At 40.3% G+C, this 144,179-nt stretch overlaps 4 protein-coding genes across 12 annotated transcripts; 3 read left to right on the forward strand and 1 right to left on the reverse strand.

The window, feature by feature from the left end:
- Positions 1-9,864: 9,864 nt before the first annotated feature.
- On the forward strand, positions 9,865-95,656 carry LOC139468176 (solute carrier family 22 member 4-like). 9 transcript variants are annotated; one of them, XM_071249975.1, is made up of 13 exons: positions 9,866-10,111; positions 42,640-43,313; positions 61,248-61,358; positions 74,938-75,300; positions 75,617-75,845; positions 76,735-76,927; positions 77,411-77,644; positions 81,028-81,162; positions 87,125-87,328; positions 90,646-90,718; positions 91,041-91,061; positions 92,081-92,355; positions 93,042-95,656. In XM_071249975.1, the coding sequence occupies exons 4-12, from the start codon at positions 74,968-74,970 to the stop codon at positions 92,261-92,263; spliced, it is 1,605 nt and encodes a 534-aa protein (XP_071106076.1). In that variant the 5' UTR covers positions 9,866-10,111; positions 42,640-43,313; positions 61,248-61,358; positions 74,938-74,967; the 3' UTR covers positions 92,264-92,355; positions 93,042-95,656. The 9 variants fall into 9 exon arrangements, with proteins under 9 accessions (XP_071106085.1, XP_071106084.1, XP_071106076.1 ...); XM_071249978.1 differs by lacking the exon at positions 9,866-10,111 and adding an exon at positions 42,152-42,230; XM_071249977.1 differs by lacking the exon at positions 9,866-10,111 and adding an exon at positions 42,342-42,370.
- Positions 19,255-23,543, forward strand: LOC139467647 (uncharacterized). Its single transcript, XM_071249171.1, has 4 exons — positions 19,255-19,403; positions 20,230-20,288; positions 22,085-22,525; positions 22,630-23,543. The coding sequence occupies exons 1-4, from the start codon at positions 19,255-19,257 to the stop codon at positions 23,541-23,543; spliced, it is 1,563 nt and encodes a 520-aa protein (XP_071105272.1).
- On the forward strand, positions 64,135-65,055 carry LOC139467648 (sperm surface protein Sp17-like). The gene has a single exon (XM_071249172.1). It carries the CDS (start codon positions 64,135-64,137, stop codon positions 65,053-65,055), a length of 921 nt encoding a protein of 306 aa, XP_071105273.1.
- A 7,595-nt stretch (positions 95,657-103,251) lies between the features above and the next one.
- On the reverse strand, positions 103,252-105,432 carry LOC139467650 (streptococcal hemagglutinin-like). Its single transcript, XM_071249173.1, has 3 exons — positions 105,261-105,432; positions 103,704-105,065; positions 103,252-103,661 (listed from the first exon to the last, which is right to left on the reverse strand). Exons 1-3 carry the CDS (start codon positions 105,430-105,432, stop codon positions 103,252-103,254), a joined length of 1,944 nt encoding a protein of 647 aa, XP_071105274.1.
- Between the last annotated feature and the right edge of the window lie 38,747 nt (positions 105,433-144,179).

Raw genomic sequence — 144,179 nt, forward strand, 5'->3', positions numbered from 1 at the left:
TGTACCATCATAGACTACAACAGTGTCTACCATCATAGACTACAACGGGGTCTACCATCATAGACTACAACTGTGTCTACCATCATAGACTACAACAGGGTCTACTATCATAGACTACAACGGGGTCTACCGTCATAGACTACAACAGGGTCTACCATCATAGACTACACCAGTGTCTACCATCATAGACTACAACAGTGTCTACCATCATAGACTACAACGGGGTCTACCATCATAGACTACAACAGGGTCTACCATCATAGACTACAAAGGGGTCTACCATCATAGACTACAACTATGTCTACCATCATAGACTACAACAGTGTCTACCGTCATAGACTACAACGGGGTCTACCATCATAGACTACAACAGGGTCTACCATCATAGACTACAACAGTGTCTACCATCATAGACGACAACTGTGTCTACCGTCATAGACTACAACAGGGTCTACCATCATAGACTACAAAGGGGTCTACCATCATAGACTAGAACATAATCTACCATCATAGACTACAACAGTGTCTACCATCATAGACTACAACATAATCTACCATCATAGACTACAACAGGGTCTACCATCATAGACTACAACAGTGTCTACCATCATAGACTACAACAGTGTCTACCATCATAGACTACAACGGGGTCTACCATCATAGACTACAACGGGGTCTACCATCATAGACTACAACAGGGTCTACCGTCATAGGTTACACCAATATCTACAATCATCGCTACTGTCAATGTATCTACATCTTCGGCTGTCATCTGAAACCTCATCGATGAAAACATTTTCACAAGGCTGGTGGCTGTGATGTAAGCACAACGAGGGTCACCACGCATTGATCTCAGAATTAGGGCTGTGTCACCACCAGTGTAGGCAGCGATAGCGTTTGTGTCCGTTTCAATCTGTGATGATGCCACCTCGCCGCAAAACTGCACACTAGCCTCTACTAATGACCCCAGTGGGGTAATTATGACCATATTTCATTTCCATAAAGGTCACATTGTTTATCCTAAATTTGATGTCAATTCCAAGTTTTTCCAAGATTTGAACTGATATTTTTAAATTGCATAGTACACATATCACTTACATTTACCGATCGTTACGAGTATACATCTATTTTGAGCCTTGAAACAAGATCGCGACCATATAGATTCTTTAAATGCGTGGTCAGCACAGCAGGCTGTTAATAAGCTACTCGATACCAGACTGATAGCACCAGACAGTTCACTGGTCTACTGTCGTCAGACAATACGCATATGAGCATGGTATCTCTACTTTTAGGGGCTGGCTGGTTAGAAATGGAAGCAATTGTTGTCTGTGGAAACATCTTTTTCTGTCACTGGTAACATTCTCCAGTACCTCGAGGTAGGCTTCTGAAGACTTTCTAACACACCTTCAATTATCTACGATTATATCCACACGCGCACCCCTGTACTTTAATGGTATATAGAATAGGTGATGTGTTGACATAATGTCACGTTGACGTTAAAGCCACATCATCAAACGATGTATGCGGAAAATGTTCACGTTAGGTATTATATAGTGTTCATAAACTATCACCGAATGTTATGCATGATCGGATCGCAACCACAAAAGGATTGAGTCATTTCACTACAAGGGCTCCCCGGATTCACTCGGACTATCTCTATTCTTTTGTTATTTGTAATGATTTGTTGCACTTCAAAGATGCTGTTACTTAATGAAAGCTCAATTCCGTTTTACGTTTGAAGGAGATTGTATTTACGAAACCAGCATGTTACTGAACTGCTTCGTTCCACATGGGAGAACCTGGACGTGAATGGGTCTGAGGTTGAGCGGAATGGCACACAGATAACTATTTGAGGTCGCGCATTGGCACGCCTCCTGAAGACCGTACGTACCCCGGACAGCTCAGGTGTTGAGCGGCCAGTGCTGCAAGTTGATTAGATCAGCACTTACCTGGCAGCGAGGCGCCTAGTTCGGTTACAGCACAGGGTGGTAGCTAAGTAGGAATGTTGTTTCACAAGATATACTTGTCACTTAAGATAATTGATTGTTTGAATATTGTTTTACATAAAGAAACAAAAAACGCGCTACTTAAGAAAATAGTTTGTTCTACCCCTTGTAGCACCATCACGTTAAGAGAAGACATACGTTTTAAGCAAACTTAAACGCCAATGATAAGGGCAGTTTATTTTATGGTTACATTTTCTTAACCATACAATGTGTGATCATTATCCAAAATCTCATGCAGCAATAATTTGGAAATGTATTTTTATATAAATTTGGTTCAGTTCAATCACGAGTTCACAGGTTCATTGTTGGGCCAAGCTAACCCATGCACAAATTTTCTGTCGCAGGTTATTTAAGATTTATGTTCTCTTTATTTTTGCGCAAACAAAACGATGAACACACTTACTATAAAAAACATATTGAAGTCAATTTTTATAAATAAATACGTAAATTTTAAAAACTTGCGGCTTATCCACTTTGCTCTATTGCAGATGAAGGAGTCATATTCGAGCTTGGGCCAGACAAACAAGTGCGAAATGTTATATCAGTAACGTTCCAGGCCTGCGGAGTACGAGGACCATCCGATCCATTGTTTACTGAGGACAATTCTAACCTGAAATCCAAACCAAGGACATATACAACTCTAACTATACATATACATTGCCCGGCCTAACAGTAGTACACGTGAGTTAACTTGGTATTCAAGACTGATTACATGATCCTTTATATGTCATGAAAAAGTATGTAATTCATATTGAAACGAAAGGATGGATATGGATAATACCGACAAGTTAACGGGTGTGAAGGCATGAGTCAGCTTGAGTAATATTAGATCATGATTCCTGCACTACTGAAGACAGTGGCACCTGATCAAATATCTGATAAGGACTAACAATTAATTTGTCTACCGATAGAAGGTGTCAGTTGTATCGTCACATTCCAATGTGTGATGTACATAAAGGCATCAGGAAGTTCTTAACGTCTGGTTCATGTCGGGACAAGGTGTTAAAGGTTCCTAACACTGATCAGTTAAGCTGGACTGATTAGCAAAAGCAAGAAGATCGATATGTGTGTGTTAAGTATGTGGGTACTAACCGAAGCCCGACCTCAAGGGGACGGAGAGTTGGGGCAGTGGGAGACCTATGTCACTCAAACGGGTTATATGTCTGGTACAAAGCAATTACAACATCTATAAACGATGGGCAGAGGGCAGGTGGCTCAAATTACGGAACGTAACTGCCATTGATCCGAGGAGTTAAAACGCGCAGACATAGCTGCCTGAAAACCGTTGACGGCGCTAAACTTAGGTGACCGCCGCCGTGGTCTAGTGGTAGAGCGTCCGTCCTGAGAGCGCAAGGTCCGGGGTTCGATGCCCGGTCGCCTCATACCAAAAGACGTTAGAAGATGGTACTTGTTGTTACCCTGCCTGGCGCTCGGAATTAAGAGGTTAAAACAAGGAATGGTCAATATGCTGTGTCTGAGTGGGATATTCATGTTAAACTGCGGCATGGTATCTGAGTTGGATATTCCTGCATTGTGAGTCTGGAATGATATGATAGCTCTGTATGTATACATACTTTGGCCATAAGTAAACAGTCCTTGACGTCCTGCCATGTTGTGTCAAAGTCTGAAATATACTCTTATTGGAATTCACAAGATAAAAAATAAGGTAGTTGTCCGACAACTTTTGTTATTTTTGCTGGAGGTGACATTAAAAGATAAATTGTATCGAAACAAAACACAAGAGAGTTTGAACCCAAAGTAACAAAGCAGGTGGTTTAGTCCATGTCTTGTGTGGGTGGTTAGCACTGGATTAGGTACATGTATTGAGTCGTCGTCGTGTGGAGTCACAGAGATTGGCAGCTGTGATTTTCCTTCACTGATATCCGCAAAGTCAAGGTTAAAATTAAGCTCATTATGAGCTTACTACCGCCGTTCGGCCCAAACGTAAGACCTTTGTAAAGATAAGGCGACACAGACGATCACTTGATGACAATGACGCCTGCATTCTTGGGCGACTCCAACAGGAGTTGCGCAAACTCAGCGGACGTAGAGAGCGCTGAAGAGTCGTATCAGTGGTTGCATGGCTACAACATGCCAGATTTCCATTTACATCAATAAGGCCACTCCTGTAGGTGAGTACTGTGAGGTGTAATCTCCCATTACCACGTGCAAGAGGAACAATGAATGGTGAATATTATGCCAACTAATTGGAAATGCACTAGTTTGTCAAAGAGTCGCGGCAAGATTCGGCATGTTGTTGTCCTCCATTAGAACAAAGCTTCAGTTCCAACCAGTCATTTTGCAGCAGCTGCTGAACAGCGATGTGGATACAAGCTTCTACTAAAGCCACATCATGTACCAGATCTGGCCCCATGTGACCACCACCTGTTTTCAAATGTTTAAACTACACTTCCGTGGTCAGGGATGAAAAGAAGGATTGGTTGCTGCTGTTGAGTGGCTGGTTGACAAACTAACATTTGACCCAGCAAGACAGGGATAACTGACATAGAGAAGAGATGAGTGTGTATTGAACTGCAAGGTAACTGATGTTGAAAAATAGTTAAAGCTCACGGCAATATTTCAATGCTATGTATGCTGGGCTCAAAACCTGTTGAAACCCTCTCATGGCTCCAGTGCCAAATAGGCACTTTTGGACTCATTTTCTCACCTTTATTCGTTACGGCTTTCATGTGTTAGCGATCTTCGAGAAATGCAACATCCTGTTTCACGTTTGACGTAAACGGGCAGTTTTCCCTCTCCAGAACGTAGAGTTGCAGGTGTGAAGGAACCTCAGAGGAGAGTAGTATAATAGAACCCGAGTGACGGATATGATAGAACCTAAGTGACGGGTATGATAGAACATGAGTGACGGATGTGATAGAACCTGAGAGACGGGTATGAAAGAACGCGAGTGACGGGTATGATAGAACCTGAGTGACTGGTATGATAGAACATGAGTGACGGGTATGATAGAACCCGAGTGACGGATGTGATAGAACCTGAGTGACGGGTATGACAGAACATGAGTGACGGATGTGATAGAACCTGAGTGACGAGTATGATAGAACATGAGTGACGGGTATGATAGAACCCGAGTGACGGATGTGATAGAACATGAGTGACGGATATGACAGAGCCTGTATATGTATATATATATAAAAAGGGGATAACAGAACATTAGTGTTGAGAATATTACATTTTTCAAGTATGAAAGTGAACGCTATTGTTATATGGATTTTTCACGGAATATCCATAAATCTCCAAGAGGAGCACCTTGCGATCAATTTCAGAGTATCAGAACAGACAATTTCGTTCCATTTTTTTTCTTGCTTTTGACTTATTACTTTTGAGTGTGATACAAATGTCAGATTCGCCCAAGTTACTTCTTATCAATGAATACGTAGACTTATATTTTGTTGGGAGACGTTGAAGCACTTGATACTGGAGCTCCACAAACGGATCGTTGATAGACTGCAGGCGCTACTATAGCACAAAGAATCCATATTAATATGTGACTGAAAAGCTTCTTTTCCAGGAGTTTCTAATCTAATATTTGAAGAGTCAAGGAAAAGTGTGACAGCTAATATCATTACGCAGCTCGAGGTTTATAATGTACATTACGTTAAGGTCACCCTCTGCCCTGACATCAACTCCAGTTACAAGATACAAGATATGTTTACTTTCCTTCCAGAGATGTACGTACGGCGGTGACGATGTTTCCACGCTTTCACTGTGCCTTAGGCATGACAACAAGGGTGAGTGTACTTAAGCACTAGATTCACGAGACTGCTCTGGATCTGAGCAAACAGACAGGTGACACTATCAGAATATACAATGGGTATGGAACACTAGTGCAAAGCCCACCTAATTCACATAATTAACCGTCCACCTTGTATAGGGGAAACCTGAGACAACACAGGGCAAGCAGCCAGAAGAGGTCAGAGCGGAAGTAGGTGCACACACTGTCCCTTTCCTGGACATATCCTCGTTTGAGAACATTTATGAAAAATCATCTCTTATTTGATCATGAACAGGTAAAAGAATGGAATTTGACGGTCAGATAAATCATCCCTTATCCAGCTGTACGTCTGTGTTATATGAACATAACAAACGTTTAGGACAGTAATTGGAATTGATACATCTTCTAACACCTGTAGTACATATTCAACAACTGATACCGTCGGTAGGTGAACATATTTGTGACACTCCCTTGGGGGAGCTAGGGATGGTGTTTTCGAATACAAATTGAATGGTGTTGACTCGAAAATGTTACTTAACACGAATCCTTTATCTGTATGTATCCATTTCTTCTTCCATCTAACTCATCATGGAATGTATTAACCAGATATCGTTAAAAAAATCTGTATTTTCTTCATTTAATAGTACGCACATCATACAGATACATACCGGGTGAGAATTCGTCTTCATGAACACATGCTGGTCGTAAGAGGATCGCTTAGTCATACAGGCTCGCTGATTTGGTTGATGCATGTCACCGTATCCAAATGGCGTAGATCGATGCTCATAATGTCAGTCACTGTAATCTCTGGACCAGACTCAAATATTTACAGACTACCTCCATACAGCGGGAATATTGCTGAGTGTGGCGTTACACAACAAACAAACAAACATAGACTGATGTATTTTGTTCAGCAGAGGTATTTGTGTACAACATGATCCACACTAGCAGGTGCCTGAATACCACGTGATGCACAATAAAAAACAACAGTTGGTGTATGCATACAAAACAACAGCAGGTGTCTGTTTTCAACGTGATCCACAATAAAAAACAACAGTGGGTGTATGTATACAACGTGATCCACACTGACAAAAAAACAGTAGGTATCTGTATGCCATGTGATCCACACTGACAACACAACAATAGGTGTCTGTATACCACGTGATCCACACTGACAACACAACAATAGGTATCTGTATACCACGTGATCCACACTGACAACACAACAATAGGTGTCTGTATACCACGTGATCCACACTGACAACACAACAATAGGTATCTGTATACCACGTGATCCACACTGACAACACAACAGCAGGTATCTGCATACCACGTGATCCACACTGACAACATAACAGTAGGTGTCTGTATACCACGTGATCCACACTGACAACACAACAATAGGTATCTGTATACCACGTGATCCACACTGACCATACAACAATAGGTGTCTGAATGCCACGTGATCCACATTGACAACACAACAGTAGGTGTCTGTATACCACGTGATCCACACTGACAACACAACAATAGGTATCTGTATACCACGTGATCCACACTGACAACACAACAATAGGTGTCTGTATGCCACGTGATCTACACTGACAACACAACAATAGGTATCTGTATACCACGTGATTCACACTAACAACACAACAGTAGGTATCTGTATAGCACGTGATCCACACTGAGGGTCAGTGAGTGAGTTTTACGCCGCTTTTAGCAATATTCCAGCAATATCACGGCGGGGAACATCAGAAATGGGCTTCACACATTGTACCCATGTCGGATGCCTGCATACCACGTGATTCTTAATAAGGATTGTAATATTAAAAGAGCTTGTTAAGACCTAACGATCCAATATTACTAAAAATCTGCTTTATTCACTTGCCCCGATTATGTTTCTAGGTTTGTCAGCACCATACCCGTTATCGTGGGTTTCACCGAAGTGGTTAACGTCTAAGCCCTGCATCACTTCGGGCTTTCCTCCCACATTAAGCGGACACGCCGTGATATAACTGGAATGATGTTCAAAGCGGCATTAAACCCAACTCACTCACTCACATTAAGAAAACGGCCAGGACGAGAAAATGTATAATATGGTATTCCTGTCAAAATCGTCATGTTACAGGTGATAGTATTTAGGGCATGTTCTCACACCAAACCTTTTACATTGAGCAATCACCAACTCAAACATTACCAACTAACAAGGCAACTAAACTTAGAAGTGGTTATCGAAGAAAACCTGGTAACATCAGTTGTTGTTCTCACACAGTTATGATGTTTGATTCATTGATAATTTTAACCTATTCTTTTAGTTCTCTTCCCTTTGTAAGCATTAGTTTTGTAAATATCATGTCAAAGTGAACAAGACAACTTTAAATTATCTGGCCTGTGTGTGGCATGTCCCCGGTATAATGTGTTTATTTGATACGTATAATTAATTACTGGTGTCATTTTATACACTTCCCCTAAACAGAATTCCACACCAGTGTTATCTAATACTGAATTGACTGAAGTATGTTGGACGCACAACCTGGGCTACCAGTTTTAGATGGTGTCTGTCATGTTTGGCTCAGCCAAGACATTGCCAATGTAAATCATTTTCTATTTCTATTCAAGCAATGACTAAGTGACAGTTTCAAGTAGTAATCATCCATATGTTCATTAAGCATATTAGCATAAAGAAAATGCTTACTGTAGAAATGTATTTATGTTGTGATATTCTCGTGTGATTGCAAACATTGCTGTTGAAATGGGCAAATTTGCTCAGACATAGATTTTGTGCATATTGTCACCCGAGAAATCTTTATTATTTGGAAAATGAATTTCACGTGTCACTTATCTGCGTTATATATACAAATATCATAACTAAATATATAAGTAAATATCTTCTTGAACCTTACACACCTGTGCTTTGTTTGTATGGTGGGAGTAGTGCTGAATAAACATGTATGTTTGTCTCTGTCTGTGGCTGCCTGACTATTTGTCTGTATGTTTGTGTGTCGAGAACCACGCCTACATCCTTCCAGATAAATTGGTCGTGACTGTTACGTTACAGTAATCCCGATAAAAAGCGAAATACACGATTAATGACAAACGTGCCGGAAATAGATAACGCTGAGGAAGATAATGTTCGAATTATCCGTTCTCGCAGGAAATGTTAATAAATCACCAGAACGAAACAGACACGTAATCAAACAGTGTCTCCAAACAGAGATATAGAATAACGGCACATTAGCACTAAACCCTGGCTTCTACCTGTTTGTGATAAATTGGCGTGCATTGCAATTTATACTGTAGAGATGAAGAAAACTAGTCGTTGAAGTTCTTAACGAAAATGTACATAATTCGTAAGAGAAGTTTATATGGTGAGCGGGGTATCAGGCCTATTTCAACCCCTCCCCCTTCCCCGGCCAACTTTCCTCCCGGCCTATATCCCCTGCCTATTCTATTCCCCCTTAGGTCATCTAGCCCTAGGTCAACCCCCCTTACGTCATTCTCCCACATCCAGCCGCCCCCATCAAAAGGAAACACAAAAAAAGTAAACATTTTCACATTTTATTAGTTCATACTTTAATATGATAACAATTAATACTATATACATGATACAATTGCCCTCAAGAATTATAAACTGTGCACAATCCTCAAAATTGTTTGACGGCGTCCCTGTAGTGTTTCCTCTTCTTCAAGTATCATTGATAAAGTAACAGTTTTTCAGCATTTGGAAGAATAAATGAATGAATACATGGCACTTTCTATTGATAACAACTTCTTGTATTCTTTAATCACGGCGTTTCAGAGCTGCTTCTTGCCCATTCATCGAATAAATGAAAGTATGAAATATTAAAGTACGAAATCAAGTCTCATTCATAAAGTACCCAATATTATTATAATATTAAAGTATGAAATCAAGTGGCATTAACAAAGTATCAATTGTTCTTCATATTTGAAAGTATGAAATCAAGTCTCAATAACCTTCAATAACACCACTGTGAGTGTGCAGCATTCTCCCTAACAACACACGTGTTACACTCACATAGCGTACAGACATGAAGTAGATTCTAGTGATATGTAAGGTTCTGCTTTTCCAACACAGACTGTGAGCAGGAGACATGCGCAGTGAGTTCCTCTCAGAATGCTTCTTGTAGCTGTAGCAGGACTTCCAGTGAGAGTTGTTAGCTACTAGCTCTCACTGTGTTCTATGTAGTCAATCGATGTGTGATACCATACTCCGCTCTCAACGTTTTCCAAGCTGCTGGCGTTTGGAATACCACGAGGCACGATAATCGTGTTACCGCCAACTTTTATCCTTACGTTCCGACATAATTGGCCGTTAATTTTTGGATCAGGACAAATCGTAAAGGTAAGCGATGTTTCACTTATTGTTTATGCGAATGAACATGCATACACTATTTCATATGCTACCAATGCTACGGTGACTGTAGACATATCTGTTTTATTAGGAAGGTACAGAAGTTGCATACATGATATTTAGACCATAAATAGATATACAATGTATACCTCGATGGTAGGATTTGTTATTCGAGTAATAGCTTTGACATAAAACGGAGCTTATTCTGAGACTTAAAAGTCTTCCAAAACGTTTCCAATATTAGAGGCATCTGTCTGTAGTCATACCCCGGTTGATACTTCCAGATATGTTACAAGCTCGCTTCTGGGCTATCCACACAGGCATGGAGGTGGAGGAATGTGGAGAAGTGTAATAAATGGCGGGCAAGGTTTACACGCACAAATTAAAAACACCCACCCACTCCAAAGTAATCGGTATTATATGTTCTTTACTGACGCATGTATTGCATCATTCTCTATACAGACACACACACACACACACACACACACACACACACACACACACACACACACACACACACACACACACACACACACACACACACACATATATATACATGTACTCACACAGATACTGTTACACTCTAGTGTCCTCTATACAGCCATGTACCTATGTTTAAATACTGTACAATGTAGTGTCCACTATACAGCCATGTACCTATGTTTAGATACTGTACAATGTAGTGTCCTCTATACAGCTATGCACCTATATTTAGATATTGTACAATGTAGTGTCCTCTATACCCCCTATGTACCTATGTTTAGATACTGTACAATGTAGTGTCCTCTATACAGCTATGCACCTATATTTAGATATTGTACAATGTAGTGTCCTCTATACCCCCTATGTACCTATGTTTAGATACTGTACAATGTAGTGTCCTCTATACACCATATGTACCTATGTTTAGATACTGTACAATGTAGTGTACTCTATACACCCATGTACCTATGTTTAGATACTGTACAATGCAGTGTCCTCTATACACCCATGTACCTATATTTAGATACTGTACAATGTAGTGTCCTCTATACACCCATTTACCTATGTTTAGATACTGTACAGTGTAGTATTCTCTCTACAGCCATGCATCTATGTTTCGATACTTTGAATGTAGTGTCATCTATACACCCATGTACCTATGTTTAGATACTGTACAGTGTAGTGTCCTCTATACCCCTATGTACCTATGTTTAGATACTGTACAATGCAGTGTCCTCTATACACCCATTTACCTATGTTTAGATACTGTACTATGTAGTGTCCTCTATACAGCTATGCACCTATGTTTAGATACTGTACAATGTAGTGTCCTCTATACAGCTATGCACCTATGTTTAGATACTGTACTATGTAGTGTCCTCTATACAGCTATGCACCTATGTTTAGATACTGTACAATGTAGTGTCCTCTATACACCCATATACCTATGTTTAGATACTGTACAATGTAGTGTCCTCTATACCCCCTATGTACCTATATTTAGATACTGTACAATGTAGTGTCCTCTATACACCCATTTACCTATGTTTGGATACTGTACAGTGTAGTATTCTCTCTACAGCCATGCATCTATGTTTCGATACTTTGAATGTAGTGTCATCTATACACCCATGCACCTATGTTTAGATACTGTACAATGTAGTGTCCTCTATACAGCCATGCACCTATATTTAGATACTGTACAATGTAGTGTCCTCTGTACAGCCATGCACCTATGTTTAGATACTCTACAATGTAGTGTCGTCTATAGAGCCATGTACCTATGTTTAGATACTGTACAATGTAGTGTCCTCTATACACCCATGTACCTATGTTTAGATACTGTATACGGCATTGTCCTCTGTACAGTCATGTACCTATGTTTAGAGACTTACAATGTAGTGTCCTCTATACACCCATGTACCTATGTTTAGATACTGTATACGGCATTGTCCTCTGTACAGCCATGTACATATGTTTGGATACTGTACAATGTAGTGTCCTCTGTACAGCCATGCACCTATGTTTAGATACTGTACAATATAGTGTCCTCTATACAGCCATGTACCTATGATTAGATACTGTATACGGCATTGTCCTCTGTACAGCCATGCACTTACAGTCTACATGTTTAGATACTGTAGACTTTGTTGTCCTCTATACAGCCATGCACCTATGTTTAGATACTATACGCTGTATAGTGTCCTCCATTACGTCATGTAGCTCGGTTCAGATACTGCACCACGTAGTGTTGCCTACACCTCCCTGAATATATGTTCAGATTCCCGTTCATTCATTCATCATGTTCATGATCCAGTGTGTTGTCGATGATAGTATTTTGTCTCCTCCATGCTGATGTCCAGTATGTGGGCTTACATATGGCCTGTATAGCTGTGGCTGTATAGCCACAACACAAGACAACTACACTGCAGGATAGTTATAGTTATTGTTAACTTATCCTTGCACAAAATGTATTTAGCATTAATCCAAAATGTACCGTGTGAAAATGAAAGATCAAAGAAGGTTTTTTGCCACCGTTGATGAACCGCTGATAGAAGACACAGCCTCATTCATCTGCCTCATCATATGGTTCAAGAGCTTCCTTAATCAGGAAATAATTTCATCAATATTTTTTCTCTTATATTTCTACGTCAAGAAATCTCATAATTCAATTTGATTTGACCGTGTCCTAGTAGAACTACCGGTACATGTGTCAGTTCTATATAATCGATATAAGCCGCTGCTGTAAAGAAGCATCGCCTCAAGTTACAGGTAGGACGATTGTGATTAGTATTCACTGGCAAAGAAAGTGATTCCTTGCAGGAAGTCCTGCATTAGTCCCTAATGTGTCAGATTGACTAAAAAGTGATTGTAATATGTGCCCCGGTGCTCCTGGCCCGCATGTTTAATTCATAAACCAGAGGCCTGACTGTAACACTGTATGTAGGCTGCCACTCAATATCATTGCTTCAAACCATGATGTCGCTTTTCGCTTTTCGGTTGGGTTTCATATTCTTAGTGTTCATACTAATCACCCATCTGTTACATGTCGTCATATGAAAACATGAATGCTTTGTCACAGTGGATACTAATTTGACTCAGATTTAGGAACCTGAACAAACAGCAACAGCTGCATTTATCTTGATGGACTGCCAGCTAGTCTACAGTGCACTTTAGGTACCATATTGAAAACAATGCAACACACACCCTGTAAGGATAGTTATGAAATACAGGGGTATCCTACTCTATATAATAACCTGAACAATTGTAGGGACTGTCCTGCTGATAGGACGTAGAACCCCCCCCCCCCCCCCCCCCCCCCACCAAGAACTGATGGGACATAGTGCCAGCCTCCTACTGATGGGACATAGAACCCCTCCTACTGATGGGACATAGTGCCTCCATCCTACTGATGGGACATAGAACCCCTCCTACTGATGGGACATAGTGCCACCCTCCTACTGATGGGACAATCCCCCCCCCCCCCCCCTTACTGATGGGACATAGTGCCACCCTCCTACTGATGGGACATAGTGCCAGCCTCCTACTGATGGGACATAGTGCCAGCCTCCTACTGATGGGACATAGAACCCCTCCTACTGATGGGACATAGAACCCCTCCTACTGATGGGACATAGTGCCACCCTCCTACTGATGGGACAATCCCCCCCCCCCCCCCCTACTGATGGGACATAGTGCCACCCTCCTACTGATGGGACATAGTGCCTCCCTCCTACTGATGGGACATAGTGCCTCCCTCCTACTGATGGGACAGAATGCCTCGCTCCTACTGATGGGACAGAATGCCTCCCTCCTACTGATGGGACATAGTGCCAGCCTCCTACTGATGGGACATAGTGCCTCCCTCCTACTGATGGGACATAGTGCCTCCCTCCTACTGATGGGACATAGAACCCCTCCTACTGATGGGACATAGTGCCAGCCTCCTACTGATGGGACATAGTGCCTCCCTCCTACTGATGGGACATAGTGCCTCCCTCCTACTGATGGGACATAGTGCCTCCCTCCTACTGATGGGACAGAATGCCTCCCTACTACTGATGGGACATAGTGCCAGCCTCCTACTGATGGGACATAGTGCCTCCCTCCTACTGATGGGACATAATGCCACCCTCCTACTGATGGGACATAATGCCTCCCTCCTACTGATGGGACAGAATGCCTCCCTCCTACTGATGGGACATAGTGACAGCCTCCTACTGATGGGACATAGTGCCAGCCTCCTACTGATGGGACATAGTGCCAGCCTCCTACTGATGGGACATAGAACCCCTCCTACTGATGGGACATAGAACCCCTCCTACTGATGGGACATAGAACCCCCCCCTACTGATGGGACATAGAACCCCTTCTACTGATGGGACATAGAACCCCTCCTACTGATGGGACAGAATGCCTCCCTCCTGATGCCACCCTACTGATGGGAATAGTGATGGGAATGCCACCCTCCTGATGCCACCCAATTGATGGGACATAGTGCCACCCTCCTACTGATAGGACAGAATGCCTCCCTCCTGATGGGACATAGAACCCACCCTACTGATGGGACATAGTGCCTCCCTCCTACTGATGGGACATAGTGCCAGCCTCCTACTGATGGGACATAGTGCCTCCCTCCTACTGATGGGACATACTGCCACCCTCCTACTGATGGGACATAATGCCTCCCTCCTACTGATGGGACAGAATGCCTCCCTCCTACTGATGGGACATAGTGACAGCCTCCTACTGATGGGACATAGTGCCAGCCTCCTACTGATGGGACATAGTGCCAGCCTCCTACTGATGGGACATAGAACCCCTCCTACTGATGGGACATAGAACCCCTCCTACTGATGGGACATAGAACCCCCCCTACTGATGGGACATAGAACCCCTTCTACTGATGGGACATAGAACCCCTCCTACTGATGGGACATAGAACCCCTCCTACTGATGGGACAGAATGCCTCCCTCCTGATGCCACCCTACTGATGGGAATACTGATGAGAATGCCACCCTCCTGATGCCACCCAACTGATGGGACATAGTGCCACCCTCCTACTGATAGGACAGAATGCCTCCCTCCTACTGATGGGACATAGAACCCACCCTACTGATGGGACATAGTGCCTCCATCCTACTGATGGGACATAGTGCCAGCCTCCTACTGATGGGACAGAATGCCTCCCTCCTAATGATGGGACAGAATGCCTCCCTCCTACTGATGGAACATAGTGCCTCCCTCCTACTGATGGGACATAGTGCCAGCCTCCTACTGATGGGACATAGTGCCTCCCTCCTACTGATGGGACATAGTGCCAGCCTCCTACTGATGGGACATAGTGCCTCCCTCCTACTGATGGGACATAGTGCCTCCCTCCTACTGATGGGACATAGTGCCAGCCTCCTACTGATGGGACATAGAACCTCTCCTACTAATGGGGCATATAACCCCTCCTACTGATGGGACATAGAGCCCCCCTACTGATGGGACATAGTGCAACCTGTCCTAGCTACGAATGGAGCCTAGAAGTCTATCATACTGCAGGGATACAGTTAAGTCTATCTTACTGCAGGGACACAGCGAAAGCCTGTTTTAATGGTTGTATTGCAACCTCTCTGACTCCTAAAGGCGTTGTGAAACCTATCCTTGGTAGTGACCTTAGCCCGTTCTTCACGAGCGTGACGCAAACTATCCCACTGACAATCATGTAGCTATTTCTGGGCCGATAACGTCCCAAGTACCACATGCATGTCCTTAGAGCCGACTAAAGAATACTGCAGGTCATCTTACGCCTTCGACCAGGGTTGTGAGGTTGTCAGTCAGTGTTATGTCAGTTATAATGTATATGTGTTTCGAACACCTGTTTTTAACCACTATAGTTTACGGTAAGTCAGGCTCGGATAGTTACGGAATTTGTTTTGACGTCATTAAGCTTATTTATGTCACCTTTAAGTGAGCCCACCCCCACCCCCTCGTCATCAGATCAACCGGACTTTGAGGCTATGATGAAAGGGATGGTAAGTCAGCTACATGATGAAAAGGCTTGATTGCGCGGTGTGCTGAAACTCCCCGACTCGTGAAGCTCAGGGATTACGGCGACACCGCGGAGAGCATTAGTTCCTGATGAGTTCTGCTGATGCAGACAAGGTTCATTTCACACTAATGGACTTCAACATTGAAGTTTTTTGCGGAGGATCCACACGTTTGAAACATAACTTATGAACGTAATCCTTGACCATATCTAGCAGTAATGAAGACACGACTGAATAATAGTCAGACAGTATAACTGTTCTTATGTCGCAGAGCATGCAAGCACACTCACTAATAACACATCCTCCATCTTTGTGGAGTTCGTTGGGAGTTGCCTGTGCATTACATATGCTGAAGGGGATTACGTGAATTCAACGCTATAACTGACGAAATAAAATTATATTCAGAATCCGGATTTGCTACTTTGTTGTTGCATACAGACTTTGACATGCTTTCTATTACTATAGCTTTTGAGGGAAGTCTCAAACCTTGTGTGTCTCAAGTTACTTACATTTCCCTCTGCAGCTTAAGTCCTTTGATGAGAGATTATCTCCTGACATATAGTACAACATCATTTCATAAATATAAAGTATAAAACTTTGTATATGAAAGTCGACTATATTGACCTCACCACCTACAACTGAACTCCCTCCTCGGGCAGTCTGACACGTGAATATCCACGACTGAGAGGGGACGGTAACGTCACCATCAACACGCGGGGTTATCGTCATAGGTCAACCCAAGGACATTCAAGGTTTTATAATGTAGAATAAGTGTATTAAGGCTAAAGGAAAAACGGTTTTCTATGTAAATCCGGTTATTACTAAATATCAAGGAAATGATTTCACTGCAGATACCCCCTACTATTTGGTCTTTAGCTTGTCTTTACTTGTGTGTTGCCTGAAACCTATTTTCCTTATCTAATATGCATGAGACTTTCGTGTGATCTCACTCACTGGAATTGGATCAATATGCTGTTGATTCAATGCATGATAAGGTATGTGTTCAATTAAAACACTTGCGTACTTCCGTTCTTTCGGGTGAAATGTTGTTTAAGCTACAACGTTGTATGTAGTTGTTTAGATTGTAATGAAGACGTGTTTTGTAGTCAGAGAACTGAAATAAACGTTTCGTCTGTGTGAAGGGTTTGGTTACTAAATGTCCCATCAAACGTCATATTGTACTACCGATATGCTACGCATGGTAAGGGTATTGAGTACTGTATTGGTTGGAGATACTCTGTGCAGTGCTAATACTTCCATATGGTCTGCCAGTCATTTATGCCTCGTCCGTAGATGGTCATATCTTGGTCCCGTAAGCAATCCCCCACAGCCGCAGTAAGTTTGTTATCATAAATCTTTGGTCACAGAAGTGCTTTTTCAATTTTCGAATCCGCATTTGTTGACTGGCGTGAACTGGTGCACATATTGTCCGAATCATGATGTAGGAAACTCAAGGTTGGATTTGCCACGGCGCTTCTTCTTAGTAGACAGGCGCACATTCCGCAATATGTTACCATAATGTTCATTGCTGTTCCGTGTGGCAGGTAATCAATATGCTCCATCACTAGAAAGTGCACCATATGGGGGCTGGGGCGAGTCCAAATTTACTACCAGGTACCCACAGCCCTACTACCCGACCCTACCCGGGTACCCACACCCCTATTACCCGGGTACCCGATGTCGGTGTCAAGCGATGGGTACAAAATGTCCAATTTGGATTAGTTTGACAGGCTGAAGCCATTACTCACATGTTTGGTACTGGAATGTCAAGACCATGTCCCAGATCGGGCTTAGTTAAAACAAGAATAACAGCGAGATCCGCTATCTGTGGTAGATCTCCTAAAGTCAAGAGATACAATAGCGAGCGCAAAACTAACTCTATTTCTGAAAGAGGGTCCGCTATTCGAATGCATTAATACAAAGAGACTGGCTAAAGAAATTCTATCAATTTATGAAAATCAAAACTCAAATCATATCAATCTCTTATTAACACAAAACAGAAAGGTTATCAATACTGAAACTCCCAAAAGATATGTGTACCTACTCACACATATGAGTCCTAAAGAGGGGCAGGTATGTTGAAATTTCTGAGGATGACGATGTATTCTCCACAACACAGGTTTTATTATGTAGTCAAGCTGGAAGATGCAATTGATTGTTCCCATAATCACGTACACGTAAGTGTAGAGAAGTCAGTATATAGTGAGATGAACATGCAGTAACACCTGTAATGATCCACCAACTATTGTGTGGCAACTTGACTCCTTCCCCCTGCGCGATATCTGCTTCCAGGTACTTGACGGAGGAGCGTGATTGGCTGTTTGGGGGATGGGATATATTAGATCTTGTGATCATGGGGATGATTAATCTCACGTTCGGCTATTTCCGTCAAGCCCGCTTTTACCAGCGCCCTCTGTTGGCAGATTGGGTGATGATGTATATCAGACCATGTGATCATGGCGATGCGGAATATCAGATCATGTAATTATGGAGATGCGTAGTGATCTTATTTTCAAATATGTACATTGTAACATTGAACTTATATTAAACAACTGACATTTATAGCAGTGAATTTACCACAAGGGCATGACGATCTTATAAAATTTATAAATGCATTATCTGTGGAAAATGGCAAACAGAACATAAAAATGTCCGCGTTCAAACGTTTATAAAGTATAATACATCATTGAAGGATCCGTTTCGTTGCTATAATGTATTTTTGAAAAGAATTATTTAATACTGGTACCATATGATAATTTCTCATCACCCAAATGAAGTATTTCAAAATTTGGAGGAGTTGCTTCCTTTGATATATCTTTTAAGAGAATGTGCCTCTGTAATGGATAGTTCATGTGCATTCTAACATGAAAAATTATAAGATCATTCATGTTGTTCATCCTGCAAATAAACTTTAGTAAAGTATCATGGACATACATTTTGGCAAAGTGGTAGAGGAAAAACATCAACATGATTGTCTTAAGAGAGACGACAGCACTGGATATCGAATAAGTGCAATATCTATTCGCATAGAGCATAGTTTTATATAACAAAATGGATGACGCGCTGTGAAGTGCTACTGACGCCCCATGTAGTGCTGCTGACGTCCCTCTCTTATGCTGCTGACGCGCTATGTAGTGCTGCTGCTGACGCCCCATGTAGTGCTGCTGACGTCCAATCTTATGCTGCTGACGCGCTATGTAGTGCTGCTGCTGGCGCTCCGTGTAGTGCTGCTGACGCCCATGACGCCACATGCCACAAGGAGGTACATGTATACACAACATAGCTGTCAACATCAGCCTAGTGGATGGCAGCCAACTCCATGTTTTCGGTCCTTTTTTAAAGGAAGAACATCCATTTTCTTCAAACACAGAAGCGAATCTTGATGAACTCATCGTCAACACTGGGAAACCTATTTTCCTAAGAGTACGTAATATAATATGAGGAGTACTTTTGAGTTTCTGCCGAACTGGTTCCCTGCGGGCAGAAACTTATCATTCAAAGTTTTTGCTGTTGAAAATGTGTATAAATAGACTCACTTAACCCTTTTTGTGTGTGGTTAAGCGTGTGTATACAGTAACTGACTCCAACAACCATGTGTAAAGTTAATGACATACACATGCAGGTAAAACACACGGATTTAGAACATGGTTGTGTCAAGTAGTGTCCGAAACTGAGTCATAAACACTTGTCTTCAGCTGTTATTGACAACGCGAAATCGACACGAGCGCCTGTGTGTGTCATCATGACGAGGCAGCACAGGAAGGCACGTCAAGTAATCTTCATGGCATACACTGGTATATGCAAAACAGATATGTGCTCCTCGGGGTGTCCCCGGAGAGATATTCAAAGTCTACGACCGTTCGACAGTTCACCGGGAAAGAACGTTTATTGACCGCGGGACCAGTCAATTCACGTAATACATCACGTTCTTAAATGATGCACATTATAACTTTAAAACGATCAAGTTCTTGCTTTATCGATATCCTATGCACGTCTGGCAAACTGGGCCATTTATCACAGTTGGCTTGATTTCTATTTTACGACACAAAAACTGATAATGGTGGCATAATGTACATTTTGATTTGCAGAGCCATTACACGTGACTGGCGGTGCCGGTCCTTGTTTATATGCAATGTTTTGTTTCGGGGTAGGGGGTTGTATTGATAGTCTACATCCGCAACACCGGGGACAGATGTATGTAAACAGGCCAGTTTAGCCACTGTTGATGCCTAACTGAATTATTAAGCACATTAATCTACAATACCTCACGTGAATCAGCGAGGAAATTACCGGCCTTTCTCCTTGTGCGATATCCAGGCCGGCTGTAACTAAAGATCTCCATGGACATTACTAAGTAATTGTATTCGTGTAGCTCGGCCAGTGTTTCTTACTGCATGTTTTACTTACCAAGCCTTATCGTGAATGATTGCGTGACACCCATCTGCCTCTTGCAGTAAATAACATATCAACATTCAGTGATTGTTGAACACTTTCTCAACTCAGCGTTTCTAGTATTTGCTGTTAACGTTATTTGCACAAAATTATATTAGGCTTCTATAATTATGGCCTATCGTTCAGTCAAGCACATGTATACAACCTTATCCATGAGCTAGATAAACGCCAGTCAAAACTTAGCATTTACGTGTCATATGATTTAACAGCAATTACAAGTCTCGGATAACTTTCGTCTCAGACAGGTTCCACTGACCAGGCTGCAAGGTGCTTTTTCGCGAAAACTCAAACTGCTGGCACTTCTTATGTTTTCTTTCATTTCAAATAGTTGTTTTCCATGACACCAGTACACGTCTTCCTGCTATCACTGTTGTGTAGCGACGTAACTAGCATTCTCGTGAAGGGGGGTGTTTCTACATTTCTGTCCAGCACAACTTACAGTGTAATTACAAAATACAGGCAAGGTGTGTTACTGTAACAGTTGCAATCAAGAGGACAATGTACATGTGCATGTCACATGCAGAAAGGGAGGCAATTATACTGCAGTATGTCGCCTGGACCCGATGTAAATACAGAGGCTCAACTAGCCAGACTCTACGAATATATATAGCTAGCGTTATTGTTGGCCACCAGAAACAAACTGAGCCTTTAAAACACCACAATGAACGCTAAGAAAAATGCTTCTTTCCGAAATGTCTTTCATTGTTGAAAGTTCACCACGAAGTTAATGGTAGCATGCATCTTGCAGACAATGAGAAAAGACAGTTGTTTGGGTGCAGCTTGTTCCAGTAACCAATAATTCTCCCGCCTCCAGGGTAAATAATCAATGATATACACGACACCAAGGTACCAAGGCAAACACGAAACATTGTCTTGTGGTGGATAAGATGATTCTATTCTGATTGTGTCAGGTATGCTTGACGCAACACTCCAGTTGATAGACACACACGTACGGACGAATGATTCTGGACCGTTCTTATCTGAATGCCAGTGCACATGTTGGTATCCACCTGTAAAAGTGTTATATGTTTAAAGTTATAATGATCGAAAGTGAATACCTCGTATCAGCAGATTTGCTAAAATAACATTCTAGAATTCTGCAGACGTTCTCTGTGAGCGAAAGGTCAGGACCCAAGGCAATTACATTCTGGTGATAGTTTGTTGCTGGAGGTAGCCATGCAGTAACGTGACGTGTACGTTTGACATGAGCCTTATCATTTTGAAAGACAAAATTAGTGTGATCCAAAAAAGGCGCCTGTATGTTGTCTCGGTAGTACTGTCCAGTGACCCTTCAATGGACAATATGCAGTGGCGTTCTGGCCGTCATAGTGATCCCGACCCGTATCATTACAGACCCATCCCCAAATCAGACAAATTGGCTTAGGTTGACGTTCGCATGACGCATGGGAAAACTGTTGTAGCTATACAGGTGATACGGTCACACATGGAAGCGGTGATACTCAAGTAGAGATACAAACCATCTGTCTAAAGAGGAGACCTCGAGTAGAGATACGAACCATCTGTCTAAAGAGAAGACCTCAAGTAGAAATACAAACCATCTGTCTAAAGAGGAGACCTCAAGTAGAGATACGAACCATCTGTCTAAAGAGGAGACCTCAAGTAGAAATACAAACCATTTGTCTAAAGAGGAGACCTCAAGTAGAAATACAAACCACCTGTCTAAAGAGGAGACCTCAAGTAGAGATACGAACCATCTGTCTAAAGAGGAGACCTCAAGTAGAGATACGAACCATCTGTCTAAAGAGGAGACCTCAAGTAGAGATACAAACCATCTGTCTAAAGAGGAGACCTCGAGTAGAGATACGAACCATCTGTCTAAAGAGGAGACCTCAAGTAAAGATGCGATCCATGTGTCTAAAGAGGAGACCTCAAGTAGAGATACGAACCATCTGTCTAAAGAGGAGACCTCAAGTAGAAATACAAACCATGTGTCTAAAGAGGAGACCTCAAGTAGAAATACAAACCACCTGTCTAAAGAGGAACCTCAAGTAGAGATACGAACCATCTGTCTAAAGAGGAGACCTCAAGTAGAGATACAAACCACCTGTCTAAAGAGGAGACCTCGAGTAGAGATACGAACCATCTGTCTAAAGAGAAGACCTCAAATAGAGATACAAACCATCTGTCTAAAGAGGAGACCTCAAGTAGGGATACGAACCATCTGTCTAAAGGGGAGACCTCAAGTAAAGATGCGATCCATGTGTCTAAAGAGGAGACCTCAAGTAGAGATACAAACCATCTGTCTAAAGAGGAGACCTCAAGTAAAGATGCGATCCATGTGTCTAAAGAGGAGACCTCAAGTAGAGATACAAACCATCTGCCTAAAGAGGAGACCTCAAGTAAAGATGCGATCCATGTGTCTAAAGAAGCTACCTCAAGTAGAAATACAAACCACCTGTCTAAAGAGGAGACCTCAAGTAGAGATACAAACCATTTGTCTAAAGAGGAGACCTCGAGTAGAGATACGAACCATCTGTCTAAAGAGGAGACCTCAAGTAAAGATGCGATCCATGTGTCTAAAGAGGAGACCTCAAGTAGAGATACAAACCATCTGCCTAAAGAGGAGACCTCAAGTAAAGATGCGATCCATGTGTCTAAAGAAGCTACCTCAAGTAGAAATACAAACCACCTGTCTAAAGAGGAGACCTCAAGTAGAGATACAAACCATTTGTCTAAAGAGGAGACCTCAAGTAGAGATACGAACCATCTGTCCAGAGAGAAGACCTCAAGTAGAGATACAAACCATCTGTCTAAAGAGGAGACCTCAAGTAGAGATACAAACCATCTGTCTAAAGAGGAGACCTCAAGTAGAAATACAAACCATCTGTCTAAAGAGGAGACCTCAAGTAGAAATACAAACCATCTGTCTAAAGATGAGACCTCAAGTAAAGATGCTATCCATGTGTCTAAAGAAGCTACCTTAAGTTGAAATACAAACCATCTGTCTAAAGAGGAGACCTCGAGTAGAGATACAAACCATCTGTCTACTTCAAGTGAAGACACAGCCAGTAGATGTCTAAAGAGACTACTTCAAGACACAGCCAGTAGATGTCTAAAGAGACTACTTCAAGTGGAGACACAGCCAGTAGATGTCTACGAGACATTATGTACTTATATATTTCTTCCTTTCAACACTTCAAACATTAAACTGTCTATCTGTCAATTGACATTTAACGTAAGGCTCTCCAGCGTGACCCTAACCTACACAATCAACCATATTATCTGTTAACTATAAGCTCCCTGTCCGCTGAGACTTCCCACACTTCCCCACATTCTGACTTTGACAGTTCACCAGTTTCTGATTTGTTATCCCTGTGTTCAAAATGATATCTGTCTGCGTTACTTCATTGCACACATGGAAAGGATGTTACGTCGAAGACAATATTACAAGTGGTATTTACATACGCAGGGAAAGGTTCCTAGTTTGAATGGATGTATCTACAGCGATAAGAGCACGAAGTGATGCAGGCCTCAGACGTTTAACACTTCGGTGAAACCTACGAGCACGGGTATGGGTGTGAGTGAGTGAGTTGGGTTTAACGCCGCTTTTAACAGTATTCAAGTTATATCGTGGCGTGTCAGCTTAATGTGGGAGGAAAGCCCGAAGTGATGCAGGTCTCAGACGTTTACCACTTCGGTGAAACCCACGAGCAAGGGTATGGTGCTGACAAACCTAGAAACATAATCGGGTCAACTCTGGACAGCTAAACGCGGCGCCTTAGACGACTGAGCCACTCCTGCCCCCGGTGGAGGAAGAGGTAAAAGGTGGAGGAGGAGGTAGAGGGCCGGAGAAAGGGGGACGTGAAGGTAGAAGATGGGGTAGAAGTTGGAGGAAGAGGTAGAAGGAGGAGGATGATTTAGGTTATTGTATCAATACATATCTGTACAACAGGTTTTGTTTTCAGTACGAGATGAGTATATTCCATTTTTTTTCATTCCAAATCCCATTCCAGTATTCCAATCCAAACTTCATTCCATATTTTACATTATGCCGGACTGTCTGGGCTGTCATCGCATGGATCTCATCTGAGGAACATCGATCTTCAATAAGACACATGCTGTCGACGCGAAAACTGACAATGTAACAACAATTAACGTTCCTTCTTGGTCAGTGAACCAGAAGAGAGCACACCGGCACTAGCAACATCATTTCAAAAGCGTAGACAACAAACACGTCGTGTCGTATTAGCACTGTGAAGTATCTCCAACCATGGAACCATCTCCAAACAGGACTCAGTTATGGATGTTCCCGACATGGTGTTCGCTGTAATTCATTTACAGAACTCTCATAGAGTTTATCGTTTCCGGGCATGGAGGTTCCACTGTGAGCAGCTCTAAAGGGAGCTGTTAACGCCGCTCACAGTTACCACATGGGGAAGCCGTATAATATGATTGAGGTAGGTGGTGTTATTGTGACATGGGAATAATTCGAGAGCTACAAGATGCCTTGATTCCCCTGGTAGTGATGAGACGGAGACTTCCACATATCAAGTGTACTGTGTGTCTTATATGTCAGTTCAGGAAGACAAAACTAAGGGACTATAATTCATCATTTTTTCCTTTCAATCTAAAAGACATTTTCATTACCGGAATCTTCTGAGATCCATTCAAAGGAGTGAGTGAGTGAGTATGGTTTTACGCCGCTTTTAGCAATATTCCAGCAATATCACGTCGGGGGACACCAGAAATGGGCTTCACACATTGTACCCATGTCGGGAATCGAACCCGGGTCTTCGGCGTGACGAGCGAACGCTTTAACCACTAGGCTACCCGACGACCCCCACATGGCTATGAACATATATACAACAGCGACCACTTTCACCAAGTACTGCCTTATTTGAAGCATATTAACAAATGTGCATAAAAATTGCATAAAATACAAAGTTTGAACTTTTTCAATGGATTCAAAATATGTAATGCCCCATATTTCCGAGCCGTATAACAAATAGAATTTTACAATCAAATATCAAATTTGCGTTGGAAAATGAGAAATAGTTGTTTTCCTTGAATAAATAATAAACAGGAAACATTGCCTTAGATGCCTGAAGCGCTAAGGTCCTACAAGCATTTGACCAATTTGGGTCTTGAGGATACTAATAATCATAAATACTTATAATAACTAGTAATTGTTAAATGTTTTTTCAACATATACTGAACCATGGATAGATATATGAGAAACCTTATTTGTCCAAACACTGTAAACATACTTTGAGACATATTAAAAAGATGAAACTTGACAAAACTGATCATCAAGGTTGAAATTAAAGTGTCAAATGTTCTTAAAGTGAAACACAACACTAGTCTCTGACAAAATGGCAGCATCACAAGTCAGTATCTCGTGTGTCCGCCATGTGCATTAATGACTGCTGTGCAGTGTCGATACATGGAATGGATGAGGCGGTTAAGCCCACGCCTGACGCAGTTCAACTGCAGTTGTCGGCCTTGGTCGGACGTCATTTCGCCTCCTTTGAATCTCGTCTCAGGTGTGCTCAATGGGATTTAAATTGGGACTGATTGCAGGCCACTGCATGGTTCTGATGCCTTTCTGCTGGAGGAAGTATCTTGTTGCTCTCGCAGTGTGGGCACGGGCGTTATCATGCTGCAACTCATGGTTGCGGCGGCGTGCCAAATGAGGTATGGCGTGTGGTCTCAAGACTTGATCAATGTACCGAGCTGCTGTGACACCATTGCCACTACCAGAACCGATGTTCTGGAAGACCACAGGGCCGACCCTCTGTGCAAGACCAATTCCACCCGACACCATGATGCTCGTACCACCCCAAGAGTCTCTCTCAACAACACAAGCATCCGTATAGCGTTCCCCACGGCGTCGCCAGACTCTCTCTCTCTCTCTCTCTCTCTCTCTCTCTCTCTCTCTCTGTCATCTACTGTTGAGATACAGTTACGGCTCTCGTCGTCTGAGAAGAGGACTCTTCTCCACTGCTGGTGGCGCCAATGCTGGTGCTGTGTTGTCCACTGAAGACAGTCCCGGCGAAGACGTGGTGTCTGAATAAGTCCTCGGTGTGGCCTGTGACAGTGGAGGTGTCTGCTCGTCAATCGTCGACACACGGTGTCCGCACTAATGTGTCGCTGGTGTGTCCCCATGGTCTGTCGAGCAGTTTCCGCAGCAGTAACAAAGCGATCTTGAAGATGCTGTTGCACAATCTGACGATCCTGCCGTCGGTCGGTGACCCTTGTTCTTTCACTACGTGGTCAGACATCTGTAGTGTTGTTGGTCTGGTACTGTTGCTGGAGCCTGTATATGGTCCTTATGTAGACTTGAAATGCATTTGCTACTTGCCGGGCGGTTTGTCCAGCTTGCAATCGTCCAAGGTCTTGGTGTCGCTGATTTCGTGTCAATCTTGGCATGTGGTAGCAATTTAATAACGAATAAATTTTTTCCGATCTGGGTGGATTTTTATAGGGCAAGAAATGGGGGAGCGCATGTGCATTTCAATTTGCACGGAACTCACCTACATCGGGTTACCATGGCCGTTGCCATGATGCATTTGGGCGATCAGTTTCATTGTCATCTGCTTTGTTTTTTTATCATCAAATTTAATTTTTCCGGACAAGGTAATGTTAATTTTTAGAAACTTTGACAAAAATTACCCAGATATTTAAATGACAACTTTCATGCAATGTTACTTGGGGTGATGTTTCTTTTGCGATTCAGTATATATCCAATTTTCATGCTTCGAATCAATTCCTACATTTCTAAAAAAACATTGGTTTTCTCAAGGTTTACTTCTAAACCCTACTTAATACGAAATGACTGCAATACATTAAGCTATTTCTGCAAGCCTACCACATAGTAGGACACCAGAGCAACATGATCCGCGAACAGCAATAGCATAATGTCTATAACGTCTTGTGTAACAAACACACCATTCTTTGTAAATTTCAGAAACAAGTTCGTCCATAAAAAAAATATGAATAAGACTCGTCTCAAGATGCAACCTTGACGAACACCGCTTGAAGTTGTAAAACATGGGGTTATACCCGAGTCAGTTATTAAAACATGCTTTGGCTGAAGAATACATATGTTAAGAACTATGGACGGTTTTCCACGACATCCTTTAGTGATCAATAGGTACAGCAGTTTTGTCCTATCAAAGTAATCAAAAGCTTTGCGGAAATCCACAAAGGCGCAATAAAAACGACCTCTAGGTATACAATAAATTCAATAAACTCTGAAAATAGAAAACCGATACATTAGGAGTTATAGAAGTTATGGAGATTTTTTTACGTAACGACTTCTAAAGTATTTTCCAAAACGTTTTAAATCTCTCCACTCAATTTCATGATATACAGTTTTTTCCTACGTTTACAAATCTTTTTAAGTTCTGATTTTACACTTATCACATGATTTCTGAAGTTGTTGAGACATAAATAATTTCTAGATTTCATATTCTGACACTCGCTGTGAAACCAGACTACCTGAGATACACGACATTTACTTGACCAAGAACAAACAGTCTCAGCACTTGTATCACAACATATCACAATGTCAGTGAGCTTACTAACCTGCGTTAAGGTTATCCTTCAAAATGACTGCAAACCTATTAACATTTCTCTACTTCTAACGTATTACCGAGATGGAGGTGGTTGGAAACAACTTGCTCAAGTCTATATTTTGGTACAGGGGTTAATGAGGCAGATGCAGTGATGACATTATTAGTTTGTTGAAAAGAACAAGGTGTAAGATCTGAGTCGGTTCGTTCAACCACTGACATATATGTAATAGTTTCAAATAAAATCAAATGAAACAAATATAATTGTCTACAGTACTGCTTCCCGTGTGAGAAATGAAAGTAAGATTACCTTGACTATCTGAGTTTGTCCTTCCATTAACGACGTGAACCCCAATTAACTTACACAATTCAAGTAAGGCTCTACCATAATTATTTATATGCAAATCACTGACACATCGTTGTTGATAAAATTCATCTGAAGTCTATTCTTTATCAATAAGGAGATATATCAAAATAAATCCATGTAATGTAAGGGGCAGATCGGTTTGAAACTGAATCGAGCACTATCACATAGTCACTAGAGATCTGACACATGGTTGGTGTGTATCCTTTGAGACTGCCCAAACAAGTAGCGTGTCCGTAAATCTCCACCCATTTGTCCCTACATCATCGTAATAAATACACACAAAATGTTATGCAATACAACTTGACATTTGAGTTGGTATCGGTAACGCACGTGTGCAGGATTTCAACGATTCTGAGCATATTAAGATTTGAAATAGAACAAAATCATGCAGTCTATATGCACTGGGATCAGAAACGACCCCAGACGAACTTTGGAGGGTGTTCAGGAGGATTTGTTTTAAAACAAATACTTTTGCAGATTTGAGATGTTAGAGACTACTTACAAATCAATGTGAAGATATTTCTGGATCAGTCGTTACCCACCTTTATTCAATGATTGATGTCTTGGCTATATATGCATTAACAAACCATGACCCAAACCTAATATACTTTTGCTGTGACGTGAAATACGACGCAGAAATGTAGATTATGACGATGTTTTCACAAACAATACGTTCCAAGGAAAGTACAAAACACTGCTAGATCCTCACAACACCTATTTTCGAGCCATATCATCTTCGAGTGAAACTGCTTCTGATAGTGTTGCTCCTCATCATAAATGACATTTAGACGCACATGAGGTCAGGTCAACAAGAGAAAGTTTCAACTACGCCACAAGACAAAGAAAACACTGCTGACAACCCATCGGGTCGCTGACAACAACGTCCGAACTTAGCATTCGGTGAAAGATATGGGTATCTGCCTATCACCGATATTGCGGACCATCTACTGTCTGCTGTCCCACAGGTCTTCCACCGCACCACCTTCCACTGACTTTTTAGATTACGTGGACCGATGTAGCCTTTGTAAATTGCAAGCCAGGGTTCTATAGCTATAGTATTAACACTGTAACATTTCCGAAATGTAATTACGCATTATTACATTTTCGTGATTACCTTGAAATATATACCCTTTCACTCACGTTTTATCTAATTTGAGGAAAGGAATTCTGTGGTTATATTCACGGTTGGAACCTTGGACACAGCAAACTCTAAATAACAACCTGTTCAGATTGACTGATCCTCCTATTCAGGTTTATGAGGGTTCGGCAAATGTAAGGCATTGAGAATGGAGAAAAAACAACCACTGAAATTCGCCACCGTCTTTCGTGTGCTTATTCTAACTGAGTGCTTTCATTTGTATATTTTACATTTTCTTCTTGGGTAGACAGGTATTCTTGATTGGTCGCTTGTTTGATCGTTGTGCAGTATGATGCACTGGTAGATGATGATATAGGCAGGGGTGTCAGTAGCTCGATGCTCTGATATTGTTTGTAAAGAGTATATTTAGAGTTGCAATATATTTCTATGCCCAGTTGAGTTTAAGGTATTAACAAATTAACACACAAAACACTTCCCGTTGTTGCAAACCTTGCAATTATATTTGTTAACATTTGTCCGCTAGAGCCAGTCTCTATTTCTTCTGCATACCTTACGGTATGGGATTGACATAACATGTATATTTGGTTTAGAACTTGGATACATCACAAATGTAGCATGTATGTTACTTCTACGAAGTTGTCCCTTGGCTAGAAGAAATTATCGTGTCTGGAAATATCTGCTGATCAGGGAAGGATGTGTCTTCGTCCTGAATGTCAATCTGTTTCCCGACCATTGATCTTGTTTCGTGATGACGGTGGATGGGATCAGTGCTCTCAAATGGCAGGACATGGCAGAAGAAAACATATCACTTTCTCTTTACAAGTGTTTTTTGCCCGTAGAGACAGGTCCTTTCAACCTCATGTTGTAATATCGCGTGTTCTCGTGCTGCCTTGTTCAATTAGAATTAATCCCCACGCAACTACGCGACTTCGGCGAGTAAACAGATGTCGGCAAGTAAACAGGATGTGAGAGGTTCATGTGTCCATGTTTACTTGGATAGTTTATTTTTATAAACAAATATGCACATGTGAAATTGTGACCGGAAATTCCTATTCCTTGAATACGCAATATTATCAGTGTTTGTTTCCTACCTAGACTTCAAAATTGTGCTGTATCAACATAAACATCCAGACCGTCAGTCAGTCAGACATAAATGTCTTACCGCTATATTAGTAATTCTATATTTTTTCATTTTACAATGCTTTTGTGACGTTGACCGATGAAACTTGTCAGTAGTATAATTAACTGAATTCATACTTATGACAGAATACCAATGGTACATCTAAACTCAATTACAACACTGAGTGGTGAGGCTGTCTTCGTGATATTGAGATACCAGATCTCCAGGAAATAATAGACGGTTGTCCTTCCTAATTTTAACACCAGATTGTAGATAAACACCTGTGGACCAACACCTTGGTGGTTTTTAACCTGGAAGGGGCATTACACTTCCACTGGGGAAGCCACTAAAGCGTCTCTACTTTACGTCAGGAGTTTTGAGGAAGGATAGCCCGTTGCTAATGAACCAGCGTGAGCAGCGATGGTTGTGGTGAGCAATTTGTCTTCCCGACTGGCCGAGCATCTGAAAGTGTAGGGAGAAGGGCGAGTCGGTCTCGGTAAACAGTATCCTGCCAGTTCATCAGTGTTGAAGGCTTGTTACATCGACTCGTGTCCATATGAACGACATGAAGGTCTAAAATCGATGAATTAAACCGAGATTGACCCTTGTAGAAACACATGCAATCTAACTTTACTGTGTGGGGAGACTCCGTGGAAGTTTTGATAACATGTGTCTCTACAACACCGGCCGAGACTATCTCTTGAAAAAGAGTGAATGAATCGGGTTTTATACCGTCTTCGGCACTATGCGAGCCAAATCATGTATTGTGTGTTGTTGCGTTATTTTGGCCAAGGATTGTTAGAAATTTGGTCCACACGATGTTCGGGTGCGATGTTCCTCGAACAGACGGGAGCATGTGATAGAAATGGCTCATATGAATCTCCTCGATGGAAGACTTGATGGTTCAATAATCTGGATGGGAAGGGTGAGTTGAAGGAAGGAATAATACAAGAAGCAACAATCCTTCGATGAACAACCTCATGTTCTACCTTGCAAAGTCAGAGAGAATCAGAGTAGCTCGTTCAGGGATAATTCCGTAATCCCTACTGCATCAATGCAATGTAACCCCTATGATTATCATCATATCCTTATCATTATCATCTCTTACTATCAATAAAATATGTACTGCAAAGTGGCAGTGATTACCGGCAATGAGGATAATTGCTTTTTTTATTACCGCTCAGCAGTGAGCACATGGTTTGAATTTCCTGAACCAATTTGCACAATTAAGAAGAGATTCATATGTCAGGGTTCGCTGTCAGGAGCCTCGAAAAGGACGACGTGTAATATTTCTCTGTCGGAACGTTGTATTGACGGTAGCTAAACAATTCATCTTAAAGGAAATTCCCGTAATGTAAAGTTTGCTCTTGGCAGCTCCGCATATGGAGCCTGGGTACTGTCAGCGAGAGTAATATGTTATGTGCTATACCCATGGTCATATAATGAGAAGATTTATTTTGCATTCGTTTGATTTGTGAATACTGCGAGGAGAACATAATATACACGTTGCTACAATCCCGTTTAAGTCAGTGGAAATCAGCACGTTTTGTAAACGGGTATCAGCAGCGAAGTCGAAGGTACTATTATTCATTTCATAGAGGTGAATACTTTTTATACACACAATCTATATAACATACAACTACCGAGATAAAGTGTAATCAAAGTAGGGTATACTTGCTATACTGGGCATACTGGAACCAGTGCACGTATGTCACATATGTACATGTGCGAAAATAGCATCGTGAACCCTTTTAGGTATGGCTTTGATAGTTGTCCTGATTTCCCAATACTACATAAAACAGCACACTTTCATGAAAACGCTCAAGGGTGCTGACTCATGAAGATGAACTTATGTTTTTTTTATATAATATAAAGCAATTGGATGCTGACGGCACATTAGGCGCTTCTCGACATTCCCCCGTCCCGCGACGTGTGTGGGGCATTAGGTAAACACCTACAAAGGAATATACACTCTTAATAAATCTTAGCACGTACAAATTTGCAGTCGACATTCCAATGTGTTTAAGACATACACGGAAATGCTGGTGAATTTGCAGTCTCGGATTTGGTAGGGAAACCACATGCTCTCTAAATACGACTGAATGTACTGTGATATTAGAGTTTAGTAGTCTCTCAAATGACAATGGGAGCTAATTGATACGTTCGTGAGCCAACCATGGAGCAGCCATGTATCTCTGATAAGGCGTTACACTGTGAAATGTCACGAGGTTTTGTATTTACAAATGCACACGGTAGATAGTTATTTTAGACTAAATACATTCTCTACATCCACGCTTTAGGCAAAATGTCAGACGAACAAGTAACTAATTGGGTACGTTCTTTTAACGTTTAATCACTATATGGGGGAGAAGGTTCATGAAAGACGTGATCGAAGTGGGAATAGAATCTTTCTCCATCTCAACAAGTAGCGGCTAATTGCGTTATAGTCTGTTTAGTCAGCGTTCCATTATATTACTTCCATCATTTCGTCTTGCAAGTAGAAAAACATTTTCAAAATAGACACAGTAAAACGTAACTCGCAACGTGCACGTGCAGCATTCCTGTATCTTTGGTTTGTTATGCGCCGTAAGTCCAACTCTCCTAGTGTTTGAGGGTGTACGCTTCTCTTATCACGCTAGAAGATTCAGAAGATGGATGGATGGATGTAGAGGCCTTTGTGGGTACAAGGCTACTCAAATTCCCCGCACCTGTATAGTCTCAGATCAGTTGGACGCCATACACAAGAACAGGACTATATCGCAGTAGCCTGTCGTCAGTCAGTACGATCATTATAATAAGCGTGTGGAAGCATTCTTCATTTTCAGCAGGTCACTTGGCACAACATGTGAGTACTTACACTCACGTAATTTAAACACTTGTTTATTGTTTCACGGACAGGTTGTTATCATTTTCGTGGCGACATTTTGCTCATCCACTAAAAATTGAATAATTTTTACACATCATTCAAGTAAATAAAAAAGTTGCATTAATTAAGAAGTGGGTGTTTGAAACAGAATATGAATGTTCTAATAAAAAAATATGACAACAAAAACAAATTATAATGAAAGGCATACATGATTTGCTTTGGTGTTATCTTCGCCGGAGAACTAGTGGGTACAGATACTGTAAATCGCGAAATTAATGCGTCTCCAAAAGAATGCGACAGCTGGCCTCTTGCCACAAATGCGCCACACCCCCCCCCCCCCCCCCCCTTCCCTCTCAAGCATAAGTGGATATGTTATCTAAAGAAAATGTCCTCTGTCAGGTTTACCGGAGAATCCTCACCTTAATCCAACCTTACATTAATCCAATCAAACACCAAATAGAACTGCTTATTAGCGCTGAGTAGTGTACTTCCGCCAAAACAATGCATGCGCGCTGGTTCGTGTCGGCCTTTGACGCAGTCGCAAAAAACAAAGACACTGTGTTGCGTGGGTGGCGTCTGTCTGGACTTGCAGGTTTGATTAGTGATGACATACGTGAGTAGAACTCTTGTCATGACCCCAACAGTATCTAGGGTAATGAAATTGATCTTGAAAGAAATGTATTATGCAGCGGTTTAGTAGTATATTGCGTGCTCAGGCGTGGTGTCTGTAGATGGCTACTGTTGTGTTATCTTTTTCATCAACCTGGTCCTGGTTGAAATAGAAGTATGAGATGCAGTCTAGAAACACATTAGCGCGTATGCGAAACAGCTAAATCCCACAAAAGAGAAATAGTGCCTACTCAGCAAAATGAATATTGTTACATAAATTATATACGCCGATACATATTTAATCTAGGCGTGGTCTTAAACTGGCCATTTGGTACTCAACATTTTATTTGTAACTCTGGCAAACGTACCTGACCATCAAGTAAGCTTACAAGCTTACATAAAGTTATCTATGTGTCACTCTTGCTTTGGCTACTGAAAATTATGTGTGTGTAACCCTGACATCAAGCCTGCTCACTGAAGTTCAATGTGTGTAACACTGACAACAAACCTGCTGACTGAAGCTATATGTGTGTAACTCTGACATTGGGCCTGCTAACTGAAGTTCTGTGTGTGTAAACCTGACATCAAGCCTGCTTACTGTAGTTCTGTGTGTGTAAACCTGACATCAAGCCTGCTGACTGAAGCTCTATGTGTGTAACTCTGACATCAAGCCTTCTAATTGAAGTTATATGGGTGTAAACCTGACATCAATCCCGCTCACTGAAACTATATGGGTGTAACCCTGACATCAAGCCTGTTCACTGAAGTTCTCAGTGTGTAACCCTGACATCAATCCTGCTCACTGAAGCTATATGCGTGTAACCCTGACATCAAGCCTTCTAATTGAAGTTATATGGGTGTAACCCTGACATCAATCCCGCTCACTGAAACTATATGGGTGTAAACCTGACATCAATCCCGCTCACTGAAACTATATGGGTGTAACCCTGACATCAAGCCTGCTTATTGAAGCTATATGGATGTAACCCTGACATCAATCCCGCTCACTGAAACTATATGGGTGTAAACCTGACATCAGGCCTGCTGACTGAAGCTATATGTGTGTAACTCTGACATCAAGCCTGAAAACTGAAGTTCTGTGTGTGTAACCCTGACATCAAGCCTGCTTACTGTAGTTCTCAGTGTTAAACCCTGACATCAAGCCTGCTTACTGAAGCTCTATGTGTGTAACTCTGACATCAAGTCTGCTGATTGAAGTTATATGGGTGTAACCCTGACATCAATCCCGCTCACTGAAACTATATGGATGTAACCCTGACATCAAGTCTGTTCACTGAAGTTCTCAGTGTGTAACCCTGACATCAATCCTGCTCACTGAAGCTATATGCGTGTAACCCTGACATCAAGCCTGCTTACTGTAGTTCTGTGTGTTAAACCCTGACATCAAATCCCCCCTACTGAAGCTATATGCGTGTAACCCTGACATCAAACCTGAAAACTGAAGGTCTGTGTGTGTAACCCTGATATCAAGCCTGCTTACTGTAGTTCTTTGTGTTAAACCCTGACATCAAATCCTCCCTACTGAAGCTATGTGCGTGTAACCCTGACATCAAGTCTGCTGATTGAAGTTATATGGGTGTAACCCTGACACCAAATCCTGCTTACTGAAGCTTTAACGGTGTAACCCAGACATCAAGTCTTCTTATTGAAGTTATATGGGTGTAACCCTGACATCAAGCCTGCTTACTGTAGTTCTGTGTGTTAAACCCTGACATCAAATCCTGCTTACTGTAGTTCTGTGTGTGAAAACCTGACATCAAGCCTGCTGACTGAAGCTCTATGTGTCACCGTAACATAAAGCCTGCTAACTGAAGTTCTGTGTGTGTAAACCTGACATCAAGCCTGATGACTGAAGCTCTATATATGTATCCCTGACTCAAGCCTGCTCACTGAAGCTCTATGTGTGTAACTCTGACATTGAGCCTGCTAACTGAAGCTCTGTGTGTGTAAACCTGACATCAAGCGTGTTCACTGAAGTTCTCAGTGTGTAACCCTGACATCAATCCTGCTCACTGAAGCTATATGCGTGTAACCCTGATATCAAGTCTGCTAATTGAAGTTATATGGGTGTAACCCTGACATCAATCCTGCTCACTGAAGGTCTAACGGTGTAACCCTGACATCAAGACTGCTAATTGAAGTTATATGGATGTAGCCCTGACATCAATCCCGCTCACTGAAACTACATGGGTGTAACCCTGACATCAAGTCTGCTCACTGAAGTTATATGCGTGTAACCCAGATATCAAGCCTGTTCACTGAAGTTATATGCGCGTAACCCAGACATCAAGTCTACAAACTGAAGTTCTGTGTATGTAACCCTGACATCCAACCCGCTGACTGAAGTTATGAATGTGTAACTTTGACACCAAGTATGCTCACTGAAGTTCTGAGTGTGTAATTATAACCCTGAAATCAAGCCTGCTCACGGAAGTTCTCAGTGTGTAACCCTAACATCAATCCTGCTAACTTAAGCTTTATGCGTGTAACCCTGACATCAAGCTTGCTCACTGAAGCTTTATGCGTGTAACCCTGGCATCAATCCTGCTAACTTAAACTTTATGCGTCTAACCCTGACATCAAGCCTGCTAACTTAAGCTTTATGCGTGTAACCCTGACATCAAGCCTGCTCACTGAATCTGTATGCCTGTAGCCCAGACACCAAGCCTGCTCACTGAAGCTATATGTGTGTAACCCAGACACCAAGCCTGCTCACTGAATCTGTATGCGTGTAGCCCAGACATCAAGCCTGCTCACTGAATCTGTATGCCTGTAGCCCAGACACCAAGCCTGCTCACTGAAGCTATATGTGTGTAACCCAGACACCAAGCCTGCTCACTGAATCTGTATGCGTGTAGCCCAGACATCAAGCTTGCTCACTGAATCTGTATGCGTGTAGCCCAGACATCAAGCCTGCTCACTGAATCTGTATGCCTGTAGCCCAGACATCAAGCCTGCTCACTGAATCTGTATGCCTGTAGCCCAGACACCAAGCCTGCTCACTGAAGCTATATGTGTGTAACCCAGACACCAAGCCTGCTCACTGAATCTGTATGCGTGTAGCCCAGACATCAAGCCTGCTCACTGAATCTGTATGCCTGTAGCCCAGACACCAAGCCTGCTCACTGAAGCTATATGTGTGTAACCCAGACACCAAGCCTGCTCACTGAATCTGTATGCGTGTAGCCCAGACATCAAGCCTGCTCACCGAAGCTCCATGCGTGTAACCCTTACATCAAGCCTGCTCACTGAAGCTCCGTGTGTGTAGCTCTGACATGATTTGGGTAATTGAGGCAGCTAAATGATTATTCCCGGGGGCACAGGTGGTCTAAGGCGCCGCAATTCGCTGTGCAAAGTTGCGTCCCTTGGGCACGCAAGAAACCTATGATTGTGGGTTCGAATAATGTTTCTAGGTTTGTCAGCACCCTACCCGTGGTCGTGGGTTTCACCGAAGTGGTAAACGTCTGAGACCTGCATCACTGCGGGATTTCCTCCCACAATAAGCTGACACGTCGCGATTTTACTGGAATACTGCTAAAAGCGGCGTTAAACCCAACTCACTCACTCACTCACTCAGTGATAGTTCCCTGTGTATAACTCTGACATGAGTTGGACCATCGAGCCAGCTCCCCGGTCACCCAATCATGTTTCATATGGTTTCCTGTACGCTACCCTCAAAGTTGCCAGTGCTGTTGTTGTAGCATTAGTGCCTCTAGTCAGTGGTGTCTTCAGGTAAGCTGTTGAATAACCTGTCTATATGTGAAGATGTATGTACATTGTAGTTGTTACTCCCAGGCTTTGTTCAGTGACATGGCTCGTATTTGGAAACCTCAGTTGTCAGAAGTACTGTAAGTTGTTAAAGGTTAGAACAAGAAATGCACAAGTAGAGAATGAATTTTCCGATGACGAATGTTCTTGAAAATGAATCTTTACTCATGCAATCCCAATTTGGTTAATCGATTATATAATCGGACTTTCAATTCTCTCATGAACATACTTTTTTTCATTTCTGGCCAATACCACACCATCACTAAGTGAAGCTGAATGACAAATCGTCTGAAAACATAACCATTTCAGTTAATCCATACAGCCAATTAAACGGAAAGCCTATGTACATCACAGGAGAAGCGTTAATCCTGGAGCGTCAATACACCCAGGGAGTGAGCCGCATCCGATTTACGACACATCTAGCGAGAAAAGACCCTTTTAAGCTATTGACGTCGAACAACACATCGCCGCCGCACGGAATCAATGGTTTGGTTTGTCAGCTCGCTTGGATGAGGGGGTACAATTGATTGTACATACAGCGTTCTCTCATTTCCCATCCCTACTCACACTTAGCATTCCTATCCTCCCCCAATTGGTGAGTTTTTCACATGCTTAGGAAGCCGACCCGAGTAATTACAGCAGGGCATGAGAGGGAAGTGTCCTGGAGATCCGGGGACTGGAGGAGACTAGCACGCATTTGAGGTACAATACTCTTTGGGTGGTGGCAAGGGACAACATACGTGTGTGAATATATTGGCTGTCTAAAACACATCAGTGATTAGTTCTATTATATTGCAATAGTGCACATCGACTGTTAAATTTTCACTTATTCAATAATATACGTTCAATTGAAGAGAATACTAACACTATGATCATCGCTTCAGGAAATAATCTTAAGCATTATATATTCTTTATATATATGTGCTTTATGTTATTGTCAGCAGTGGAGGTGCTGAATGTACATATATATCTTTAATATACGGCATAGTTACAGCGATGTGACATTAAAGGCAGAACAAAGAATACGTCAACAGTGAATAAATAATTTCAGTACATACTGTCCATTGAAATCACATGTCAATTGTACAACTCATCCATAGAGCGATATAAAGAAACACATACACTGTAGTATACAGCCTAGCGGAATATAGACGGCGAATAATACTAAATGCAGTATGATATAACAATATAAATGATACAGTATTTAGTTCTTCTACACATTTCATAATGTAAATATGTGAGTAGTACATATAGTCAAATGTATTACCTGATATGAACATATCCCAAACACAGTAATTAGAATATAAAAGTGTGCAAATCCAATATTGAAATTCATATATTCATCATTCTGTTTTCCTTAATATTAGACACAGCAGGTGATATTTTGTCGATTGTGCGCTTGCATGTCAGATGTATAGCACGAAGAAGTATGATATAAAACACACGTCAGCTTAGAGGGTCAGTATGGCTAATGCCATATATATTTCACAGCTGGTGTTTCAAGGAAATTCACATCACAACTATTTGTTTGTATTGGACAAAATATTGAACATAACGTGTTTTTTGAAGACAGGCACGTTCGCACAAAATACTTTACTACCTTCTCATGTCACGAGCATATGTTTCATCAATGACTGTCCATTGACATATTGAAGCTGGTACGTACAGAGTCTGGAGCTACACTATCGAGTCACTTATGAGATTATACAGCGTCCCAGTGTTGTGTAACCTACATTTAATGGTTTAGATGGTATCACCTTATCATAGACTATGGGTTCCTCATTTTATGGTTGATTAAATCAAGTATGAATCCTTTGATTATTAAATCAGTCGTGTTTCGATTGAGCAGGAGATCATGTGTGCCTCATCGGCCTCGATAGTAAACTCAATTATCGATTCATTAATGCCATCACCATAGGGCATACACGCATTGTTCACGAACAGCATGGACTATTTCCGGACCATGATTCATTCCGACCTACAACCAGTAGTAGATTTAAAACCGAAAAGCATTCAGAATTAAAATATCTAATTGTTGTAAGGGGGCCACATACAAACGAACAAATAACATCAGAAGCAGATAAATCTCTGCTATCCACAATTTGTATACAAAATGGAACTGTATACGCTTTACCACGGTATGATCAATGAACCGAATACTTGTTAGAACATGAGAACTGGAGGGCATCAGACATAGCTTCCAGAGATGATAAGGTTCCCGAGTTTGTCCCTGAGTGAGGCAAACCAGTGACAGGTGTAGACTTTAAGCCCCACACTACCTAACAGTTGTTCGTGGGGGAGAGCTGTCAGCACCTCACATTTCCCGCGTGGGGCGGCCGTTTCTCAAACTAGTTTAATACGAGCAACTGTTCTTTTGAGGAGGTGGCCCAAGCAATCTCTGTAAGTTCATAATCCACACATCACAACACACACCTTCAAATCCAACACATCTTCATACCCTACACACATCACCGTCACCCATCTTCATATCCAAGACATATCACTGTCAAACATTTTGATCATACCCGACACACATCTTCATACCCGACACACATTCATATCCGAAACACATAACTGGCACTCACCTTCATATACATTTTTCTATTACCAGCGTGGCGAAGATACATGTACTGAGATACTAAATCCGTACGTCACACGTGAGTCGTGCATGGTTGACCTCTTTTTATTCGTTTTGATTTGATAACCGTGACCTCTGTCACACCGGAACTACTTTTTTCATTCATAACAAAAATCGCGAGACGTAATTCACTTTTGCAGAACTGACGGAATCTCATGAAAGAAAAACATTTACAAACACGTTATTAAACCACAAAAGATAGTCACACGCATCAAATCTCGCTTTGCATTCCATATTAGTTATGCAAAGAGCTACTACAGACATTATAGCGATATAATCCAGCCATATCTATTTGCAATGTACGACTACCGATAGATCGAGGCCGCGTCCCTATGAACATGACGCACCCGACCACTTTCGCGACTTTCAGTTTGATTTAATGAAAACGGTTAAGCTTGTCAGTTTAAACTATCTGGATCTATATCTAGACATACGTTGGATGCTCCGGTTGTGCCATCAGATTTCCCTTAGAAGCATATGTTGGGACGTTTTGTGACATTGAAATTGTTTCGTTGTTCATGAATGATCATACACGACTGGCCTACCAGATTCACTTAAGGTGAACAGTTCCGATACATTCGAAAACTCCGTGGAAGTTCGCCCAAAGCATCCCAGATATGAACAATATCATTACCTATTGATCTCTAGCGTCAAACGCTGTGAGTAGATCACAGTTGTCCTTTCTTATTCCGATGGTGACCTTGCCCTTCGTTCGTAGCTGTCACTGGCATGCAAGCAGACTTGAGTTTGTTGATTCTCACGTCTTCAGCATTGGGTCGTACATTTATCATAAATGTTTTTGGCGAGCACTCCGGGAAATGTCAACAATGCCCATATTTAGGTATATGCCAGTCTTCATGCGCAACCAGTTATGCAACCGGTTTCAGTTTGGTCTGTTATGGAACGAAAGTTGTTATGTATTTACACTTAAATATATATTTGACGTGGGAAATAAACAAAATACCAAACTCATTTCTCGTTAGATACCTCGCTTTTGCTCTTTAAGATATACTATAGAAATTCCAGTCGTTTCGTTAAAAATGGTATGTAACGAGAAAAAGAGTGTAGTATTCTCTATATATCCGACACACACATGCATACATGACACACACCTTCATTCCTGACACACACCTTCATAACGGATACACATCTTCAAACGTGACACATAATATTATTATATAATTTATGAAATTTAGACACGATTGTGATTCCATCCACTAGTTTACAACACTAAAAGTGTTTATTTATTCCATCAACTGAGGTTAGTAAATGGACAGTGTCACGAAGTGAAACCTTCTTCACCCTTGAATGCAGCACGGTGCACGAGACTTTAGCGTGTACTAGTGAAGCTTGTCTACAGGCTCAATACACACAAACTGAACATTTCCAATGTACAATAATGGATTTAGTGGAGAAGGAAGTATTTCTTGATGTTCACTTTGGATAACGTGCCATGAATGTACGTACGGTCACAGGCGAGTAACGTGTGGGCGTTGCTTTCCATAAGATTAACAACATACACACGGACAACTTGGGCGTTGAGCGTTGGCATGGTATAGAACCCACAACTATGCTATGACTCACCATGCCGACAGTGAACGTTACAGCACACAGGTAGGAAGTTCAAAAAGCCGCCGTGGGTCATAGCTACTTTTATGTGTTGTTTCAATGGAAGCAGGCTGATGAAATTGCGTCCGCTTGAACCCGAGCCGAGATTCCCAGTTGATGACGCTGCCAGCATTGTTTTAATGGCGGTAACTGGTTGGATGTATCAGATCCAATATGAACATGTACATGTACAACGTCCGGCTTCGGGACCAGTTGGTAGTTGACTTGTCATAACACTCGTTCAAACCAATGTATTACAATAGATCCACAAATCTACTGAATAACATGGGTTCGCCTGTTTGGAATGTTAATTGTGGTAAACATGGCCCTTAAAATCACTTTACTGACAAAATATAAAGAGTTATGTTCGAAGTATATTCATTTGCCTAGCTCTAACTTTTCATTTTACTTGCAGAACCATCACCAACCTCATGTCATTACAGATGCCCATTGTGAAGAGAACACCCATTAGCGGGCCCTGAGGCAGGAGAAGGCACTGCTATCAGCTGTAGTGTTTACCTTTCTAGCAAGAGCCCCTCCATTCATTAGTTCGTGTTGACATTCAACTTGTGAAACTTCCTCTACAACTACTGAAGTCCTTCCTCCAAGGAATATTTCGAAAATGCTTGGTTGAAATTGATCATGACGGGCCCATCTATAAAGAATAGGATAAGAAAGAGAAAAATCAATTGTTCCCAAATTACGATTTAAATTCAATTTGGATTCCCTCAGACGTTTAAGTCTGGATATATTCAGTAGTTTGGACGTTTTGACCTTCCCGAGAAGACACGAGTGTCTAATGCTGGGTTCCTGTTCCACTGTCTCATGGGAGTTCCCGATTCCTCCAATAAAGTCTAGTTATCTCGAACGGAATTCAAGTCAGCAACCAACGCAGATCCCAGAGTGAGGCGATATTGTGAATGGCTGGATTCTAATGTCAGTGACTCTCAATATAGTGTGTGATTGAAACCAGCAGAATTTGACATTTTGTTATATGTCCTGTATCAGATTATATTTCTGATAGGTTCTGGCTAGCCCAAAGGATATTTCCATCTGATCGATACATCCCTTCTCCTGCATCATTGCTTGGTGAGTTCTTTAATAACCATTAATTACTGAGACATAATCACTGATCATATTCTATACTTCATTTCCTTCTTCCGTGAGCATTCCATATATTGAACTATGTGGGCAATTCGAATCACGTGGCACAACAGTAAGCCACGGATGGATATCTTACACGTGTCGATACATTTTGATGTCGTATCACACCAGGAAATGTAATATTGTGTTGTTTATAATGTCACTATGACACACGTCGACATCGGAATTCTAAGGTAGCTCGTATATACTAATGGATATACTGCACTTCTACAGTGATTAACATTGCTATTGCTACCAGGATATTATAAACATGAGTATATTGATAAGGTTTAAGAATAACATGTGCTATGCTTTGCTTTCACATAACCTTCAGGTAAAATATCAGGGTTGGATTTTGGGTTACTGTCTCCGGTGATTGCTCATATAGTCTTCAGATAAAACAGAAGGGTTGGATTTTTACGGGTCACTGTCTCTCGTTTTACATATACCATGATAGTACAGGATGTATTAGTGGACTCAATTGCACGTCTTCATTGATGGTTTTGGCATAAGTAAAACTTCCCCAGGGTTTAATCAAAACTAAAAACGGCAATATAATATGTCATGTCTGCAAGTGGCACACTATTGACCTGGACAACAGTCCCTGTTATGTAGTCTCCTCATTGAAGGCTGACTCGGGCAGATATTGACCCGGGCAGCAGTCCCTGTTATATAGTCTCCTCATGCAGTGGCAACCTTTAGGGCTGACTCGGGCAGATATTGACCCGGACAGCAGTCATTGTTATGTAGTCTCCTCCTGCAGTGGCAACCTTCAGTCCATGTTATGTAGTTCTCCTCATTGAGAGCTGACTCGTGCAGATATTGACCCGGACAGCAGTCCTTGTTATATTTTCTCCTCATTGAGGGCTGACTCGGGCAGATATTTGCCCGGACAGCAGTCCCTGTTATATAGTCTCCTCATTGAGAGCTGACTCGGGCAGATATTGGCCCGGACAGCAGTCCATGTTATGTAGTCTCCTCATTGAGACCTGACTCGGGCAGATATCGGCCCGGACAGCAGTCCCTGTTATGTAGTCTACTCATTGAGGGGTGACTCGGGCAGACATTGACCCGGACAGCAGTCCCTTTTATGTAGTCTCCCAATTGAGGGGTGACTCGGGCAGATATTGACCCGGACAGCAGTCCCTGTAATGTAGTCTCCCAATTGAGGGGTGACTCGGGCAGATATTGACCCGGACAGCAGTCCCTTTTATGTAGTCTCCCATTTGAGGGCTGACTCGGGCAGATATTGACCCGGACAGCAGTCCCTGTTAAGTAGTCTCCCAATTGAGGGGTGACTCGGGCAGATATTGACCCGGACAGCAGTCCCTGTTATGCAGTGGCAACATTGAGTGCTGACTTGAGGGGATATTGGCCCTGACAGCAGTCTGCAAACTCTCCACTTCTCCACAAGACAATCAGCTAGGTAATTCTATTGACAGCCTTCTTCCGTCTGTATGCTGTCTTCTGGGCAAGAAATTATCGGCTACATACACTTTGGTCTGGGATAGTCTCTTAGGATAGTCGCTTTGTGCATGGCAATGAGTTGATGTGGAACCTCTGATAGTGTAGTGGTTATCCCATCAAGGTATATGCTACAGCATGTAGCAGAAGGTAGCTGTATTGTCTAAATGTATTTGTAATGATGGAAGGTTAAAGATAAAAATATTGGCAAGTTAAAGGTAAAGTACATCGTTTTTTAATAGATAAGGCTGCAGCAACAGTTGTCAGACGTAGTGGTAGTTTCAGACTGCATTGCTGCTGTTGATGGCGTTGCAGTTATTACATGTTGCTCGACAACCTTGACAATCAAACTACGCGTAGCTGATTTTAATAACCAACATTTTGTTAATGCCTCCTGAACAATACTGGCAACTGCTGCACCAGTCCTTCTATGTCTCCATCTAAACGTATGGAAGAAGGCGTGCCCGTCCACGGCTCCGCGGCTCTAGTGCCTCCAGTAGGTGTACACTTGTTATCACAGTGACGATAGTCTCGCATCACCACACAGAGAGAACATATTCAGCGCATCTACATGCTCATCAGTTGTAACTGTAATATCTGATACTAACGTAGACCAGGGGAGAGACAATTAACACACCAGTGTGACTAACAGATTATCAGCTTCAATGACAGATTACTGGACTTAGCAGTAGGATAATTCCAGGGTGTATGAAGAGGCATTTGTCACGCCTAGAAATGATCCATTCCAACCCTGCATATACTCTCATTATGCTGCTATCTGCTACATTGATTTGCAATACTCGACAGCTACATGCAGCAGGTTTTAGTGTTTTACTGATCTCCTTTGATGGCATGACTGATATCGACCATCGTGAAATCCTGCTGTCGTGGGTCATTCCAACGCGCGTCCATTATCCGTGTAGTAGTCCTATATGTAAAACGCATTTGTTTGGCTATGATTTAGGCTTAAAGAGGACGTGTTAATGTTCAAAAGGTATCAAGCTGCGAATGTTAATTACGAATGCGGTTAATATGTTGTTTCATCTTCATAATGGTATCTTGGGATAGTATAGTTTTGCATAACTTTCACAATAATTCGTGAAACAACGTCTACTGTATGCAGTAGCCAGTGTACACTGACGATTAGCCAAACATGTTTGGACGACTTAGTATAGGCTGCATAATGAATCCGTTTTCAGACATACTCAGCACATGCTTCGACGTTGAACCGTGGGCAGCCGGTGTCGGTAGCGCGAGCTTCCAACTTGCAATGTCAGCACAGGGATACAACATCCACTGTGATGAGTTAATTATACCATTGTCGATATCAATAAAACCTATTCTTAATTTAGTTGGTACGGCCTAAGGTAGAAATCCCATGGCGATTCATTGTGTGATGCACAAACATGGCTATATTTCTAATTAACGATTTGTCTCGGTTTGACATTAGAATATTAAACTTAGATGATGTGGGATGGACATGAAGCTTTTTCTCGTGTATACTGTTGTCGAAGGTTACAATATGCGTTACAAATTAGCAGGGAATAATATTCGTCCTTCACAAAGCCCATGTTACTGATCTAAGAAACCACTGGATCCCTAGAGTGTTATTGTATCTAACAGTAATATAGCGGAAGCGAGCCATTGCCGATCTAAATTTATCTCAATTTACAGTTGATAAATGGTATTCAACAGAGAAGGTTAATTATGAACTAGAAACAGTTGCTGAATGCCAGCCCTGTTGTTACCGATGATAACAGCCAATGCAATAACGTACAAGTAAAATACAACCAGGATGGATTTAGGAAATAAACGTACTGTGTTTTCAATGTAGAACCAGGTTGCCCGCGCTGAATTGAATTTGGAACCGAACGCGCAGCCATATATTGTGGCCATACCCAATGCACTATATTGTTATGGTGATTGTGGAAAAACCAAATACCATATATTGTTATGGAGATTATGGACATGCCCACTGCCATATATTGTTATGATGATTGTGGACATACCCACTGCCATATATTGTTATGGTGATTGTGGACATACCCACTGCCATATATTGTTATGATGATTGTGGACATGCCCACTGCCATATATTGTTATGGAGATTGTGGACATACCCACTGCCATATATTGTTATGGTGATTGTGGACATGCCCACTGCCATATATTGTTATGGAGATTGTGGACATACCCACTGCCATATATTGTTATGATGATTGTGGACATGCCCACTGCCATATATTGTTATGGAGATTGTGGCCATACCCAATGCCATATATTGTTATGGTGATTGTGGACATGCCCACTGCCATATATTGTTATGGTGATTGTGGACATGCCCACTGCCATATATTGTTATAGTGATTGTGGCCGTACCCACTGCCATATATTGTTATGGTGATTGTGCACATACTCAATACCATATATTGTTATGTTGATTGTGGGCATTCCCAATGCCATATATTGTTAGGGTGATTGTGGACATTACCAATGCAATATATTGTTATGGTGATTGTGGACATGCCCACTGCCATATATTGTTATGGTGATTGTGGACATACCCACTGCCATATATTGTTATGGTGATTGTGGCCATATCCACTGCCATATATTGTTATGGTGATTGTGGCCATGCCCACTGCCATATATTGTTATGGATATTGTGGACATACCCAATGCCATATATTGTTATCGTGATTTATGACTATACGTAATGCCATATATTGTTATGTTGATTGTGGCTATGCCAACTGCCATATATTGTTATGGTGATTGTGGACATGCTCACTGCCATATTTTGTTATAGTGATTGTCGACATACCCACTGCCATATATTTTTATAGTGATTGTGACCATACCCAATGCCATATATTGTTATGTTGATTGTGGACATTCCCACTGCCGTATATTGTTATGTTGCTTGTGGACATGCCCACTGCCATATATTGTTATGGTGATTGTGGACATACCCAATGCCATATATTTTTATAGTGATTGTGGCCATACCCAATGCCATATATTGTTATGGTGATTGTGGACATGCCCACTGCCATATATTGTTATGTTGATTGTGGACATGCCCACTGCCATATATTGTTATAGTGATTGTGGCCATACCCACTGCCATATATTGTTATGGTGATTGTGCACATACTCAATACCATATATTGTTATGTTGATTGTGGGCATTCCCAATGCCATATATTGTTAGGGTGATTGTGGACATTACCAATGCCATATATTGTTATGGTGATTGTGGACATACCCACTGCCATATATTGTTATGGTGATTGTGGCCATATCCACTGCCATATATTGTTATGGTGATTGTGGCCATGCCCACTGCCATATATTGTTATGGATATTGTGGACATACCCAATGCCATATATTGTTATCGTGATTTATGACTATACGTAATGCCATACATTGTTATGTTGATTGTGGCTATGCCCACTGCCATATATTGTTATGGTGATTGTGGACATGCCCACTGCCATATTTTGTTATAGTGATTGTGGACATACCCACTGCCATATATTTTTATAGTGATTGTGGCCATACCCAATGCCATATATTGTTATGGTGATTGTGGACGTGCCCACTGCCATATATTGTTATGTTGATTGTGGACATGCCCACTGCCATATATTGTTATAGTGATTGTGGACATACCCAATGCCATATATTTTTATAGTGATTGTGGCCATACCCAATGCCATATATTGTTATAGTGATTGTGGACATTCCCACTGCCATATATTGTTATGTTGATTGTGGACATGCCCACTGCCATATATTGTTATAGTGATTGTGGCCATACCCTCTGCCATATATTGTTATGGTGATTGTGCACATACTCAATACCATATGTTGTTATGTTGATAGTGGACATTCCCAATGCCATATATTGTTAGGGTGATTGTGGACATTACCAATGCTATATATTGTTATGGAGATTGTGGACATGCTCACTGCCATATATTGTTATGGTGATTGTGGACATGCCCACTGCCATATATTGTTATGGTGATTACGGACATACCCAATGCCATATATTGTTATGGTGATTGTGGCCATACCCAATGCCATATAATGTTATGGTGATTGTAGACATACCCACTGCCATATATTGTTATGGTGATTGTGGCCATACCAAATGCCATATAATGTTATGGTGATTGTGGACATGCCCACTGCCATATAATGTTATGGTGATTGTGGACATGCCCACTGCCATATATTGTTATGATGATTGTGGCCATACCCAATGCCATATAATGTTATGGTGATTGTGGACATACCCACTGCCATATATTGTTATGGTGATTGTGGCCATACCCACTGCCATATAATGTTATGGTGATTGTGGACATGCCCACTGCCATATATTGTTATGATGATTGTGGCCATACCCAATGCCATATAATGTTATGGTGATTGTGGACATACCCACTGCCATATATTGTTATGGTGATTGTGGCCATACCCACTGCCATATAATGTTATAGTGATTGTGGACATACCCAATGCCATATATTGTTATGGTGATTGTGGACATACCCAATGCCATATAATGTTATGGTGATTGTGGCCATACCCACTGCCATATATTGTTATGGTGATTGTGGCCATACCCAATGCCATATAATGCTATGGTGATTGTGGACATGCCCACTGCCATATAATGTTATGGTGATTGTGGACATGCCCACTGCCATATATTGTTATGATGATTGTGGACATGCCCACTGCCATATATTGTTATGGTGATTGTGGCCATACCCAATGCCATATAGTGTTCTGGTGATTGTGGCCATACCCACTGCCATATATTGTTATGGTGATTGTGCACATACCAAATGCAATACATTGCTATATTGTTTGTGGCCATTCTAGATGATGATCTTGTTTCTTGTTTCCTCAAATGCTATTCGTCCTGTTCAAATTTTGAGCTATTATGACATTTCAACGCAAAATCAGTTACAATATTACACCTTCACAACCCAAGCCAATTTTTCCCCCATGTTCAAAACGTGACCTGTCCTTGTCGATTTCTCACAAATACACAAGGAAATGACAATGACGACAAATATCGGTAAAACGCAGTTACGCATAATTTGGGGACAGGACGTTCAATATATATTTACGATAAACGACATTTCCGAGCATCGCATTACACGAGTCGAGTCGATTTGGATGTTGCAGTTTGCGAAATAATGTGTCTTAGTGATGCATTTAGCTACAGCAGGGAAGAATAATTCAAACCTACTTAACCCTAACAAGTCTGAAGTCAATGACTACTTGGCATGGTATAATTAGGTTTGAGCGCATAAATCCACTTGTACGAAGGGCATTTTACGTCCTCCGGTACGTGGAACAGTAACATACACCAGCTTGAATTGGTGCAATGAACATAGTTGGTTTGACTGGCAGTTTTATTGGTATGGCAATTTTGAATGCAGAAGAGATCCCGTGTCGATCAGAACACTGACAAAACAACAGTTCAGTTGAATCCCAGATGACACTGATCTGAATTTGTCTCAATCAAGACTGTTGTAACGCGAAATTTCGTGTCTCTGTAGACCTCTTTGGAGTGGAAGCAGATCATGGCATCACCAGTGTCTTTGAGACATACTGCGGGGGCCTTGGGAGTAGAAGCTGATCGTGGCATCACCAGTCTCTTTGAGACATGGTGCGGGCGTCTTGTCAATAGAAGCAGATCATGGCATCACCAGTGTCTTTGAAACATACAGCAGGCGTCTTGTCAACAGAAGCAAATCATGGCATCACCAGTGTCTTTGAGACACACTGCGGGCGTCTTGGGAGTAGCAGCTGATCATGTCATCACCAGTGTCTTTGAGACATACTGCGGGCGTCTTGTCAATAGAAGCAGATCATGGCATCACCAGTGTCTTTGAGACACACTGCGGGCGTCTTGTCAATAGAAGCAGATCATGGCATCACCAGTGTCTTTGAGACATACTGCGGGCGCCTTGGGTGTAGAAGCAGATTATGGCATCACCAGTGTCTTTGAGACATACTGCAGGCGTCTTGTCAACAGAAGCAAATCATGGCATCACCAGTGTCTTTGAGACATGGTGCGGGCGCCTTGGGTGTAGAAGCAGATTATGGCATCACCAGTGTCTTTGGGACACGCTGCGGGGCGTCTTGCGAGTAAAAGCAGATAGATCATGGCATCAACTGCCATATATTGTTATGGAGATTGTGGACATACCCACTGCCATATATTGTTATGGTGATTGTGGACATGCCCACTGCCATATATTGTTATGGAGATTGTGGACATACCCACTGCCATATATTGTTATGATGATTGTGGACATGCCCACTGCCATATATTGTTATAGAGATTGTGGCCATACCCAATGCCATATATTGTTATGGTGATTGTGGACATGCCCACTGCCATATATTGTTATGGTGATTGTGGACATGCCCACTGCCATATATTGTTATAGTGATTGTGGCCGTACCCACTGCCATATATTGTTATGGTGATTGTGCACATACTCAATACCATATATTGTTACGTTGATTGTGGACATTCCCAATGCCATATATTGTTAGGGTGATTGTGGACATTCCCAATGCCATATATTGTTATGGTGATTGTGGACATACCCACTGCGGGCGTCTTGTCAATAGAAGCAGATCATGGCATCACCAGTGTCTTTGAGACATGGTGCAGGCGCCTTGGGTGTAGAAGCAGATTATGGCATCACCAGTGTCTTTGAGACGTACTGCAGGCGTCTTGTCAACAGAAGCAAATCATGGCATCACCAGTGTCTTTGAGACATACTGTGGGCGCCTTGGGTGTAGAAGCAGATTATGGCATCACCAGTGTCTTTGGGACACGCTGCGGGGCGTATTGCGAGTAAAAGCAGATAGATCATGGCATCAACTGTGTCTTTGAGACATGCTGCAAGTTTTGAAGTAAAGATTTGCTTTTTGTTCATAAATTGGTGTGAGCTCCACACATTCAGAGTACCCTGATACTGACAATATATGTCAGTGGGTTCCATCTCATACATGGCAAACTAAACGAGCCACCATCACACGAGATACATCGGTAGATACAGTGCAAAATTTACGTTGAGCGAATTCAATGTCAAATTCCGGAATTGTAAGCAAACGCCCCCTCGTACCAGATATTAAATCCGAATAAAATTGCATGCAGGCATACAAGCTTGTATGCAAAAAACACACTCACTTATGTTCTTACATAAATGGAAGATTATGGAGCATGAAAATGCACATATTCGACAACTGTCTGCAGAGAGGTCACCACTTTAGCCAAGCTTAGAGTAATTACAGCTGATGGCGCTTAATATTCAATGCCATAATATTTTGTATAAAGTCGAAAAGAAAATACGAACTTGCAATTTCGGTTGTGAGGCAGTAAACTGTCTATGTTGATAGAGGGGTTGGCTTGTTGTTCCTCTATTGCCGGGCGTAACCACTGAACTGATCTCCCTCGTTCACGATATTGTAGCTAAAAACGTTTTGTTATTGTAGTCCGTCTATGGAGGTACGTAGTGCCTCTTCCTTGTAATTCTGGGACTGTTACACGGACGATTGAGAGATTATGTTGCTGAAAGTAAATGCTTAATTTAGACAAAAAGGCCGGGCTAGCTGGGCTTAATAGGACCAAATCGATGCTATATAACTATGCAAATATAGAAGGAGTTTGGTAGAAAAAACAGTTCTGGAACTCCAATACCAGCATATAAGTTACACCGGACGCTGGGGGCTTCAACTTACACTTGTTGTACTCGTGACAAAGGTAGTCTTGAAATGAAATGCTACGTCATATTCAATATAAAAACGACGATAAGATTATTGGAGAATAACTGTAAAACCTACGAGTAATATAATTTTCCTAACGACAATGAACTTCTATCAATGAAAGGTTAATAGCATTTTCCCTCCTGTAGCTATAGCTGACATTTAGTACATACTCTGTGTAGCTAGTAACTGCAGCCGAAACCATGATAGAAGATTATCAATAGAATCTGATGATGAAGCTGACTAGAGACAAGTGATCATAGGCCTGAATGTTTTATACCTCGCTTCTTTGATCTTTGGGGGGGGGGGGGGGGGCAGGTGGGTGGATGTGGATGTGATTGTACTAGTTCAGGCTAATGCCGATTCTGACTGAGACACCATGCAGCAGTTTAACATGAATGCCCCACCCAGGCGTTAAACCATATCATGTCATGGTAGAAATGAGAAATCATTGATACCGAGTTAGACAACCAAGTTATAGTCACGCCTGTATCTACTACTCCAATGTTGAACACTGACATGTCTCTGTCATTCATAAAATGCTAAGTCCATGTTGATTTGTAATAAACGTCTATAGCTTGGACTGTGTGGGTGTAAATGTGACCCGAACGAGTAACCAGTATTGAAGAGGAGTTCCCCCTTGTACTTGGATCAGGCATTATAGGTTACGCATCCAGTTGTGAGGGCAAATTGTCACTCGTTGACCCAAATGGACTGCCTGACCGTTGTGAGGGCGTGTACTCTAGGATAGTAGTCTACTGCTTCGGGCGGATCACGTTTGTGTCTTGCATTTGTATGACAAACCTTAGATGAACAATGAAATTATAGATGAACTCTGACATAGTGCTCATAGGTAATTTACATTCGATACCGTGAATTGTCTTATACTCACTGGGAGTAAATTGAGTCATTATGCATTGTGTTTCAGACTTACACAAAGCTATTAAAAAATATTGACTGCATAATCACTTCTAAATAAACTGTTCCAAGAAAGTAGGGGATATATATGTTTATGTCGATTGTCAATTTACCTATGCCGATAGTAAGAGGCAACGTCAATGGTTTTAAGGCTTGATGTCATAGTTGATGGCGTGTCTTCGTGGATCGTTACTCGTAATATCAATCCTTGACGTCTGGCCCAAACTCGATTATTTGCAGACCACCGTCATATGGTAGACATATAAACAACAAACAAATGCCATATTACAAAATGGCATAGAATCTAATTGAACCAAGGTAAACATTTGAGCGAAGTCGACGAACAGGGATAGTATCTCCCGAGCAATCGATACCAGGTGCTCCATTTGGATGCAGCTAAAAGGTTCCGTGTTAAAGCTGATGCTTTCCTTTACCTCACCTTCACATCAAGCGATAAAGTATGTTACTCCGTTTCTACATGGATTTTCCTATGTTTATCTACCTACATTTCAGTATTATGGAGAGGGTGGGGAGGTGTAAAGAAATCCCTCCAGTAAACTATACAAATTGTGTTATTTTTTTTATGATCGATATCCATCTGCGTTTATCGTTTATTCAGCGACGCCCACTGAACTACAAAAGTGCAGAGAGATATGCGTCAATTATATAAAGCAATCACCTATTGACATGCATCCCTAGCCAGCATAATTTATCTGAGCTCGACACCATCATATGATTGTGCTTATACATGCCTCGCTCACACGTATGCTTGTGCACACACCCTAGTCCGTAGTATATTTAGCATCCATCAATGTTCTTTTCTGGGAGCTGAGATGTTAATATACTTTCTACGTTATGCTCACGAAGTTGGTTGAGACACATAAAACATCACTCTAGTAAACGTTCGGAGCCTTACTTCGAAAGCTGTATATTACACCATTAACAGTGTGCATGTGTTAAGTACAATGCTTTTGAACCAAATGCATAACCAGTGAGCAATGTCTATAGGAATCAAAGCGACTAGGTATTAACGCTTTAGTGAGAGAGCCTTGAAGATGGTCGAACATCAGGAAAGCCTTCAACTGCCACCAATAAGGACAATGTTGACAAAATAAATGATATGATTATGGGTGATCGACAACTCACCAGACGTCACATAGCCAATACAGTAGGCATTTCTCGTGAGAGAGATAAGAACATTCTTACTCCGAAGAATGTACGTCGTTTTGAAGCGGGGCCAGCTGATTGTATTGAACGTCTTGGGTTCCCCAATTTGAGTCTTGGGTTCCCCAATTCAAGCAGTGGAATCATCCAACGTCGCCTCTTCTTCTGAAGAAGGCAAACGTCTATTCCTTCAACTGGTGCGGTGAAGGCTTCGATTTTCTTGGATTCCAAAGAAACCCCACAGGTGGACGTCCTACCCAGGGGTCAGATCATTGATGGCCAATATATTAATATGTTAATCTGTTTAGTATTTTGTTCTGCGTGTAAATATGAAGGTTAAATGACGTGTAAAAATCACTAAAGGTGTGTGGTTCTACCAGGACAACGCACCTGTTCACAAATCTGTTGTCGACATGCATGACTGTGGCGTTGAAAATACACCTGACAGGCATTATGCAAACGATGATGACGTCATTTCTGTGGAGGACTGGCAAACATGCGTGGGGCTTGTGCTTGCTGTACTGTAACTGTATTGATGGAATGATACGACTCTGGTTTGTGGAGCTGCAACAGAGTAGATGCGAAATCCCAGCTATTTACCTCCTCATTGTAGCTCCTAGAGACACGGTATGTGTGGACGGACGGTACTGTTCCAGTACGTTGATGTAAGTAACCTCAGCTATTTACCTCCTCATTGTAGCTCCTAGAGACACGGTATGTGTGTATGGACGGTACTGTTCCAGTACGTTGATGTAAGTAACCTCAGCTATTTACCTCCTCATTGTAGCTCCTAGAGACACGGTATGTGTGTATGGACGGTACTGTTCCAGTACGTTGATGTAAGTAACCTCAGCTATTTACCTCCTCATTGTAGCTCCTAGAGACACGTTATGTGTGTATGGACGGTACTGTTCCAGTACGTTGATGTTAGTAACCTCAGCTATTTACCTCCTCATTGTAGCTCCTAGAGACACGGTATGTGTGTATGGACGGTACTGTTCCAGTACGTTGATGTAAGTAACCTCAGCTATTTACCTCCTCATTGTAGCTCCTAGAGACACGGTATGTGTGTATGGACGGTACTGTTCCAGAACGTTGCCCCTAGAAAGACGGGGCGGTCGGGTAGCCTAGTGATTAAAGCGTTCGCTCGTCACGCGAAAGACCCGGGTTCGATTCCCGACATGGGTACAATGTGTGAAGCCCATTTCTGCTGTCCCCCGCCGTGACATTGCTGGAATATTGCTAAACGCGGGGTAAAACCATACTCACTCACTCACTCCTAGAAAGACGGTATGTGTGGATGGATGGTACTGTAGGTGCCTTGTACGTTCAGGGAACCGGTAAGCCTGAGTCACCTTTGGTTTCAGGTCATAATCAACATAACAGCAGAATCATGTCCGGTAGACAGGGTAATTAATCTACCTGTAATCGAAACACGGTGTTTGTGACCCCTAACAGACATCTTCTGATTCATGCTTTGATTGGCCTTTATTTTAGGTAACGGTGTGGAGTGCTGAGGTCATTAGAGCGCATGACATGTGGTTCTCCGCTCGATAGTAATGAGCTTTACCCACGATGTGCTCAAGTATAGCATCTGATGTGTAACGCCTGTTGATTCAGGGTCCTCATCTCGAATGCCACTGTAAGCAGAAAGTAGTGGACCCTCCCAGGTTTATGCTGCCTCTCACTAAGAGAAGAGCGATGATGAATGGTGTCCTGTTTCCTCGAAATGTTGAACTTAACATTCGCCTGTTCGAAGTAGGCTTTTCGTACACAACGGGGTGTTTCATCAAAGTGTCACACTGAGGGCTGTTCTCATACTTTGTACGCAGATCACTGAGTCTGAAGCAGAGATTGATGACTGCGTCTTCGCGCTGGGTGGGCATGACCTGATGGTGTACGCTCACGTCGGTACAGGAACAAGTTGCTTTGACACATGTAACGGTACAGGAACAAGTTGCTTTGTAGTGCTTGAGGTGTTGGTATAATCACCGTTTACCTAATATCCTTATCCTAAACAATACGTATCACAAAAATGGTGTTTTAACTTTATGTGACAATCGCCTTTACTACATCTAGATCTGCAGCTACGTTAGGTGACGTGACACTACTGCTGCGTCATGTGATGTGACACCTAGCCCTTAAGCCACATCATGTATGGACAACTGGCACTTAGGTTTCTCATGTGACAACTGGCCCATAATTCTGCGTCATGTGATGTGACAACTGGCACTGAGGCAGTATCATGTAATGTGACAACTGGCACTTATGCTGCGTCATGTAATATGACAACTGGCACTTCTGCCGCGTCATGTGATTTGACAACTGGCACAAAGGCTGTCCCACGTAGCAACATGCACTTCTGTTGCGACAAGTAATGTGACAACTGGCACTTCTGCTGCGTCATGTGATGTGACAACTGGCACTTATGTTGCGACGTGATGTGTCAACTGGCACTTATGCTGCTTCATGTAATATGATAACTGGCACTTTTGCTTCGTCATGTGATATGACAACTGGCACAAAGGCTGCCTCACGTAGCAACCTGCACTTCTGCTGCGACAAGTAATGTGACAACTGGCACTTCTGCTACGACAATTAATGTGACAACTGGCATTTCTGCCGCATCATGAGATGTGACAACTGGCACTCATGCTGCGTCATGTGATGTGACAACTGGCACTTATACTGCGTCATGTGATATGACAACTGGCACTTCTGCTACGACAATTAATGTGTCAACTGGCACTTCTGCCGCATCATGACATGTGACAGCTGGCACTGAGGCAGTATCATGTGATATGACAACTGGCTCTTCTGCCGCGGATTGTGATTTAACAACTGGCACAAAGGCTGCCTGATGTGGCAACTTGCACATATGCTACGACAAGTAATGTGACAACTGGCATTTATGCTGCGTCATGTGATATGATTACTGGCACTGTTGCTGCGTCATGGGATGTGACAACTGGCACTTATGCTGTGTCATGTGATGCGACAACTGACACTTATGCTACGTCATGTGATATGATAACTGCCACTTTTGCTGCGTCATGTGATATGACAACTGCCACTTATGCTGCGTCATGTGATTTGACAACTGGCACTGAGGCTGTATCATGTGATTCGACAACTGGCACAAAGGCTCCATCATGTCGCAACCTGCACTTATGCTGCGTCATATCATGTGACAACTGACACTGATGCTGCATCGTGTGATATGACAACTTGCACTTATGTTACGTAATGTGATGTGACAACTGGCGCTTATTCTGCATCATGTTATGTGACAACTGACACTCATGCTGCACCATGGGATGTACCAGTGGACGCTGGACTGAACTGCTGCGACATACGATGTGGCACGGATACTGTTTAATGCGATGTGACAACCTATTTTCAGGATTTCAGGGACATTATATAAGTAAAACCAATATATATAATTTCAGTCCCTAAATAATTAAGTGTTGGTACTGTTAAATGTTAGCTTATTGGCATTTCAAGTACACTTCAACCACTTATCTAGCAGTTACTGGTTACCCCCTAATTACATATTGTATCACAGTTTAACATACATGCAGATCACTCTTGGGCGTCTACACCTAGATTCAAAATGCGTTTCAGACGGTGTAGCATAATCCCCTTTAACATTATGGATAATAAAAGCGTAAAAGTTTTCTGAACCCTCCATGTACGTATACATTCAGTATTTCCATGATTTGCACCATGGAGATGCCTTGATTATTGTAAGCAAACGTTACATGCATGCATCGCTCAGTCGATTATTTTCTCATGATCACAAATATATTCGCATTTATTTGTTTACCTCGTTAACATGAAACACGTGTTTCTTATGTTATCACGTACTAGTTTGTCCCCGTCTTCCTGTGATGTCTGAAATGGTGTTTATGAGTTTGACATGCACCTGTCATGTTCAATTCCACTGCCACTAACTCAATGGGAATGATGTACCGATGCCTAAAATTGCTTCCACGCGCCTTCGGCATCGGTCCCTTTAATTCATCATCAAAGAACACTGTTTATATCCCCCAGGCCTCCTCACCTAAATATATTCATACGAAACAAATACCCTTGTGTGCAATGATATCAACGTTGATGTATTAACATACAATTGTCTGTCTAATCAGCTCCTACTATTCTGTGAGGATTCAAACTCCACATACATTGCAAAAATCTCAAAGATCTATAAATATACTATATAAATATATTTGAACTTTAAGTCCACAACCTGAATCAGAGTGGCAAGGCCGCCGGCAATAAACAAAATACAAATAGATCCAGTTGATTTCATTGCTAAATATAATATGAAGCTTGGATAAAGAAAGAACGTGATAAGAAATTATATATTAGCTAGACAGTGGTATTTGTGCATTAGAAACGGACTCCTTCTGGGGTAGAAAGCTGGTAGAAATTTCAAGCTACGTATATAACTGTCAGTTGGAATGTGTAAGGAGGAACATGTTTCATTGCAAACCGGAATTAGTTTTGACAGACCCTTTAATTGAGTTTAATTGGAAAACCGGCATATAGTTGAAGGTTTGTTTAGCTTTGTAATGCCTTTCAGGATAAGAAACTAACGTCCACTGACTTGGGATGTAAGGGTGAACATACATATACAGACACGCGCGCAGATGGTCTTCTATTATAAGCCACGTCAGGAAACATTTGAATCAGGGAACAACTGGTAGAAAACAGCTAGTGATGTTAACGCTTCGCACGAGAACGCCGTGATAAGTGGATGTTCTGTTTGTTGGAATATCCAGTGTATGACGTTGGTATTGGTCCTAACAAATCAGAACCACACATGCCATACAGAGTAGTCCTGCACCATGACCGTGGAATATATTTATTTTATGAAAAAAATAATAATCTAGAAACGCATACAAAAGCAAGTCTAGCCAGCTCAAGCTAGTTCTATTCCACAATCAGCATAGGGAATTATTTTATATTTTTAGAGTCAAGAAGGATATTGTGTAATATAAGATTTCAGAGACTAAATGTTAGTCTATATAGAAAGTACAGTGGGGGGGAATATCATGGTAGACATCCAACTTCAATACCCCTAATACAAAACAGTGTCATCGACTTCTAAATAATGCATTCTTATCTGAAGGTTAATATAAACTGAACCGCTAAAGAAACGTCACTTCATGAAAACACTTCATAAAAGTTTCTCTTTGAAAAATCAATGCATTTTTTGGAGGTATCTCGTTTTTGGATTTGTCTATATCCACATTTAATGTTAACGGCCACAGCGTCACACAAAGAGAGATATAATTGGTTGCCCAAACGCAGCTTAACAAACGACCATGGTACAATGTCCGGAACGCTTTCCACGAAAATCAAAATTCAATTGCGTTTCCTTGTTCTTTTTCTAATAAACGGCGCCCTAATACGTGGATTCAACATTCTGGTATAGTTACTAGCGCCATGCCAAGACTTATGAAGAACCAGAGAAACCAGGCTTTATGACGACTGCACGCTGGCACGAATGGTAGCCAATGAGAACCACCAACAGATTACAGCAATGATACGACATGTAGGTCACTAACAGCATGCAGTGGTTTCTTTTGCGGTTCAGTATACTATTCACACCAAGAAAAGATATTACATCCTGAAATAAGGTAGCATGTGTTACTAGACATCATGTCAGATCCTGCCGCCCCTACCCGACCTGTGTACGACCTACACGCCCATGTATCTATATGTAGATACATATAAACTATACTTAACAAAAAACTCTTTGGGTTCACGAGTAAGTTTCGGTAGTGAAGACTAAACACACCATTTCATAAAATACCCCTACAATATTCATAATTAAACTTATTTCTAGGCTCTTTGCTTCATGGCATTCTTTCACCAGATGAAGGAGTAAGCATTGTGTTCCTCATAATAAACAAGACATCCATATATTCTCTTCCTCATGTGTATCACTTCTAAATGCCTTTCAAAGACCTAAACTTATGTTTAGAAATGTTGATGTTTAAAACTACACTAGCAAGGAACATTTTGTAAAAGTGTCGTAAACTCGTGTGACACAGTGACTCTTTTTATACTTTTGTTATGCGCATGTTGATGTTTACATGTCTATGCGATAACCTGCTACTGACACATTCGTTGTTGGAATGCACAGAAGTGATATGTAGACAGTAATTGAACTGTTAGTAGGTTACCAGTCTCCTGCACGGCGTGCCAGCAGCTGACATTCACCCACTGTTGCAATATACAAAAATAGTCGTCGGCATTGATGGATCGGTATTTATAACTCTTGTTTCAATTATGTGTGAATTGACAGGTGCTCGAATTCACGAGGACATTAGCTCTGATAGAATGCATTCTAATGCATTGCCATACGTATCTGGAGTCAATTAGTTATTCATGCTTATGTCACAGACATGTCACGCATACATTCCAATTCCATTCAAACAATTTCCCTGGAGATGTCCTAGTTTTATGTCATTTGTTCGATTCACCTTGCATTGCGTCTAACTGGTTTGTTGCAGCTATGGAGTCAGTGAATGAAGAAGGGTATGCCAGTGCGACATTACAATCACCGTTGTAGCAGATATGGTTCCGTGTTGTTTTCTGGGATACTGTTATAAGAAGCAAGAAAGGTAAGGTATCATTGACAAGACACAAAGAACGTTGACGCCCCTCGGGTAGTTAATATGACATCACCTGTTGAAGAGTACATTCATACCAGAAAGTGTTTCTGTTGATTTGGAAAACTCGTCACTTTGTGACGTATCCACGACATGACAAGGTCAATATGGATCGGTCAGAAGACAGATTACCTGTTGTTACAGAATTACCTGGCCTGTACACTCTTTACTACAACGTCCACGACAACACCATTACAATACCTCTTCATGAATATGTAACATTCTTTTCATTTCACCATAAATGACATAATTAAGGGTTTTTGTAAAATTCCCATATTTATCAAATAATTAAAGGCGCCCATCACACACAAAGGGTCCGCTGAGTACATGAATTTACCCAGGTGGTTTAATGGATGCGTTCTCGGCATCCTAACATGGATCATAATGGAGTCTGAAGTAACATACATAGGTATGCAATATCTCTGTAAGTATTGATTTGCTAGAACAAGAACACCAGATTTTAAAAAAAAACACTCGACAGTCCGTGCTCGATAAGTAGAGCAATTTATATATACACGCTTGTTTAATTAGTTATTACTTCAGCTACCTCCTTGCGTGGAAACACCAATTATACATTACATCCATGTCTGTACAGTTGCTATCTAAGCTGATTAAATTATTGTTTACGCGTTAAGGTTATTAAGCAAAGTAACTACACTTGTCTGTTATATGTGTCTCGTTAGAAGGAATTAACCAAACGGCTTCTCAAACTTATCCGGGGAGTAGTTTACCCCCAGGGTAATGAATTGGACATGAAATCGACATCAATCAATTTTAAACACAAATGAGATAGAACAACCTTCTTCTATATGTTTGTACTCTTCTCGAGTGAAGTCAATAAATCATAAATCGTGGGAGAGGAAGCAGGCAGTGGCTTAACAAAGATTACACGGGATAACTCTCGAGCTAAACACGAGTGATCATTAGCTTTCGGAGGCATTTCACATCATCGGTCCGGTCAAGTAGATATCATTAAACAAACCCTGGTTCAGGATAGTATACGCACACATTGTAAGTACCTTTCAATATTTATGACTATGTCGGCTCTTGTCAATAGAAATGTCTTGCAGTTCATCAAAATTATTATGTGCCGGTATGGCTTTATTGTGCTGATTATTCAGCTGTTAGAATTCACTGTATACAATGTAAATCAAAAAGCTGAGTGAGGTGTGATCAATTTTAGTTGAAATGTGTTGGGAGTCTAGAATTCTAATCCGATCTTGAATTAACATTTAATAGTCAACAATTACTTACAATGAGCTAATAGGATTACATTTGCCGCTTTATCGTATGTGAGCACACACGGCGCTCATACTTGTCCCCTACCGTGGCATGCACGACGTATGGGCAAGGCAGATAATTCAATGCATTTCAGCATCGCAAATTGGGCGCGATGCATATGGCCTCATGACCAAAATAAATGAACCTCGTTTAGCAGCCACAAGTTCTACGTCCTATCTATTCAGTCACTTGTAATTTTACACATATGACGAGCAAGTATGGTTATCAGGCAGCATCGACCTTTTTAATTGATGAGATAGCTCTGAACGTCGCCTTAAACAGTATCGATGTGGTGTCGTGGCGTTACACGAAGATGCACTACACACAGACGTGTAGTTACACGTAGATTACGACATACAGACTTGTAACTACACGTAGATGAATGACATACAGATGCTATAGCTACACGTAGATGTACGAGACACGTACCTAGAGATACACGTAGATGTACTGGACATACAAACCTGCACATGTAGCTACAAATAGATGATCCATACTGGACATGCATGCGCGGCACACATATATCAAACTATACATGCCAGCTGGGGAGGAGGAACACGTGCTCCTTGGTACACACCTGCGAGAGGATACCGTGGCCTTGGATTGATCAGTAATTGATTTAATCTGTCAGCTGTATGCCCTCACAAGTCTTGTCGACGATCAGGAATACATCATCCTGTCAGGTGATCTTTCAGAGTCGGTACTATCTCTCTTCGGATAGCAACAACATCAGGAAGTAATGGGGGCGGTGTAATGAAAACCTGCGGGGAATAAAGCTGTGAGATGGAAGGAGTGAGTGAGTGAGGTGGGTTTAACGCCGCTTATAACAGTACTCCAGTTATATGACGGCGTGTCAGCTTAATGAGGGAGGAAAGCCCGAAGTGATGCAGGTCTCAGACGTTTACCACCTCGGTGAAATCCACGAGCACGGGTATGGTGCTGACAAACCTAGAAACATAATCAGGAGACGGAAGGACGAAAGCAGTACAAAACAATTACATAACTAGCATTTGCCTGATATCAGTGACACTTTGGGATCGGAGTGAGTTGCGGTGTTTAATAACAACCTGGCAACTGAACATCTGCTTTTGTTAAACGACCACTGCAATCATTTATTTTGTTCTGAAAATTAGAGAGGATTAAATTGTAAAGAAAATGTATAACACTCGCTGGCAGGGTATTCGGCTCCATGTTTTCTGTGTGGTTGCCGAGAGAGCAGCTGTGGTGGATTCTAGGGATTAACTGGCTAAACGGCTTATTTCTCATAATCTCGAGGTGGCCATTCTCAAGTGTGCTAATTGGGACTATTATAGACCGTGTTGTTGCGCAATCGGTTTCTAAGGTAGTTTGTGTCAAACATACAAGGCAATAGCTTTGATTTGTCTTCAGTCGGTCATAGTAAGCGAGACCTACGACAACACAAGAGAAGACCGGACGAATCATCAAAATGACCGTTCCTTTAACTAATACAAGACTGAGGGCGCCTAAAGGCTTTCCGAATATATTGGAGGGTTTCGCACGAGAGGTATTGCGATCACAGCCTAAGAATGTGTATGCATTTGGACAACAGTATTTTGAAAATGTGTTGCGAGCTCGAGACTCCGGCGAACGCGACCCCGCTGAACATGGGGCTAAGATGGAAGACGTCTTCTACAATAATACTTCGTTTAAGGAACCGACAACTGATGTCTGTAATCCTCAGCATCAAACTGCTGCCCTGACTATCCAGACCAACTACCGTCAACATGCCGCTGCGGAGAAAGTACAAGATATACGTGAAGAAGAGGCAGCTGTGGCGATTCAAGCTGGGATACGCGGGTATATAGACAGACAAAGAATAAGAGACATGAACCCAACCGAGCAACAGCAAGACAAGTTGGAAAAACCAATGTTTTCCAAAGATGCAGAGGCTTCACTCAATCAACAGGCTAATGGGGGTCTCGACGAGGTAGACATCGACCTGAACGACCCAGATGTGGAAAAGGCCGCCATTAAGATACAAGCTGGCTTCAAAGGTTTTAAGGTCAGAAAGGATGCTATTAAACAGTCAAGCCAGGAGGTGTCTCATGAACTGAAACAAGAACAAATTGAAGGAACATTAGAGCAAAATCAAAATAGTGAAAAAGATCAGGAAGGCCAAGGCGACGTAGATATTGACTTGAAAAACCCGGATGTTGAGAAGGCCGCTCTTAAGATCCAGGCTGGCTTCAAAGGTTATCAGGCCAGAAAGGCGGCTAGTACAGATCCAGATCAAGGGAAATCACGCGAACTAGATCAAGATGAAAACACGGTAAAGGAAGAGCAAAACGAGAACGAGTCAGGACAGGTTCAAGGTGATGATAATGTTGAGCAAAGCGCTGCTAATTAATGTACATCCAGGACAGAACGAGTTCCAAGTGGAACGAGCAGGGGTAACCATGGCAACAAGGTTATATTGTTATATCTGTTGGTGCTGAGGAACTTTAAAAAAGAAACATTCAACCTAACAAAGGACTGCTGGGATGATATACCTGGGAAGGATGTGAGGTGGTTCGTGATGATATACGCGTAGAATGTCTGGAATAGGACGTATTTCCGTACTGACCTGATGAGGCAGGGTTATCTTATCATTGTCATGGAAAAATATGTGTCAGTGAGTATGCGATATGTCGAACACAAGGTTCAATAGCGACACGTCATCTGTGTATTGCTTGAACTCAAGTTTGATTGTTTGAAACATGCAAGGGAGACTGCAAGGTGTAAATGTAACTTGTTTATCTTTTTTCAATCGCAATTTTTGTCTGATGAAAAAGAGCCTACATCAGTCCATTACACTATTTCTAATTTTAATCAGACGGCCATCGTATACATGTATGTAGAATGTTGCAAGCTTAAGAGCAGTATCTAAATTTCTACTCGTCTGATGACACCAATGAGTGCGGATGCTGTAAAACATCTGAAATTTTGATATGTAAGACTGAGATACAGTTATACCACAAGGAAGTTCCTGAATGTAGCAGAACGCTATCACACCACCATGTTTTAAGCAACTGTACTTATTGTACATGTACATGCATATAATAAATCTATTGCCGACATGAGTTTAGTTTCCCCTTGTATTCAGTAATGTATGTGACTGTGTTATAGGTATCTCCCAGCGCGACACGGGCTATTATCTTGTTAAATAAAAGCGACAAAACACTTTTCATGTTCATAAGAAATCTCTGCAAACGCAGAGTCATTTCCCACTATATCATGAGCATGGCTTTATGAATCACTATCAAATAATTTTTGATACCAGGTGTTCGCCAAAAGGTGTCACAAACACATCCAAAGGAAAGTTAATTGTTTACCTGAAAACATATCGTACCAGTCAAACAGGATTGCGTCGTACATTATTTTTTGCGTCAAATTTGGAAATGTCTACCATAAAACTGTTTGAGAGCTTTAAAGAAGTACTAGTTTTTTTCTCAAGCAACTTCAGTGGTATTCCAAGAAGAAAATTACACATTCGACTTTATTGCTCTATTTGTGAATACCTTAAGACAAGAACATGTAGAACTGTCAATATCAATGCTTTGCTAATGTTTGCAATAAACACCCTGTGCAGACATTTCACTGATCATTGGCTGTTACAGATGGTTAACGCTCCTGGAGATCGAAAGACATTGCAATCAGAGCCAGTGAGATATGAGGATGAAGGATATAAACATTGTTGTCAGGATGGTGTATTGGTGGTTGATATGCATAGGTCGCTCCACAGAATGTACATACACATGTATCTTCACGTAGTTAACAGATAAAAAGAAGAACTGATTTCATACATATTGTTTCATGAATGTGACCTGAACTTCACAACACAGCAACACATCTTTGTTTCATGAATGTGACCTGAACTTCACAACACAGCAACACATCTTTGTTTCATGAATGTGACCTGAACTTCACAACACAGCAACACATCTTTGTTTCATGAATGTGACCTGAACTTCACAACACAGCAACACATCTCTGTTTCATGAACGTGACCTGAACTTCACAACACAGCAACACATCTTTGTTTCATGAACGTGACCTGAACTTCACAACACAGCAACACATCTTTGTTTCATGAATGTGACCTGAACTTCACAACACAGCAACACATCTTTGTTTCATGAACGTGACCTGAACTTCACAACACAGCAACACATCTTTGTTTCATCAATCTGACCTGAACCTTACAACACATTTACACATCGAATATCGATACTGAATGATACTTTATATATGGCAAGTGTAAATGCTCTACCACAGTGAGTGCACATGCAGTTTCTAAAATAACATTACGTATCATGTTCCCGATAGAGAAATTCATGCAATAAAGACATTTTTTCTATTAAAACTTAGCCGAACAAAATCAGCTCAGATAAGATATTTATTCAGTCATAAGCACATGAGTTATCAGTCTTTCGCCATATTGAATTGGTGGATCCACGTTGATTTAGCTCAAACCATTTTGAGGGGCATCTGTGTGTACAGCAACGGGTCCTTAGATGTGTGTTCGTTTGTCTCTCACACGACCCATGTTGTAGCCACATCAGTGTCATCGCAGTTGCCCTTACAGTCTTGCGAAATGGGTTGCTAATTAATCAAACGCTTTGATAATTTGTCACTAACAAGCAATGCCAGCAGATATCCCCCAAACACGCCAATCAGTGGTCACAATATGTCTGTTTTTGACGTTCTCATCACCTGTCAATCTTCGAAATTTTAAGCTTTAAAAAAAGAGTAACTTATAGAAGAAAGATCTACGTAGAGGACTGAGGACTGTATAGGCATATCTAATGCAGCATCCGTGGCAATGATGCAGTATTGGACCGGGCTGCTGGGGCAGGCAACAGGGCGTATTGATGAGCTTCATGTAAAAATCAATTTCGTTTTAGATTAGCGTAATTTCATGATGTGTGGTTGGCAGGCAAGCATCCCTTGTGACCCTGTGAATAACAAGGCTGTGGTGACGGGGAAGAAATAAAGCCAGTATTAAAGTTAACAAGTACACTATCGCGCGCAGATATTCCCAGTTTTAGGATTCTGCATCCCATAAAATAGTTAATGTATTTAGTAATGGTTCGCCTTCATATAATTGCACTATGTAATTGTTTCTCTAGCTTAAAAACCTCCGTGAAAAAGCTCAAATGATAATTAATTGAAATTGTTGTTGAAAAAAAGAAGTGCAATAGAGTGCCTGGAATTCATTTAGCAAACACCGTACATGGTTTCAAGTGAGTATATTGGGCGTTTTGTGTCATTTGCATCATTCAGTTTCGTTTATTGGCCGACATGTTTACACAGATTTAACAGATGAAACCACAGCTAATTTATGACAGGTTCCAGCGCATGAGTACTGTTTATTAAACTTTTCAGACAAGTTCCTGTGCACCAAAGAGGGTGTTAGACACATGTTGAAGCCATGTTATGACGCTTACATCTTCAACGATATATACTCACAGTGTTGTATTTCTGTCAATGTTATTGTTTATCATTAAGTTGCAACAAATATCTCCTAACAAGAGGAGAAGTATACTTGATCGCGGCATATCTGACTGGGTAATGTCCATTTTCTAGTGGTCAAATAGCCGTTAAATTGATACGCACAGACAACTGGCTGGAACCCTATTTTGGACATTGATGCCAGGCCGTTGACCTGGTTTTGCTGAAGAACTGCTAAATCACAAAATACATGTCGAAGCTCACTTACACTGGAACTGTCGTAACTCCCATACTCTAACATAAACTTACATTAGCAGAATGCATGGCCTACATTACATAAGCTCTACAATCTCATTGTTTTGTTTGTTTATTGTTTAATGCCGCACTCAGCAATATTTCACCTATATGACGGCGGTCTGTATTATTCGAATCTGGACAAGACATTCCAGTGATCATGAGCATTGATCTACGCAATTGGGATAGCCTGACCACGCGATGCCGTTAGTCGCCTCATGGGTCACTGATGGGCAATTCAAACCCTCGAGGAGGAGATTAAACCTTTGACTGCGTGCCGTTACTATTGTCGCGTAGGGTGCAGAAACATTGCATACCAAACCATAATGATATATAGTTACATATATTTGGTGGATTTTCAACGAGATGTCGTAGATTGAAGATTACTGTTTCTTACGAAAATATGGCTTACTGAAAATGTCGGAGGTTTGGGCATTAGTACACCGCTCAGGTAGTGTTAAAACAACAAGACTGGTGATCAACAACTTCAATATGTTGAAGTTTTACCAAACAAAAACCTGGATTTTGAGAGGATTTGATAATAAAAATTACTGGTATACTAGTATTCTGCGCAGGAATTCGCATTAAAAAGAACAATTGGCTACGTTCCAACTGGTAAACTATACATTCTTCCAATTTTAAGTCAAGCAAATACCGCTGTCGTTTGGACAGAAAAATATAGTACATTAGTTCCTTCAGCATTGATTTGTGAATCCTAATAATCTATGAGTCTAATTTATTTACGATTTGATTGATTAATAACAGCGTACCACTCGAAATACTACGATGACAACCTGCTGATCATGTCGCGATTCTTAGACCTTCGAGTTGGTTGCATAAGTATACGAAATACAGCGCAAGTGATATTTGAAGATGTTCAAACAAAACCCTCTGATGTTTAGATTGTAATACAAACTTCAGATATAATTAGTAAACCAACTGGGGACATATTTTGATAAAAATGTATACACTAACTGGTAAATTACTTGTTCGAGATCCGTTCCCAATGGATCTGAAATCCGCGACCTTTTAACAGAATTCCCGATATTGCAAACAGCCGAAAAACATACATGATATCCTCCAATAAAGGTCGGGGATATCCGAAAGCAGCAGAATATCACAGATGATAGAGGTATCGTGTGGTGATTCGCGGATAATAAAAGGAAGGATAAGATGTAACATGACAATCAACAGAACATGTTGGCGGTATAATGTATGGGTACAGACAACCAAGTAAGACAACATGCGTGTGAGGTCAAAATATCAACGTTTCAGATGACCCTACAATATGGACAATATACTGTGGCGTTCTGGCAGTCATAGTGATCCCACCCCATAGTATTACAGACCGGTCCACAAATGTGTCATTTTGGCTTACGTTGGCGTTCACATGACGTTCGTAAAGACGCATCCAGGGACGTCCACCCCTATTCAGATAGTCCAGGGTAAATCTGGACTTATCCGAAAAAATACACGATCCCATCGACGATTCGTCCAGTTTCTGCGCTCGGGACACCATTAATGCCTGGCTAGAATGTGTCGATTTGTTGACAGTGGTTCAACACATGTAATGGTTTTCAGCATTTCTAATCGTCTGGTCAGTAACTCCGGTGGCATGGCACGGCTATTTGATTGGCGGTTTGTGCTCGACTTGTTTACATCGAACATTTTGTGTTTTACTAGTTTGCATCATGGCAACATAATGGCGTCCATCACGTTGCTGACGGTGCATTCCCAATCTGAATATAAATACTGCATTAAAGCAAAAACAAATTGGAGTGAGTGAGTTTGGGCAATATTCCAGTTATATCACGGCGGGTCAGCTTCATGTGCCGAAGTGGTATAGGTCTTAGACGTTTACCATTTTAGTGAAACTTACTGGAACTGGTGTTGTGTAGGGTGCTGATAGACCTGGAAACATTATCGGGGCGAACTGGGATTCGAACCCAAAATCATAGATATTTGGCGTGCCCAAGAGACGCATCTATGTTCAGCGAATTGCAGCGCCTAAGACGACTGGGCTACCCGTGTCCCCACCAATCTCGCACGGTAGCAATATAGCAGGGAATGTTAGTGAACATTCTTCTACTAGTGCTGCTTTATATAAAGGTAAATATAATTTAAATAAGATCTAAAATGTGTAATGTTATTAAGCAGAAAGGGCTGTAGGTACGAGCGTTGGTTGAAAAGCTGCTTTGTTTTTGTTGTTGTTTTAAGTCGCACTCATGGTGATAGACACCGTGAGCATCGATATTCGCTTGGGTTGACCAATTTGGAGTCCAACTGTGATGGATTGCGTTGATAGAGCTGGTTGCTAGTTATTTACCATCATAACATAATCTCCCCCGAGATCCACACACGTCTACCAACGACGCTGTATTGCACACTAGTGTAGAAGGCTTTCTCCTGGTGGTGTTAAAGTCCCCCACAGCAGAAATGACGTCATCGTCTTTTGCGTATGCTTGCCAGACATTTAGTTCTATTTTCAAGTTTGGGAAGACGTGCAAATCTGACCGTGCCAAATTTGGTGAATACAGGGGAGTTCAAAGCGACACTCGTGCATTGCTACAACGACGACAACATATTTTTGCACTCATATATTGTCCTACTGGAACAGTACACCTTTAGTGAGTTTTACACGACTTTTAACCTTCATATTGCCACGCAGTTGCCTCAGCGAGGTAGTCCACCTGTAGAATCCCGTTGGATTCCCAGAAAATCCAAGCCATCACCATACCAACTGATGGATTAGAGGTTGCCTCCTTCTTCATAGGAAATGTTCATAATGGTAAACCCAAGACTCATACATGGTTACAAATCGCCCAACAAAATCAACTGGATAAGGTTCAAAACGACGTTAATTCTCACGATAGATGATGCTTCTGATAAGGAGTCAGAAGCCATAGAATTCAGCGTGCTGAAACATGTGTCATGCCCATTTCATTACTCAGACGGTTCTCAACTCTCTCATGAGAAATGCCTATTGTATTGGCTATGTGACGTGTCGTTGATCATCCATATGTATTTTATCAACCCTTTCCTTCGTGGTGGCAGTTCGCCTTTCAACTTCGCTGCCAACTTCTCAACGGTGGCAGAAGACAAAGCATCAGAGCAAGTTGACACCATGGCTGCATGGCTGGCTGTTGGAGTTATTCCTTTCATTCTGGTTATGATTGATGACAACACGGTAGCCAATTTGAGTTTTAGAACAATGTTGGTGTTTGGATACTGGCCCCGCCTAGCGAATTCACGTAATGCAGTGGATCCGTATGCATGCCAGTTATCATTCTCCCGTGGGAGTAAATATTTGTTTATTGAATAAATAAATGCATTTGAGATAGCGAAATGTCCAAACAAAAAATTTGTGGAATTGTTAAATTAGTTAAATTTGCAAATAGGTGTCAGAGAAACTGCATTATACAGGTGTATACAAAAAGTCTCACAACTTAGGAATTTCAAACAAATATCAAGATCTACAAGTAAATTCTCCAGCGTTTGTTTTGTCAAACAGCGTGTAAATTTTCAAATTGTTATTTACACAGCGACGTCACGTAAAAGATAACATCGTCCCTGCGTGATATAATGCTGATATAGTTCAGATATAGTTCGGTTGGGCTCATGTTCATTTCGCATTTGTGTTGTGCGGTTGCACCTGCGAGTTCAAAGACATCATGAACATCATTATCTGATATTGCAGCTACTTCTTCCTCGAAAGAGATAATACTGTCTTTCTTTAAGTTCACCAGAACAAAGATAGGAAGCAAAGTGGATTCCCACGGAATCACCGATAAGATGGCGAACGATAATGAGTGATGACTGACAGACGAGTCTCTGAAAAGGAATGCATTTAATCAACAAAAAAGAGTTTCGAATATCCCGGATCACGCTCATCTAATGTGATGTTCTATTTGAACGACAGGAAATTTTAAAACATTTTGTTCGAATTCATGAACGTATCTAGACCAAAGTATATATCAATGTATAAATTCAGTGAAAGGATGCATGCATTTAACTCAATTATTTCAATCATGAGCAGGTGTTCTTTGTTAATACCCGCAGTCCGAGGACAGCAGACAGTCGAGCTATTATTTCAGAACATTCTCCTTTATGTAAACTGAAAAGCTTCGCTTAAGATAGCTGTATGTCAGAAAGAAAATCCTCATTCATCAACATAATGTACGTGCACAGCGAAAGGTTTACAAAAAGTCAGTTTTACTTTGGAGTCGATATTATCTCTATACGGATTCGCATTTGTTGTATTTGAGATTTTGTTTTCAGTAAACTTTAGCTTCAAGATAGATGAGTGTGTACATAGGTAAACTGGCCAGGTAGTGATTGTAAACAGACCTCGCTATCTGCAGCTCCAGCTGGTTCGGGAGGACGCGCTATTATGATACTGCCATTGCTATGTTTATGCTCGAGGGAGCACTGCATTATGGGGCCACGTAACCCGTCTAAATAGCGGCTTTACAGATCAGCAGCTGTTGATAACATCGCTCCTGATTAACATAACGCTGAAGTCAGAAATGCAATTTAATAATGGCCAATGGTTTCACTTGATCAGACAGATTTGCGGTACGCGGGGTATGGTCAACGGAAGTATACATGTGATTGAGGTTTAGGGAGCATTCATTGACAGTATCTGGTGACCGCCTCCGTGGTAGAACGTCATACCAAAAAACGTTAAAAGATGGTGCTTGTTGTTATCCTGTCTGGCCCTCGGAGTGCAGTATTCGTGTTAAATTAACTGCGCCATGATATCTCAGTGGGCTGGCACTATAAAATCGGCATTAGTCCGGACTAGTACAAGCAGCCACAAGTCGCTATATGCAAGTGCAATAATCTTGAACGCGATGTGAAACACCATTTCACCTCACCTCACCAATATCTGGTATTAATTATTATAGACTTTTTCTTTAAATTACGTAACTATATAGAATATGGACACGCGTGTAGATTTATGAATCTAGAATGACAGTAATAGCAAGCTTGATTCAAGTCGTTAAAATCCCGCTTTGTCCGCGATCTCAAATTTTATGATTTATATGATTGCAGCAAATAATCATTACCCCAATAATACACTACTGTCAGCGTCGAGCCAGGTTTAATTCGAGCACCAGCACGTGTAGCAGAGAATAGGTCTGCAGCAACAGACGTAAAAGGCGACTAACGGGATCGGGTGGTCAGGTTCACTGACTTGGTTGATGCACGTCATCGTATCTCAATTGCGTATATCGATGCTCATGATGTAAATCACTGGATTGTCTGGTCGAGTCTCGATTACTTACAATTATTTATTGTTGACCGTGGCGTTAAACAAACACAAAACAACAGTTATAGTCCCTGTTTCAGATTGAAGTAGATGTTAGTGAAATGTTGAACATTTACCTTTTCTTACATGTGGTTAAGATTTCCTGAAGATTGCATCACCCCCGAGCGAGGTAATTCAGCATGCATGCGACCTGCGGCAGCGCATCCAGGGCTTAATGACTGGATCACGTGAACCAGTTGATATGGAACGCGTTCACTTGTAAATATATCGCATAACTGACACAATACATTTTAATCAATCCCGTGCGGTGCAAGACCCTGCATTATGGCGACTGTGGATCTATGGAGGTAAATCTCCTGTCAACACGGGATACAATCTGAAGTAGCTTGAGGAGCCACCAGGCTTTCAATTACACGTACCAACAGATCTTAATTTTATTCGTGATTACTTCCACAATCGACATGCGGACGTCAGTAATAAATGGCCAATTATCCATCTGAATTTTGTCATGGTTAATCTTCTGCCAGCGACCTTGACAGAGACTGTACTTCAGCCAAGTCATATTGCCGTTTATTGCATCTGACACCGCTGTCGACCGTTCATCTTTACCCTATGTCCTCACATACGCCATGAATCTTATTTATAAGCGTGAATAGTGCACATAATATTTGGATTAGCAACAATGAAGATAGGCTAACAATATGCAGTATGCGTTTGAAGTTACCCTGACAATATTCGGCATACGGAGATGTCATATATACTGCATGCATTGGAAGCTAGTCGAACATTAATGGCAAACGTGTTAATACACTCTAGCAATATGTTCACGTTGTATAACAAATGGTTGTTGAAGATTTAAGTTGCCTATATATATTCGTGTCATAGAAATGAGTCACTGTGTATCGCTTTATATAATAATATACGTAAGCTCCTATTATGATTGAAAACAGCACGCCAGCCAAGCAGTTATTAGATATCTGTTCCCGTGACAGGATATAAAACAGGCAGGCATGAGTAAACAATGTAACTGCTATAACATTTATATCAACTAAATCAGCTCACGTTGGTTGACTGGCCAATTCAGAAATACATGCCACATGATCTGTAGTTGACCTGCTGTTCTGCACTCAGTGTGTAATCGATTTTGACCAATTGATCTGCGGATCAACTGAACCCCTGCTGCGACAGGTTTGAAATATAACAAGTATAGATCTTCCCCTTTTTCTCCGGCAGTTACCACGGTGACACCTGCACCAGCCCAGTATGGAGGATGGGAGTGCTCAGGCCCTCGAAGTCATCATTAGTCACAGCGATCAGTTTGGCTTCTTCCAGAAACGCACCTTCATCGCCACAAGTTTCCTACAAGCAATAACAATCTCCGTTCTTGTGTACACGTGTGTGGCCACCCCGGAACCCTCCACCGATGACCCGTGTACAGTGGCCAGTACTAATGGGGCGGAGCCGCTCAATGAGACATTTACATCCTTCAATCAAACAGTTTCTGTGGCATCCACAAACATTGCTCACACAAGCAAGGCATGTTCCTCCACGGATACCGGCAGCTTTATATTCATCCTGACCCTTCATGTGCCAAAGGTAATGGAGAACCCATCTTGAGTGGGACTTTACATTGTAAGCTCATCCGAATGACGAGCAATGAATGGTACCTAAACTATGTTTGGTGCACTGTTTCCATTCCAAATGTCCTTATCAATCTGTATCTGTTAGCATAACCAGTTATTAAATCAATACGTAATGTCATGTTGGTGCGTTTGGTTACATAAATTCCCTTCATTCTGGTTTATTACATAATCGTCTAAAATCTCATTTGTAAACGAACTAAGGTTTTGGCATGTTGGTAATTAAACTTAACCTCACTGAAAATATTTAGAGTTGATTATTTCCTCCACAGTGGTTGCGTCCCCTTGACGGCTTGACCTTGTCTGAGTACACCGTATTCGGCCAAGTATCGGGTGTAATCCTAGGATCTCTGATTGGAGCGTTCTTTGGCGATGTGTACGGCCGGCGAAAACCTATGTTCGTGTACTTTATATTGATGCTCGTCTTCCATATTCTGACGGGAGTAGCTGTCTCCTGGCCGGTCTTCGTTGTCTTCCGTATCATTGTGGGCCTGGCAGCAGGTAAGCGCCTACATGTACACGTTGTGGAATTTCTACTTATATGTTAACTTAATATACATTATTCAGCATTAGGATATATAACAAATTAATCAATCTAAAGTAACTTAATATCGGTAACATCACACAATTCCTTCGGTTCTGTTTGCCGTATTTTAAGTTTTATGGCGTTTGCTCAATTTTCAGTTGTTTTACATTTTACATGATCTAACAACTGCTATTTGTTGTAGTTGGACACCGTTGACTACATCTGCCTGTGAACACAAATGTATTTTTGGTACCAACTACCTTGAGAATATTGTTTTTATTGTATGGTTATCTCAGCTCTACTAGTATATGAATTACTCACCTAGTCAAACTGTCATTTGGGGCGGTCGGATAGCCTGGTGGTTAAAGCGTTCTTTCGTTACGCGAAAGACCCGGGTTCGATTCCCGACGCGGGGACGATGTGTGAAGCTCATTTCTGGTGTCTCCCGCCGTGATATTGCTGGAATATTGCTAAACGCGGCGTAAAACCATACTCACTCACTCACTCCTAGAAAGACGGTATGTGTGGATGGACGGTACTGAAGGTGCCTTGTACGTGTTGTAAGTGTTGGTCTCTGAAGTCGCACACAGAAAGAAGACTTAGTCATTTGATCATAATCCTCAATACTGTTCTATTCGTCTCCAAACGCACGTGGTTAGCAGGAAAATAGTAAATGAATGTATTTGAAAAGGGTCGATAGATTAAGGATACACAATCACAGCGGGATTTAACGAATACCGGCAATACAGAACCAGGGAATGACATGCAACGTTATCGTGCATCCGAACAATGAAACTTTACAAACAAATGGCTGTGGACACATGCAGTATGTTGATATATAACACCCGCTTCCATTGTCATCAGGAGCATTCCTCGTAGTGAGCGTGGTGATGCCGATGGAGTGTATTGGGCAGGACTGGCGGGACGTGTGTATCTGTTCAGGGATGTGGACAATGGGTGTGGTCTTTCTCTCCCTAGAGACGCTCATTACGGAGAACTGGCGGTATCTAGCATTTCTATCTGGCGCCATCGGAACCCCATTTATAGGAACATATTAGTGAGTGACGTGTCCTTCATCACACCTCTCTGTAACTACATCTAATGTATATCTCGCAAATTACACTTACAGGGTTTGTTATGGTTGACTTATGGTAGATAGCTCCTGATACAGCCACCTGCTGATACCTTGGTTAACAGGTCGAGCATATATGTTTGACTTCATATGTGTTCAAAATATATTCCCTGGTGTACTTACTTAATGTTTGGCCTAATCGCATTATGTGATTCAAGCAGAGACATATAAAATATCTCTTCAGATGGATACTCAAAGGTATTGTAGCTTTAATCAATTTGTGTTGCATTTCAGTTAATGATGACATCCATGAAACGAAGTCCCAAACCAGTTAAGCAGTGTTCACGATAGATGTAGCAAAACACATAGACAAGGATATAATCTCTATTACATTCCTTTCTCTTTGCCTTAACCTTTTTCATTAACATCAAACGTGCTTTCTTTCTAAGATGAACTTTATTTTTACAGCCTTGTGCCAGAAAGTGCTAGATGGTTGCTATGCCAACAACGCTTCAAATCATCAGAATCGGGAATTAGGGAAATGATATCTTGTAATGAGCACGCGGTGCCGGGAGTGACGTCACTTCTGGACAAAGCAAGGGCTTCTGTTGTCGGGCACATGCATCACAAGAAATACACATACTTAGACTTGTGTCATTCCGTCGATCGTATCAAGTGGACTATAGCCTTAGTGTACGTATGGTAAGTACAGGTGTCGACGATATTCTCACTGGAAATCGTTGCGTCACTGTATTGAATGTTAAAAGGAGACAAGAGTCGGGTTTTATTTGAAACGGTATAATACCTACCACGTGAAGAAAAAGTAGATCAAATTTACAAAGACATTGCTTAAAATATAAAATGTACCATGACCGTTAGCCCTTGGGCATCTGTGCCGGAAGTATGACTGTAAGATGTCACACAGGGAGATGAGTGTTTACGTGTGGGAGGAAAGCTGATTCAGGTCACGGATCGTAGACGTCTACCCTTGTTGTAAGACCCCACGAGCAAATACCGGGTGCTGTGTAACCAAGGATTACAATCAGTGTGATTTAAGGCAAGCTAATTACACGTGGGACGCATTTTCACTTCAACGATATTCATTGAGACACAGGCTGGCAATCGCGGAACTGTTTTCATTTTAAATAACGACGTGGGACGCATTTTCACTTCAACGATATTCATTGAGACACAGGCTGGCAATCGCGGAACTGTTTTCATTTTAAATAACGAAATAATCACGAATGGAGGTTTATTTGAAAATATCAGTACTTAGTATTATAAAGAAATGAGAGGAACGGAGTATATTCTGCATGCATGTCTGTTCAAACGTATTCGGTAAACGTTTCAAAATCTAAGACGCTGAATATATAAGCTTATTAACTATACATGTACATGTATAACAATCTGTATACCTCCACGTGTACATTAAGCTGTATAATACTACATGTACATGCACATCAAACAGTGTAACTCTACATGCACATCAAGCTTGATGACTCTACATGTACATCAAACAGTGTAACTCTACATGTACATCAAACAGTGTAACTCTACATGTACATCAAACAGTGTAAGTCTACATGTACATCAAACAGTGTAACTCTACATGTACATCAACCTGTATAACTCTACATGTACATCAAACAGTGTAACTCTACATGTACATCAACCTGTATAACTCTACATGTACATCAACCTGTATAACTCTACATGCACATCAAACAGTATAACTCTACATGCACATCAAACAGTGTAACTCTACATGTACATCAAACAGTGTAACTCTACATGTACATCAAGCTTGATGACTCTACATGTACATCAAACAGTGTAACTCTACATGTACATCAAACAGTGTAACTCTACATGCACATCAAACAGTGTAACTCTACATGTACATCAACCTGTATAACTCTACATGTACATCAACCTGTATAACTCTACATGTACATCAACCTGTATAACTCTACATGCACATCAAACAGTATAACTCTACATGCACATCAAACAGTGTAACTCTACATGTACATCAAACAGTGTAACTCTACATGTACATCAACCTGTATAACTCTACATGTACATCAAACAGTGTAACTCTACATGTACATCAACCTGTATAACTCTACATGTACATCAACCTGTATAACTCTACATGTACATCAAACAGTGTAACTCTACATGTACATCAAACAGTGTAACTCTACATGTACATCAAACAGTGTAACTCTACATGTACATCAAACAGTGTAAGTCTACATGTACATCACACAGTGTAACTCTACATGCACATCAAGCTTGATGACTCTACATGTACATCAAACAGTGTAACTCTACATGTACATCAAACAGTGTAACTCTACATGTACACCAAACTGTATAACTCTACATGTACATCAAACAGTGTAACTCTACATGTACATCAAACAGTGTAACTCTACATGTACATCAAACAGTGTAACTCTACATGCACATCAAGCTTGATGACTCTACATGTACATCAAACAGTGTAACTCTACATGTACATCAAACAGTGTAACTCTACATGTACATCAAACAGTGTAACTCTACATGTACATCAAGCTGTATAACTCTACATGTACATCAAACAGTGTAACTCTACATGCACATCAAACAGTGTAACTCTACATGTACATCAAACAGTGTAACTCTACATGCACATCAAGCTTGATGACTCTACATGTACATCAAACAGTGTAACTCTACATGTACATCAAGCTTGATGACTCTACATGTACATCAAACAGTGTAACTCTACATGTACACCAAACTGTATAACTCTACATGTAGATGAACATCAAGCTGTATAACGCTACATGTAGATGCACATCATTTTGTATAACCCTACATGTAGATGCACATCAAGCTGTACAACTCTACCTGCATATAAAGCTGTATACCTCTACATATACATGTACATCAATCTATATAACTCCACATGTACATTACGCTGTATATCTCTACATGCACATCAAGATGTATAGCTCCACATGTACTTAAACCACGCTATATAACTCTTCATGTAGATGCCCATCAAACTATATAACTGTACATGTACATCAAGCTGTATAACTCTACATGCACACCAAGCAGTGTAACTCTGCATGTACATCAAGCTGTATAATTCTAAATGTACACGAAGCTGTATAATTCTGCATGTGCATGAAGCTGTATAACTCTACATGTGCGTCAAGTTGTTGAACTCTGCAAGCTGTTCAGTGGTCACGGATACGGTCACACGTACGGCATTTAGAACTCAAGCTTTCATTATTTTCATGAATTAATAAGCAGAAAATATGCACATAGATATCGTTTTACTGATTTATAATATGCTATTTTCCTGAGGCAAATGGAGCTGTATTTGAATATTCGAAACACATGTTGCAAAGTTATTCACACATTTAAACCGTGTTTTTGTGCTTGTGGTTTGTGCGACTTATGTTTTCAGTATCATGTATTTGGATGCATTTGGGAGGTACTGGAATTGGGTGTTATCACTGAATACTGTGTACATGTAACTGCCAGGCGGCCAGATCAATACTGTCTGGGTCTTGGATTCCTCCGTTAGTATTTTCCATTACTCAATGGCACATGCAGGATTTATGGAATTGTTTCCTTGCACTCGGAAGTAAATGATACATGTGTGAATTCCATATGTGCTGTGAAACTATCACGTCAATGTGAAAACGACATTGCCTATTCTTCTGACACCAGTACGCCATGGCACTACAGTATGTGCAAGATGTACTTTCTGTGATTGCTTCTTCACCATAGTGTCTCCCCATATATCCCAAGCCCCAGCAATACCACAGTAGAATTAACACGATGATGACAGCAATAATACTGATCGTAAGAATATGCAAGAAATCTAATAGCTGCCATCAGAAATAAATTCCATACATATCTTTCAGAAACCTCATTTTCTTGCTTGCTGTTTCATCAAAGAAAACCATCCGAAAGGAGTTGTTGCCACAGTGTATCACCCATAAAAGCCTGCGATCATCAATACACGTATCTCCAATGAATATATCACTTGATGGCATATTTGCTTTTGTTTGTTTCAGCTTGGTCGCTTCGACTGTATATTTTTGCCTTGCTGAGAAAACACGGAGAATAACTGAGAACGCATATGTAGATAGATTCCTTCCATACATCGTCGACCTTCCGCTAACCTGGTCGGCCGTCGTTGTAAATAAATGGTAAGGCCATTTCAACACATAGAATTTTAGAATTATCCAGTGATGAAGGATGTGAACAAGTGGTCTTGAAGTCGCTTTGCTGAACAATTAGGTTGTTGATCAAACTTCCTAAGAATAGAAAGAATAGAAGCTGACTCTCAATAAATACGTATTTCAGTTTGGGTGTTTTACAGAGAAGTAAATGTACGTTCCTACATTTGCCTCTTGTTACATAAGGGGGCACGGGTGGCCCAGTCGTCTAAGGCGCCGCAATTCGCTGTGCAGAGTTGCGTCTCTTGGGCACGCAAGAAACCTATGATTGTGGGTTCGAATCCCGTTTCGCTCCGATTATGTTTCTAGGTTTGTCAGCACCATACCCGTGCTCGCGGGTTTCACCGTAGTGGTAAACGTCTGAGACCTGCATCACTTCGGGCTTTCCTCCCACATTAAGCTGACACGCCGCGATATAACTGGAATACTGTTAAAAGCGGCGTTAAACCAAACTCACTCACTCACTCACTCTTTTTACATACACTGACTTCACACTAGATGCTCAAGAGATATTTATGTGTTCAGAGATGGGAGCAGTCAGAAATGATTGACCGTCCCGTTTACTCAGGCTATCAACGTTTCTTCATGTATCAGTTTCTAAGTACCTATAAGTATTGTTTAGCCATTCTATTTTAAGTATGTGTCCAGGCATCTTGTGTAGATGATCAAGGTTGCGAGTGTATCCAAAAATGTACGTTTGAAAAAAATATGTTTATATTGTTTTGTAAGTTGGGTGTCGAGAGTTCACAGCGGTCAGCTGCTGAGTGATTGAGTTGGAAGTTATATCCTAGAGTGACAGCGGCGTGGGTGAGGTGGGAGTTATATCACAGCGTGTGAGTGTGTGTGAGTTGAGAGTTATATCACAGTGTGTGAGTGGGCGGGTTGGGAGTTATATCCCAGTGTGTGAGCTGGTGAGTGATAAGGATAGAAGTTATATCCCAATGTATCACCTGAGTTGGTGGGTTGGAAGTTATATCACAGTGTGTGAGAGTGTGAGTTGGGAGTTATATGACAGTGTATGAGTGTGTGAGTTGGGAGTTACATCGCAGTGCGTGAGTGTGTGAGTTGGGAGTTATATCGCAGTGTCTGAGTGGGTGAGTAGGGAGTTATATCACAGTGTGTGAGTCGAGTGTGTGAGTTGGGAGTTATATCACAGTGTGTGAGTGTGTGAGTTGTGAGTTATATCACAGTATATGAGTGTGTGAGTTGGGAGTTACATCAAAGTGTTAGTGGGGAGTTGTAAGTTATACCGCAGTGTGAGTGGGTGAGTAGGGAATTATATCATATTGTGTGACTGGATGTGTTGGACGTTATATCACAGTGTGTGAGTGTGTGAGTTGGGGGTTATATCACAGTGTATGAGTGTGTGAGTTGGGAGTTACATTGCAGTGTGTGAGTGTGTGAGTTGGGAGTTATATCGCAGTGTGTGAGTGTGTGAGTAGGGAATTATATCATATTGTGTGACTGGATGTGTTGGACGTTATATCACAGTGTGTGAGTTGGGAGTTACATCGCAGTGTGTGAGTGTGTTAGTTGGGAGTTATATCGCAGTGTGTGAGTGTGTGAGTAGGGAATTATATCATATTGTGTGACTGGATGTGTTGGACGTTATATCACAGTGTGTGAGTTGGGAGTTACATCGCAGTGTGTGAGTGTGTGAGTTGGGAGTTATATCACAGTGTCTGAGTGTGTGAGTTGGGAGTTATATCACAGTGTATGAGTGTGTGAGTTGAGAGTTTTATCGCTGTGGTGGAGCGTTGGGAGTTTTATCACAGTGTGTGAGTTGGGAGTTACATCACAGTGTGTGAGTGTGTGAGCTGATAGTTACATCGCAGTGTGTGAGTGTGTTAGTTGGGAGTTATATCGCAGTGTGTGAGTGGGTGAGTAGGGAATTATATCATATTATGTGACTGGATGTGTTGGACGTTATATCACAGTGTGTGAGTTGGGAGTTACATCGCAGTGTGTGAGTGTGTGAGTTGGGAGTTATATCACAGTGTCTGAGTGTGTGAGTTGGGAGTTATATCACAGTGTATGAGTGTGTGAGTTGAGAGTTATATCGCTGTGGTGGAGCGTTGGGAGTTTTATCACAGTGTGTGAGTGTGTGAGTTGGGAGTTACATCACAGTGTGTGAGTGTGTGAGTTGAGAGTTACATCGCAGTGTGTGAGTGTGTGAGTTGGGAGTTATATCGCAGTGTGTGACTTGGTGAGTAGGGAATTATATCATATTGTGTGAGTGTGTGAGTTGGGAGTTATATCCCATTGTGTGAGTTGGGAGTTACATCAGAGTCTTAGTGGGTGAGTTGGGAGTTATATCACAGTGTGTGAGTGTGTGAGTTGGGAGTTACATCACAGTGTGTGAGTGTGTGAGTTGGGAGTTATATCAAATTGTCTGAGTTTGTGAGTTGGGAGTTATATCACAGTGTCTGAGTGTGTGAGTTGAGAGTTGTATCGCTGTGGTGGAGCGTTGGGAGTGCCTGTGCCTGTGCCTGTGTAAACTGCAGTAGTCATGTTACCTTCAAATGTTCATCATGTTCATAATTGTGTGGCACCCAACACAGACACCTCACCTAACACATGTAAGTTAGGACTGTTCTTTGAACGCTGGTAAAAAACACATTTTGTATGCACTTTGGATATAGCCCCACTGAACTTTCATCTGAGATCATAACATTGACATTTCCATGTTCTCAACACCAGTTCAAATGTCCATCTTGCTGTTCAGGTTTGAAAAGTGGTCATGGAATTCATTGTCATTTTTCCTACTACGTTAGACTTTTGTATCTTCAGACACATGAACTATTCTTCTATGAATCATTTCATGCCTAATATTTTCAATGCTGATGAGTCTATTTTTAGACATCAATAAACTTAGTCACCTGTCACCAACAGTTAAGTTTCCTTAGCCTACCTGCTCGTTTTTTGTGCTTAATTCCATTTCCACTATCAATATTTGTCAAAACACGGTACATAGTTGATATTGGAATGTATGTTCTGCCATGTTTGCCGTCTGTGAACCTGTTTAACAAGGGAGGCAATTCTAGTAATACTTTACAAATATGACATGCATATTTGTCTCCCTTGAATCAAAGTCAAACTAAGTTCTCCATCCATATTCTTTTGATATGATAAATACTGAAATTCCTATTGTCGCATCGTGTCAACAGACTTCTAAATCAATGTCAGTTCTCGTCAATACCTGGCACACGAACGAATGCCTGCCAGACGCCTCCTCATTCCTTGAACCAGACTTTGCACCTCACGTTGAGGTATTCGAGCCCATTCCGCATGTAAAGCAGCAGCAAGTTCAAATAAGCTTTAGACAGGTTGGTCTCCCAAAGGAACGTAACGGCCTAAAATGTCCTACAGAAGTTCTATTGGATTAAGATCTGGACTTCTTTCTGGCCAATGAAATGTCTCGATGGCATTCTGACACAAGCATTGCAGAACAGCAAGTGATCTGTGAGGTCTAGCATTGTCATCCATGAAGAGAGGTCAAGTCTAGTGAGTGTCAAAATGAAGGATAACTGCCGTTCCTAAGATGTCATGTAGATATCGAGGTCCGTTCAGATTACCCTGCAGTGATCACGTCAAGTTTACATTTGAATGAAACACATCCTCATATCATTACCGATCCCTTAGCAAATGGATGGGTCTCTAGAATGTTGTATACAGCCATGTCAGCCTCCAGTCACGTGTGCGTCCGTCTTCCATGTGTAACAGAAACCGACTTTCATAAAAAATGTCCTGCAAGGCCGACCTGAGCGTGGCCTATAATTTCATGTGTTGTTCGGTATTTCTGTACTAATCTTGACATTACAGTATGGTGACGTCTAAGTCGACGTCCAATTTCCCTACAAAACATTCCTGCATTTGTCATTCCAATTATTTGCCATCTTCCCGCTTCAGGCAATCTACGACGGGCCATGATAATGCTTTGTAACGAGCATGCAGCCTGTGTTGAGCAATGTGTACGTGCAATGTTCACTACCAATGTATGTGTTTCTAGACATGTCATGGGGAGTGTGATTCACGCTCAGTGTGTGCAACATCAAGCCCGATGCCATTGGTATTGGCAATGGTATGGTGTAGGCAAAGGGCCAAAATATTATGATATATGCATACAACTTACTAATTTTCTTAACTTCAAAATGTGTGATATTGATTTATGGTGGTGCTTAATTAATATATATATTGGACCACTATGATTAGTATAAGTGCTGATATATACTCTTCAAAAAAGACACGCACAGGAAGTATGTAGTTTATTGAACCTAACTACACAAAAAATCCGGTATATAAATGGGATATATGTTATTTGAAAATGTTGGTGGCCTGATCTTCGACAAACGGTGCTTCAAAACACAACAATGTCTCAAACGGCATTGTTGTCATACTTGTTAAAAAATGTCATCGAGGAAAACAGTAAAGCAAAATGCACTTGCACGTTATGGCATTCGTAACTCGTGATAGTGGCTATAAAAAGGCAAGCATATGCCAATAATATGTCATTTAATTGCCAACATTTTTCAAGTTCGTAAACGCCGAGACTTAGCGCTGCCGATCGGAACATCGCCATAGGACGTATCCAAAGAGGGGAATGGCAGATATTTTGCTGCACGCCACTTCAACGTCCACCACAGCATCATTTGGAACCGATACACACAGTTCAAGTCCACTGCAGACCGTCCGAGACCCGGCCGACCAAGAGTTACCACCCCTGCACAGGATTGCTACATTCGACTGTTCCACCTACGTCATCGCAATGCCACACCAACGGAGACTGCAAGACGCATCCCTGGTTTGAGGGGGATATTGGACGAGACAGTCAGGAACCATCTTCTCGAGGCTGGAATCCGACCCAGAAGACCAGTTGCCGTCCCTGTTTTGCAACAGATCCATTGACAGCGACACTTGCGTTGGTGCCATACCTTAGCTTACAGCTTTGGCATTTGAGAAACTGGAGACGAGTGTGGTTTAGCGATGAATCACGATTTCATCTTCACCGGCGAGATGGAAGACAACGTGTTTATCGTCTTCGAAATGAGCCCCACATTGTGTGCTTGAATTCGACAATTTCGGTAGCGGTAGTGACATGGTATGGGGGGCTATATCCTCCTTCACCACGAGATCTGAGTTGGTTGTGGTTCAGGGATAATCGCTACATGAATCAAATTCTTCAACCTCACCTTCTTCGAATCATCGATGGCCAGAGGGAGCTGTTTTAATAGAACAACGCTCAACCGAACACAGATCGTGTCACGGTAGACAACCTACATAATGCCCTGGCCCTGGCCTTTGAGATCTCCAGATCTCAACCCAATCGAACACCTCTAGGATGAATTCGATCCACGTGTATGTCAATGTCAAAACACGCCTCAGACACTCCCGCAACTGGCCAACGCGTTACAAGCAGAATGGCGCAGAATTCCGCAGGACAGAATTCGTACACTCATCCAGTCAGTGCCGAGGAGAAGCAGAGCCGTGATTGGTGCCCGGGGCGGTCACACGAGATGCGGAGTTCAGCGTTACCTTGTGTCCTTATGTGACATGGCAATAAACAGTTTTCAATGCCTTTGTACAACGACAAAAGGGGCTATCGAGCTTTAAATTTCATATTTGTATCTATGATATTAAATTACATATAACGACTTTATTAGGTTCAATAAATTTACTGAAACACTATCTGTGCGTTTCCTTTTTTTGAAGAGTGTATATTCATACTAGAAACTATTGGGTGGAAGTAAATATGTCAGTCAGCTCAGTCAACACATATATAACGCAGTAGACTACTATACATGTATGTACCTCAACTTGAAGCATTCAAACTTTCCATTTGAATAGTTAAGTAATACTTTGCCGTGTGACATGGATTCTCGTCATTATATATCTCAAATGCAGGCGTTTGAGTAATCATTAACTACTGTTTCAGCCTTGGGCGACGCTGGTGTCTGTTTTTATATGCTGTGGCGTCCGGATTCGCGTCTCTATCCATCATCGTCCTTGACATGACTGGTAATCTGCAGTCCATGCCAAATATGATGAAAGGGTTGGCAATATTTGGTAAACTCGGGGTGACCGCGACTCTCTCCATCATCACCATTTCAGCTGTAGAGATGTTTCCCACTGTCATACGGTAAGACGCTTATAGGTGGCTTTGAAATATATCATGTGAACAATGTTAGCCAAATATATCCTGTTAGTCTCATGTATACATCATTTTGGTTATTGTACTGGGCTACTGTACTATGTCATTTGGAGAAATATAAACGATTGGTATATGACTGGGTTATGTCATGTGGATTATATTCGTCTATAACAATATCGTGGGTATATCATATCAAAAATGATAATGTCATTGGATATATAATTCTGGCTATAGTAGTCTTTCGAATAATGTGTAGACTATATTCGTCTCATGGATGTATCGTGTAGACTATAATAGTATCATGAATATGTTATGTAGACTACATTCGTCTCGTTATATTCCACTCATGGATATATCATGTGTGTTACATTCAACTCATGGATATAGCATGTGTGTTACAATCGACTCATGGATATATCATTTGTGTTATACTCCACTGATCGATAGTCACGTTTGGTATATTCCACTCGTGGATATATCATGTGTGTTATCTTCCACTCATCATGTGTGATATAGTCCACTCATGGATATTTCATGTGCGTTGTATTCCACTCATGGACATTTCATGTGTGTTACATTCCACTCATGGATAAAGCGTGTGTGTTACATTCCATTAATAGATGTTTCATGTGCGTTATATACCACTCATGGACATTTCATGTGTGTTACATTCCACACATGGATATGGCATGTGTGTTATATCTACTCATGGACATTTCATGTGTGTTATATAGTCCACTAATGGATATATCATTTGTGTTATTCAACTTATATTCCACTCATGGACATTTCTTGTGCGTAACATTCCACTCATTGACATTTCATGTGTGTTACATTCCACTCATGGATACATCATTTGTGTTATATTCCACTCATGGTAATATCATGTGTGTTATATTCCTCTCAAGGATATTTCATGTGCGTTATATTCCACTCATGGCTATTTCATGTGCGTTATATTCCACTCATGGAGAGTTCATGTGTGTTTCATTCCACTCATGAATATATCATGTGTGTTACATTTCACTCAAGGATATAGCACGTGTGTTACATGGATATAGTATTTTTTATGTGCATTATATTCCACTCATGGACATTGTATGTGTGTTATATTCCACTCATGGATATAGCATGTGTGTTATATCTACTCATGGAAATATCATGTGTGTTATATTCCTCTCAAGGATATTTCATGTGCGTTATATTCCACTCACGGATATATCATGTGTGTTACATTTCACTCAAGGATATAGCATGTGTGTTACAATCGACTGATGGATATATCATTTGTCTTATATTGCACTGATTTGTAGTCACGTTTGGTATATTCCACTCGTGGATATATCATGTGTGTTATCTTCCACTTATCATGTGTGATATAGTCCACTCATGAATATTCCATGTGCGTTACATTCCACTCATGGACATTTCATGCGTGTTACATTCCACTCATGGATATGGCATGTGTGTTATATTCCACTCATGGATAAAGCGTGTGTGTTACATTTCATTAATAGATGTTTCATGTGCGTTATATACCACTCATGGACATTTCATATGTGTTACATTCCTCTCATGGATACATCATTTGTGTTATATTCCAATCATGGTAATATCATGTGTGTTATATTCCTCTCAAGGATATTTCTTGTGCGTTATATTCCACTCATGGCTATTTCATGTGCGTTATATTCCACTCATGGACATTTCATGTGTGTTACATTCCATTCATGGATATATCATTTTTGTTCTATACCACTCATGGACATTTCATGTGTGTTATATAATCCACTAATGGAAATATCATTTGTGTTATATTCCACTCATGGATATTTTTTGTGTGTTATCTTCCACTCGTGGATATTTCATGTGCACTATATTCCACTCTTGGACATTTGATGTGTGTTACATTCCACTCATGAATATAGCATGTGTGTAACATTCAACTTATGGATATAGCATGGGTGATACGAGCGATTCATGGATATATATTTGTGTTATATTCCACTGATTTATAGTCACGTTTGATATATTCCACTCGTGGATATATCATGCGTGTTATCTTCCACTTATCATGTGTGCTATAGTCCACTCATGGAAATATCATGTGGGTTATATATTCCACTTATGGATATTTCATGTGTTACAATCCACTCATGGAGATATCATTTGTTCTATATTCCACTCATGAATATATCATGTTTGATATATTCGACTCATGGATATACCATGTGTGTTTTATTTCATTCATTGCTATAACATGTGTGTTACACTAGTATTCCACTCGTGGATGTATCATGTGTACCATATTCCACTCTCACTTATAAACCCAAACACCCCTCTCTTTCGTTTGAAGAGTAAAAGTCATTAGATGATAAAAGTTTTGATTGAAGTATCAATGTGAATAGTGATATTATTCAGTTCTCAATGAACAAGTTTCGTGCTTATTTAAAAACAGATTCAAACCACCGTCATTAGCAGACGGAACACGTGATATTCCTTGAGTTATGTTCATATGACGATATTACAGGAATATTTAAATTCAAATCAGATACTTTTGACATTTTGTATACATGTTACATTAGACAAGCAGCTAAACGTAATCAAACATTTGTCTAGGTATGTTCATGTGTTAGAATAAGTTATGAATTAACGCTCTCGTTTCAGCGGACCCGCCACACCAAATATATTTTTTGCGCTGTGGAAACCAAGACGAATGAAACTCCGAGCCTGTAAGGCTTTCATGGGAGAAATCAATACCACTTTTCTGAAATGGAGAGTAATAACATAAGAAAAGTAACAATTTTCAAATGTCAATCTGGAAAAAATATAAATCGATTTTCAAGAAGGGTCTGAAAGCGTTTTGTTTACGCTTGACCCCTCAGATAGTTTCACTATCAACCTGGTGGTGACAGCCCTGTTAACGCTGATTAAAATTCCAATAGATGGAATACAGCCCCTCTGTCCATTATGCTGCGGTGGGTAACTTCTGGTTCCATGCTTACATGTTTAGAATTACTCGTGGATGGAATTATCAGCATATTGTTATGATATACTATGACAAAAGGATTAACTGTATTTAATTGTATTTTCTCACAGAAAAAGGTCGATTTTAGTTGTTGTTTGTTTTCATAAATCAATAATTTTTCGAAAAAAAGTGTTCTCAGGTTTTACTCCCCAAACTAATAAATAACAAATAGATGAATGTATAGTCATGCTTACAGATTAATGAATGCTATGTTTTGAGGCACTATATATGATTTTATTTACAATCGATGTATTGTGTTGCCATATATACATTACAGATGTATGGGCACAGCAACTGCTTTGCTATCTGCAGCGGCCGGTGCAATTATGTCGAAACAATTCAAGTTTTTGGTGAGTTTCTTTACTTTCAAGCAGCAATACGAACATATATCTAAAGATATCACTGTTAAGGGCTTCCATTGGTGTAGAATAGTTTATAACATATTATTTGACCCAAATGTCAATTTTCTTTCAACAACAAAGAATATTGGACTTTAGTGACACTATGTAGCATACAAACTTGCATTGCTTCCCTGTAGTGAATGTAGAGTTAGAAAACAGTTGTCCCTTTGCAACCGAAATGTACATTAACCTGGGTCTAAAACATCGTTCTGCTCTATTGAAAATACGAAATATGTTATGAAGATGAAGTAATATGTCTTTATTTCATTAGCGGGTTTTCCAGGAGGTGCAGGTAAGCCGTAGCTTTGTTGCCGTCCACAGCAGTGTTCATATATCATTGTGAACAGTGAACACTCACCGCACTCACTGTTTAGTAGAGTTTCCCTCCATTTTAAGGTATCTTTTGTTTCTGTCTTAGATGTAGCTAGAGCTTTACACATGCGTAGTGAGCTTGCCACGACCTTTGTCGTTTCGGTGTTCAGATGAATAGCTCTCTAATAATAGCTGTACATGTAATATAAAGTATTAATTCCTAATTGTGAGCATTGAAAGTAGACTCAGACAATGTCATGCTAATCTATGTATTCTATGAAGAAATCTCCATCATAGTAGTCATTAAAACACGATATACATGTTCATGAAAACGTAGGAAATATGTGTAGTCTTCAAAGGCTACCCTTATGCACCTGTGATAATTTGCACTTTGTGCACGCTTAAATCAAACACTGGATTTATGATTAGTAAGTAACCCGCAGTTTTGCAGTGTTCTCCTGATCACATACACTGTAGTATATATGTGTCAGTGTTTCTTAACGCTGGCATCTCTCGTACAAGTTTTACTGTCAAATAGTCTTGTTCAAACAATCACCTTGTACTTGTGTATGGAGTGACTTATTTGTGCAGCCTATCACATCATTGGTCCTTATCTGCCTCTGCGGACTATATAAATACATCTTATACATTATGTACCTTTAAACTCAGTATGTTCTCCAAAAACATAAATTTTATCAAGCATTGTCAGTATTTCTGATATTTGAAAAACACGTCAAAGAGGAATGACATCAAGATTGAGCGATTGAGAGAATATGTGGATGATTATGAGGAGCACGACGTTTCGGAGTATATGCCTACTCCTTAGTCAAATGAATTCATATGAATCATGACGCATATTATACTCCGAAACTTTGTGTTCTTCATAATAAAGAAGTTAACTACCATACATTGTCTCTCTCATGCATATCACTTCTAAATGTCATTCATGACCTGATTATCCTGATTATTCAGTTATTCTTTGTATGGTTTATGCTTTAGGATGAAAACCACTACACAGTGCCTTTCCTGGTGTATGGCGGTATGATGGTCACAGTCGGCTTCGCTGCCCTCTTCCTGCCAGAGACACTAGGGCGTCCACTTCCAAATATCCTGCCCTGTCGTCATCGAAAGATTCCATTACAAGAAGGAACAAGGCTTGTGAATACGTGGGATAACTTGTAGCTATTTGCAATGGGAGACATTTGTGTGAAACTGACGAGTAAAGGATTACTATTTTTCAATGTTGATGTCATGCTGGATTACATTACATTGCGGTGAGTGTGTCAGTGTGGCGATAATGAAACATTTCTTTCAACAACATTGCATCGAAATTAGCATGTTGGTATTCTTAACTGTTGATGACATTGTTGTCAACAACAACCACTAAAACAAACCTATCTTGTATTCGATGATGTTGGATGAAGAGGGATAACATGAACAGATAAGTACGTATTCAACACAAAGTTTGGCTGTTCCGACTGTTTTTGAAGGGTTATGAATATGAAACTGATATGAATATGAGACTAAATAAACTACTGATTGGGGATGTGAGAACATATAGATCATGTAATGTTTGTAAAGATGTGGAAAGGTACGATTAGTGTACGCATGAAAAAGAACACAAAAGAGGAGGCTTTGTCCAGTACGATGACCAGAGGGAGTAAAGTTATTACAAGTCGGCTGGCAATTGAGTATTACAAATTGGATGGCAAGTAAGAAACAGGACTAATGGTAATACCGTCTGTATTACCTCCACTGCCAATGCCCAGAACTGATTCCACCATCCCCGGGGGACATCACGGTAAAACAGCTTCAAATGATATCGATTCAGAAATACGATTCTAATACAGCTGTAGACATATCTATACGTATATACATCACCGACATACCAGTTAACCGACAAATACGTAAGTAGCATATCTCAGTTTATGTTAACATGATATCGCTATCTTGTCTTCAGGTCTGGGGCGGAATAAGACAAGTTGATCCAAGCTGCCACGTTATCACCTAAGCTCCGTACAACGACGGCTGTACACTTCACATGTAGGCATTACTGTCAACAATGTCAGGAAACACTAGATAAACTACCAACTGGGTATTTGGTTACACTATTGCTATGGACGAATAAACAGTCATATATCTTTCTAAAACCTATCTTGATTCCTTTCATAATGGATATACGTCTACGTGTTCATGACATTGGTTCTGAATATAATTACAAGGTATAGGTATGTGTATATGAAGCGTGTATTACAGTCCTGTCGGTGTTTGAGCTTCCATATTTAGTAGTTTGGTAACATTCGTTCTTCAATTCTTATACGTTCACAATTTGGTTTCCAACATGCACCGAGTAACATAGATGTAAAATGAAGCGATCATCTGAGGTACTGACATCCACTGTACAAATACACTTTCACGCCCTTAAAAGTATGTTAACACTGAGAAGTGTTTCAGTAGACGAAGCAGTATTACGAATTACAAGTGGAAAACGTATTACAAGAACACATCCACACCTTTAGTATAAAGTGCATCTTGTCGATTCTGGCACGAGGGACACTCAGCATTCAGTCGGAGAGGAATGCTCTGGCCCATATACGTATGTGATATATTTCGCCTGTACCCGTTATATCTATGATGTTTTAGCTTTCTTAAAAATACTGTAATCAATGAAATTTCATCGAGTTGTCCAAATTCCATGACTTATCCCCTCAGCTGAAGTTACATTCATTATTGATAGGTTATAATCGGGAACATCAATTCCATTTTCCATGCTAATCCATTTCTGAAAGAATGTTGTTTGTCTTTTGATCATAATAACTTTGAAAGGAAGCTTCTGCGGAATATTGGGGTTCTGTGAAACCCTTTGAAATGTTTATCCCTCTGTGAAGGATGTCAAAATTCAATTACGACCACAATTCAACGGAACGTCGAGTAATGGGCATCCCTTAATGGATATCAGCTGATCCGTCATGTACATGACATATACTCAATACCCAGACATTGACAAGGGAACAGTAGCATTGGTTTGTCTAGGAGCAAATGGCTCAAGGGCTCACCGACATTTCGAGATGTTTGTTGTCGTATTTGGTAAACATGTAATTCAGTGATATAATGATAGTCTGATATTGTAAGCATTATTGCGTGGTTACATTAGTTAGACAATGCCATAAGGACTATTTCAGTATGTGGTAAGGTTAAAGCTGGACTTCGTCCTGTTATTTGTAGTTACATTGTACTTTGTACATTGTACAGAAAGATGAATGTTAGGGTTGTACAGGTTAAGTGAATAAACGCATTTCCCCCACAGTGTTGGACTGTCAGTCAGGGATGCATTACCACTATTCAATAAGCGAAGCAGTGATCTGTTATTCCTTTTACCAGATAGAAAAAGACTTGAGCATCATAATGCTATGTTGAGCAGAATCAATAATGTGTCGGAGTAATATGATTCACGAACAGAACCAGTTTTCTTCTGCACTGCTGCGATAAGACTTTATGTACTTTATTCAAATATGTTCTTATGAAAACTGTTGCAATTAATACTTAAAAGAAAAAACTTCGTCAGAAGAATGGAAGTTCCTTACGTCACAGAATTCCCCCTTGTGTAATTGTACAATGTGTAACAAATTGATCTTCTATGATATAAAGGTCGCACCGGCGATGTCGCATGATGTCAACGTGTCTCGTTGTTAATGTCGCAGGTGTTTTACACCGTTTGTTTTAATAGGGTGATGATTATATCAATTGCTTATCTTCAGCCTGACTCTTCTTGTAGTACATTTAAATGTCATGAGTTTCCTTATGGAACATACCAATTATCATGTTATCATTCCAGAAGATACTAGCCTTACTTGTGTTTGTTTAGGCGTAATGGCAACGTATTTTTTTGTCGTTGCAGCAATAACGAAAAGACAAAATACTGACTGAGTACAGACAACACATATGTGCAGGCTTGACAGTTCTTGTGCACATGTTCACGTAACTAGATTTTAGTGTCTTCTGCTAGTTAGAAAGGTATATGATATGGTGCATGTTAAATTTGTATACAGCAGATGTCCTCCGCTCACAAACTCCAATGTTAGGGTTGTACAGGTTAAATGAATAAAAGCATTTGCCCCACAGTCTTCTGCTAGTTAGAAAGGTATATGATATGGTGTATGTGATATTTGTATACAGCAGATGTTCTCCGCTCACAAACTCCAATAGCATAACCTGTCATCTAAGGTAACTGGAGACTAAAAATATATCCTCCATGGTAACTGACAACGTCAACTATAACAGCTTAACGCCATCTGTCGTACAAAGTAGCTGACCACTATATAAGGTTCATATAATCTCCAAAGTAACTGTCAACTGTAACAGCTGCTCATCACACCTCTCCTCCAAGGTAACTGACAGATATAGCAGCTTAATTTATCCAACACAGTCCAACACAAAAAGTATAGTTCTGTGCTATTCTCTGGACGAGAACGAAATACGTTTGTCGTGATGAATAAGAGCAGTGCAATTGAACAAAACAATATGTATCACGGCACAAATCGTAATCCTGTGGTGTACGGTATATCTTAAGTTTATGAACAGCATTTCTCGCAATAGATACGACAATCGGTGATTTCAACAAAGTTTGTTTTCCGTTGTGTTCGTCTTGCCTTCACCTGAAATCTGGATGACAACGATCGTGTAAAAAACCCTGGTCAAAACTATTCAAGTGATGAAAGCAGTTTTTTGTCGTTTCCGTGAGATGTTTTCATTGCACAGTAGCAATGTGTTTGGGCAAAGTCACACTTGTCCGAAAGCTCCTCATACCGAAGTCACTCGATCTGTGAAACTTGGCGGGTCCCATGCAGTGACCCAGATTCCTTGTTAATTGGCATGCCAAGTGTCATTTGCATAAGGCCATCCATAACTTGTGTATGTGTTTCTCCCCTCAAGCCTCAACTTGAGCGGGCGGACGAAATAAGATATATTACTTATAAAAAACTGTCTTTCAACAATTGTGTAAGTTGACAATTTAAAAAAACCAACAACCCTTGGTACTAGAATCTGGTCTATGAATTAATGTATGTTTTAGATCGAGTCGCTTTGCTTCGGAAACGAATTTCTAATAAACAACTGAAGAAAGATGAAGTTGACCTGGTTCTTTTATAACGGTGCAATATTAGATCTAGTAGTATTTCTTTTGTGAGATCGGTGCACGATTTCCCACAGCGGCAGGATAAATTGAGACACGAAAACGTTATAGTATTTCACGTCGGAATGGAGAAGATACACGGGCAGCCTCACAAACTTCGAAACAATGTTCAGATAAATATTTGTTCACATTAATTCTGTCTTGTGCGTAAACATGGATTTCAACATTATTTTCATCAAGCGTATTCAGGTTGCTGGCTACACAGATCATCCTCTCTTGTAAACTACTTCGGCATGAACACATGCTTGGTCTCGAAGCACAAAGCAACAATGTTTCTCTCAGATGCATTTTTCCTCCGTTTATGACGAGCACCTGTTAATGTCAATGTCTCGACAATCATACTGGTCAGTTGATTTCAACAATGTAATACACACAGCCTCATTCACGGCGTCATCACAAGATTCCTTCCAAATACCCACTAATGCGATTGGGATGAAATAATAAATTAATTTGCATTTTCAGAAATATTTCTTGAATACTATTATTAGAAGACATCATCTACGTGATACTTTTTGATTTCACTGAGGATTTCTTTTACTATTTTGATTGCTGCTTACAACTGTCAAGATTTCGCAAGTTCGCTTGTCGGCAATATGAGCGAAAAAACATTTACTTGTGACGCTTAATTTGACGGATAGTTGTTCGAGATGATCAGGGCGCCTTTGGTTATTTCGACTATGACATTGGTGACTTTTATGACATTTTTCATTGTGGGATCAGATGAAGCCGAATATGTCTGTCCAAACTTCTTTTGTCAAACATGCGTGACACAGCACAGGCAATCGATGTTAGGGAATAGTGCGGCCATCATGTTGCAGAAATTCGTCGATTCGAAAACAGTGCTATCAATACATCTGGACTGAGCTAAATAGACGAAGTGTTTGGAGAGATCTTAGATACTCGGAATTGAAGAAACGGATATTCAGCGTTGCAGCAGATGAAGACTTGGTGTGGACAAAACGGGAAAAGGATCCCAGATTGTATTTTAAAAAGTGTGCGCGACGTTTATCCAAATCCACGGAACATAAAATACATGGGACAAGTGTGGATCTAATGATCAAACTCAGTTTTGTGTGTGAATATTCTGTGAAAGAAAAGGAAAAAAAAAATAGGGTTTTCTTGGAATATGTGTGTTGGAGTTTATTGTAAGTACAATATTATCTAGATAAGCCTAATGTAGGTCAAATATCTAGTATATTTCGTTACTTATTTATCAGCTGCTTGTGTGAATTGTTATGTTGATACATGTGACATATTCATATTTTGTAGTCAAGCTAAGACAAATTGGCGCAACTTCGATCTGGTCCTTCAAATTAGGCCTCTTCGTATACACTAGATGAAAAATCTGTGTAATAATTTAAGGCATAGATCTAACTGTTGAATGCAAATGACCAAAACTAAAGAAATATCTGTAATTTTCGGATTGAACTGAAAGAATCTTGTCGCTAATACTTATGTAACTGACGTCAATTTCGTATTTATGCATCGTTACTGTTACATCAACCGAAACTGCTGTTGTGCTGCTGTTCTGGCGCAAATATTTACACCGCATTACACTTTGAACACAAATGCATCGAATGTGTCACATGTACAAATGACCATGTGCTTTGCTATTTATAGCGCAACCCAAAATTCCGCCAACTGTGATTGATGCAGACGCCAAACACGATCGATTCGATTTTTTATGATGAAACTACAGAAAATATATTGACTTATATCTAGATATGCAGCCATTTGTGGTATCCAAGATTTGTCAATCAAGTTCATATGAAATTTGACGGACAATGGTGATATTTTTTGCGTACGGTTTTCAAAAAGCTTCTCCCGACACTCGGTTGTGTTTACATTGTCAGTCACTGTTCGAAACTGAAACACCGTCACATTGCGGGCTATTTATAGTCAGGGTGGGGCTTTAACGTCATCTATCCTCCAAGGTAACTTACAACTATATCAGGTTTATATCACCTGTCTCTAAGGTAACTGACAACTATAGCAGCTGAACGTCACCTGTCTCCAAGGTAACTGACAATTGTAACAGTTTACTTCACACCTGTCCTCCTAGGTAACTGACAGCTATTACAGGTTAACGTCGTGTGGCCTCCAAGGTAACTGACAACTGTAACAGCTTACTTCACACCTGTCCTCCGAGGTAACCGACAGTTATAACAGTTTAACATCATTTGTCCTCCAAAGTAACTGACAACTATATGAGGTTTATATCACCTGTCTCCAAGGTAACTGACAGCTATATCAGGTTTATATCACTTGTCTTCAGGGCAGCTGACAACTGTAACAGTTTCACTTCACACCTGTCCTCCAAGGCAACTGATAGCTATAACAGCTTAACGTCATCTATCCTCCAATGTAACTGACAACTGTATCAGGTTTATCTTACCTGTCTCCAAGGTAACTGACAACTATAACAACTTAACGTCATCTGTCCGTCAAGGTAACAGACAACTGTAACAGCTTCACTTCACACCTGTCCTCCAAGCTAACTGACAGCTAAAACAGCTTAACATCATCTGTCTCCACGGTAACTGACAACTGTAACAGCTTTTCTTCACATCTGTCCTCCAAGGCAGCTGATAGCTATAACAGCTTAACATTACCTGTCTCCACGGTAACTGACAACTTAACAGCTTCACTTTACTCCTGCCCTCAAAGGCAACTGATAGCTATAACAGCTTAACAACACCTGTCTCCACGGTAACTGACAATTGTAACAGCTGCATGTCACACCTGTCCTCCAAGGTAACTGACAACTTCAACATATTAACTTCATCTGTTCTCCAAGGCGACTGACAACTATAACAGCTTAACATCCCCTGTTCTCCAAGGAAAAGGACAACTATAACATATTAACATCCCATGTCCTCCAAGGTAACTATTACAGCTGAACGTCACCTGTCTCCAAGGTTACTGACAACTATAAGAGCTGCACATCACACCTGTACTCCAAGGTAACTGACAACTATAACAGCTTAACATCACCTGTCCTACAAGGTAACTGACAACTACAACATAACAACAGCAAACACTGCCTATACATACCGCATGTGTACATCCACTATACACATCAGCAAACACTGCCTATACAATGCCGCATGTGTACATCCACTATACACAACAGCAAACACTGCCTATACAATGCCGCATGTGTACATCCACTATACACAACAGCAAACACTGCCTATACAATGCTGCATGTGTACATCCACTTTATACAACAGCAAACACTGCCCATACAATGCTGCATGTGTACATCCACTTTATACAACAGCAAACACTGCCCATACAATGCTGCATGTGTACATCCACTATACACAACAGCAGACACTGCCTATACAATGCCGCATGTGTGCATCCACTATACACAACAGCAAACACTGCCTATACAATGCCGCATGTGTACATCCACTATACACAACAGCATCCACTATACACAACAGCAAACACTGCCTATACAATGCTGCATGTGTACATCCACTATACACAACAGCAGACACTGCCTATACAATGCCGCATGTGTGCATCCACTATACACAACAGCAAACACTGCCTATACAATGCCGCATGTGTACATCCACTATACACAACAGCATCCACTATACACAACAGCAAACACTGCCTATACAATGCTGCATGTGTGCACTGTTTCTTTTCTCGCAGGTTTTTTCCCCGGTGATGTATTGGGGGATTCTTATTCATGTTTTATGAGTGCCTGATTTCCCTTGTTGTTTCACCTCTGCATCAGTGATCAAACATACACTACATGCCTTTCATCAGCACGCAATCCATGTTCCTATCACTGCTCCTAGTCTCGTATTTCACTTTGAGTAGATTGAACTGAAAATAAACCTTATGTGCGACATGCATAATCCAGAGGCAACATGCATATATCGACGAATAACAATGACTCGAATATCCATTGAGACTTGATTAAACACGATGAACCATAGACTATGAGCACCAGGTGATCTACGTTAAGCCTGATTCACTAGCTGGTGTGGTGCTTATATTGGCTTATTGATTTGCAAGTGTGGCAATGATATTAACAGATTCACTAGCTGGAGCGGTAGTGATACTTCCTGAGTCACTTGCTGGTGTGGTACTGACATTAGCTGATTCATTTACTAGTGTGGTGCTGACATTAGCTAATTACATTGCTCGTGTCGATATTAGCTGATTAACTTGCTAATGTGGTGCTGATATTAGCTGATTCACTTGCTAGTTTTTTGTGTGTTTTAAAAAATATTTTTTATTCAATTCTGCATATGATATTACAGAGTTATACATTGAGTAGCACGCCATGTGGTATACTTATTAGGTGTAGGTTACATGCCTATACAGAAGACATTTAATTTAAGATGGCTACAGGCGTCCAACAATAGTTACAGCACATTAGTGGAAATTGTTCATGTTAAAACATTTTTTTCATTTTTTTCCATTTTCTGTCAAACTGTCCTATTGTATTGTTTTTGTGTGCAATCGATTTCTCTATCCGAAATATAACAATTAAAGTCTTCAGAAACTTTTCAAGTGACAATTTGTTTTTCTTAATACTTGATACATGTATATATTTCCTGCATGCCAGTATGATGTGATTTACCAGAATGTTAGAGTTGTACCAAAGTAAAACAGAGCATTTTGTAAATATAATTTGTTTTGAGCATTTAGCACTCAGAAAACATTCAACTTTAGCCCAAAACTCTTTAACATGCTTACAATCGCAATATACATGAAGTAAGGATTCAGTATCAGTTTCACAAAATGAGCACAGATCATCATCAAGCATTTCTTTCTTTGTATAGATGATGCAATAAATAAAATATTGAAAATCAAGTAATTTTACATCTTTTGTACATTTTCTGTATCTGATAAAAACATCCTTCCATGATATATCTAAGTCGAGAATGGTATCCCATTTTTTACAGACTGTTGGGAGATTTGCTGTAGTCTTATCATAAAAATATCTGGAGCCTTCAGGCGCTACAAGTAAATCCATCAAAGTTGTATTTAAATGTTGATTATATAAGATAATGTAATTATTTCTAATAGTATCTTTCCTTGATTTGGGTATGTTTAATAGAACTTGGTAATAGTCAATAATTGTTCCTTTAATTTGGTATTTTCCTTTAAGTTCATCAAAGGGCGTTATATCATCTTCATTACAGAGACCTTTAATAGTGTAAATTCTCTTTAAAAAATAATTTCTTATACTGAAATTGGTGTTTTTAAACTGATAGTTACACCAAAGAGGTTCTGATAGTACTTCTTCAATGTTTGTGGAGTTAGTTTTTCTATACAGTGTTTCACAGGCAGCCAAAACATCTCTCCAAAAAGGGTTAGCTAAGTGTATACAGCTTTCAATATTGGCCCCAAGTGGGAATATGCTTTTGGGTAGAAATTTAAAGATGCTAGGGTTATTACGGGTTTTGTTTTGAGGATGTTGTTTGAGAACTGACAGTTTTAGAGAAATTATAAAAGACCTTACCTTTATCATCCTCAGTCCGCCTTCGTCATATTTTCTAATTAAAGTTGTTCGTTTTATTTTGTCCCTTTTATCATTCCAGATGAATCTGTACACTATTTTGTTTAGTTCATCAATAAATCCACTTGGAGGGTTTGGAAGAGAGGAAAATATATGTACTAAGGTTGACAGGGCCAAGGTTTTGACAACAGTAATTTTACCTATCAATGTTAAATTTCTTATCGTCCAACTAACTAAAATGTGATCAATAATTTCTCTTATCTTCTTTGTATTGATTACCCATAGATTATTTAAGTTCGAATTAAGCTTTATTCCCAATATTTCAAAGTCCCCACTGTGCCAGTCTAGTTTCAGATCCTGACATAATCTGATATCACAGCCTGTCATTGACCATATCCATATTGCTTTTGTTTAATCAATATTAATTTTTAATCCTTACATTTAAAAAAAATAATTTAGGGTGTCAATCGCTGTACTTAAACTTTTGTCAGTCCATTTTGTATAATACAAGTCTATAAGTAATCGTAAATCAGGCTTATTTTGTAATTTTGTTTCAAACAAAATATCATGTAGTAGTCGTATGTTTCCTCTAATGCATCTTCCAGGGATAAAGCCAGTTTGGTTTTCGTGTACAAGAGTATTAAGTGTTGTTTTACTTCTGTTTGCTATACATGTACTCAAAATTTCATACAATGAATTTAAGGGAGAGTTTTACTGATACCAACTGATTTTCTTGCTGGTGTGGTACTGACATTAGCTGATTCACTTGCTGGCGCGGTACTGAAGTTTCACAAGTTGGTGTGGTGCTGATATTAGCTGATTCTCTTGCTTGTTTGGTGCTGAAATTAGCTGATTCAATTGCTGGTGTGGGGCTGATGTTACCTGATTCACTTGCTGGCGTGGTACTGAAGGTAGCTGTTTCGCTAGTTAGTGTGGTGTTGATATTAGCTGGCGTTTTTTCTGATACTTACTGATTGATTTCCTAGTGCGGCACTGAAATTAGCTGATTCACTTTCTGGCGTAATACTGAAGTTAGCTGATTGACTAGCTAGTATGGTGCTGATATTAGTTGATTCACTTGCTAGTGTGGTGCTGATATTAGCTGAGTCACTTGATGGCGTGGTGATGATAGTAGCTCATTGACGTTTAGTGCAGTGATGATATCAGCTGATTAACTTGATGACGTTATGCTGATGTTAGCTGATTCAGTTATATGAGCTGATTGACTAGCTGGAGTGATGTTGATACAAGCTGATTCACTTGCTAGTGTGGTGCTGATATTGGCTGATTCACTTGCTAGTGTGGTGCTGATATTGGCTGATTCACTTGCTAGTGTGGTGCTGATATAAGCTGATTCACTTGCTAGTGTGGTGCTGATATTAGCTGAGTCACTTGCTGGTGCTGTGATGATATTAGCTGATTCACTTGATTGCATAGTGATGATAGTAGCTCATTGACTTTTAGTGCAGTGATGATATCAGCTGATTAACTTGATGACGTTATGCTGATGTTAGCTGATTCAGTTATATGAGCAGATTGACTAGCTGGAGTGATGTTGATACAAGCTGATTCACTTGTTAGTGTGGTGCTGATATTGGCTGATTCACTTGCTAGTGTGGTGCTGATATTGGCTGATTCACTTGCTAGTGTGGTGCTGATATTGGCTGATTCACTTGCTAGTGTGGTGCTGATATTGGCTGATTCACTTGCTAGTGTGGTGCTGATATTAGCTGATTCATTTGTTAGTGTGATGCTGATATTAGCTGATTCACTTGCTAGTGTGGTGCTGATATTGGCTGATTCACTTGCTAGTGTGGTGCTGATATTAGCTGATTCATCTGCTAGTGTGGTGCTGATATTAGCTGATTCACTTGCTAGTGTGGTGCTGATATTAGCTGATTCATTTGCTAGTGTGGTGCTGATATTAACTTATTCACTTGCTAGTGTGGTGCTTATATTAGCTGATTCATTTGCTAGTGTGGTGCTGATATTAGCTGATTCATTTGCTAGTGTGGTGCTGATGTTAGCAGATTCACTTGCTAGTGTGGTGCTGATATTAGCTGATTCACTTGCTAGTGTGGTGCTGATATTGGCTGATTCACTTGTTAGTGTGGTGCTGATATTAGCGCTAGCTGATTCACTCGCTAGTGTGGTGCTGATATTAACTGATTCACTTGCTAGTATGGTGCTGATATTAGCTGATTCATTTACTAGTGTGGTGCTGATATTAGCTGATTCATTTGCTAGTGTGATGCTGATATTAGCTGATTCACTTGCTAGTGTGGTGTTGATATTAGCTGATTCATTTGCTAGTGTGGTGCTAATGTCAGCTGATTCACTTGCTAGTGTGGTGCTGATATTAGTTAATTCACTCGCTAGTGTTGCGCGGATATTAGCTGATTCACTTGCTACTGTTGTACTGATATTAGTTGATTCACTCGCAAGTGTTGTGCGGATATTAATTGATTCACTTGCTAGTGTGGTGCTGATTTTAGCTGGTTCACTTGCTAGTGTGGTGCTGATATTGGCTGATTCACTTGCTAGTGTGGTGCTTATATTAGCTGATTCATTTGCTAGTGTGGTGCTGATATTAGCTGATTCATTTGCTAGTGTGGTGCTGATATTAGCAGATTCACTTGCTAGTGTGGTGCTGATATTAGCTGATTCACTTGTTAATGTGGGTCTGATATTAGCTGATTCACTTGTTAGTGTGGTGCTGATATTAGCTGATTCACTTGCTAGTGTGGTGCTGATATTAGCTGATTCATTTGCTAGTGTGGTGCTGATATTAGCTGATTCACTTGCTAGTGTGGTGTTGATATTAGCTGATTCATTTGCTAGTGTGGTGCTAATGTCAGCTGATTCACTTGCTAGTGTGGTGCTGATATTAGTTAATTCACTCGCTAGTGTTGCGCGGATATTAGCTGATTCACTTGCTACTGTTGTACTGATATTAGCTGATTCACTCGCTAGTGTTGCGCGGATATTAATTGATTCACTTGCTAGTGTGGTGCTGATTTTAGCTGGTTCACTTGCTAGTGTGGTGCTTATATTAGCTGATTCATTTGCTAGTGTGGTGCTGATATTAGCTGATTCATTTGCTAGTGTGGTGCTGATATTAGCAGATTCACTTGCTAGTGTGGTGCTGATATTAGCTGATTCACTTGTTAATGTGGGGCTGATATTAGCTGATTCACTTGCTAGTGTGGTGCTGATATTAGCTGATTCATTTGCTAGTGTGGTGCTGATATTAGCTGATTCACTTGCTAGTGTGGTGCTGATATTAGCTGATTCACTTGCTAGTGTGGTGTTGATATTAGCTGATTCATTTGCTAGTGTGGTGCTAATGTCAGCTGATTCACTTGCTAGTGTGGTGCTGATATTAGTTAATTAACTCGCTAGTGTTGCGCGGATATTAGCTGATTCACTTGCTACTGTTGTACTGATATTAGTTGATTCACCCGCTAGTGTTGCGCGGATATTAATTGATTCACTTGCTAGTGTGGTGCTGATTTTAGCTGGTACACTTGCTAGTGTGGTGCTGATATTAGCAGATTCACTTGCTAGTGTGGTGCCGATATTAATTGATTCGCTTGCTAGTGCGGTGATGATTCTCAAGGATGACGATGTAAGCTGATACCATAGTGACGACTTTAGCTCATTCATTATCACGGTAATGTAAACTGATTCATTATGGTGACAATGTAAGCTGATTCACTATAGTGACGATGTTATCTCATTCCCTATAGTGACGGTGTAATCTTATTACCTATAGTGACAATGTAAGTTAATTAGCAATGGTGATGATGTGACCTAATTCACTGCTATGGTGATGCGAGACGATTCACTGTAATGACTGATTCATTGGGGTGACGATGTAAACAAATTCATATTGGTAGTGATGTAAGCAGATTCACTATGGTGGTGATGTAAGCAGATTCACTATGATGGTGATGTAAAGAGATTCACTGTGGTGGGGATGTAAACAGATTCACTTTGGTGGTGATGTAAGCAGATTCACTATGGTGGTGGTGATGTAAGCAGATTCACTAGAGTGGTGATGTAAACAAATTCACTATGTGTGGTAGTGGTGATGTAAACAGATTCTCTATGGTTGTGATGTGAGTAGATTCACTATGGCGGTGATGTAAGCAGATTCACTATGGTGGTGATGTAAGCTGAGGTGGTGATGTAAACAAATTCACTATGGTGGTGATGTAAACAGATTCACTATGGTTGTGATGTAAACAGATTCACTGTGGTGGTGGTGATGTAAGCAGATTCACTGTGGTGTTCATGAAGTACGCAGATTCACTCTGGTGGTTATGTAAAGAGATTCACTATGGTGGTGATGTACGCAGATTCACTATGGTGGTGATGGAAACAGATTCCCTATGGTGGTGGTGATGTAAGCAGAATCACTATGGCGGTAGTGATATAAACAGATTCACTATGGGGGTGATGGAAACAGATTCACCATGGCGTTAGTGTTAGCAGATACACTATGGTGTAATACTGGTTTAATCGTTGACTAATCTCTGAGTCTCGAATTACATATCATATCAAGAACATAGGCCTGATCATGAGGTGCTTAGACGAGCATGCAGCTTCTTCACTAGTGCATGCCTATGTCATATCTCGCATAGACGACTGCAACTCACTTCTCTTTGGTTTACCAAATCAGTTGTCAAACAAATCACAGCAGGTACAATACACAGCAGCAAGAGTTACAAGTAAATAAGAAGAAACGACAATACCACTCCGGCGATCAGGCGATAAGCAACTGCTTCAAGTTCCATCATCCCGTACGAAAACGCATGTTCTTTTGAAAGAGCTGGACCCTACCTCTAGACCCAGGTGCCCTTTCACATCAGATCACAAAAAACGCATGAACGCACGCACGCACACGCAAATACTCTCTTAAACCTTTCATTGCGGTGTCAGTCAGTGGAACGTAAACGTTTTGAGAGCTACAGTTTATTTGGATATAGCAATACCACTATAACACAACATAAACTATTCCGATATCATCACATCTCCGTGAAATCCGTCTTGTGGGTGTGAGACGATTGCTATAGCTAGTGAACAAGTTGTATAAAGGAGAAACGATCATCTCGCAATACGTCAAAATATGTCGGTAAAGCACTATGTTGATTATTTATTTCACTTCCTAGAGTCGGCGAGTGAGTGCAGTATCAGCTAAATCACAGCGGCTATGTATGAACAAGAAGGCGATCTTTTTCAATTGAGCTTCCCTTCATTAAACCGCTAGGTGCGCTGACCCAGTCGGTCCAATCTTTAACGGAAGTGCATGTGGCATGCGAGTAGTAAAGTGTTAAAATTAACACTTTTGGACGGTTAACCCGTACACGTACATCCTTTACCTGTATCGGTAACGTTTAATGTTTAATGTTTAACTGCAAACATTAAACACACGTTCAATGCAAAACACATCGCCCAAACACAGCATTAGAAGGTGATACAAAATGCGAATAAGTGAAAAAACACGCGCCGCTTAGGCAGCCGAAACTTCACGTGCAATTGTATATTAATGATACGGACGGCATGTAAGACACTGACACTGATAAAATGCCCCAATAAATTGCCAATACTGACGATCGAACAATGCGAGCGGGCCCTTGGTATGATAGATATGGTAAACAGCCATGCCCACATTGCTAGAACGTTTGGTCGCTCCCGAGTTGTTGTAACAAACCTGATGTAACGCTACACACAAACCGGGCAGATATCAGGCCAAGAACAAGCAGACCCAGGGTAACTACGCCCAATGAAGACCGGAACATGTGTACTTTGCATCTCCGGAACGATTTCACCACTGATGGTCTTCAGCGAAAATATGACAGCTCAGCGTTATATGAATGAAATTGTTCGTCTGATCGTCCTACAACAGCTGCCATGTGGTGTCCTTTATCGGCATGACAACGCCAAACCCCGTACAGCCCGAATCGTACAAAACTTCCCTGCAGCCAACGACGTCAAGGTGTTGCTAGGGTCTGCACGTTCCCCAGACATGTTCCCTATAGAGCCCCTATAGAAATTTTTACTTCATGCATCTGTATTTGTCTTGTTGTTTTTTTAAATTAGAGTAATTTAAATTGACGGGAAAGTTTCCTTTGGCTGTCAGTTTATGTTCCATGATTTGATGATACACCAGGAATGACCACGACTGCTTACATAGAATTAGTACAAAAACTGATTGCCCTCCGATACGAGGCGATGGAATCAGCTGATCGTTCATTCCATGTTGCTTTGTTGACGTTTTGTGATCGGTTTGTATAGTGGTGTTTATCAGGCCCTTAAACGTGAAATATATTTTAGTTGTATTCATATGTATGTCGTATTTCAGTTCAGTATCGTGTACGCGAGATGTGAACGCCTTATGCAGCAGGTAAAGTTGGTCACAATAATGCAGTACATTTAAGCAACCAGTCAACTGGCAACCCCTTTTCATGATAAATCCAAATATATACTTCATCATTTCATATAAAAAAAAATCTAGCTGTATGATCAGCCACTCTGCGTCTTGTAACACACCCATACACGTCTGTAAATTTGAACATTTCCTTACTCAATATAATCATTGAAATAAAGACGCCACCGTAGTCTAGTGGTAGGGCGTACTTGTTGTTAGCCTGCCTCGCGCACATCTTTAAGGGGCTAAAACAAGGACTGGTCGGCTCGGAGCGATATACTGTGTCTGTGTAGGGTATTCATGTCAAATTGCGGCACGGTATCTCAGTGGGCTAGCACTATAAAATCGGCCTTAGTCCGTCCTACTACAAGAAGCTACACACACACAAACACGTGCATGCACGCAGCTTTAAAAGTGCAGTAATCTTAAACGCGGCGTTAAACCCTATTTCACCTCACCATCAAAAAAAGATATGATGAAATATAACTAGAATGTTGAAAGTGTAAGCTGCTAGTGATGGCCCTGTCGCCATGAGTAAAGGTCAGTCGTGCAGCATTAGGCTTGTCGATAGTGGCTGACGAGTTGACACCGCTCGCGTGCCCAAAATAGGTGAAGACGCGTGTGGAATTGTAAGGTTAGGTTTTGCAACAAAATGATTTAACTTTTATGGCTGTAATTTAACTTTTATGGCTGCAATAACACAGAAGGTGTCCGTAATAACGGTCTGCATGGGAATGTCCAAATGGTGTATCTCCGTTCCGTACACTACAATGATACACTGCAATTATTTTAGAATTCTTAATTTCCACATGCATATTCTTCAAATCTGGATACATATTTTTTATAAGATTCTTCATCAATGAATTCGATGAATTATGTCCACACATGTTGGTGCTTTCAGTCGTCTGATGTGACAGTCTTGTTTGCATTTCTTACCGGAAGAGAAATATTGTCAGTGCTGAATCTCGGAGGAAAAATTATTAAAATAATAATAACACTGATGTAAAACCAATATCAGCAATATTTGAAGACGATAATCAAGATTACATGTGAACAAAATGACAATCTGTTTTTTATGTAACCGGTTGTCATTAGACAGGTTAACCAGAAACTGTGTGATATTAAAGAGCCTGGGTCATTTTTTAGCTTGTACCTCCATCATATTTTCAGAACAATAAAGTTTAATTTTGTAAATTATGAATGGAAATATAAAAAGAGAGTTAAAAAGAAACTGCTTACTTTCAAGGAGACATACCTCGTCATTGCACTCACATTCGCATGCAAGTCATGTTAAGGTACTAGAATTTGGAAACTTGCGCCAAATGTAATCAGTACACTTTTTGCATTGGTAATATCTGACACAACCGTCAAACCTATTTAAAACAAATATGATGTGTTACATGCAATTCTATTCGATGCCATATAATTTAGCACGCCTTTTACTCGACAATCTTTCATATGAAAGCATCGGTCTATCGATAACCGCCGCATCGGTGAATATAACAGTGGCTCTCGATAACGCAAACAAGATGAAATGTTGAGAACAAACACAATTAAGTCAAACCCCAAAACTAACCACTATGTCTCTCAGACTCTAGTGTCTGGTATCTAATCTACAATTAGACTACCTCAACTGGAAGGTAAATCGGCGAAATCACTGGAGTAAGTTATGACTTAATGGCATATACAGACACATATCAAATACCCGGTCTTTCACTAATGATTGATTTTAAAAAAAAACCCGTTTGACACTGTTGACTGGACATTAATTGACAAAACATCCTCATTTACTAATTCCGGTGACTCCAAACGTAGGTGGTTGAATTTAATATTTTATTCTTGTGAATGGCTTTGGATCTGCCATGTTTGATTTATCAAGAGGGTGACATCAAGGTGATTCCCCGTCGCCCTATATATTCATCTTATGTGCTGAAATACTGGCAATAGTGGTAAGAAATAACAAAAACATAAAAAGGCTATAATATTTATAACAGTTGTCGATGATACTACTTGTACCTGAGGATCTTCAGCAACCCATGCATATGCTTGCTGTAAATGGCGACTATGCTTGTCGTAAGATGCGACTAACGGGATCGGGTGGTCAGGCTCGCTTACTTGGTTGATGCATGTTATCGATCTCAATTGCATGGATCGATGCTGATAATATAAATCAATGGATTGTCTGGTCCAGACTGGATCGAGAATGAAAGTATGTCCAAAATGGAAATTATATTGGGACCATAGTTCTTTTTAGCTTTTTGGCCTAACCTTTACCATAAATCTTGTCGATATGATCGATGAAAATTACAAAGAAAAATATAGACAATGTGCAACCTTAATGGCCATTTATGTTGCATTCTTTCTAACCCAAAACAAGTTGTTATAAAAGACTTTTAGAAAAATGTGTTTGCGATTTTTTATTATCTCAAACCCGATAAGGTCAAGAGTAGCCAGATAACATGTGAATAAATGATAGATACATAGATATATACATACATACATACATACATACATAGAGGTTATCACCACGCGAGTGTGTTTGGGGATGGTAAATATCCTGCATTAGGAATAAACATTGTATTTTGCGAGCCTTGGCGAGCTAAATACATATTGTTTATTCCTAATACAGGATATATGCCATCCCCAAAGACACAAGCGTGATAACCTCTTTATCATATAATGTCATTCTTTAATTCTGTGCTTACAAATTCGCTTTCCCTCTCTCAAAAACATTACCGAAACATTGCGAGTTTTCCTGGAATGCGCGCATTTATATTTATTACGTCACAGGGTAAGTGATGTGTCAGTCGGACAGTGACAGTAGCCAATATAGTTCCAACTGAAATATCTTTCTTATACAGTGGCGAAGCAACATATACGCAAAACAACAATTGTTTTTAATTGCCTTTCGCGGCAATCGATCGGTCTGTCTGCTAGAGTAACTGCCCTTTGTCAAAGGGAAGCTACTCTAACCCTAGTCTATGAGACGTCACGGCCACGGTCAGACGTTGTTGACAGTCGGTCTGTCCTGTCATAACGTTAAGAAGTGTAGTCAGATGTACACACAGCGACAAAAGGAAACAAAGTAACAATTCAAACATATTTCGGCCAAATCTAACTATTTTAATTTGTGGAGAAAGGTTCAAGCCGCAGAGGTATACAAGCACAGATATGGCTACTGATCCCGCTTGGCTAGGCCTCTCCAAAGTTGCCAAAACTTATAAAATGCCTTAGCTACGTCACAGTTAGACACTGATTTTCAGTATATTAGACTGTTCTTTAGATAATGAAAGCAATTATCTCTGTAGTTTATCCAGATTCCCGATGGTTAATTCTGACTCGATCGCCGAATGACGAGGGCGACGACATGTTTGTTTATAAACAGCGAAAGTAGTCCCTACTCACAGCAAAAAAAGTGTAGGTTTCCGTCTTCCGGAAACCTTCCGGAAACCTTCCCATTTTGGATCCGGCCCGGATACCTTCCGGAAACCTTCCAAAAAAAATGTCAAAATTTGGGGGGTGCATTTTGTTCACTTAAGTGTGAAACACATAAAAAAATTAACTTGAAAATACCAAGCAATTTGAAGGTTGTTGAAGGCATCTGGAAGGTTTCCGGAAGGTTTCCGGAAGGTATCCGGATGCAAATTTTCTTCATGACTTGCTTCTGGTAAATAATGTTAGCCTGTGCATTACAGATACCTGTTGTAATATTCTGTGTTATTTTAATGGTAAATATCCTCCTAAAACATTTTTGGAGAAGAAAATTGTTCAATTTCATATTTTGTCCTTTTCGGATGTTAAAGGTATTTAATGAACAAACATCAGTTCTTGTATAATGATATCCTTAAATTTCATGTCCAGACTTCCAGTTTGTACTGAGAAAAAGAAAAAGTCATTGACAATGTGCTCACTTGGGCCTTTGGTCCTGGTGAGATGATAATAAGACTATTTGTAACGGTACATGTACTTGTTATATCCAAAATACTAACTTCATTGACATTTGCCTCACCCTAGTTTTATGGTACTACAGTAAGCTCTTCCTCAGTTACTGTGAATTATTTTATTAAAAGGGATTGACAGTTAATTTGACACTGGAGTTGTTACCACTGCAGATATATGTGTATTCAAATAATATAACAACGATGTGCTTAATACTTCACAAATATCTCCAGAAATAGGCATTTTAGTTATAATTGCAGAAATACTTTATGAATGACCCCTTCACTGTTGCCTTGATCTTACACTTCAACCCCTCATGAGTTATCACTTTTGAGTGTGAATTTGACCTTCAATATCAGTGATAAATATTTCAAAAACATTTCAAAGAGCTATCCAGCACATAAACCAAATATGCAGTCATTTGGTAGAATTCAACATATCATTGACCAAAATATGGAAGTAATGTAACCAGTATATGTTTAAGAGTTACTAAGACTTCTGTAGAAAAGGCAATTTAAGGGAAAATGTAGTATATATAGATCACACACGACCTTTTTCCAACTTCGACCCCTGCCCAAAGGAAGAGTTAGACCACAAACAAACTTTTTGTCTGGTTGTGACTTTAACCTTTGACATAACAGATCAATGTGTCATCAGACGTTTTAAGAGCAAAGGAAACATGTGTTATTTATCTTGAGATGCCCAAGCAATGCATGGTTTCATAACATAAGTGTGGCTATAAAACTGAGGCAAAATCATGAAACATCCCCATTTACACAGCTGGCAAATGAAACATAAGCAACAATCAAATTATCAATTTCTTTTATTCATATGTCTATAGTATATCGCACATTGAACAGTGTTCACATGATGGTTCCTGATGCAGTATGCAATTTCATCCTATTCTTCAATACTCATAACAGAGTGTGATAACTGTTCGCTTGACAGTACCTACGGATTATGTTCACCAGTTCAGATAACTTACTTTCCCTCAATCCTCCTTTTCTTTCTATATTGCCATGGATGAACAGGAACCAGGATGAGGGGATACCAGTTAGACTCTATCTCTGCTGCATTGTGTTAGTAGAATTGTGAACTTTCCATTTGGTGTTTGGGTCCACATTTAAAGACAATAAGTCCCATTTATCATTCCTTTCAAGTGTTTACAAGAATTTCCTGAATGTCCTGGAAGAATTCCACTCCAGCTTGGCATTGGTTGGTCTTCTCACATTAGCCAGGCCAGCCTTTGTGTGTCCCAGTACCATTTGGCATACAATTTCTCGGTCGGCCTCCATTGAAATAACAGGACCCTCATCATCGCTGTCTGCAAATCACCTCTGATATCTGAAGGGGTGCAGCCTCTGTTTAGGACTCCCTTGTCTGGTCCTTCCAGACTGTCAACCTGGAGTACTCATCCAGGGATCTCAAGCAGGACTTCAGTTTCTGCAGCATTATGTAAAAAGATTTTAGCAATCAAAAAGAATTGTTGCCACATGTACTTACAGATAGAAGGCAGCAAAATCACTTAAGTTGTCATATGTGAGTCTTGTTATATGCTAAACATTTAAGATAATCACATCTCAAATCTCAACCAGACAAACCAGTGACTAATGTTATGAACTAGGTCCAGACAAACCGATGATAACTATTATGGACAATATCCCACATCACTGTGGTATGATTACATGTGATCAATGAGCCTACTCAATCACAACCTTATCTATTAATTAGGCTTGGAATACTGGGAATCTTTTTAAGAGATGTCATTTAGTGATTGTTTCAACTCATCAACATGGAAAAATATATATTCACAATCCTTGTCATATAGCCAAACTATTGCTGGATGCAGTGTTAAATAAATGATTTGGCTTTAACACTGCTTTGAACAGTATTCCAGATATATCACCGCATGTTAGTTTGATCTGGGAAGAAAGTCCTAAGTGATGCAGGTCTTTGATGAATCCCACGAGTATGTGTATAATGCTGACAAACCTAGCAACATAATCAAGGAGAACCAGGATTTGAACCCATGACTATAGGTTTCTGCTAAGCCCAAGAGATGCAACTCTGCACAGAAAATTGTAGTGCCTTAGATAATAGGACATCCGTGCCCACAGCGATAAGGAACAAACTGAAGACATATTTGCAAAATAACCATATGAAACAAACAGAATAATTTCAAAATATTTACCACTCACTGTTGCTCTTCTATGGTCTTTCTTTGCATTGATGCTGCACGGATGACTGTCTCTTTTATTCATCCGGACATTCTACAAACATAAGTAGCATTCACATAACAGAAATGTCCAAACTGTACATGTTGTACATTTGATTCAAATGAAAAGACCCCGGTTGTGATTCCGACTTAGAACTACCCTAATCATAATAATTCATGTCAAACATTCAGAGATGACATTTATCCCCATATTTAACAAATGTTAAAACAATATTTTGACAACAAAGTCAGGGTCATTCAACACATACATTACATAGGAAAAAACTTGTTCGACAATGCAGAGAGATCCTCACCGAGGTGAATATCATTCCATGAATTATTGCCACATTTTCTTGAAATGCAGATTAATGCAATGCAGTATTTACTTTAATTTCTAGGCTATTTGTTTGGCTTTTCCATGGCACCGTTTTGACAGAGATCTAACCTTGATATGACACTTTGTTCAGAAATGATATAAATAAGAGAATACTTTATTATTCCAGAGAAAATTTGGGTTACATTGTAAAAGCACAGAGAAACAAGTATAAGATTCATGATTAAAGTTAAATACACTCGACCCGTGAAGATTCCGGGGTAGACTAGGTCTTCAGCAACCCATGCTTGCCGTAAAAGGCCATTATGCTTGTCGTAAAAGGCGACTAACGGGATCGGGTGGTCAGACTCTCTGACTTGGTTGATGCATGTCATTGATCTAAATTCCGTGGCTCGATGCTCATGATATGAATCACTGGGTTGTCTGGTCCAGACTTGATTATTTACAGACCGCCGTCATATAGCTGAGTGTGGCGTTAAACAACAAACCAACCTAAATACACTCATACATACACACACAAACACAACATCCAAACACCAGGGTTAGAAATTGGCACTAGTCATTTTGACATTTTAAAGGTTTTGCTATATGCTATCATTTTAGGACTAGTGGACTGAAAGTGTTAGTTTCTACTGCTGCAAACACTAATCAACTAATGAATTGAGTGGTCAGACTAGGTTGTCATCATACTCTGAGGGCATGGATCTTTGCTGAAAATAACAATCACTAGATTGCCTGGTCCATGTTCAATTATTTACAGGCTGCCATCACAGAGCTGGACTATTGTGAGTGTGATGTTTCACATTACATTGAAATATACCATGATGAATACATGTAGTTTGTATTTATCACAAACAAAAACACTCACTCAATACTTGGTATCCTCCCTGAGGATGTCTGTGAACCTGCCCACAAACCCTGAACATGCTGAAACAGAAAACAACTAACTTGTCTTTATCCTTTCAATGTTTCAGTGTGAATTTGTTAAAGATTGATAAGCTGTCATTATTCATTGTAATCCATATCTCACTTTCAGGTGGTTCAGGTGGCAACACATGATTGGAATTGAATGCCACGTTTTTGACATGCACTTTGCCAGATTTATACCCTTGGTAACTAACCCTCATCATCAAATCCCATCGTTATGTTGAGAATAAGGACACGACCCTTAAAAGTCCTGCACCTGTAGCACCTAGGCCCTTGACGTTAACAGTAGTAACATGGAGATCAGGAAAATATCTTAATCAATCCATTCCATAAGATCTCTGTATAGAAATCATGGAACATTATGTCTCGAAGCCCTGCTACGTACCTGGAATCTGCAAGCTGCTCTTCCTTCCTTCGGCTGTCAATCGAGTTTTCGAAATACTTGACGTCCTCGTTGTGGATGGCTCAGGTGGATTTCGACCGGGATTTCCGAGTTAGAGGTGATTGAGAATAATGTATCGATACACGAGGTAAGCATATCGCAATCAAGCATCACGGTGTACATCGATTACACGAGGTTTGAGTGTTTGTTTACATTTGTGTTCCAAAATGGCGCCCTCGGCCATACAGGGAATTATGGGTAGACTTGCTTGTCCCGGAATAACACGAGTTGGTCACGAATGACGAGCGGTCATTTCTGCAGCAGTTACGGAAAGAGACGAGGTTGGCCGATTACAGTTCATACAGGCCATATTGGGAGCCGCGGGGATTTCGACAGTGTGTATTAGGAAGTATACCTATGTGGTGTATGGAATATGCGTTTGCCTACCATGCCAGGCAGTGTGACAAGGGATATCCCAGCGGATGTAATATTCCTACAGCAGAAATGTTTCACAACCTCGATTGCAGGGAGCTGAAGATGTGACATATTCAGACAGAGACCATAATACATAGACTGTTATATGGTCTCTGATTCAGGTAAGGAATATGTTAATAATATTGATCACGTATTAAAGTTATTTATCTTCTTTAAGCCACTTATTCTGTTTTATATATGTTAGTAAATGTGTGATTTATTTTTTGTAGGATAAGCAATCTACCTAACTAATGTTAATCCTTGCTAATGTATATGATGTAGAAATATGTTTGCTTATTTATATTCCTTTATCTAGATACTCTATAGTGACTCATTTTTTTAGTTCATACCGTACCGACTAAACTTACTTTTGCAGGTGTGAATAATCAAGAACAAATTAAATGACAGGAGTTTTGCAACAGTGAACATTGTGAAGTGGAAGATAAGACATTTGAAAGGTATGGATATTTTCACTTGAACTTGTTGAAGAATACCGTGATGACAACTTTATCATGTTGGGAATTTTGGCGGTGGGGTAGCCTAGTGGTTGAAGTGCTGAAGACCAAGGTTCGATTCTTGTCATGGGTACAATGTGTGAAGTCTATGTCAGGTGTCCCTTGCTGTGGTATTGCTAAAAACAGCGTAAAACCATACCCACTCATTCCGGGTTGGAATTGGTCCCCATCAACCTATGCTAGTTGTAAGAGAGGGTTATACTATAAAGGGAAATAGTACCTCGCCTACTATTGCCTGGTGAAAACAGCACCTTGTTATTTTTTTTACCTTGGGTCTGAATATGCCCGAATACATGAAATTAAACTTGCATGGTCACTTGTAAACACAAATAACTGAGAAATGTTCAAAAAGGTTTACATTAAAAACTAGCATCTACTTGCCGACTCTGATTTGGAGATGCAACTAAACTTATTGTGAAAATATAATATGCTTTGATTTCTTTGAAGTAAAATAAATGCAATTAAACTTGCAAACACAAATAATTGTTAAATGTTAGTCACCTAAAAATAGTTTACATTAGAAATTAGCCTCTGCTCAAATTTACTCATGATTCTGATTGGGAGGTGCAACTAAACTTATCATTGAAAGATCACATGCTTTGAAGCTTTAAGTAGCTTTACTCAGATTAGCTCAATGTCAAGCTGAACCTGAGTCTGGCGAAAATGTCAAGAAACTGGACAACAGGTATACTATATATGTCATATTTATTTTAGTAAGTAGGAAATAAATAGTAATTTTATAGAAATTTCATTTATATATATTTCGGCCAGGAATCAACATGTCTCTCCAGATAACAGACAACAATTAGTAGCCCTTTTTGCCAAATCAAGGTGCTGTTTTCGTTGGAGAAATCAGTGACATTTTGCTGAGGTGCCGTTTTAGCCTCACCCATAAGAAATAACCTAATAGATCAGGTGATCAGGCTCAGTGACCTGGTTCATGGCATCTGACAGTGACCATCTAACAGTGTGGATTGATGTTCACAATATCAATCACTGGATTGTCTAGAATTTTGGGCCTACCTTTAGAATACAGTACCTAACTTTTCAAACAGGTCACAGTACCCTGTGATGTAATTCGTAGTATTCTGTTGCCTGACACACTGGCAAAACAATGCCATGTGATGTCAGGGGTCATTGGATGTGCATATATATGCTCTTTTCAGTGGTCTATCGTCTCCACACGCTATGTTGTTGCATGAGTTTAAATTATTTGTTTACTAAATATTGTTTTAAACATTTATATGTGAACTGGATGGATAAACAAGCAAAAACTTATTTGAATACCGCTCCAGAATTAGAATACAATATGATATGACAAAAGTACAGTCAAGGAATACAATTATATACATGCTCTTATTATAGAAACTACGTTGTCGGCGCTGTCAGGTCGCATTTTTAGTAGTAATAGTGTACTGCAATATACGGCAAGGAATAGTATTATAAATTTAAGATGCTATGTACAATCACAAAACCTACTGGATAGCTGAATGTAGTCTTCTACTGATTTAAGAATTTCTAAGTTTATTTTTGACGTTCTTTCAGGATTACCTAATAGAATTGATTTTAGATCATATCCCTTAACATAATAGTACATATTCTGTCTTAAATCATTGTAATTTGGACATATGAGAAAGAAGTGAAGTGCATCTTCAGTGTGATGGCCACAGCTACATGCAGGATTATCTTATAAATATTGCCTGCGGATGCACATTTTATAACAAGTGCTTGTTTATTTTCTATATACTTTTATTTCATTTTTTACTTATTACAGTGGTTAAAATGATTATAAATATAAATTGAAACTAATAATGTGCAATAAGCGGGTTATAGCTGAAACGACACCTTAGCAAAACAGCACTGACTGGCGATAACATGCTTTGAAGTAAAATATATGGAATATAACACACATTGTCTGATACAAAAACAAATGCATGTAGTTGTTAAACGTTGAAACAAGTTTACCTTCGAAATTAGTCCCCTACTCCAATTTACTCACCGACTCTGATTGGCAGACACAGCTCACTTGTTGTGAATGTATTTTTCACTTTAAAGTTTAAAGTACTCAATGTCAAGCTGAAACTGTATTTAAGAATCCTAACATGGTGCAGTTTTTCACAATGGCCTTTCGATGTGTCATTTGAACATGTTGAAAGGTTTTACAAGGGATATTTGTAACCCAATACTTTCCGTAACGGGTGACAATGCTCGTCTAAAGAGTTGACTAACGCCATCAGGTGGCGATCAGGCTCGGTGACTTGGTTGATGTATGTCATTGATCCCAATTGTGTGGGTCGATGCTCATGATGTCAGTCACTGGACTGTCTGGTCCAGACTCGATTATTTACATATAGCCGGAATATTGCTTGAGTGCGGCATAAAACAGCAAACCAAATCATAAGTGTGGGATGAATGATTTGAAATTAGCAAGTTTAATGTGACCTTCAATCACTACAACCTGATCTGAGTCTTGAAAAGATATGACTTTGATTCAGTGAAAATTTGCATCATGATAGTTTCAACTGTAGATACAGTTAATCTGTTTGTTGTACAGTTTCTGTATACAAATATAAATGTTGTTCAAATAAGCTTTGCCTCTTCACCAACCCTATTCCTCTTTTGGAATAAATAGTGTCTAATAATTCAAATACCATCACCATCATCTTAGTGAACACAACAAAGAAATGCACATCAAAAACGTCATTATTATTATTTCTGATCTCTGATAAATTAGAAAAAAACTGTTATCCAGCAAGATACATTTCCTTGGTCCCAAGAAGCATGTTACATAGTAAACTGACTCGATAAGTTGATTAGCAGTTGTAAAGGCACAACTGACTAAGCCGTCACTACTCAATTAAGTAATTAACAGACAATTGCAAGTACTAATACCCACCCGACACTAATTGCCCTGTTAATCCCTAGTCCACAATGAGTTGACATTGAGTTCATTTTGCTAATTAGCTGTTTTTAGAGTAGCAAGGTAATAAACATCAAAGGTGGGGCAGGCTTTGATCATGTGTTCTGTAGAAGAGATGATGTCACTTGTTTTATGTTTATTTAGGATTAGCTACATCCCTTGATGCTACCAAGGCAGCCCTTGAGATTATCAGACAGTTTGGCTAGACACAAACTGATGTCTCCCTTGTAGCACACTATGTGTCAGACACAGACTTTGACCACTCTGTGCAGATGCATATCAATGCATAAAGAACATTGGGTAGATGATTCAACAATGCCACACAAGTCAAAGTTGGGTTTCACTGTATTTAGAAACAGACGATGGATCCAAAACTTTATAACAGTAATTATGATTAATTTAAACTTTGCCAGGCAAATATTTTGGCAGATTTGCATGTTATTGTTAATCTTCATTTAGTTAATTTTCAAAAAAGATAGGATGAATGATAAAATATGATAATGAGTCATGAATATTTGAATTCAGATCAGAACAAACAGGGAGGGTCACCCCAAAATGTGAGAGTCTCTAGGGGAGACTTTTGACAAAATGGACAATAAAATATAAAGTGCTTTGCATTTTCTTTCAGGGAGGGTTGTGTCAAAAATGAATGAGAACATACCGGTAATACATGACCGGCCCCTTTAATGTAATATACATAGTTTTTAGTTGATGGTTCAGGTTGTACTTTTCAGTTGAATTTCTTATCACTGTCTATGATGGACTACCAATTAACGGTAGATATTTAATATCCATAATAACTTACATAAATGCTTCTACAGTCTCATCCTACTTTGTCAAAATTTGAATTTCAATATAGCTTCCATTAATGAATTTGGTGAGAATATCTATTGTCTGAATTCCTAATATACTTTCTTTTGTATTTGGTGTGCAAGGGTAGCCTAGTGGATGAAACAGTCTCTGAAACCCGGGTTCAATTCACCACATGGGTACAATGTGTGAAGCCCATAGCTGGAATATTGCTAACAAGCTGCATGAAACTATACCAACTCACTCGCTCATTATGTTGTATTTTGAGATCACTTACATGACATGTGTTTTGATAATTATGAATAGTTGCATTTATGTATTTATGTATAAGAACCTATGTAACTTAGTTTTGCATAGTCTTGTTTACCCTTCCTTACATTTTGATGTAATGCAAACATTCAAGCAAAATTCAGGTGAACCTTGTGGTATTGTTTTAGAAGACCGGATACATTTTTGTATTTTCTGAACACATTTCTGTTTGCAATGGCTTATTTACATGTTCAAAGATTGGTTAAATATCAGTTGCAAGATAAATTGTCAATACCTCACTGTTTGAGAAAACAACTTTAAACATTTGTAAATATGTGTGTGTTTCATAACTTTTGACTAACAAGTTTCTAAAGATGTGATGAAATGTTTCAGGTACCTGGATTTCACAATCTGACACCAGCTACACTTAAGAAGATCTTGCTCACACAATTCAGACAAGGGACTCGCCGGAAGATGAACAGTACTCCTGATAACAACCAACAGATTCACCTCAGAAAGTGATGATTCTGAATGAATAATGCCACATCAGTGTGACTGTAGGTGGTTTTATTATGACACTAATGAAGTCTGAATGAATTTATGCCAAAGCACTGTGACTATGTCCAGGTTGTGTACACCGATGCTGACTGTACAAATCTGAATGACTTTTGTGGTTTACTGCAGAAACATAATTGACTTTAGATATTCTTCTTCAATAAAATTCTTCTGAGATTTGACTAATTTGTTTATTTAGAAAATGGAATTGAAGCGTCTGTAAGGCCTTGCAAACACCACTGGTTACTTTATGCTAGTTCCTCTTCTTGCTTGATCAAATTTCAATTTGTGATATGTACCAATGAAATGCCATATAATCAATAAATAAGATTTTTTTCCAAAAACATGATTTGTTTTGCTTCATTAGCATAAAGATATATAATACTGATCAGCCATAACATAGGTGCTGAACAAATATGAAATGTACTAATGCCCTGAATGTTTTCCTACTATAAATACTTAACAAAAGTTGTAGTTCCACCTTAGTAGACAAATGACATTGATATTTTTTCTGTACTTTATTTAGGTGTTTTCTATGGATGCCATTAGTCTTATGCACCAATTTGGGACAATTGTATTCTGTTTTATATTCCCATGAAACTACACTGTCCCGATATAACAAGTACTGATACCGTTCCAAACTAATCTGTTAATCTCACCAGGGCCAAATGCCAAAGCACATAGCCAATGACTTTCCATTTTTTTCTGAGTGAGAATGCTGTTTTGCCACTTTTAGCAATATTGCAACAATATCATGGTGGCGGACACCAGCAATAAGCTTCACACATTGGACCCATGTCGCAAAACAACTTGTGAACAATGCATGCCCACATATCTCAGTTTGAGGAGGATATTTACCATTAAAATAACACAGAATATTACAACAGGTACCTGTAACTTTTTCTTTTTCTCAGTACAAACTGGAAGTCTGGACATGAAATTTAAGGATATCATTATACAAGAACTGATGTTTGTTCATTAAATACCATTAACATCCGAAAAGGACAAAATATGAAATTGAACAATTTTCCTCTCCAAAAATGTTTTAGGAGGATATTTACCATTAAAATAACACAGAATATTACAACAGGTACCTGTAATGCACAGGCTAACATTATTTACCAGAAGCAAGTCATGAAGAAAATTTGCATCCAGATACCTTCCGGAAACCTTCCGGAAACCTTCCAGATGCCTTCAACAACCTTCAAATTGCTTGGTATTTTCAAGTTAATTTTTTTATGTGTTTCACACTTAAGTGAACAAAATGCACCCCCCAAATTTTGACATTTTTTTTGGAAGGTTTCCGGCAGGTTTCCGGAAGGTATCCGGGCCGGATCCAAAATGGGAAGGTATCCGGAAGGTTTCCGGAAGGTTTCCGGAAGACGGAAACCTACACTTTTTTTGCTGTGACTTGACCTTTGATATTTGCATCTCTATCCGCATATGATCCCAACGGATATCGTTTTTATCCGTTGGCTTTATCCTGCCGAGAAACCTACCCATTATATGATAAATATATATATATATATATATATATATATATATGTGTATATATATATATTGTTATACATATATTCCACAGTCATGGTGCAGGACAAGGAAACTCCTTTTGTTTGACGTATTTGTAGAAAGGTTTGGTATCAAAATTTTCTCATATACATTGCTAACTCTATAAAACAACTCTTTCTAAAAGCCAACAACATCAGAGTTACCAAACCCAATCCAATCCCCATTCATAAAAAACCTATTACACATAATATTACTATTAAATGTTAATACTTGCGTTCTGCCAACAAATATTAACACTCGACAAAATGATACCAGAATAATACCATATCTAACGATAGGCCACACTACAATGTTTACTAAATACAAGTTTACAATGGTTCCAATTCAGAATACTACACCATATCTTAACAAATAATAAATTGTTATACAAAATAGGATATGTAGATAGCAGTTGTTGTAGTTTCTGTGCCAAAGACATAGAAACAACCACTCATATGTTCTGGTATTGCAGCAAGGTAAACTTTATCTGGAAATGACCTGAAGAATGGATTTACGATCAATTAAAAATTAAACTGGAAATTACAAAGAGACACCTACTACTTGGTTATCAAGATAGAAACAACGATCCAATCAACATTATTATTATTATTATTATTATTATTATTATTATTATTATTATTATCATACTGTTAAAAAGAGATTTTCAAAAGTGAGTTTCACAAAACTATGCCATCATTGTATTCTTTCCAGAATGAAGTAAAAAAGATACTACATGAAGGCTAAATTTTGCTCCTAAATAGATTCTAACAAAAATTCCTTCTACAAGTTCTGGTCGGCATGTCTTGCTCTATTTTTTTAGTCTATACAATGGTTTTCACGCTAGTGTTGTCTAATATGTACAGAGATCGATGTTAGTTCACACCACCCGGAGGTCATTGTTATCTGTTTCTCTGTAAAGCGTTGATAAATGCAACAAAACACCAAACTAAAAACAACGACCAAATTGTTAATAGGATTCATCAGTACTGAAACTACAGTCACTGATCTTATAAACCCTCACTCGTGTCATGTTGAAGTTCGTTCGATAAACCAGGATATATCTCGTGAAGATCGTCGAAAATATAATCATCAGATATCAGATTGGTTTTGGGCACTCATTGGATGAGTGATCAGACTCTTCATTCACCCACTGTTCACTGAATATATCTTAATATTAGTTGAAGCTGTGATGTTTAGTGCAAAGACAGTTTTCCATTTCCGCCCAATTCATTCGTCCAAATAAAACATTAAAATGAAACACTTTCTTACAGAACGATCGTTAATCAAGAGGACTGCTTTATATATTATATTCACTAATTTAGTTGAACCAGACTATTAAACAAGCAAACAAATAGTCAAATAAAAATATTGAAATAGAATGAGAAATGAAGTTGAAAAACAATATGACATGTGCTCGAAGTAACTATATACTCGCTGTTGTTTTAATCTATGGCAACACGAGACAACAAGGCGTCCGTAGTTATATCCCTTTGAGATATTTTAGGTCCATGTCCATGGTTTCATTCAAATTGACATAAACAGGCCTATGTTTACACACTTCACCCACCTGGCATTCACAGATAGTCGTAAATCCTTTCCTGCATCGTTTCTTGGTTAGTTTATGTGCACGTACGCCCATATCCGTTTCATGTACAAAGTGCAAGAGAAATTCACGATATAGCTGGCATGAAAATGATGTAGCGAAACCACAAAAATGTTATAACCTGTTAACCTTAATTTGATCTATTATAGAGCAAATAGTAGGTCATAATATGAGAAGCCTGTCTGGGCCACTCATAGGTATAAACGACCTATCGACGTAATGGAGTTGTCAGTACGAATTTACACACGTGCAATGACTCACGCCAACATTAGATCAAGGGGCTCCAACTGTTGTTGAGATGTGAGGTATATTAAAGTGCACTGTGACACGAACGTCTGCCAGAGATCAGATCAGGGCTTCCAACAGTAGCTGAGATGTGACATGCAGTAAGAGGCACTGCAGTGAGACGACCGCGACCTCCTGGCAGGAATTGCCAGTCTACTACCGAAGCTGCACTTCCTAAATTATCAGGAATTGATAGACACGTCCGTAAAATATAGCAAGATGTGCCGTTTTTAAAATAAAAGACGAATTCTGAAATAACTGCGCCGTGATTTCGTTTGCTGATACTGTTCGGTAATTGAATACAAGCTGATACACCGCTATATAACTATTAGACTGAAAGCGGCATAAACTCTGTCAACTCACCAATCTATACTGAACGCAGCAAATACACAGGGTGATGGTCTTTCGTCTGTGACCACCATTTGTGTTGTTACAGGCGGGGCGAGTTTGACCACCATTTGTGTTGATACAGGCGGGGCGAGTGTGACCATCCAATTGTGTTGATACACGCGGGGCGAGTGTGACCACCATTTGTGTTGATACACGCGGGGCGAGTGTGACCACCATTTGTGTTGGTACATGCGGGGCGAGTTGACCACCATTTGTGTTGGTACAGGCGGGGCGAGTGTGACCACCATTTGTGTTGATACAGGCGGGGCGAGAGTGACCACCATTTGTGTTGATACAGGCGGGGCGACAGTGACCACCATTTGTGTTGATACAGGCGGGGCGAGTGTGACCACCATTTGTGTTGGTACAGGCGGGGCGAGTTGACCACCATTTGTGTTGATACAGGCGGGGCGACGGTGACCACCATTTGTGTTGATACAGGCGGGGCGAGTTGACCACCATTTGTGTTGAAACAGGCGGGGCGAGTCTGACCACCATTTGTGTTGATACAGGCGGGGCGATTGTGACCACCATTTGTGTTGATACAGGCGGGGCGAGTGTGACCACCATTTGTATCAACACAGGCGGGGCGAGTTGACCACCATTTGTGTTGAAACAGGCGGGGCGAGTCTGACCACCATTTGTGTTGATACAGGCGGGGCGATTGTGACCACCATTTGTGTTGATACAGACGGGGCGAGTGTGACCACCATTTGTATCAACACAGGCGGGGCGGGTTGACCACCATTTGTGTTGATACAGGCGGGGCGATTGTGACCACCATTTGTGTTGATACAGGCGGGGCGGGTTGACCACCATTTGTGTTGATACAGGCGGGGCGAGTTTGACCACAATTTGTGTTGATACAAGCGGGGCGACTGTGACCACCATTTGTGTTGATACAAGCGGGGCGAGTGTGACCACCATTTGTGTTGGTACAGGCGGGGCGAGTTGACCACCATTTGTGTTGGTATAGGCGGGGCGAGTGTGACCACCATTTGTGTTGATACAGGTGGGGCGAGTGTGACCACCATTTGTGTTGATACAAGCGGGGCGAGAGTGACCACCATTTGTGTTGATACAGGCGGGGCGACTGTGACTACCATTTGTGTTGGATCAGGCGGGGCGATTGTGACCTGGGCGTGTAGACCACTGCACGGCCGTCAGAGCTGTCTAGATGAAACCTGGACTCATCTGTGAATAGTATACTGTCCCTGTCGTGTCTTCTAAACCCGAGATGACTACACCAAGGAAGGCGTGCCTGGCGGTAACGAGCTGTTAATGTAGTTGCTTTGAAGCATGTTGTTGTTTAGATATTTCCCAGCTGATGAAAGGGGAACTCTGTGTGTTTTCGTAAGTTTGTATCTTTGTAGAATGAATAAAATAGTAGTGTTCATAGTCAAGCTATTGTTGTCTAAAACCCTTGAGCAGACAGTGAGCAAGCCAATTCCAAACTTAGTCAGAGATAAAATATTTAGTAGATATTTTTGTTTTGATATGTTAAGAGTGTTGACAAAGAAATAAGCGTGTTCATAGATAAGCTATTGTTATCTGTGGTGGCACGTGGTCCTGTGCACATCGCACAGATCACTAATCGGGTGTAGTTAAGCAACATTGGTCTCGGAGAGTAGATAGATGATGACCACGTTCAGCAGCTTGTCTAGGGCTTCGGTCCTGCACCACACTGAAGCACATGTACCACATGTGGTGTCTCCTTTGGCAAGCGAAATGTGCCTCTGTTCACCCAGCAGTGAGTGGGTACGCGGTAGGATGTGCCGTGAGCACACGAGCTGGTATGGAGTTTGGCGCCATACAAATGGACTCATTATTATTATTATTATTATTATTATTATTATTATTATTATTAATATTTCATCAGCAGCCAGAGAGCAAACCAATCATGTAAAAGATTGAAACAAACAACAAATTTTCAAATGAAAGATGATAAGATTCGAGGTTAATATGGAAACTAGACTGAAAGACTAGCAACGCTTATCGATTCTGGAATTCAGCGAGAAATCAAGAATGTCCGTGATGAAAATGATCGTCGGATTTGAAAAGAAAATACAAGATTTTCACAAGACTTATACAGATGCTACCAAAGTGAAGGCAGCTGACAATAAGATACAGAAATCTGTTGTTACTAAGAATTTGAAATTCCATAGTGACGTTTATAAGGACGCCCGCGTCTCACAGAATAAGGTTGTTACCATTATTCGTGACGGGCTGCAGCTACGTGACGTGAACGTCAGTAAACTGGAGAGGAAGAGAAACCTGGGCAAATAGCCTGGTGTTGTCATCACAACGTTCCAAACACATGAGCAAACGGGAGTAAGTTCGACAAGCAGCATTTTGACAGTGTGTGTGTGGACGTGTTCGTAACGGTACAGTGGCACACGTGCAGGTTGATGTGCCCGAGCAGAACGCACCAGTGAGCCTGAGGGAGGTGGAGCAGGCTGTGTTGAGAACCAAGAAGGGCAAGGCTGCTGGTGTAGATGGTATACAAGTTTTACAGAACATTCACAGTTTACAGAAGAGTCATTGTATAAAGTTACGTAATGGAATATTAAGTTACTGTTTTGATTAGGGTGATTGACTCATTAAGCCAATACCGAAGAACAATAGTAACCCGTCTGACCCGATATCATATAGATATATACGTGTACTTTGAACATTAGAATACGGAACTGGTATGGAAGAAAATGGCAGAAAATGATATTCTCGCCGAAGAGGAGAACGGCTTCAGGCCAGATAGAAACTGTATTGATCACCTATATACACGATTAGTTTTATATAAAAGCAGGAAAGCATTCGGACTCTCTACATATGCATGTTTGGTTGACATTATGAAAGCTTTTGACACTGTTGATCGAGATTTCCTATGTCACCAACACCTTTTTCAGTGTACATCAACGATTTGGTAATTGGGATACATAATTTAAAAGTGTGGTGTAACTATTGATGAAGCCATGATGTCTAATTTGTTTTATACCGATGGTATTGCATTTTAGCCCCCGATGAAATGTCCCTACAAAGTATGTTAAATGTTTTCAGTAATTGGTGTAAAAAAATGGCGTCTCAATGTTAAACTAAAAGTTGTCCATTTTAAGAAGAAATCTGTTTTAAGATCCTGTTATAATTTTCAGTCTGGGGATACCCCGATTGCTTTTAACAGTGTTTTACCGTTATTTCGACCGGTGTTTTAATGAACACATGGATATGCATGCAACGGGTAAGGAACTATGTAAATCAGCAAGTAGAGCCGTGTCTGCTTTGCATACAAAGTTTATTTATGCAGGGGGAATGTTGTATGATGTTGCAGGATAAGGCCTGTAGGATGTTCCTTGGAGTAGGTAAGAATGCCCCAGTTATTGTAATTAGGGGAGATATGGGATGGTGTTCAGTTGTCAGTCAGAAAACAGGGCGTGTCAGATACCACTTTCGTCTTAAATTCACGCTACCTTCACGCATTCCTCTACCAATCTTATTTATCAGATCTTTGTTTAGCGGGTAGCGATAACGAAGATTTGATTTTAAGGATATTGTTCCTATACAAATTCATGAATGAGTTTAAACTTGAAAGGGGATCTTTATACTGGAGGGTTTTAACCTGGTTTTAAGGTTTTAACCCCGGGTCTGCTGCATGTTATCTCTGTTTCAAGGTGACCCGTGAAGATCCGGGATAGAATAGGTCTTCAGCAACCCATGCTTGCCGTAAAAGGCGACTAACGCGATCGGGTGGTCAGGCTCGCTGACTTGGTTGATGCATGTCATCAATCCCAATTGCGTGGATCGATGCTGATGATATAAATCACTGGATTGTCTGGTCCAGACACGATTATTTACAGACTGCCGTCATATAGCTGGAATATTGCTGAGTGCGGCGTTAAACAACAATCCAACAAACCTGTTTAAAGGTTAACTTTTAATTGTAAATTACTGGGGGGGCGAAACGTTGTAGTAATCGTGTTAAACAATTTTTAATAAAGAGCGACGGTGAAAATTGGCATATTTCGATATGGAATGATACAGGTAAACTAAATGGTAATGCGATTCGCACATATAGAACTTATAAAGCAACCCCAACTGTTGAACATTATGTTAAATATGTAATCAAAATTTAGAAGTGGTATTTTACCCTTGTATATTGAAACCGGCAGATATGCCAAGCCTCTTGTGAAATATTTCAAGTGTAAATAGTGTATTTTACCAAATGATGTACATGTTAATATGTTTGAAGATTAATTTCATTTTTTAGCGCAATGTAGTTTTCATGATGATTTGCGTTTCAATCTTTTTAATGCAACATATACAAATAATCCTTTAACTTTAATGATGAAGATAAATGTGTATATATAATGAACGAAAGTAAAACACAAAGCCATTTAGCGTCAACATTTTTTAAAATGTTTCGAAGGCAAAAGTTATCTTTGTTTTACACGACCAAGTATTTTTTTAATTTATATTTATTTATATTTTTATAAAAAAACATTTTAACCAAAACCTCAATGATCAAAGAATTAAGTTTTCCTAAAGTTTGTCCTGTAATAGTGATGTACAAATTGAAATATCAAATGTTTGACAGAACTGAAGCTGGTTCTTTTCTGAGATTGTAAAATGTCAAGCAAATCCTTTGAGTTTGAGAAATGTCAATTTCTTATCATGTTAATAGTGGCACGGGTGACCCAGTCGTCTAAGGCGCCGCAATTCGCTGTGCAGAGTTGCGTCCCTTTCGCACGCTAGAAACCTATGATTGTGGGTTCGAATCCCGGTTCGCCCCGATTATGTTTCTAGGCTTGTCAGCACCATATCCGTGCCCGTGGGTTTCACCGAGGTGGTAAACGTCTGAGACCTGCATCACTTCGGGCTTTTCCCCCACATTAAGCTGACACGCCGTGATAGATATAACTGGAAACCTGTTAAAAGCGGCGTTAATATATTTTCAATAAACTACAAGCATAAATTATTCCTTGTCTGTTGACAAATTATTTTAGTACTTGTCTAGAGGAATCTCATCTCAAAAATACCTTCTTTTACCCTATTATAGTAGGCAATATAAAATATGTATTGAACGTGTAACAGTACTTTATGTAGGTAGTATACTCACACGCAAAAGAAACACAAGTCAAGTGTGCAGTATACATGTTATTTATTTTCAACAGTAAAGACAAGAAATACTAAGATTGACAAAGATTGACAAAAAATTGACTGAAGACAGTTTAATGGATTAAAAGGCAGATGACATAATTGTTTTTTTTCAAATGTTAAGGGCTTACACAGTTTCGGGTCAACACCCAAAACGTCAGTCAATACCTGGTGTGACCACCATTAGCATTGATCACTACCAAACATCTCCTGTACATTGAGGGATCCTCCTGCAAACATCCAGGGCAGCTGTGCGTAGTTCATCGGCAGTTGTAGGTGTGCAGACGCCTTTGAACCTCATCCCACAAGTGTTCGATGGGGTTCAGATCAGGGCTGAGGGCTGGCCACGGTAGAACACGGATGTTGTGTTGCTGCAGAAAGGCCATGGTAGCTCTGGCAACATAGGGAACGAGCGTTGTCCTGCTGGAAAATGTGTTGTTGATGTTGTGCAAAAAATGGAACAACGTGAGGTCTGATCACTTGGTCGATATACCGCTGAGCAGTGACGCCGTGTCCCCGACCTTGACCAACATTCAGAAAGCACATGGGTCCAAGTCCCGCATTAAGTCCAATCCCTGCCCATATCATGACGCTAGGTCCACCCCATGGATCCCTATCCACAACGTTTCTGTCAGCGAAACGATCACCTCGACGCCGCCAAATTCTGACTCTTCCGTCTGCATGGGAGACACAAAAGCGACTTTCATCAGAGGAGATGACACGCCTCCACTCACGATGAAGCCAATTGCGATGACCCTGTGCCCACTGAAGTCGTGCTTGTCGATGCCGTGGTTGGAGAACAGGACGACGTGCTGAGGTTGTTGGAACAGAGACGTCGGATCACAGTGTCCCGGTTAATGTGTGGATTATGTGTTCCTATGGTCTGTCGAGCAGTTTCACTTGCAGTAAGGAACGAATGTCGCTGGTGTTGACGGGTAATCTGTCGATCTTGTCGAGGTGTGGTGACCCTAGGACGACCGCGCCGAGGAAGTTCATCTGTGGTCTGTGTAGCATTGTATCGATGCAGGAGACGATAACTTGTGGTTTTGTTAACGTTAAAATGACGGGCAACATATTGGACAGACTCTCCAGCTTCCAAACGTCCGATAGCCTGGTTTCTCTGAATTTGAGTTAGGCGTGGCATTGTTGACCAAGGAGTGGTAGGTCCAAGAATCGGCCACAGTTTTATACCCGCTACAGTTCGTGACAGTTCGTGCATTTTCGATTTCGCGAGAAATTGGTGCTTGGTAAACTACATATTCATTGAAATGGTGCGTTTTGGCGATTCGTTTTTTATGTTGCGTTTTTACTCGCGGCTTCCAAAATGCAACCCAAAATATTGATAACACCATCAGGCTTCGCTACATGCTAAAACTCGTATCAATTTATGGTTCCGTGATTGTTACCTATTTGCTTAAAATCACATGCGTTTCTTTTGCGTGTGAGTATATATTTGAATTTAATGTGCTTTTAAATGAAAAACACGTGTTATTCGTCTGTCAACAACTCAAACTAGTCAAACATGTGCACAGGAAAGCCGTTGAGTACAATCAGTCCCGATTAAAAGCTAATTAAATTTTGTCCCACGATTTTCATCTATACAATCTTCAATTTATGCTTGATTATGTTGCTAAATTAACATAATTCCTCATGTTACTGACTGATTTCAAACCGCATGTAACCCAACCAGTGTTCCTACTGTCGTATATCATAAAACACTTTAATGACAAATATATACCATGTACAACTTTTTCACAACTATGGCACAATATTTGGACACTGACACCAAACCAAACCCCGCGGTAAAACCGGACACAGTTATTTGCGCACCTACTGAAGAAGAAGATTTTTTATTAAAGCGTCACGCACGGTATGTATAGTATGTGCAATGCCCGACCAGTATGACCTTTGAAACACTTAAGTCTTTAAAATGGGTAAGACATATATAAATCAACAGGAAACACTATAAGTGAAACAAAGGTAACATCAGTATAGGCACGCCCAGTCACCCAGCCCCAAGTCTTCCTGTCCTCCCGTGTATCCATACTCATACCTGCATACATGCATCCACAACCACCTAATGTACTTGCACGCACGCAATCATCGCACTCATCTTTCCCCACCATATCCATACTACCATCTAATCTATGCATGTTTGCATACATACTCTCTCCTCCCACCACACCCTCCATTCTCCGCCATACCCATGCATCAGTCGAACTATAACTACATCCGCTGTTATGTATTCGTACACATGCTTACACCATACACACCTTTCCCTTATCACCATACCACCACTTCCATCTCACTATATCTGCATCAGCTCTCATGTATCCATGCACTAATGCATCTGTCATAAGATTGTAATAATCGCCCAATGTATCCCCAATTAATGAGAATGTTTCCTATCTACAACAAGAGTCATCAGAAAGATGACATATCCCCCCCGGCAGCTGTCTGTAAAGTAACCACTAGTAAATGTGCAATTCTGTATGTGATGGGTCAACAGTTTAATGTTCTTTAAGCATATATTGTTTACCCACAAAAGATCCACCATGGTCGCATCCATATGAATGCCAATTTTCGATCAAATACACTGAATGGTTTTCGAATTCTGCCCCGGAAACGAACCCCATCCCCAATTGAGTCTATGTCCAACCTCATTCCATAACAATTTAAAAAAATGAAAATTCGACAACAACAAAATATATCAAAAGGCACCACTTCAGTATGTGCCTGATACCTTTGCCAATTTTCGATCAAATACACTGAATGGTTTTCAAATTCTGCCCCTGAAACGAACCCCATCCCCAATTGAGTCTATGTCCAACTTCATTCCAAAAAAATTAAAAAAAATAAAAATTCGAAAAATCCCAAAATATCAAACGGCACCACTTCAGTATGTGCCTGGTAGATTTGCCAAGTTTCAATCAAATACACTGAATGGTTTGGGAATTCTGCCCCGGAAAAGGAAATGATTACGGACGGACAGACGGACGGACGGACGGACAGACAGACTGGCTGATCACTATATCCCCCCGCATTATATGCCGGGGAGATAAAAATGTATTCAAGCTATGCACTTGGCCCATAGCAAATAATTATTTACATAATTGCATTAGTGCGGTTTATCAATACACGCATAAGTCCTATTCACAATTGTATGGAAGATTGAATTTGAACATGATGATAGTGTCAACAGAGATTATAGAAGTCGTTACTCACTCAGTGATATATTTCGCGAGAGTATAGGAAATTCTCCACATGGACAACACCCAACTCGGACAATACCCCGCGCTGACATTCCCCACATGGACTTTTCCCCGCATTGAATATATAAAAACATTATATTACTGTTTTGTTTCCAATCTGACAAACTATAATAATATGAATATTAAAATTCATCATCACTTGTCAAGTTCATTATAATGTAACCAACTGGAAGTTGTCATACAGGAACAAAGATAAACACACAGAAAGAAAGGATGTCCTCTAACAATAAACTGTTACCTTTGGTATCCCCAATACTCAGTATAAGAATTGGGCAATTGTAAAAATCACAAACTCTTATGATATTCTGTCTACACCCGGTGATCACACATTCACTAAAAGGTGAAGCTTCCTGTTAAGCTAACCTGGTGTTAGGCACAAAGTACCGTCACGTTTGTACATTGTTTGATCGACACTGCAAGTACCTGCAACCCCAGCGTGTATGCTGTTTCGAAACTAGGATTTTCCAAACGCGACTCATGTGTTCTGAGTGTTTGCATGATTGTAAACCTTTGCTTCGTTACCACCAGACTACTGATTTATAATACGCTTCCCTGGGTCAATATGTTGTCCTTTTTTACAAGAGCTAGCAGGGAACCACAAAAGCAAAGTGAAAGACATTAAGAACCCATCAAATGTATTGTACTGGGGAACTCGCCACAAACGACGTGTACAAGGCACCAACACAATTATTACACGTATTGCCAGTAATTGCCGATCTTTAATCATCGTAGCTTAATTCGGAAGTAGTTTGTGGCTCACCATCATTAATATCACGTCCATTAAGCGTGTCCATCTACATCCTCCCGCTTGTACCCTTAAACCAATGTATACTGAACCAAATTAAAATCTTCACAATCCTAAAATTTTAACATTTTGAACAGTAATCATTGTGGGCCCTTGTGGGATCGTCAGATTGTCTGACGTCACCTCCGTCACCGATTTTCATCAACCAGAAATGAACTGTTTAGGGGTAGACTGAGTGCGCAAACTGTTCGAAACCGTCTGAGAACTGCTCACCTTCAAGCACGACGGCCATACTGCGGGCCGATTCTGACTCAATTGAACAGACGTCAACGTCAATTGTTAGCACAGCGACACTTACGATGGACTCAGAGGAATTGGAATCAAGTCGTCTTCAGTGATGAATCCCGATTTAATCTTCGATTTGCTGATGGTAGGGCGAGGGTGTGGAGGTGCCGTCATGAACGTTACGTCCAGTGTTGTGTACACGAAATTGACAGATTTCGAGGCGGAAGTGTCATGGTGTGGGGTGCTTTCTGTGGCAATGCACGTTCCAGGCTTCTTGTCATCCGTGGCAACCTCTACGCTGCTGCTTACCGCGACCAGGTACTGGCACCAGAACTTCTGCCTTTTATGGCAGCACATGGACCCGGTTTGATCTTCAAACACAACAATGCCAGACCCCACACAGCAAATTGGACAAGGAATTTCCTTCAGAATGCGGGAGTCAACGTCATGGACTGGCCGTCAAGGTCTCCCGACCTCAATCCCATCGAACACGTCTGGGATGCTCTTGGCAGAAGTCTGCGCACTCTCCAGAACCAACCACAGAATTCGCAAGATCTTGGCACCATTTTGCAGCAACAATGGCGTCGTCTTCCCAATCATGTGTTCACAAGCATCACAAGGTCCATGCGGAGGCGTTGTGTGGCAGTTGTCAACGCACATGGTGGTCATACACGCTACTGAACTTGTGTGCCATCAGATTCTCGTGCTTGGGACTTATGATTTAAACTGTTGATGTTATTACCGATTACCGTAGGTGCTTGGAACAAATTATGGTTACCACCGTTAATTAAAATCCTTCTTTGGACATTAAATTACCTTCTCTGATACATTTGTCCGTTGTATATCATATATGGGATTACTTTTAAAAATGTGAAGTTTTTAATTTGACTATTATTATGTGTTAAATGTTTTGATGTCCACAATGTGTGAAAAACTCAAACACCTGATCACATACATTGATGGGTTGTACATGTTGCCTAACCTTACCCGCTGGCGATACAAACCTGTCCAACAAGTTGCCAACTGGTGCAACATAGCTGTCCAACAGTTTACAAGTTAATGATGCATGGGTGTCCAACATTTTGCCTGTTGATGATACATGGGTGACCAACAGTTTGCCAGGTGATGATGCATGGGTGTCCAACAGTCTACCAATTGGTGATACGGGATTCTTAATATTACTTCATGAATATTCATGAGGGATTCGAAAACAAGCCGACCCGGCTGGAACGCGGAAGTTAGTAGTTCAAAATATGGCGCGCTCGCGATCGGACATGAACGATTTACGACATCTTCCAAAGATGGCGTTCTCCTTCGTGGAGAAATACGCTGAAAAAAACTATCAATTCGGGAAAAAGACATCTCGAGAAAGGTTTTATGTATACTACAGTGAGAGCTATGTGAGAGCTACCATTCGCAGTGAGCATTACTCTGAAATCAACCTGTTAAATCGCGAATGACACGGGATGAGTTAGGCAATATTCGACAGCTATTTATATTTCACTTTAAAACAGATCGAAATAGCTATAAAATTATTTCTGACTCACTAGATTCGATTGAATAAAATTAAAATTATATTTTACGTATGGGAACATCGAATTTTTATGAAAAGATTCTTTCTTATGCGACTCTGGGTTCACTATAAACTCGACGAAATCAGAGTGATGCATCTGAGCTATTTGTGTATTCAGTTAATTTTAACCGGTCATCTGCTGATCATATCGTTCAAAGTTTACCGATGTCATCAAAATGAATCTCGTGTATCACAGTGGCATTGATAAATCTCGGTTACAAGTAACTTTTACACAATCAGCCGGTAATGAGTAATAGGCCAAAGAAAGGGAAGCTTTAGGAAGGAGACAGATGCACCGTAATGTAGACAACTTGTCATGCAAGCGTGACAATATCAGACACCAAGATAAGAAAAAGCTATCCCAATAAGAGAGAAAAATAGCACTTATGTTATCAGTTCAGATTATGTAGATCTAGATTAAGTCCATCGACTGTGTTATGTAGTGTAAATATAGTGACATATATTTCTTTTTAAATATATGAAATGTACATATAGATGTCTTATCTATTTGGCAAACCAGGTATGTGCTGAATCATCATATTCATGATCGATAATTGGGAATGCTCTATATTAGTATCTCCTAACTAATATATTAATACTCTCATGAATTATCACTACACATTGAACTAGGTACTGTATCATGTACACATAAACTAATGTTTATGGTATGTTTTTTCTTCTGTGAATGATATTAGGTATCCGTAAAACTAAAGTGTAACACTGTGCAAGATTAAGTTTTTCTCTGCAAATCATGAATTTACTTTAATTTAAAACAAACTATTTAAATATTTGTTCAGGTATTGCTTGCTGATGATGCCAACAGTTGGAACGTTCTCAAGGCATACAGTTTCTGTACTATTGGACAGAGTGGATCCTGTGGTCAGTCGTGGGCTTTCTGTATCAACTGGCTAACTACAAGATTTCAGGAAGAGAATCAGTTCTAGAAGATGCAGCAAAGACATAACTATCCTAGACTTGGCACACGAGGCGACAAAGTCAGAGGCCAGATGGTACATTCCCTGCAGCTGCAGGTGAGAGGACAGACTAGGAAAGAAGAGCCAAGGCCATTGACATCTACCCTCTACAACCCATTGCGAACAACTTTGCCGGACCTTGCAGAGCATGCATCATCGTTGCTATCTCTTGACAGTTCTTCCTGAGTTTCCTTGTCATCTACCTACAGTAGCGACGACAGATCTTGGTGCCTTTTCTAAAGGCAGTCCTTTGAGTTATCAACAGAAACTTCACAGTGATGTTGTTATGAACATATTTAACCCTATTCCTTTTCCTGCTTTTGATTTACCCTTATCTGACCACATGATACCAACCTATAATAGGGTGCTGTTGGAGAGGCAGTCTGTATCTCTATCTGCTTTGGGTGTGACGTAGGACGAGTCAACTGAGCAGTCCAATGAACCAAAGTGGCATGCTGGGGGAGAAACAGAGTCACCGCTTCACATGCAGGAAAAATCAGTCAATAAGGATGGTGAGTTCAGTTTTGTAAAGTGAATTTGTACCACATAAATTGACAAAACAATTGTTCACCAAATTGTTCTCTGCCATAGTTTCATTTCAAATGAGTTACAGAAAATGTCTAAAATAGAGTTTGAAGTTAAACTGTACAATACTATAAAGTTGATTTCACATTCTCTGTGAGATAATTCATTTTTTTAAAATAACCATTGCAGATCGAGAATCGTTTGCTGAGCACCTGAAGACTACCAGGCCTAGACGTGGTCCCAATCTTCAGTTTGGACTTGACAATGAGCCTGTACTGGACAAACATATAGTATTCTCAAGAATAAGGAGATAAATATCTACCCATGTGGTGTTATAGTGAATCCCCATTGCCCCTGGCTTACCGCATCCCTTGATGGGAAAGTTTAGACCTAAGTGCTGACCCTCCTTTTGGTCTGTTAGAGATCAAAAGTGTTGTAGCTGCAGATTTAAATAATGAAACTCACCTGCAGAGGAAGGATGGTGTGTTGTCCCTTAAGGAAAATCATAACCATTATTTTCAGGTTCAAATGCAACTTGCTGTTTCAGGTTTAACATGGTGTGACTCTTTTATTTGGTCTCAGTAGGAAACCCATTTGGAAGGAGTAATATTTAATTGTGAAAAATGGTGTAAACTTCAAGCTAATTTAGATGCATTCTTTTTTTAGTAGTACCTTAATTAATTTATACAAAATTAACAAGGAATAATTAATTATCTTTCCCCTGCAGCTATTTTACAATTTCCCATAGGAATACTAGAATAACCATAACAATGAAACATAAAAAACAAGATAAGTTCAGTCAACATGAAGTTTATTTTCATCATGGTCATTAGGCCACAATGATAATATATATAATGACCAGATTATTATCCAAGTATTTTCATAAAAATGTAGAGGGAGGGCTTACACTATTTATCTATTTTTTGCAAAAAATATTTTCTGTGAAACACAACATTTGTGTACAGGTGTGTGTATTCAAAACAATAAGGTTCCAAGACAGATGATCTAATCTGATTTTGCCTTGATAGTATTGATCAACAATGAATTGCGAACAAACGTTGCTTCATTGTATTTGGTGACATTGTGAAGGGATGACAACTCACAATTTCATCTGACAATAACATAACCCTATAATAGCTTTTGGGATAGGAAGCTCATGTGGAATATTAATTTTAAATATACTTGTCTTCTATTCAACATGTTCTACTGGTATATATACTTTCTCCACTCCGGTGGTCTAAAATTATGGTCAAAGGGTCTAATAATTACAGGGATACTGACATTTATGATGTTTGTGCGTTATTTAACGCAGCACTCAGCAATATTCCAGCTGTATGACGGTGGTCTGTAAATAATTGTCTTGACCAGACAATCCAGTGATTGACATAATTAGCATCGATCCACTTGGGATAAATGACATGTCATCAACCAAGTGAGCGAGCCTGACCACCCAATCCCGTTAGTCGCCTCTTACGGCAAGCATGGGATGCTGAAGACCTATTTTACATCATATCTTCACGGGTCGACATTTAAAATGACATAAGGATACTGACCTATTGTAGATACTTGTATCTAACCATGATGATATTTCCAATTAATCCTGAAAATATAGAAGTAATTACATGTAATGAAGCAGAATTCAGGAGTGTACAACACAGTAACCTCATGTTTGTCATGTCAGTAGCAACAGTACTCTTTTCATTATGGTTCGTTTGTTGTTTAACGCCGCACTCAACTCAGCAATATTCCAGCTGTATGACGGCGGTCTGGAAATAATCAAGTCTGGACCAGACAATCCAGTCATTGAAATCAGGAGCATCTATCTAAGCAATTGGGATACGATGACATGCCTCACCAAGTCAACGAGTCTGACCTCCCTATCAGCAAGCATGGGTTGCTGAAGACCTGGATGGGTCTTTAATTATGGTGAACAGTGTGCTATTTTAACTGCTAACACTGTTTGAGAAACTTTCTTGAATTATGTACACAATCCATTTTGAAATTATAATAATGAAATAAAGAATTTGTCTTTTAATTGCAATTGGTGCTATTTTAACCTATCTTGTATAAGTGGACCCTCATAGTTGGTAATCAAAGCAGCTACTGTCCAAAGTTGGTTGACGGATCCAACAAATTTAAGGGGAATAATGCTGTCAAATATATGATTTTCTTTTACTCTGCGGATGGCTCGCTCAGCATTGATAGGGAGGGAGGCAGTCAGTTTTGTTTGTTCAACCTCGCTCTTACTGAACTGACCATGAGCATGTAAGAATGGTTGGATGTTGGGACCAACATTGATTTCACTTAACTTGTTGCCTATTGTAAATCGCTCGTCAGCCATACACCCAGTATATAAACAAGATACAAAAGTGACTGCACCGTGTGGAGCAATACCTAAAAGAGCTTAAAATGTATTTGTAGTCTTATAATGTGAATAAGTTTTAGAGTTAAGATTCATAGAGGATGAGTTCTGTGTTTTTTTTAATTTCTGTGCAATGAATGATTACTCGTGAAGATGGGTAAGTTAATTTTAAACATGAAGGCATATATCTATCAATTAAAACCCAGAGGGCCATATGGGCATGCTACCCAGTACGATGTACAAACAAGAGCACCTGTAATCAATTTTCTACTCACATTAATTTTATATAGGTATTAAAACGTACAGATCAATCCAGTTCTAACAGACCAGCTCTCAGTCTACATAAAAATATAAATAAACTTATCTATGAGCAGCACTGACATTGGTCTACCAGCAAGAGGTACAATTTCACTTGGAACATAGTACATGTATTGCACTTTGCATGTTAGAGGCACAAGGCTGAATGAAAGAGAACAAATGAACAAAACAGAGCATATGTTCGAAAATCTGCATATCTTATACAATCCCCTGTTTCTTGTACTTTCTAAGTACTCTGTGTCCTACGTTTCTACTGTCATATCAACCAGTTTCCGGTCCAAATGTTTTCTGTATCAAAACTCTATATCTAATGGAGGTTTCACTGTCTATTCGACCCCTTGTATGTAATGACCATTTCTAATGTCTTTTCCGCGGTATCGTTCCACCTGAGATTGTTTGCAATTTCAACGCTCCATCTGCGTTGATTACAACCCTGGTTGTATGATTTTTAGCGTGAGTGAGTGAGTTGGGTTTAACGCCGCTTTTAACAGTATTCCAGTTATATCACGGCGTGTCAGTATGGGTTGGGATTACAGCAAGACAGAGGACCCGTTTGATAGTGGTAGAGGGAAATCTCAATGGACAGCGCTACCGGGACGAGATCATCGGCTCTGTTGTTCTACCGTTTTTGCGTCGTCATGGCCAAGGCATTACCTTTCAACATGACAACGCCCGTCCTCATATTGCTGGACTTGTTCAGGATTCTCTTCAACAAAACAACGTGAATGTCATCCCCTGGCCGGCTCGCTCCCCTGATCTCTCACCAATCGAGCACATGTGGGATGAGATGGATCGGCGCCTTCGACGTCAACCACGTGTTCAACAGACAATCCAGGAACTTCGAAACATGATCCACCAGATCTGGACAGATATCCCACAGGACTTTGTGCGACGCCTGGTCCATTCCATGAGACGAAGATGTGTTGCTTGCATCGCAACCAGAGGTGGACACACACGCTATTGATTTGTAAATTGACATTTTGGCATGTTCATGTATGTTATGAAATCACGCATTTTCTGAAGTCAGTATGGCAAATTAAACTATTTGAACGCTTACAAGAGTCTTTAATCCGTTCCAAACCGAAATTGTTTCAGATTTGGTAAAAAAACATAACTTTGCATTAAATCTTATTCAATGTCAAGGAACTTTTGGTGTTCAGTATATTAATTAGATTGTTTACAATTAAGAACTGAATGCGTGGAGACTTATAGTTGGAGTACGGAGGGACATAGCTAAGATTTGGAGTGGAGTGTGGAGTTTTGCAAGTTGAACAACCATGGAAATGACAAGTGAATCCTGACTTTCGTCACCAGATCTATCCTGGAACACTTCGGAGATGCAGACATCATATATGCCGATGGGAACATTTCATCCGTCACCACGTTTGTTTGGACAGATATACATCCTTCATGCAGAGATCCAGGGACACATGTGTCCTGTCGTATACTGTATCCACAAACACAATGAAGTGTCTGTGTTACCCCCGTATAAGTGTTAAGATAGATACATAAATGATGGACTACAATATAAATGCCTTCTTGTTTTAATTATGTGCACCCCTTTTAACAGTAGAATGGATTAATCAACATTGCCATTTTATCTAACCAACAGAGTCACTAATCCCTGACTATACCTGGGTGTCAAATTGCTACAGTTTACCTGCTTCAAAACGACGCAGGTTGATAGTTCTGCGTTATCATATTTCGTAAGTGTCAACGTTGGTATTGTTCAGCCTCCTCGACTGACAGGACGAACGGCTATTGAAGCTTGAGCAGTTTACTCGCTGGCTAACGACTTTACCTTAAAGGGAAACAACACTCCAACTCTCTGTCGTCTAGCCTGCTTAATCACCAGATGCCAATGAGCGTCAGCAACCCAACAAACTGGGCTTCGGACCAGCGATCGGGCAATTGGAGGACCTCATTGACATCGAAAGTGAAATCCCCTTGAATCCTCGCATTTGATTGGATGATGCTTATTGTAACCTTTCACTGACGGCGTGTAAATGCGTATGAACAATTATATAATTCACCTAGCATACAGTAAATACGTGTACGTATTATTTTTCCAACAATGTTCAGTGCATGTACTCAAAACAACGACGTACCTATTTTTCAGACAAATTGCATACAATACTACTCCCTTCTTGTCTTCCAAGTTTCATGGTATAACCCCGCACCTGTGAATTGGTCGTTATTCATTAATGTTCAGTTAATGACTTTATTTCGGCATAATTAGTGGTAGATCACCTGACAAAAACTATGCAAAATAACTTAATAACGTTCACTCCTGCCTCTAGGGTGTTAAGGAAATGTAGCAATCAGTGGTTCTGGTGTCTGGGGTAATAAGATTAGGTAATATTTTATCAGGTCTGATGTGGTGAAAGTGTATTATATGTCGTGTACTATGCACATGGCAGCGTAGGATTAGAGGGAATGGTGTTTATATACTAAAGCAGACGGAATACACCCATATATGGGCATGAAGTGCCCATATAAAAATAACATACTCTGTTCAAAGGATTAGCCCTTTAATACGTGGATTGATTTCTCATTGTTATTGTTAAAAGCTTGAAGTACTATTAAAGGGGCACTGATCTAACGCCATTCTCCGGACTGGTTGTTGCCTTTGTTATTGTTTTTTCCCCCGTGAGTACCCGGATGATACGCAACGCAACTGAGCGTGACCAGAGACTGGGCTACCGTCTGCAAGGACAGCTAAATAAACTTGGAGGCTGGAGGCAATATTTGTTTTACGCATTTTTGAATAAACACTGATTGGTTAAATGTGATCTATAAAGATTCGACAAAGGGCGCATGTTAATTAATTTCTTCAGCCTAAACAAACAGACAAAAGGAACGGCGGAGCTCATCGGAAGTCGTCATTTGGAAATACCCCAGATGGTTATAGTTTAATACTAAAAAAAAGTATCCATGCAGTGAAAGCATTTTCGGATTTCGGATTGTGTAATACGATTACTACTTCCTTGTTGTCATCCACGTTTTCTCGTATAACCCTACACTTGTGTATTTGTCGTCATTCACTTGATGCTCAGTTAATGAATTTATTACAGGTACAATTAGTGGTAGCACCACTTAGATTACCTGACAAAGGTTCTCATTTGGCATTTATTGTGTCTGGGGTAATTATTCAATCTAAATCCAGGATTGAAGTGAGGTGAAATGTGCGTTATGTAATATGCACGTGGCAGCCCAGCAAGAGATGAATGATCAGTTGATTTACTTTTTTAGGTAAATCAACGGATCGTTCCTAGTCATCAAAGGATTAACAGAAAATACGTTGATTGATTAATCACTGTTATCTTGCACAGTGGATATGTCAAAAGTGAGTGTTTACATGTCTAGGTTTACTAAAACAAAGGGAATACACTCATATCATGGCGTGAAGTGCCGATGTAAAAACAACATACTTTGTTCAAAGGGTTAACTGATAATACGTTGATCGGTTGCTCATTGTTATCAAACTCAGTGGATTTTTTAGGAACCGTGGACGTAATGAAAATAGTTGTCACGTGGCCTTTCTCAGCCAACCCTTGAGACTTGACACCTATGTGAAACACCTGAAACAATCCAAGTGATCAGTTGAGAAACGAACACTGGTTATAATATCCCGA

The sequence above is a fragment of the Haliotis cracherodii genome, unplaced genomic scaffold, assembly GCF_022045235.1.
Source record: "Haliotis cracherodii isolate W230 unplaced genomic scaffold, xgHalCrac1.p SCAF_2, whole genome shotgun sequence".
In the NCBI taxonomy this organism is placed as follows: Eukaryota; Metazoa; Mollusca; class Gastropoda; order Lepetellida; family Haliotidae; genus Haliotis; species Haliotis cracherodii.

Excerpts from the sequence above, each read along its gene's own strand:
- LOC139467647 (XM_071249171.1), top strand. The coding sequence starts at position 19,255 with ATGCTGCTGACGCGCTATGTAGTGCTGCTGCTGACGCCCCATGTAGTG. Across the intron at positions 19,404-20,229 it reads ACGCCACATGCCACAAGGAG|AGCCATTACACGTGACTGGC; the intron begins GTACATGTATAC and ends TTTGATTTGCAG. Across the intron at positions 20,289-22,084 it reads ATGCAATGTTTTGTTTCGGG|AGGAGACCTCGAGTAGAGAT; the intron begins GTAGGGGGTTGT and ends ATCTGTCTAAAG.
- LOC139467648 (XM_071249172.1), top strand. The coding sequence starts at position 64,135 with ATGACCGTTCCTTTAACTAATACAAGACTGAGGGCGCCTAAAGGCTTT.
- LOC139468176 (XM_071249975.1), top strand. The coding sequence starts at position 74,968 with ATGGAGGATGGGAGTGCTCAGGCCCTCGAAGTCATCATTAGTCACAGC. Across the intron at positions 75,301-75,616 it reads TGACCCTTCATGTGCCAAAG|TGGTTGCGTCCCCTTGACGG; the intron begins GTAATGGAGAAC and ends TTTCCTCCACAG. Across the intron at positions 87,329-90,645 it reads ATGTTTCCCACTGTCATACG|ATGTATGGGCACAGCAACTG; the intron begins GTAAGACGCTTA and ends TATACATTACAG.
- LOC139467650 (XM_071249173.1), bottom strand. The coding sequence starts at position 105,432 with ATGAATGAGCTAAAGTCGTCACTATGGTATCAGCTTACATCGTCATCC. Across the intron at positions 105,066-105,260 it reads AATCAGCACCACACTAGCAA|CAAGTGAATCAGCTAATATC; the intron begins GTGAATCAATTA and ends ACACCACACTAG. Across the intron at positions 103,662-103,703 it reads TATAAGCACCACACTAGCAA|CTAATATCAGCACCACACTA; the intron begins GTGAATAAGTTA and ends CAAATGAATCAG.